Below are 121,896 nucleotides of genomic sequence, written 5' to 3' on the forward strand. Positions count from 1 at the left end.
CGCGATCAGATTTCACAGCAGGCCTCCAAAGCTGTATTGAAATTACTAATCCAGCTTTGTCCATGGGGAAGAAACAGAGTTAAAGCAGTTGAAGCAGGCGCAGTTTCTATTTTGATAGAACTTCTTCTTGATTCTGATTCTTCGGAGCGAAGGGTTTGTGAAATGATTCTAATGGCGTTGGACATGCTGTGCGGATGCGCCGAGGGGCGGGCCGAGCTGTTGCAGCACGGTGCGGGGCTTTCCATTGTGTCAAAGAAAATTCTCAGGGTTTCCCAGGTCGCGAGCGACAGGGCAGTGAGAATTCTTTTGTCTATTTCAAAGTTCTCTGCAGCTCCGGGTGTTCTTCAGGAAATGTTGCAGCTAGGCGTTGTGGCAAAGCTGTGTTTGGTCCTTCAAGTGGATTGTGGGAACAAGGCTAGAGAAAGAGCTCGAGAGATACTTAAATTGCATCCTAGGGCGTGGAGGAATTCTTCATGTATACCAAACTACTTGCTTTCTTCGTATCCATCTTGACCTAGTACGGGCGAGATCAGAATTGTGACTTTCCCTTTTTATAGATACTTTTTCTGTCTACATGAATGTACAAAATTGATTGGAGTACATGGGTACGAATTACGCCCAAAAAATTACTATGATGAAACTTTATAAGATGATCATTGATGCAACAAGCTTAAGCTGTTGCATTTTTCATATAGATGTTAATGATTGGAAATCATAATGTTTTCTTTCAAGGTCTGTCGCTGAAATTCTTATACAAATTGTTTGAAACTAATTGGAATGCACGAACAAAACCCAAAAACTACTACAATAATGTACATCGACAAGATATAATCAGGTCATGATCATCGAGCCGGCCGGAGGCTTCCGTGGATGTGCTCGAAATTATGAGTTTCAACTAATGGTCACATGAATTAAGGAGTTGATATATATGCAAGTAGTCTGGCCTTGATCAGTTTTTTTTTTTTTCCCTCCAATTTCATTGTAGGGCGGAATATTTAGGTAAGCCATTTTAATTCCCATTTTCAGGTTTCCTAATTAGGTTCATTTTTGTCTCCAATCAAGTCCGATATTCGATCGTCAAAACTCTTAATTTATAATTAATCCATCTGGCGCTAGAAACCGTCTTTGGATTTGTTAGAGATAATTAATATCAAATTAAGACTACTTATCTTGATATAATTATCAAATCAAAGTTCATCATGATTAGATTAATACTACTTAGATGAATATTAGTTTGATTAGAGTATTTCTTTATTTTACTTGGCCTATTTCTCTATAAATAATAGATATATCATATAAAAATATATATAGCCTGAATATATCTCGATCATGATCCATCGTTGCGAGGGGCAACAGCCATGCCTTAAACGCACTCATGCTGGTGTCTTCGATCCGCCATTTTCTTTTAGTTTTTCTAAAGCATAAGCAGCCCTGCATTTATTAATTTATGAGCGAAGATGATGATATATCTATGTTGAAGCATAATTACCAGCTAACATGCAGCAGCTCATGATCATGAGCTATTCTCACTTTTCCGGGTGCCGATTCTAACTAAACAGAAATTATAGAGCAGCTAGCTAGAGTACGTACGTAATTGATCATCTCTGCTTGGAAGATAAGAAAAGCATGTTGTGAATATCTATTAATGACGTGGCTAATTCACATGTTATGAATATCTCTTTTAATTGCTTGTAGATATACGTACAAGACTTAATAACTTATGATCTATATATCCCAATTAGCTAGGAATTCGCCCAACTTGCTAAAGCATACATGGCCGGTTGTGATATTATTTCTATAAATATATATATATATATATATATATATATATATATATATATATATATATATATATATATATATATTATATATATGTATATGCGTAGGTTGACCCCGCGGCATGCAGTACTACTAACATATTGGTAATTATCAAACATAGAATTAAAGACGTGAAGAAGTTAAGATCATATAATATATAATAAGATGTATATATAATACAAAAGTACCTCTAGATATCTAATTTACATATATATATATATATTAATGTATGTAGGCGTAGTACGCGTGTATGCTCTTGATTCTAGAACAACCTAAATATATATATATGACTATACGATATATATGGTACTCTAATTACATAAGATGCAGGTAGTACATATATCATGATACTTGTTCAACGTTGTGTATTTATTGCATAATCACTAGGCCAGGGTTGTGCCATTCGTAGATCAGAAATGAATATCAAATAAATGGAGAATTAATAGTAGTGCAGCCATGAGTACTACTCGTTAATTCTATGCATATTTCGGCTTCAAGTCTAGTCGTCGCTGTATATACGTACTTACGTGGCCTAACGCCTCCCACATCTCGAATTAATCAATCTAAGCCATATATATTGTATGGTATTTAAATTAATTTGTACGTGACAAAGGGGCGCCTACAAATCGATGTCAAATTAGGTAGGTAATTTAATTGATATATTATGTGATATATAAGATCATGAGCGATATTGATGATCATCTCATGTTCAAATGCATGTTATGCTAATATCCATTTAATATAGAGAGAAATTAAAGTACTTTTTCTACTATTTTAATTAAAACCTTTTGATTAATTTAGCGGTGCATGTGCTTTTCAAGTTTTAAATTTTAATTGTGATTCAAAGATTGAATTTGATCAAACTTTTAGAGCCCTTTACCCGATCGAGATGGGCATCGTCAATGTGGAGATTATTTGAAAATTGTTTTCTTTGATCCATCATTTGCTAATTTTATGGGATCATGCAATATATATATAGTCGTTTTGAAAAAAAATAAAATATATTATTAAAAAATTAATTTATTTTTACGTAAATTTTATATTTATTTATTTTTTAAATAATTACATAGAGCATACACATCCATAATTACAACTATCGTTTATATATATATATATTAGCCTTCACAAAGTTTTAACCCAATTTTGCCAACCCGATCAACCCAATATTTTAATGTGTTTGAATTTTTCTACCAATAGTAATTAAAGACCGAAACAGACGAATAATTTAAATCTCACGTTATTTTGCAGTGCCTCTCAATACTTTTTCAAGGCTGAACATGAGTTCGTACGTGGTCTTGAGGTGGTCCCCCTAAACATCACGTGGTTCATAAATTCAATAAAGTTCAACGAGTAGCCAATTATTAATTAATTACTTTTAATATGATGACGTTTTCGATCACGCACTTTTATTTTTGAATGCTAGCTTTTGAAATGAATAATGACTTATATTTAAGAGTGAATGCATAATCACTTAAAAAATTAATAAATATAAGATTTATATAAAAAAATTAATTTTTTTAAAAATAAATTTTATTTATTTTTTAAACAATTATTATATTTTTATAATTAATTTATTGTAACAAAAAGACTATTTATAACTAAAATACTTTTTTTTTCTTATAATATGCAATACGTTTATATATTTTATAACCCTACGTAACATTATTTAAGAATAATATACATAAAAAGGCAGGTCCACAATGAAGACAAAAACAAATTAATACATAATACCCAGCTAGGCGTGCAGACTAGGGTGGCTTTTCCAATTTTGCATCAGCCAATTTAATGGTGCATTTTGAGTCTTTGACCAGCAAATTAATTCATATAGATCAAACTAATTATTCTTTCCGGCCAACGACTATTAATTGTACTATTCTTGCAAGTTGCACCGTTTGGTATGCACGCAGTACCATACCATTCATGCTAGTTAGATTGCTCCTTCTACCGTCAAATTTGAAGAACCTATATTCCACAAACTGTAAAGGGGCGTGCAGCAACTTTAATATATATATATATATATATATAATATGTGAATAATTTTATTTAAAGTCTCTACATCACACACCATCCACGTGATATAATTTAATTTAGTATATAAATTTTAAAATTTGAATCTTACAAATTAAATTATACTACGTGGACAATATGTCATAGTATAAAGACTTTTAAATAACATTATTATGAGGATTTACCCACCGGCCGGCCGGCAGGTTTCGTGATAGCATGTCATGGGTGCTTTTATTTCTATCAATTGTGCCTAAAATAGTTGAATGATAGCATGTCATATATGGGTGCATAAATTAAAAAATATTTGTGGTGCATGCATGTCTCCGGTTGAATTAATGGATCTTCCTGTATTTCCATTTGCAATTGTTCCTCGTGTAATATTGAAGATAAACTCATTACCCGGCCGGCCCCAGCTTCTTATAACGCGAAAAAAATGGCAGTCCCAACCTTTACCTTTGGGATTCTTAAGCAATGTGAGTCCAAGAGTGGTCGATATCACTGATTTGATCAGACTCTTCCATCAGTACCGCATATAGAGTATAATCAAATTTCGAGAGAGATCAAAATATATTCAAATTAGCTACTAACTTTAAGTGTTAATGAAGGTTTGAGCTTGTCTAAATCAATTGAATCACTGAGTATTCAAGTTACTGATCCAAAAGGTATTAAATGCATTCCTTACTTTTTCAAATTATTTTCCGTTGTTCATTACTTGGAAATTAAAGATTGTTATATTTTCAACCCTCTCACAACAAATATTCAAATAAAAAAATTAATGTAACTGGTTGTAATATGCAATTAATTTGAACAAATGACAATCCAAACTCCAAGAAAATTAAATGATTAACGTGATCAGTTTAGTTTTCTATTTTAAACAAATTAGAAATATGAAATCACAATATATATTCATGCAAGATCAAAAATAAAAGCAAGAATAATAAAAGAAATGCAAAATAAACACAAGAAATTACTTGGTTCTACTCTAATGGTCTACATTCACGACAGGAACAGTCTAGGAGTCTTTATTATTGAAGAATGCTTCAAAATAGAGTTTTACAATCACTTACAACTATTTCTCATCGCACAAAAATAGGAAGTGGCTTCCTCGTATTATTTTCTAACGAAACCACACATTTCTTATACTTGATCTTCACCTCAAGTGTTTATTTGATCTTGATGAAAACTAGGGTTTCAACTCTCTATTTCTCTCAAATGGCAGCTTCACGAACAAAGGAGAAAAAGAAATTTTGACTCTGCACCTCCCGAAAGGCTCACATGCCTTTATATATAAAACTAGGTAATTACAGAATTGCCATTTACCCAATATTACAAATAATGTCATTAATGAAATACAATGAAATGGACAAACGGCAAGTCATTGGAACCAAAATCTTGGCATATCTTCAACAAATCTCCATCTTATCAAGTCCTTTATCCTTGCAAAGTGATCTTCTTCTTCCTCTAGACTGTTCCTACAAAGTAATCTGAGCTCTAATAGCTCTCCATATTAATCAAATTTAGTCAATGCCTAAACTTGGTAGCTGGTAGGGATTTTGTCATCATATCAGAAGGGTTTTCCTCAGTTGAAATTTTTTCTACTTTAACCTCTCCAGATGCTATTACATCCCTTACAAAATGAAGTCGAATGTCTATATGTTTAGACCTTTCGTGGTATACTGAATTCTTGGCAAGATGTATAGTGCTTTGGTTATCACAGTGAACTGTGATAACGCTTTTAAATATGTCTAACTCATGTGAAAAACCATTTAACTACATAGTCTCTTTTATTGCTTCTGTCATAGTAATATATTCAGTTTCAGTTGTTGATAAAGCAACTACAGATTATAAATTAGCTTTCCAACTAATAGCCCCTCCAAATGCTGTAAATACATACCCAGATAAAGACTTTCTGGTATCCAAATTAGCAGTATAGTCAAAATCCACAAATCCCTCTAACTCACTCCCCTGTTGCACATCCCCTCCAAACCTCAAACCTAGACACTGTGTTCCAATTAAATATTGTAATACCCACTTTATAGCATGCCAATGTGGCTTCCCAAGGTTACTCATAAACCTACTTACCATGCTAACAGCATAGGTTAAGTCAGGTCTAGAGCACACCATAGCATACATAATGCTTCCCACCATGCTTGCATAAGGTATACCTTGCATAAGTCTAATGTCTTCCTCGGTTTTAGGGGCTTGACTTATGGACAATTTTGAATGCTGTCATATTGGTGTGCTAACAGGTTTTAAATTAGACATACTAAACTTGTTGAGGATCTTGGTGATATAGTTTTTCTCTGAGATAGATAGAGAAGTCTTCTTTTCCTATCTCTAACTATTTTCATACCTAATATCATCTTAGCAGGCTTAAGTTCCTTCATCTCAAATTTTGTTTTCAATATACACTTGACTTCTTCAATTAGATCGGCATCCTTACATGCTATAAGCATGTCATCTACATACAAGAGTAGGTAGATAATGTGGTTCCCGGAATGCCTAAAATACACACAACCATCATAATGACTCCTTTTAAACCCATTGTCCAACATATAAGAGTCAAATCTTTTATACCATTGTCTTGGGGACTGTTTAAGTCCATACAATGATTTTTTAAGCAAACATACATGATCAGTGTTGGACTTATTTAGATAACCCTCAGGGGGTTGCATGTAAATAATCTCATCTAGTTCACCGTGCAAGAAAGCTATTTTTACATCTTCCAAGTGTAAATCTTCATAAGTAGTATAAGATAGAATTAACCTTATTGAACTATATTTAACAATAGGTGAAAAAATTTCATTAAAATCTATCCCTTCCCTTTGAGTGAATCACTTTGCTACCAACCTAGCCTTATACCTAGGATCCTCAACTCCAAGTATGCCCTCTTTCCTTTTGTAGATCCATTTAGGCCCTACTAGCTTAGCCTTTTCAGGCTTAACAACCATTTCCCAAGTATGATTCTTTTTCAAATAATCCATTTCCCCATCCATGGCCTATACCCATTTCTGAGATTCAATACTTTCCATGGCTTCCTTGTAGAATTTAGGATCCATTTCTACAACTTCATCTACTACGGTCAAAGCAAAAGTAGTCAGCTCAGCTTGACCATACCTGATGGGGGGTTTTTATAACCCTCCTTTTTCTATCCCTGACTAAGTTGTATGAACTAATTCCACCTTGGTTCTCATTACCTAAAGTGGAAGTTTGAGTCTCAACATCCTGGCCTTCTAATTTCTTCAAATTATTGTCAGATTGCTCCACCTCAAGATATATTTTCTCTGGGTTAGTATCCTGAGTAGGTTCAAGTCTTTTAGTTTTAACCCGAGCCATTTCATGTTCATTAAAAATCACATCTCTACTAATGATACATTTTTGTATTCCTGGCTCATCAATCCATAATTTATACCCTTTTACTCCCTCAGGGTATCCTACAAAGACACATTTCATAGCTCTTGGTTCCAGTTTGTCAATTCGGATATGAGCATATGCAACACCCCCAAACACCCTCAAGTAGTCATAGTTAGAAGGTTTTCCAGCCCACATTTCTTGAAGAGTCTTAAACCCTATGGCTGATTAAGAACTCCTATTAATTAAATGGACTGTAGTTGTCGCAGCTTCAGCCCAAAAAGACCTAGGGAGTCCTGAGTTTGACAGTAAGCATCTAACTCTCTCCAATATGGTCCTATTCATCCTCTCAGCTAGACCATTCTGTTGAGGAGTTTCCCTTACTGTTTTATGCCTAGCCATACCCTCTTTCTTACAGAATTGATTGAATTCACTTGAGAGATACTCAAGCCCATTATCAGTTCTTAATTTCTTAACCTTCCTTCCTATTTGAATTTCTACCAATTTCTTCCATTCCTTGAATTTCTCAAAAGTGTCACTCTTATTTTTAAGAATGCACAGCTACACTTTTCTGGAATAGTCATCAATTATAGAGAGAAAATAACTTCCCCCTTCATGTGAATTGACCCGTGCTGGACCCCAAAGGTCCGAGTGTGCATAGTCCAGGGTTTGTTTTCTAATGTGAGTGGCTATTCTAAAGCTTACCTTTTTAGCTTTCCCAAGAATGCAATCCTCACAAAAAGGTAAATTTTCCAATTTTTTCTCACCTAACAACCCCTGTTTATAGAGTTCTAACAGTCTCTTGTGACTTACGTGACTTAATCTTTTGTGCCATAGAATAACCTTATCATCACCGTTCTCTAGGATAGAAGAAACCTCACCTATAACAGTTTTTCCAATGAGGGTAGACAAGCCATTTTTAATGACTCATTTCATCACAATAAGTGAACCCTTAGCAATCTTTAAAGATCCAGATTCAGATCTAAAAGTGCATCCCGATAGGTCTAACACACCTAGTGAGATTAGGTTCCTTTTTAATTCAAATATATATCTAACCTCAGTTAAGAGTCTTTCAATACCATTATGAAACCTTAGTCTCACCGACCCTATATCCTAGATTTTATAAGACTTATTGTTACCAAGCATCACAAATCCCCAATCTAAACTAGTGAAGGTTTCAAACCATGTTTTATTAGGACACATGTGAAAAGAACATCATGAATCAAGGATCCATTCTTTTCCTGAATCAACATCGAACACATTTGGAACCTTGGCACTCTCTTACCCATCACTCACAACCAAGGCATCCCCCTCCTCCTTAGACCCATTTCCTTTGTTAGATCTCTTATCAGGGCAATCCCTTTTGAAATACTCCTCTTTGTAACACAGGAAGCATTTTAATTGCTTCCCTTTAGACTTGGACCTACCCCTCACATTGTTTTTATTATTCTTTCCCTTTTGACCTCTTTTTTCAGCTCTCCCCCTCACAATCAAGCCCTCCCCAACTTCAAATTTTATTTCAGACATGGCTTGTAATTCTCTGAAGTGTAATACAGCCTGAACCTCATCTAAGGTTAGTGTTTCCTCCTTATACATCATGGTTTCTTTCAAACTAGCATAATATTATCCAGAGAACTCAACAATAAAATTGCTTGATCTTCATCATCAATTTTAATATTAATAGTGTGACGCCCCTAAATTCCGTTTGGGATCGGACGGACATTTGAAGCGTCGAGACATGCAACACAAGGTTACCTGCCCCCGTTTATGACATATAAGATGCAATGTTCCTAACATGCATCTAACAATATGCAATATTCGCAGCGGATAAATTTTTTTTTTCTTTAGCAATACTATGCACCAAATTGAAAATATCTCAAATGCTTAAAACATACTTCATACATAAAAACCCATTGAACAACTAAGATCACAACACTAGTCCAAAATGGTTATGATTCAAAAAGTACTAGAGATGCAACTCAATCGTACAAGTAGTAATTTACGTTAATTACTATATTAACATTGATGTCGCACCGTCGCTTAGTCAACTGTGTCTAGTTGATTAGCTCCTGATTCTCCTTCAGGTCCTGTAACAAGATCTACCATTCGGGGGGAATGGTAGTTGGGACTACCAAAGTGAGATTTGATTACAAATCTCAGTAAGTTAACAAAAAACTTCCACACAAGCTAATGATGCATGGATGACAGTAAAAACATAAATGCATAATCAAATTCATAAGTAATTAAAACATAACTTGGCGTACAACATAGCATAATTGACATAACTTAAATTGAAACGTGAACTGAACTTGACTTGACATGAACTTGATCTAAAACTTGACTTAGCATGAACTTGCTCCTGAAAATTGAATTAACATGAACATGATATGAAAGTTAACTTATCATGAACTTGTTCTGAAACTTGACTTAACATGAACGTGATATGAAACTTGACTTATCATGAACTTGTTCTGAAACTTGACTTAACATGAAAAATACATACTCCACAGTTGTTGTGGCCCCATGTATTCTACGTGTAAATACATACTCCACAGTTGTTGTGGCCCTATGTATTCTACACAAACTTGACTTAACATGAAAAATACATACTCCACAGTTGTGACCCCATGTATTCTACGTGTAAATATATACTCCACAGTTGTTGTGGCCCCATGTATTCTACGGAAACTTATTCTTTAACTGCTTAAATACATACTCCACAGTTGTTGTAGCCCCATGTATTCTACGTGTCACAATTGTTGTGTCTCACGTAATGTATATGCCACAATTGTTGTGACTCCATACATAAGTAATCAAGATGAAACGTGACTGGAATACGAAATGACTGAAGCCCTGACGTAACACAATGTGACTTGAACATAACTTGAAATACATGACCAACTTGAGATAGAAACATTTCGTAACATGGCATAACATATAATAGACAACATATTTAACATGACATACTTGTAACAGTGAATATTACATGACTTGACATACATGTAATAGATGGCATACTTAGCATGACGTACTTGTAAGGTACAGTAATACATGACAGAATATATTATGTAACAGATAAAAATTGATGACAGAATAAATTCTGTATAATAGACAATTACGTGATAATTTGGCATGGCATGACATATATGATAACGCACATACATACACTGTAGTTCCTTTACTTAGCACACATACACAGTATACTGCTAATAAGTTAAAAGCTAACTTACCTCAATCTCCGCGTTTCTTATAAAACCTTAAGCGCGATCACGAGGAACTGTAATTAGTAATTCTAAAAGTTAGCATTAAATCACTAATAAATTAAAATATGAAAAATACTAACTTAAAGAGTAAAATTTCAATTTTACTCTCTGCATGTAGAAAAATGACCGTTTTACCCATAACTTAAGGATTTTGCATACTAACTTCAGATGTCACCAAAATTTACATACCTCATGTAAATTTTATCCTCAATTCAAATATCAATTTAGAAAAATTTAAAACTAATCACAACTATTAAAACTCCATAGGGCCGAAATTCCCATATGCTATTTCCATTGATTTTTGTTTCCAACTTGTTTTGATCAACCTTTTTATCTATGACTTATAAATATGTGATCTTCAAACCAAACCATCACATGGTTTAAAAAGATGTCCTAAAACATATATAAGCTTCTAATTCAAGATCACGTGATTAAAAATTAACCAAAACATAAATTTAGCCAAGAACATCCACACTTTGGCTTATTTGAATATCTCTTTGCATAAAATTTCATATCTTTGAAACTAACATCAAATATCTTCAAAATAATAATATAACATGTATATAAGATGCTTAGTATCCTCCAATAAAATTATCAAAGTCATTGGAATAGGTTTAGACCACCAAAGAGTTAAACTTTCTCAAAACAGAAACTGTTTTTCCTCTTCCAGTTTCTAAGTTTCTAAATCTAAGAAAATATTTCATCAAAACCTTTAATCATGCAAAAATCCTCAACCAATAATCATATACACATGTTAACAATACTCTATAAAAATTTCGGACCCATATCTATCCATTAGCTTGGTCAAAAACTCCAAACTATAACATATTCTCCAGTTTATCTCCCAGAATGATCTTTCTATAGTTTACATAATATTTGACTGACCAAATGATCTTCAAATAGAACAAATAAGATATCCACGTAATCTAGATTCAAAAAGGAACAACTTATATGAAGGAGACTTTATAATAAAACACTTACAAAAGTTTTGAAATGGGCGTGCAAAAGAACTCATAAAAACTGTCCGAGAGAGAGTGTTTGATATTCTTTTAATGGAAAGTGTAAATGAATATAATTTCGTGGGGAGGGGTGGCTGGAGATACTTATGGATGAGATATGGAAGAGATGAGGTTGGAGTGAGAGTTAAGTGTAGGACTCTCTTACCCGAAATGAGAGTTAAGTGTAGGACTCTCTTACCCGGAGTGAGAGTGGAGTATAGGACTCTCTTACCTAATAATATCTACAAAAATCAACTCAAGATATTTTTACCCAATAATATCCACGAAATTAGCTTAAAATATTTTTATTCAATAATATACACAAAATTAGCTTAAGATATTTTTATCCAATAATATCTACAGTTTTGAACAGACGTTTCGCCCGAAATTATGAAAAAGTGTTATTGCGCCATAAGACCTTAAATAACCCTCCGAGTCTAATGGCACAAACCATAATACATTTTGACACTTCTAACTATCTCCAATAATCAAAAACACACTTCTGATACTATAGTAAATAATAACACTAACTATGTAGTTAGACAAAAACCTATATGATTAATGGATTTGTAAAAACTTATAGAGTCTTCACGAGATTTCTAAAGTCAATAGAAATTCCACAATTGAATTTCTAACGGGCTGTTACAAATAGTAGCCAAATCTAAAATAATTTTATTAAAAGAATCGAGATGGTCAGAAATCGATATACCTGCAAACATCTTGAATGTGTTGAGTTTTATTTTCTTGTACAGTCGGTTGGCCAGAGATTATATCATGTAAAGGCTCTCTAATTTCAACCAAATTCTAGCAACGGTGTCTTCGTTGGCTACCTCCCTCAGAACTTTGCCTCCGAGAGAAAGCATGAGTGCGCTGTGAGCCTTCCTCAAGATTTCTTTCTTATCCTTCTCTTCAACAAATTCCATTTTCTTTTCTCCAAGAATAGCTTCTTGGAGACCCTGTTGAGTGAGAAGGGCTTTCATCTTGATCATTCACAGCCCAAAGTCATTCTTTCCATCAAAATTTTCGATATCGAACCTCGCAATCCCCATCGAACCTGACTCTGATACCACTTGTTATATTTTCAATCATCTCACAACAAATACTCAAATAATCAAATTAATATAACTAGTTGTAATATGCAATTAATTTGAATAAATGATAACCAAAACTCCAAGAAAATTAAATAATTAACGTGATCAGTTTAGTTTTCTATTTTAAACAAATTAGAAATCTGAAATCACAATATATATATTCATGCAAAATCAAAAATAAAAGTAAGAATAATAAAAGAAATGCAAAATCAACACAAGAAATTATTTGGTTCGACCTTAATGGTCTACATCCATGGCAGGAACAGTTTAGGAGTCTTTATTATTAAAGAATGTTTTAGAATAGAGTTTTACAATCACTTACAACCATTTCTCATCGCACAAAAATAGAGAGTGGCTTTCTCGTATTATTCTCTAACGAAACCACACATTTCTTGCACTTGATTTTCACTTCAAGTACTGATTTGATCTTGATAAAAACTAGGGTTTCAACTCTCTGTTTCTCTCAGACGGTGGCTTCATGAACGAAGGAGAAAAAGAAATTCTGACTCTGCACCTCCCGAAAGTCTGATATGCCTTTATATATAAAACTAGATAATTATAGAATTGCCATTTACCCAATATTACAAAGAATGTCATTAATGAAATACAATGAAATGGACAAACGGTAAGTCGTTAGAACCAAAAGCTTGGCATATCTTCAACAAAGATGATCTCTAATGCCTTCATAATTTTTTTTATCAAAATGAGTAATCAAGGACATATACAAAAAAAACACCTAGCCCATACTAGAGAATGCCTTCATAATTACAAACATCTTGTGTTAATAACGATTAGACCCACGTAATAAACACTTCCAAAATGAAAAAGAAGGGGAAAAAAGGCATATAACACGATCCCAGTACTCGATCAACTTTTGAGATAAAATAATCAAATATATATATATATATATATATATGTAACTTTGATCTTGTACTACCACTTTGTGAATAGATAAGGAACTTGGCTATAAGATAGGTCTTTATCATGTCTTACTTTTATGGATTATTTCACAGTAGTTTTCCCATCCTACATCTATACATAATTATAACTATAGAGTAATGTAAAATAAGATAACGATGAAAATCATATTAACTCCTCATATCCTCGAGAAAGTTGCTTGATCACTACTTGACAAATCGAACGGGCTGATCATCCAATTAGAAATCATTGGATTTGGATCTTGTGCTTCGGGTCCGAGCTGCCCTGGCAGCTGTACTGCTTGAAAGTTATGATTCAACATCATTTGAGAACTCGACCACACTACTTCTTGATTAGAGGCTATTATGTCTTCGCCTGGCAATGGTGGCAACCCATAATTGCTTGTGTCATACTTCATAGATTGTTCAGTTCTATCGGCTTGATCATGCTTCTGAGTAGAGGAGGCTGATCCACAAAAGTAGATCTGGCCATTGGCACTTGGAAAACTTTCCACAGAAAGTTCATGAGAAAGAGTAAGCTGGCATTCAAAGAAACCATTTTCTTCCACTAATTGAGTGCCCGAGCTCATATTAGTGTTTGATATACTCAAAGACTCCAATCTTGAATCGAAATCACTAGGAAATTCCGGCAATTCAAACCCTGTCTTGGAATCCGGCTTTTGATTTAAAAATTTTGCATAAACAAGTGCAAGGTCAATATGTGAACCATCGTTCATCAGTGACGAGCTAGTGGACTCAACCAATAAGGAATTCCCCATTAATGGACCATTTGGGAGATTCCCATTAGACAAACTTCCTGACTGGACACCATCAGTACTGGATAACCTTAAGGATTTCCCCCTTCTGTTTTTCCGGCAGCCACCACCGACGGGTACATTCCTGAGGGATCCACCTTTAGTCCAATACCTTCTACAGCCCTTGCAAAAGTACCTTGGTTGTGTCAAGCTGTAGTTGTTGTAGTAGCAAAATTTTGTGTTGCAAGAACCACACCGTGGACAATTTGGAGATATCTGATCAACTTTTGGTTTCCATCCGCTCTCCATCATGACCAACTGCCTCAGACTGCATATGCTTCATGAAAAGCCCTCTGTCTCTCTCTCTCTCTCTCTCTCTCTCTCTCTCTCTCTGAGCTGGGAGGAGAAAGAGGGGGGCGAGGAAATTCAGTTGGAGAGAATGCTCGTGACAACTGAGATATATGATGGGGGTATTGGGAACGTTTATGCACCCCAATGCACACGAGTGATAGGGGTTTAAGTCTGCTGATCAAGGACACATGGTTGTATTGGGGAATGGATTGGAAATGCGTATATTTGCACCCCCCATGCACATGAAAGTGCATGACAAGTTGGGATTTTCTGGCGCCATTGAGGACAACAGGTGGTGTAATATCACAGCCCCCGCCGTAGGCTGATAAGAGGTGTTGGTGATCTGACACAGCGATAATGGTGGGGATATTGAGGGTCATAAGGGAAGCAATAGCCTCGAGACTCTCAATTTAAGTTTCTTCCAATGGCAGACATTTGAGAATATATTAAGTACCATCGCTTGATATGGTTCCCTTATGTTCGGTTTTGCAGTTAAAATTTTTAATCTCAAATTTAAAATTCTCATCTCATCATTATAACTTTTTCAAATTCCTATATAAAATATAATAAATAATTCAACTTTTTTTTAACTTTTTTCAAATCTCAAAACAATAATAATATTTCATCTTAAAACTCAAAATTCTCATCTTACTACCAAACCAAACCAATTGGTTCTTGATTTCCACCTATCAATCCCAGGGATTTTACTGTTTTACGTGACTCCTCCCTGTGAAAAATGAGTTTCCATGTTGTAGAATTCCTTAAAATTCTAACCTATCTTTACATAATAGCTCACTTCTCCATCGATCAATCCCTTTTTTTCCAAACAACTTTGTGTGTCAATACTTATCCGTAGAAAACTCCAATGAGCTATCGGAGTTCCTGATCAGTCATGATCGTAAGCTGTCGCATCAATTTGTGAGGCTTTTATAATCAAAACGACCCTATGTATTTTCTTATTTGGATTAAATGTGCTGATACTAGATCGAGCATGCATTTTTACAACTTCTGGGTATCAAGTCGTTGCATTTTTCATTTACCTTCATACATTTTTTCTTCCATCTTCTATGTCTTCCTAGTGTTAGAATATTTCATGACCGAGGAGAAAGGTGTTCTCTCCTTTCATTTTTGGCCGACATTTTATTGCGCGCAAGGCACGTTCATAAGTTCGTCAAGGAGGAATGTCTCATTGGTCGGTTGTTAAATTCGTAACGAACAAAATCTCGGATCATGGGCTTCTTGGATCATGCAACTCGTATTTTTCGATGTAAATACCATGATTCTATGAGATAGTGAGCAACTCAATCTTTTCTACTTCTTTTTTTATTTATTTTTTTCTGGGTAGTGAGCAAGTCAATCAATCTTGAAGAAGCCAATATACATTTTTAACGCAGCACAAAAGATATTATCATATCATTTGCAATAATGACATTAATTATTTACTCTTAAGAAATATAGAAGAGAGGCCAAAGTAAAATTCACTAAAACAAGACCAACAACGCAAGTCCACAAATTCGGGAATGTAGCCAGACATTCTTACGCAATAACACTAAATAAATTCGCAACAAATCCCCAATCCTTCAGGAACTAAGGCCTCATGAGTCAATAAACTGACTTCTGCGTCAATCACATCGAACGGAAAGTGATGAGGTTTTCTATATACATCGAGTTAATGATAGCATTGTTGCTCTCTACAATCTCAATACAACACACATCTACGAAATACACCCGTTTCAAGTTGACAAATTTGTCGACTAATACCTCCACCTTTCTTGTCAAAAGCCACATCTTCAGCTGTTGACAAAATACATGAAAAGCTTTTCCCGTTGAAAATAAGATGATTCGGATGCAATTTAATGAATATTAAGATTAAAGAATACGTGTATATAGTACATTACTAAGACAAAATTTAGCAGACTAAACACGATCGAAATAACATCAATGCCAACAACATTTGTAATTCCTGCAACGAAGAATAATGACTGCTGGGGCAATGACTTCATTACATACTCGGACCAGTAGCTTCCAGGTCTGAAGTAACCCACAACAGGTAAGAGCTCATCTTTTAATTCCTCCACCGTGTGCTATAGCTGACCCAACCTTTCCTGTGGAACCACAAAAGCCACCAATTTAAGCATCAGAATGACAGTTATATACTACTCAAAAAGAAAATAAAGTCCCTTCATAGCTCAGATATTTTAGGGCTACAGCAGCTTGAAATTACACTCATTGATGCGAGGACTCCAAGCATATAAAGGTGCTGCATTGGCATAGGCCATTTAAACTCAAATGTTGCTGGTTATTGCTTCGGAAACCACAGAATGCGTGGAGAGAATGGGATAGTGAGGAATGAGAAGGGCATGTTGTGATGGCTTTCTCACACTTCTATGGGGAGGGGACAGACAAACTCAAAGGCAGAGGTGAGAGGGCTCTTGGATGGTTTAATGTTGTGCAGGCCCTGGCTTGTTATCCATAGAGGTGGAATCAGATTCCAGGGTGGTAGTAGATTAGCTAAATGGACACCATGGTTTCTTTGGGACCTATGGGACCAAGTCACCGTAGTCAGAAGTGATTGTGATATCCTCATCAGCCATGTCTTTTGAGAAGTGAACCAAGTGGTGAATTACTTGGCTAAATTGGGAGCGAATGACGTATCATGAGACTGCAATCAAAGGAATGAGTTTCCGAGAGAGGTACGAGGAGCCTTTCCAGTCAACAGAACGTGAATTCCTTACATGCATTGTAAAAGAACTTTGCTTTTGGAATAGATCAAAGAGGATATAGGTTTTTACATGCCTTGGTTTTGGGCTTTGATGATATTTTTGTATCCCCCAAGGTGTTCTGATGTAAGCATGGTTTTCTACCACCATAAGTGAGGATTTTATTTTTTGATCAGTAAAACCATAAGTGAGGATTTTTAAATGAAAAAGATGTCTAGGTGTGGCTCGAGATTTTCAAGGCCAACCTAAGTTGAGGTGAAAAAAGAATGACAGTAACATACTGCCAAAGAAACCAAAACATGTAATGCTAATGTGCATAAGACGGAAAATACAAAAAGGCTAATTCATACTCTAATAAAAAATGCAACGGACTAGAAATGACAGTGGAAATGGTCCTGTGGCATGACACCAGAAAATTAGGAAAAAATGGAAACTAATATTCATAATTTTTTGGGCGACAGAAAACTTCCAACCTTGGCTTCCTCTTGTAATTATCAAACAAAGATAATGACTCAAACAAAGAATACATAACTAGGAGAACAGACCTGAAGTATGTATAAATAAAGTTATTGTTCAACACAGGAACCATATAATTCTTATATCGTTTTTGTTTTTTTATAGGTAAGCAAGAACATTTATTGATAGCAATAGTTATAGCCCATGTACACAGGTCGTAAAAAGAGAAACACCTAAGCATGATTAACATTTACTACTTGTATCTTTTTTGTTGCTGACGAGAAATTAACACTTCCATGGTAGAAGAAAGCCAAAAGACAGGAAGCATAAATCATTGGAATAAAACCATATACCTGAAGCATCTGCATTAGTTTAGGATGCTGTTCCAGAAGCTGGCAGAGTTTATCCCGATCGCTTAATAAAGACTGCCATGAAAGGGGATTAACAATGATCAGAATGAACAAAAGCAATACTAATAACTACATACGTAGAATTCTTTCCCATGAATTATACATAAAAATACCTGAATAGCTTCTGGGGATTTGAAGTACTCATGTAATGACATTCCTGGATCTTGTAGCTGATGGATTGCAACATCCCCCTGCTGATGTAAAACTGGCTGTTGAACAAGTTCCATTTGCTGTTGTGCATGTGAAAATTCCTGCTGTTGAGATTGATAATAGGAATTGATGGGAGACATTTGTGACTGTTTCAGCATCTGCAGAGGATGCGCTTGCATGTGAATTTGATTTTGCAAAGGTACTCCTTGTTCTAACTGCTGTGAAGCTTGAATCGATGGCCTAGGATGCTGAGGTGGCTGGGGAAGACGTGGAAGCTGAGGGGGTTGTAAGGGCTGCAACTGGGCTATGGAATGTAATGTTGGAATCGAAGGCTGAGGGATGGCGAGACTCTGCAAGATACTTGGTGGGTTCTCACCGAGCTGCTGACTTGCTGTGCTTCCATAAAGGGTGATCGAAGCTGGTCGACTGAAACTTGTGGATGGCATCAAGGGAGGTGGTAGATAAGATGTTCCAACACTTGTTGGATTGTATAGTGAGGATGGTGAGGTAGAAGTTTTAGTAGATCCTAAATTAAAAGGGCTAGATGAATATGGAGGTGGTGTAGGAGGAAGTGGTGGAGGCGGCCTAGCAGATCTGGGAGAAGGGATGGAAGTCCTTGAATACTTGGAATCTGGCATGGGAAGGGAAGATACATATGTTGCTGAACTGTTGTTAAAGGTGGATAGGTAATCTGACTGAACCTGAAAAGAAGAAAAAGACGTGTAATTACATAAATGCAAATTAAGAAAAAAGCAGTAGGCAGCATTGCTGCTGCAAAATTTGTGAATGAGGGGCGGAAATTCTCTTACTTGGAAGGCAACAGGAAGTGACTGCTGTACATCCATTACAGGGTTAATAAATGGCGATGATTGAATAGGAAGTACATCAGAAGTCTGAGACATAACGGGCAAGATTGTTGGAGGTGGCGGCATTGGAGGTAAAGGAGGTTGATTTGGAGGAAATCTCTGATCATAAAGTCCTTGAGATCCCATAGCCCCAGGCACATTAACAGGAATTTGTGGATTGTTATTTGCATAAACCTTTTGTGGATTCATCCTAGACTCCACCGGCAATTGCAAAGATGATGCTGACGAACCATTGTAAACAGAGGCAGGAAAACCAGAACTACCTGTTGCTGCTGCAGAATCAAACCTGCCTGAGATCTTAACTGGAAAAACATTTTTTGTCTCATCAGACTGCTCAAAATACTTCTTATCTGAAGAAACACTTGATTCTCGAGTCAATCGTATTTCAGGACGCGAGACTGACATACGTGAAGAAAACTCACTTTGGGCATTTTCATCAACATTCAATGCTATTGTAGTACCCAGGTGAGAAAATTGGCTATTTTCATTGACATCACTCTCTGTCTCTTCAACAATTGAGCGGGGAGAACTTTGCTCCACTATGAGTGGGGCAGGCTGCTGTAGATTATCATCTGGCTGAGGAAAGGGCAATTTGTCATCAGATTCTGACTCCTCCCCATCAAAAACTATATCAATTCCCTGAAGTTCATCATCTAGCTCTGTTTTCAATTGCTTAGACTTGAATTTCTCCAAATCTGTGCCATTCTCAGGACCTAGATTCTTCCCTAGTGCTGCTGCCTCCCCAACAACTGTTGCTATTGGATTCTGGCGTTCCCTTTCTAAGGCCATAAATTTATCCACATGTATTGACGGCGGCCTTCCACCAGTAGATCCAACTCGTGGGACAGCTATTACATTAGAATTACTAGTATTATCAATACTTCTTTCTCTTGCAACATAGTCATCCACATGCATAGATGGTGGCCTGCTGGTATTTGGCTTCCGCCCCCTGAAGTTGTCCCTGCGAGTAGAACCAGAAGGGGCATTAGATGGTCCCAATCCCCGTGGAAATGCACCTTGGGCCACAAGCTCAGCCGGTGAATTTTCTCCTCTAGCGCGTTTACTTAGACCGTCCACTGAAGAAACTTTTCTCTTTCCAGGAAAAGCTGTCTGTGATGATCTATCATCAGGACATTCCCACAGGAACTTGTCTCCTAGTCCTAGGTAAAGACAATCATCATCCTTTTCAGCACTGCCATCAGCCATCCGATATATCTTTGATGAAGCCCTAACATAATTTGGCAACAAAAGAACATTTTCACTAGAAAAAATATCATCCACCTTAACAGAACCGGCAGGCTTCTGCAACATTAACAACAATGTCTTTGCAGACTCTGTGGCCTACAAAAAATGAAACGGTAATAGTGAAGTCAGGTGGTAAACAAGCAGCCAAGGGGAAAAGAAAAGAACGTAAGCAAAGCCAAATTTTAAATTTAACCATACCCGATACAAAGAGGTGTCTACGTCAGAGGTGGCTGCATGGTGATCAGCAGTGATCTTTGAATTCAATAAAGTAATCATTTCGTGGATGTAATTAATATTATCTTCAGAAAAGCCACCAGTCCCATGCATATCATCAGGAAGCCCAAAAAGGAATTTCAATGCAACAACACTGTCCAAGTTCAAACTAACCAACAAGCAAACTGTAAGTCTAGCCAGTCAAATCAATTTCAGAGAATCAATGAGCCAGTCAAATCAATTTCAGAGAATCAATGTATGGAAAGACGAAAATAATAAGTACAATCAAATATTACTCCATCTGAGACTATAGGAAGAGTTTGTGGCAGTAACTAAAGATAACACGTGATAAACTATGCTCATACAGAAGACAAGGGGCATAATCCTCAAGTCAGTTCAGATCAGCAAGTGTTTTACCATTTCAGCAGAGAGGATTGAAAAAGCTAGCAAACAAAGAAATCACACAGCAAGCAAAGCTAAAAGCCTAAAACTAAAATCAACAGCAAGTTCCTAGCATAATAAACTAACAGAGGGCCATCAACTAATTGCCAATGACCATTGCTTCAGTTTATTTATTTTTTGATAAGTAATCAAAGTGTATTAATCAAAGAATAGGCAAAGCCATGTGTTACAAAGAAAGCCCTAAACTAAGTAGGGACAATAGATACAAGGAAGTCATGAAAGGCTTGACCATTAAAATTAACGGCAATGGCCCAAGTACAAAGAGTTCTAAAAAAGAAAGCTTTTAGTTCCTCCATCGATCTCCCTTTGTCCTCAAAAGTCCGTTCATTACGCTCCTGCCATACGCACCACATGATACAAATAGGAATCATCTTCCATACAGCCTTGATCTGCTGATTGCCTCTTAAATCTGTCCAGCTAGCCAGTACCGCCACAACTATCTCAAGCATAACCCAACCCAACCCAAATCTAGTCTACTAAATACCTTGTGCCATAACCTACGAGCTACATCACAGTGTAGTAAGAGATGGTTCGCCGATTCCCCCCATTCTTGCACATTCAACACCAATCTGCGATGATCACCCTTCATTTCCTCAAATTATCCGTTGTGAGGATCTTATCCAAAGAGGCGGTCCACACAAAAAATGCTGCTTTGATAGGTAATGAAGAAATTTTATTCATGGTAGGCAAAGCCCACGTACACAGGAAGTATACATGAAAATAACTTAATTAGAGTTTACAATCGAAAGTAGAAGATCATATGGACATTCAGCCCATTACAAACAATCGCCCTCGCCAATAAGAACAAAGTTCTAAAAAAGAAAACTTTAAGCTCATCAATTGTTCTCTCGCAATCTTCGAAGCTTCTATCATTTCTCTCCCACAAAATACACCAGCACATACATATAGGAACCATTCTCCAGATTGCTACCACTTGTAAGTTGCCTCAAAGGCCTCTCCAGCTTGCAAGGAAATCCACTAGTCTAAGAGGCATATGTCAATGATATCTATATATGGCAGTAAAAATATATGGCTGTAAACAGCAGTAGTTGTATATATGTGTATAGGCGCCAACTTTAGTTTATTTCCTTTCTTGTATTCCTTTATTCTTTCCTATTTTACAGATGACTTGTAGGCTGTAATTAAGACTTGGCAGCATATATAATATACGGAAACTCTCATTTGAGGGTATTCAAGCAAACTTGACATGGTACCAGAGCCCTAGAATTTTCTGGGCAATTTTTTTTTTTTTTTGGCAGATACTTTCTTTGGCTTGTGTCAGCACTCTCTGCCTTCACTTTCTGGTTTATTTTTTTTGGGCAACTCTTTCTACATAGTTGTCGGCACTCTGTTTTTCAGAGCAGTGTTTTTGGCCTTTTTTGGAGCTTTCGGTTGGTGGGTCAGTGGCTACAGGAAATTTCAGCAGTTTCTGTTTCTTTAGAGAGGTGTTTTTTTTTTTTTTTGGCCTCTTTCGGTGAACTTTTCTCAGGCTCTGTGTGTAGGCTTTTGCAGAGAGATTTTCTCAGTTTTTTGGTGCATTTTCTGGTAGTATTTTCTAGCAGTGGTATTTTCAGGTATTTTGGCATTTTCAGGTCAGTATTCAGGTCACTCATTTTGATTTTGTGGTCATTATGTCGGGTGAAAATTCAATCATTCGATTTAATGGAAAGAATTATGGAAGCTGGGAATTTCAGTTTTGAATGTTTGTGAAAGGAAAGGAATTATGGGGTCACTTGGATGGGTCTTCTGTGGCCCCTACTGATCTCAAAGAATTTAGTTCTCGGCCACCTTGCCTCTAACAATGTTACTCTTTCAAGTCCAGTGACTACCTAACTCTTGCGGGATCTCTCAGATTCAGAGAGAGAGTTCTTGCCTCCTCACCTTCCATACCAAGTAGCTCCTCCAAGAGAAAGCGCCTCTGTTGCATCACATTGCCAAAAACTTGTTCATTCCATTGCTTAAGATCCTGTTTCAATGATTTTAGCTTTCTTTCCATTATGAAGCTTGGAGGGCCTTGGAAATTGTAAGAAGACTACCATTGTCTAACCCTACCTACAAAACCATCATATTTAAGCCACATATTCTCAAATTTAAAATAACTTCTACTCCCTTGGATGCCTCCACAGTCTAACATGATGGAGAAGTGATCAAAGCATAACCTAGGTAATCTCCTTTGAGTTACATCCGGAAAATGTAACTCCCAGCCAGGAGTTAACAAAAACCTATCAATCCTCAACCAATATGGGAATTCCCAGTTGTTGGACCAAGTAAACGTACCTCCAATTAATGGAATATCCATAAGCTCCTGCTCTGAAATGAAATCAAAAAGCTCCCACATGGCAAGAATGATGTAGAACACACCCGATCTTTCACTCAGGAAGCGAGTTACATTGAAGTGCCCCCTATGCAGCTTGGTAACTCCCACCAATTAAGATGTCCTACCAATTCTTCCCACAATGACCTTCTCTCCGAATCAACATTAGGGTCATAAATTCTAGTGAATGCCCATTGGAAACAGTCTTCTACAAGAGCAATCCATAGTGAACTCACCCACAAATTCCTCCACCCTTTTATCGAACATAATTAGGATGCCACCAGATGTTCCTTTCAAAGGCAAGTACGACCACCCTACACGTTGACCTCTCCATAAGCCCCGAACTAATTCCCTTGTGATGAATTCTAATTTGGTCTCCTGTAAGCAAATAATATCACCCTTCCATTGACGAAGTAAGTTTCTAACTTGGAGCTGTTTATTATACTCATTGCCCCTTTATTTTCCATGATATTTTTTTTTGGCTTCATAAAGCAACCATCTTACCCCTCCCCCTTAAGACGCCCCCGTTTAGAGCTCTTCTCCAGTTCTCTCTCCCCCCCCCCCCCCATCTTTCATGGCCCACGTAATCCTCTTGAGTTCTCTCTCTCTTTTTGGCCAAATTAAGGGATGGGTCCCGTCGCCCTCAAAAGCAGAGGGGAGCCGTAATTCGTATGCAGCTCCTACAGAGTGAGAAACATTCTCCTCCCCGAGGGAGGACGAGCGTAGCGAAGGAGGGGAAGCGTTAAGGGACGCGCGCGCGCGAGTCCCAAAACTTGAATGCACGGCATTCTTCCAAATTTCTTATTTGGACTGTGCATATCCAGCCTCTATTCTTGTGAGTAATGCCATAAATTCATCTTCAAAACCCCACTGCTTCAGTTTATAATGCAATATACACCTCCAAACACTTGATTGTCTATGTATATATCCCTGATGTTAATTATGCTCTGAATTACTGGATATAACACCTAATAACTTTATGCTAAGTAAGTTTCTATCCCACAGGAAGGTTACATGCATAAACACGTGCACAACAACACAAGAAGCTGTAACCTTTCTCAACCAACAATCCTTCCCATAGTTTGAATCCCATACCTACGATATGCTATAAATGGCATTGATGGGCTATATGGCTGGCAGGCTATGAAAAAATCTCAAGAGACAAGTTTGATAAAGAACTCAAGCAACCACTAACAATGGTAGCTTTTACATGCTACACACCGATGAGCCCACTAACAACTTACAATTACATAGCTATAGATTTGCGAAAGTCACTGTCTACAACCCAACAAATCAAATGTACAAAAACTAATCGCTACAAAACTTGATCTTTGGGCCGTGAAGGATACATTGCACAGAACATAACATCTTTCTTAAGTTGATTAATAAAAATTGTTAATAAATACAGAAGAAAGGGGGCAAGCAAACCATATTAAGGTAACCAAAATGACAAATTAATGAATATAAATGCAAGCAACAAAGTGGTGACGATAAACCTTTTGTCAACATAAATCCAAGTCTATAGACAAATACTCACAACCACCTCTCCTCATAATGCATAAAAGAACTCACCTTTTCCCATCAATGCAAAAGCGCACAGCACTCAAAGACAAAGCGTCAACAGCTTCAATTGCATCCATTGACAGACCATCTTTGGTATCAACTGATGTTAACAACTTTTTCCAACAGCTTAGCATAGGGGGGTGCCTTCTCCACTCAAATTCACTAAGAAGATTATCTTTGCCATCCCTTTCATCTCCTCTCCCTAATTCGAGTTCCTGAGTATCAGATTGAATATGAAAGGAAATAGCCGCTAGAGCACTTCGACCTTCACTACAAGAACCCAATTCACCAAAGGCTGCTAGACATGCAAGTAACTCTTTTCCAACCGGTAGGACCTGGAAACAATCAAACATCCAATGACTGATAGTGATCTTTGACATTTTACAATCAAAAGAAAAGCACTTTACAACACAAACTTCTATAAAATAATTAACAATATATATAGCAGCATGAACTTTAAAAAAAAAAAATGAGCTTCATTTATATCAAAGGAATAAGTTTTTTTTTTTTTTTTTGACAAGTTGAAAGGAACAAGTAGTTACCATACAAAACTTGAGAAGATAACGTAAAATTAGTAAAAAGTCTTCAGCACTCAAAGTCTCAAAATTGCACCTGATAAACCATCAATAAGTTTAAAAGTTATATGGTTAGATTCACCAAATATACAAGAATCAAAATAAAGAATATAAAACACATTACAACTCACAAATTGGATCTGCCAGGGTATTGCCTGGGTGTTCGTGCATTACAAAGTAGTGAGATGAACTTGAATGCAGGGATGCACCAACTAATCAAAGTAAATCCACATTTAGTAGAATATTTACTGTCTGGAATATGTTTTGTGTCCAAATCAATGGAATCAAAAACCCTCTCCAACACTTGTGTGAGCATCTGAACAGCACCTTCCTTCAAGCATAGAGCCTGCAAGAGAATGTGATTGTGAGTTAGCCCAACACAGGATTTTTAAAAAACAAAAAAAAAAACCCATATATAGTAAAAAATAACAATAAAATTAGTAAAAGATTAGAAAACCTTGCCACAAGGATGCTCCATTAAGCCAGCAAGAAAATCAAGAAATCTGCAAACCTGAAAATTGGGAAAAAAAGAATTACAAGTAGAAGTACCAGGCTAGATAAACATGACTATGATGTGAAAGATAATCTTCACCTTGTAAGCATCCATGTCCGATGGAGAAGAGGAATCAGAAACACAGGCACGAGTCCATGAGAAAATGGGTCGCACAAGTACACAAGCATTCTCAGCATTTTGGCAAGCGATGCGAATTATTAAAACACGTAGCATATCTTGAATGACCACCAATGCCTATTAAAAAGAGAATTAAAAACAGAACCCCAAATTCAATTTCACCCTTTCTCAACAGTGTCAGAGAAGAGAGAGAAAACTAATCCAGAGGAAAGTGACATACAGATATAGCATATTGTTGGATAATTTGGGCAAGTTTGTCAAGCTGTGGTGTCAATTGGCTAAGAAGCTTTTCAACATGTCCCGGTTCTAGATACCAGTTGACCTGCCTCTCCTTCCGAGGCCCCAATAAAGTCCCAATGGACAATGTTCTAAATGCACACAACAAGGGAGTCCCATTTTTCCAAAGCCAGATACCTTCTTCAGGAAATAAATCATTCTTGCAATACAAAAGAGATTTAAGAATAAAACTAGTCAACCATCACAAAATGCCAGTCAACGCATTGACAATGCAGGAAAAAACGTATGAAACATATCAAGCTAATAAACAGAACCAGAATGGAGAATAAAGGATCAATGACATTATATGAGAATGGAAAATTTGCATACCAAAAGGCACAACAAACTGGACGTCTCTTTTGGGCCCAAGGCCAGGAAAGAAGCAGCATGAACACTGGCAAGCAGGGAATGGAAAAGGCCAGGAGTCCAACCACATACTGGCCAAGAAGCAAGTGCTGACACAATCAGATGGCACACGGCTCCAAAACCAAGTGCAGAATCCGGATAAGGAGAGGATAGGTCTGCTGCACATGCAGCTAGCCTTGGACTACATAGCAAAAACTAAAAACTAAATCATATACAGACAACATCGCCACAGCTCTCAAATGCAAACAAAAGGAAAATCGAAATTACCTTACTTCTCGATGCAATCGTAAAAGGGCATTCATTAGTTTTGCATTTCGGTGTTGCTCCTTAGCTTCCTATAGGCATGGCAACGAAACAAATTCTATTCAAACACAACTTTGGTATAGGTAGAGAATGTCATGAAGGTCATAATATTACAACAGAAAAGTTGATTGTACCAGAAGAAATTTCCTTTTTCCTGAAAGATAATAAGACGATTGTACAAGAAGACAATAAAAACTATTAAGTACTAGAGTCTCATATCAGCCAGGCCAATTCTTATGTAGCCACAATGGCAGTCTCGAAGTATTACAGTTCTGAAAAATATTGGCACCTTGCACCCAGTGAACCATTAGCACAAAGAATAGTGGCAGACCAAAGATAAAGATGATATCAAAAGAAAGGGGCCAATCTCATGCACTAAACAAGAATATTATTATACACCAAATATTGGAAATCCTCCACACTCCTTGATCTGGATAGAAAATCCCACGCATGCAACGTTAAATAAGATTACTCAGGAAAAAGGTTCATTATCAGCACGATTCTCGGTACTTGATAGCAACTGACCACACAGACAACCTAAACTTCTCAGTTAATTATTATGAAAAACCAACTGCCTGGCATCTGAACAGGTCTACCATTTTGTCAGTCACCCATTTCTGCTGCAACATTCTCACATAAACACCTTTTCTTGCAGCACCATATAAACGTACCTGCTCTACAGCGAGGACAGTGCTTAAATCCTAGAGGTTATCAGAGGAAAAGAGCTTAGTCTATTTATGTTATGTGGAGCCAATTTCACCGAACGACTTGCGTTCTAGGTGTTGGGTTCATGCAATGTAACGCCCCAATGGAAGACCCAAACCACATGGCCTATACTCCAAAAAGACTAGTCAATGACAAAATGATACCCCATATGATAAGATTGAATGTAGGTGGTGTATGAGATCCCACATTGCTTGGGAGAAGTTCTTGCTCTTTATAAGGTTCAAATGGAGCTCCAATTGTATTATTGACTAGTCCTTTTGGAGTATAGGCCATGTGGTTTGGGCCTTCTATTGGGGCCTTCTATTGGGGCGTTACAAATGGTATCAAGCCTATTCCAATGGACAGGCCTGACGAGGACGTTGGGAATTTAAGGGGGGTAGATTGTGATACCCCATATGATAAGATTGAAGGTAGGTGGTGTATGGGATCCCACATTACTTGGGAATGAGAAGTTCTTGCTCCTTATAAGGTTCAAATGGGACTCCAATTGTATCATTGACTAGTCCTTTTAGAGTATAGGCCATATGGTTTGGGCCTTCCATTGGAGCGTTACATGTAACCTTGAAATTTCAACACACAAGGATAGTCAAACAGTTCCATGATTATTTTTTTTAAAATGGCGCCATCTTCGAGGCCAGGATTAAGGGAAGTTTCCACTTAACAAAGCTTGTTAAATTGGCTTTGAACTACCAATGTCACATTCAGGGCTGTCCCAATGGCTAGGCAAATTAGATAAGGAATCCTTTAAATAAGAAACGCTAGGAAATAATATTAAATGTATGCTAAGAAATGAAAATTCCTAAAACGGCCACAGTAGATAAGGGAGCCATACATAATTAAGAAGCCAGATTCTTAAAAGACATGCCTGTAATTTTTGCAAAAGGTTGATCAGTAACACCAGAGAAGGAACCAAAAGATCAACTAAGCTCTGCTCACGATTACGTTCTAATAGTAAATCTGATGTAGAATTGCACTCTGTGCCCTCGTCAACAAGGTAATCTATTCAAGAGAAAACAAGGGGATGATGATCAAAAACAGAAGACATCTGCCAAGACTATGAAAAGTATATGATATTAATACAATGTCAAGGGCCCGCTTTAATGCAAATAAATTTTTTTTTATAAGTAAGAGGTAAAATGCAAATAAATTAACTAGTGGAACGATAAAATTCCAAGGAACAAAAGATGCTAACAACGACCTCACTGCACTACAAACAACAGTGAAAGAAATTCAATTAATTATATGCATAACAGTATCAAATATGGTCTTGGACAAAAATTAAAAATAAATTAAAAAAAAAAAAAACAGATTGCGGGTTATGGTACCTAAGTATATGTGTCTATATATGAGAAATGTTTAGTCTACAAAAAGTATTACAAAAATGAAGCTTAAAAAGTAACATAGCTTGATGTGTTAGATCTACTTTATAATAAATAAAAAATTATAATCTGACGTATCACATTAAAATACGTTAGTTTGTAAGTAGACTTTTGTAATTCTCTTTGTACATCATTTCTCCTATAAATACATTATTACAAGTTTTCATGTGTGCACACAATCCCATATAAGGACTTGGCAAGAACTTTGGGCTGTAAGACAACCTCTTTCCCTATGACTTACTTGGGACTTCCATTGGGGAATGCTTCGAGGGCTCCCACGCTCTGGGATTCAGTGATTGAGAAAGTAGAGCAGCGATTAGCGGGGTGGAAGAGAATTTATTTATCAAAAGGTGGAAGGATTACCTTGATAAAGAGTACACTTTCCAACCTACCCACTTATTTTTTATCCCTTTTTCCGATACCAACAAGTGTGGCAGCCCGTATTAAGAAGTTCCAACGAGATTTTTTGTTTTTTGTGGGGGGCGGGGGGGGGGGGGGGGCTTGGGGGATGAGTTCAAATTCCACCTAGTAAAGTGGGAGCAGGTGTGCCGGCCTATTCAGGGAGGTGGTCTGGGGGTTAGAAATCTAAGGGTATTCAATCGGGCTTTATTGGGCAAATGGTTATGGAGATTTGCCAGGGAACCAGACTCTTTATGGAGACGGGTAATTGAGAAGAAATATGGTGGCTTATGGGGGGGTTGGTGCACCAGAGAAGTTAGAAGGGCCTATGGAGTAGGTTTGTGGAAACACATTAGAAGAGGCTGGGGGGTGTTTAATCGCTTTGTTAAACTTCAGGTGGGTGAAGGATCTAGGATAAAATTCTGGAGAGACGTATGGTGTGGTGACAGGGCATTAAAAGATCTGTATCCTAACCTTTTCCAGTTGGCAAGTGAAAAGGAAGCCTCAATGGCAGATGTGATGGAGTTGGTGGGGGGACGGACTACTTGGATCATTAATTTCAGTAGGGTAGTACAGGACTGGGAGATAAGTAGCATTGCAGATTTTTACAGTTTCATTTACTCCATAAGACCAAACAGCCAGCAAGAGGACGCTATGTGGTGGATTCCAGCAAGTAAAGGTATTTTCTCCGTTCGATCCTTCTATAAAGCTCTCACTCCAGAGCTTAATACCGAGTTCCCTTGGAGGAAGATATGGAGTCACAAGGCACCAACCAAAGCCTCGTTCTTTGTTTGGACAGCTTCCTTGGGTAAGATCCTTACCATTGACAACTTGAGAAAAAGAGGGATCATTATCGCAGACTGGTGTTGCATGTGTAAAGGAGGAGGAGAGTCGGTTGATCATCTACTACTGCATTGTGAAATAGCAAGGTTTCTATGGTACGAGGTTTTCACTCAATTGGCGATGGCCTGGGTGATGCCTAAAACCGTGGAGACAATGTTGGCTAACTAGCCAAGCATAAGAGGCAGACAACAAATCAAAACTATGTGGAAGATGATCCCTATATGCATTATGTGGTGTTTGTGGAGGGAGCGTAATGAGCGGATTTTCGAAGACCATGAAAGATCACTGGAGGAACTCAAACTTTTATTTTTTAGAACTCTTTGTAGATGGGCCATAGCTTTAGATTTTAATGGTATGGCCTTTCAAGATTTTCTTGCCTCTAATGTGCCTACTTAGGTGGGGCATCAGAGTTTGTAATTCAGGCTTTGCCTTTCTTTGATCAATAAAACCATTTATTTATCAAAAAAAAAGGAACCCTTTCTGGCAAGTATCCAAAAGAGTAAACCACTAAAAACAATAAAAACGAACTTACCATAATTGTTTGAGGACCTCTCCAGCATGAACCTGCAACTAACCAGAACGGCATAGATAACCGCTGTGGCACCTTCATCATACATTGCAGCAGCAACAGTCTACGCCAAAAGAACTAAAATGAGCCAAGTCAATATTACAATTTTAAGCTAAGTAATATACAGAAAATTACATACTGAGTTCTCCGAAATAAATGCCAAAATTCGAAATGCTGTTGTCAACTGTGCCACAGAAGAGTCACGGAGCGTAACACCATCAAAAGACTTCTCAGAAATATATTTTCCAAGAGTCTCCATGGCATTGACATCAAAACCGCTGGAAGAATCTCCAACAGCATTCTCACCATCAGCCAGATCTGACACGACAACAGTGGTTGAAGTTAAGGGGGCATGGGCATCTCCTCCAGAAGCTAATACAGCAGCATATCGAAGAAGACCAGCCGCCCCATTCTTATGATAAACAACACCAGCATCTATCAATTCCAACAGCCGTGTAGGAGCATCTTTTCTATTTGACCCTGGAGAAGAGGAAAGTAGAGCCCTATGGATCTCTAAAGCATGTCCAATCCAAGAACACAGAGACAATGCCGTTGAATCAGTAACAATGACTTCAAGAATCTCAGCAGCAGAGTGAGAAATTGCAAGATTTAGGGGTACAGCACCTGGACATCCAAAATTCCATTGTCATTTCAACAAGTTCAAACATCCCAAGGAGAAGTGTTTTATACCAGATTTGTTTTCTCATTCAGTTTTTTTTTTTTTATATATATATACAATAACTTGTTCTATTTTAATTTCAAACCATTAGCCAGACATAAGGTGCAAACAATCCTTTGGGGCCACACCCCCTGGTGAATAGCCAGCAATTTAACCAGTTCCATGTAGGGAAACTTCCGAGGGTGCTGTGCACGGGACTAGAGTTTACTCTGCAGGGATAGGTTCGAAGGGCCCTGCCTTGGAGAGGTTCCCCGACCTCAAAAAAATAAAACCAGACATAAAGCTTTTAAAAAAACTACTCAAACAAAAATATGAAAAACTTACTGATTGACCAACAGTAATTTCAAATATCTATAACAGCAATAACCTATCAAAAAGAAACTTCATTAGATGAATTACGCATGTTGAACTCAATTTTTAAGACACCGGCACACAACTTGTGCATTGGCTATAGTTGTTTGAGATGTTAACTGAGTTTACATTTGTTTTTTTTTTTTTTTTTATAGGTAATAAGAGATTTTATTCCAAGTAAATAGGTATAGCCCAAGTACGCAGGAAGCATACAAGAAAATACACCTAAATACAAGCTAAAACAAAATAGTACTAAAATAAGGCATTACAAATATTCATATCCCTCACTAGATTGTTCACCCAAAAATCTAAAGTGCTAAAGAAAAAATCCCTAAATTCCCCCATTGTGCGTTCACAATCCTCGAAACACCTCCCATTTCTCTCAAGCCATAAACACCAAAAAATACACGAAGGAATCATCCTCCATTCAGCTGTACTGCCTCTACATTCCGCTGCACCTTGCCAGCTAGCCAAGAAATCCACCACATGAATAGGCATCACCCAAGCAATGCCTACCCTTGCAAATAACTCATTCCACAAGGCAGTCACCATTTCACAATGAAGAAACAGGTGGTTAACAGATTCACCATCTTTTTTACACATGAAACACCAATCCATCACATATAAACCCCTTTTTCCTCAAATTATCAGTAGTTAAAACTTTCTCCAGCGACACCAACTAGCAAAACAATGCAACTTTACTGGGCACTTTAGCTTTCCAAATGCATTTCCAGCGATATGTTATATTACCATGACTATTTAACACCTTGTAATAGGATTTCACAGAGAGTCTGGACTTGTTATCATGAACCCACTGCGTCCTATCCTCCCTGATCTGATCAATCTTCAAATCATAGAGTTTTACATAGAAATCAGCAGCTTCACTCACTTCCCAGTCCTGTAGATCACTATTAAATTCCACATTCCAATTCAACATATTGTTAGAAAACAAATATGAATCAGCCACAGCAGATCCTTTGTTTTTAGCAATACTGAAAAGTCTGGGAAATGCTTATTCAAGAGCTAAATCACCACACCAAACATCCTGCCAAAAGAAAATATTAGTCCCGGATCCCACTTTGAACTTGAACATTTTTTGACAAAATCACCCCATCCCAACCGAATGGACTTCCATAATCCCACCCCAAATACTCCTTTTATTTCATTAGTACACCAATTCCCCTGCATCCTTCCGTATTTAGCATCTACAATCTGTCTTCACAATGCATTTCTCTCATTGTTGTACCTCCAAAGCCACTTCCCAAGGAGAGCTTTATTAAAAAGCTCTAAATTCTGCACACCCAAACCTCCACAAGACACCAGAGTACATACCTTATTCCAATTCACCAAGTGATATTTACGTTCCTCCCCAATACCATCCCATAAAAAATTTATAAAAATCCTCTAAATTTGTTTTACCACCCCTGCTGGAATAGGGAAAAGAGAGAGGTAATAAGTGACTAAATTAGACAAGGTGCTTTTAATGAATGTAACTCTGCCCCCTTTGGACAAATAAAGCTTTTTCCAGCCAGCTAGTCTCCTCTCAATCTTCTCAATTACCCCATCCCAAATAGACACAGATTTGTGAGGAGCCCCCCCCAAAGGTAACCCAAGATATTTCATAGGTAAAGAAGATACTTTACAGCCCAGAATATTGGCCAAATCATAAATACTTCTGCCTGAACCCACTGGGACAATTTCTGACTTAAATAAATTGATTCTAAAGCCTGGAGACAGCTTCAAAACATAACAATAAAGCTCTTAAAGCTCGAAGATGATCCTGGTTAGCATCACTGAAAAATTTAACAGAACACATTAATTTGATAAATTTAATCAATCAAAATTTATTCTTCAATTCATTTGACTGATCTCTTCTTAAGTTTTCTATGCACTTACATTAATATTCTTTTAGCAATAATTGAAAAAATTTGTACAAAAAAAATGCAGAAGGCATAGCCTAGGTAGACAGGAAACTTAATTGCGACTTGGTATATAACACTGTATTCACAGAGTTGTTGAACTTGCTAGAAAAAAAATCTTACTATTATCTAAGTTTCCCAATTAACTTGCTTTACAACTTATTGGTCCTTTCAAGAGAAAAGTATGCCATACTAGTACCTTCTCTTATTTCAAGATTAAAGCAGGGGACAAGAAAAGAGTAAGCAAGGTAAGAGGACTACCACTAATCTTGGCATCTGGCTCCAATTCCTTGACAGAATGTAGTGCTTCAATTAAAACTGAAACAGCCTACAAAAATGATAATTATAAAGCATTACAGAATATTACTTTGTAGCCATCTAACGAGATTCTCTGCAATGAAAAACATGTTTACATTCAATTGAAAATAATGTTGTGCTAACAGGTTCAAGAGCATTATCAACTATTTACCTTAATAAATTGCACCAGTGTTGAGAGGGTTACTGCTAACTAAATATTCCACCTAGATTATGTGTCAGAGCCTCAAAGAAATCATAGCAAAGACCTGGGTTTGAATCCCTTCTTAAAGACAAGTCACTAACATCTAATCTTTTACTAGCACCCGAAAATTATATCATATCAAACAAATTAAAACCTAGGTCATCTGATATGATATATTAAACACCTGAAGTATTTAGAAATTTTGATAAATATATCTCAGCACAAGGGAAGAATCTGGCAAATCAATCACAACACAATCATCAAATAACCCTGAAAATATTATATGATGCTAGTTCATCTCTTGTACTGTGGTGACTGCATCAATGGAACTAAAGTGAGACTTCTAAATGCCACACTGAATAACTTAAGAAAGCATGCTCATCTCTACCTCTGGAAAATATCCAAGAGCCAGTAGAGCCTGGCGTCCACAGTCAGACCTGCAAATCATTTAAAGAAATCCAAGTCAAACCATTAAAGTGGTTTAAAAATTTTAAATTTACAAAGGAGAGAATCTGTCTTACCTAGATAGGCCACAAAGTTCCCACAAAAGCCATAAAAGTTCTTCTGAGTGTGGAGTTGATGTAAGCAAACGATCTATGGCATTAACCTGCACCAAAGCATTAAAAAACCCACTATACTTAGCGACAATCCTGTAATAGAACCAGAAAAAAAAAAAAGGACTGAGAAATTGTAGGTTTAATCAAGAATTGAACTAACCACCCTCAAGTGCACCCCGACAATCATGCCAACTTCCTGAGGGCTGCAAAAGAAACCCTTGGATATTAAAACAGATGCATACCGAAGAGGAAGAAACTCTTCCTTATTCAAGTCATCCCCACCCCGTAGGGCATTAATTATTGTAGCTGAAAGTTCAGGATGATTTAGCAGAAATATTAAGCCTGAAAAATAAAAACACACAATTAGAAACAAAAAAGTTGTAAGTCAGATTAATAAATATAGCATGTACACTAACAAAACCTGAGCGACAAAATAGAAGTGAAAAGATTATGGCCTCGATTGAAGACGCAATATCCACAAATACGTCCATGGCAGGTCCAACTTCAGACCGCAATACTGATGATGACAACAAAGCAGCTGACAAGGGGAGAAATCCCCTTTCCTGCTTCCACAAAAACATGCTAACTATTAGTATCACCAAGAATTTATCATAGCCATTTAAAGATATAATTGATTGCACGTCAAAATTCCACTCACAAATTGGAGAATAAAGGTTCCATCAATCAATAACAAATTGAAATTTATAAAAACGACTATTCTCCTGAATAGGGGTTCTCTTGTATACTTCTTGTGTAGTAGAGAGTTAAGAAGGCTATCCTCCATTAATTTGACTATTGGAGTGCGAGTTGTAGTAGAGCTAAAGGGAAGATTGATTGAGAGCGTATCAAGGCCAGACCATGAAGTGCTCTGTGCTTGATCAAGGGTGTCCTCAGTTCTAATTTTGCTTTGTGTAAGGAATTTGTGTTGCTTTTCCGGGTCTTATAGGGAGTTCATTACATAGCTTGTGGTGTTTGGTGTTGTATAACCTCTGCAGGGATTGTTTTTGTGGGATGGGACATGGTGGGTTTAGGGCATAGGTTGGTGGTGTTTTCTTTCCCTTTTGATAAGGTAGTTTTCTTGTACAAGTCCTGTGTACTCGGGCATACCATTTGGTTTCTAATAAATTTCAAAAACTTATCAAAAAAATATATTGTACATATATCCACACATTTAAGTATGCTCACACTTGTACATACACAAATACACACATACAAACATGCATTCATAAGTAGATGCATATCCAAGATCTGCTTGAGATGAAGAACTAGTACACTGATATACCTTGATTAGTTCTAGCAAATGCGAGTCAATATCTGAAATTGAAAAACAACAATTTGATGAAGCAATCAAGCTATTGGTTGCTTTATACGACAATAATCCTTCTGTTTGACCAAGAATCAGTGATCTGCTTGCACGAGCCACTGGAGAGGGGTCTTCATTTAGGCCATGTGAATTTATCAACTTCTGCATTTTTTTATAAGTCATTAATCAGCATCTGCATTAATAATTGTCAATAAACATAAACAAGAATTAAATTACAAAACTACAAAATTTTGAGATGCAAAGGTACTGACTACTGCATGTCTCAGATACTAACAGAAACAAATGCAATAAAACATTCCAACTGACCAGGAGCCTCTTAAGTTCAGATTTAGCACTGATAAGCATGTTCAAGGTATCTCTTGTAACCCTACCAACAGCTGAGAGACCTTCCAAAACAGACAGAACTGCACACTGGAAAAGAGAGAAATTACCTCAAGATACCAATAAATAAGATATGGAGACATGCCGACAAAAACACAAGCTCACAAAACTCAAAGCATACCTCATATCTCGAAGCAACTTCATAAAATCGTAAACGGTGGAGGACATAAGTTGCAAGAGAAGCAACATCGTGACGTGGTTTTTGCAACAACAACTTTAACAATTGACTATAACCTTCACTTACACCAGATGGGACATTTTCATCTTCCCGAGGCCACCAACCAAAAAATCCCTCACATCCAATTGAAAACTGAGTAGCCCGCTCGACAACGCCTAGTAGTAGCAACGTGATGGAGATGGAATTTGGCTTGTCACAGCCAAAAATGTTTACAAGATGCTCCAATCCCCCACTATTTACAAAGTGAAAGCAGCTCTCTCTACTGGAGCACAAGAAGAGAGCCACACTCAACCCCAGAAGTACATTTTCTTTCTGAATTCAAGATAAGAGATCAGAACAGATAGGATTAAATATCAGGACAAGATAGAGAGGAGAGGGAGGAAGAGACCGAATGTTCTTTATCCTTTTTTCTGGTTCTATTTGTTATGTTGAGAGCGTATGTTCTTTATCCTTTTTTCTGGTTCTATTTGTTATGTTAATTAGATGTAACTACATGGTGTAATATATTTTTTTTTGATAAGTTACATGGTGTAATATATGAGTGAAGCAGACTGTAGTTAAATCACCTGTGAAAGATCATGATGTCCAAAATTTGAGGAGTTGCTGCTAAAATTGAAGTACTTGCTGTACAAATCCACCAACTCTTTGGAATTAACCAAATCAGCCTCAAAATCAACAAAAGTGCATCCAGCCAACAAGTCAACAGATCCATTCCCGGTTTCCTGTTGCACTTTATAGAGCTCAAGAAACTCTTCCCTGGCCTCACCAATTACGCTCAGCAACACCTTAAAATTTGTTGATTTGGCCCTTGTAAGATTGTTGGAATTGTTTGCAGCATCATGCAACTCACATGTAACATATGAAGAGGCTGCTGAAACCAAAGTGCTTACAACTGTATGTACTGCATCCCCAAGTGTCGACAACCTCAAAATCTTAAACAACAGCTGTATAAATTGCTTGAGCTCAATCGATATATCCAATGCAGCAACTGGAATGGACAAAGCACTCAAAGAGGATATGGGTTCCTCAATTGTCAGGTTAGTTGAGTGCAAAGCCAGCGGGAGATCTTCCAGCTTTCCCTCAGCAGAACTAACTAAATTTCTCAGCGAGTTATCATCGAATTCTATATTGAACTGCCCCAGATCCTCCGCTGTATTTCCATATATAACCAAACTTAGACTGCGGTAGCTGCCCCTTACAACCAGATGATTAGTTACAACAGCCTGACAAAATAATTGACTACTTCAATATACAGCTAAATCCACCCAAACACAAAACTTCAGAGTATATGCTTTAAAAAAAAATCGAGATGAATCAAAATCATAGATGAACAAGGTGATAGATCATCTGACTTGAATGCCCAAATTGAACCTTATTTGAAGTAAGCCCCAAAGACTAATCCACAGGAAATTGATTCTCAGAAGGACAGAATCCTATCACACTCATACCACAATGAATTTCTTCTATTCATTTCTCAAGGTGTATAATCCACAATAAATAGATCTCACAAGCACAGGAAATCCTATCACATCCATACCTCAACGAAGTTCTTCAATTAACTTCTCGAGGCAAACAGCTTGTGTACATCTTTTAGTGACCTTATCACTATATATGTTCTTTTGATCAACAGCCCCAACATTTCTTTCAACAATAGTGAAGTAAATGAAAAAATAATACATTGAGCACAAAATAAAATGCATCTTCATGGAAAACAACTGTACCATTTATAAAGAAAATAATAATTTTGAGACATTACAAGAGTAATGCTTGATATGCCTCGGGCCAGCAAGCTTTGTGCAGGCCATTTGAAAAAAAAAGTTGGACCCAAAAAAATCCACCTTTATGGTGAGTCACACCTTTTTTCAAAAGGATTGTGCAAGACTCGCACGCCCAAGGCCTGCACAAATCATTTTCCACTTTATAAACATCCATGTCTGCACAAAATTCATATTTTTGCTGAGAACATTTATGAAAAAAACCGTCAAAAGAAACACTACTCAAGCAAGTGGCCAACCTCGATCTATATTTAATTATACAATAATTCTAAGTTCTCACATGGTGGTGAGTATTTAAACATTAGAATGCTGATAAATTTAAATTTTCATAAAGGAACTTCCTACACATGAAGTCCATATATTCTGAACAGTTATCCCTTAGAATTCTTCACAAAACTCCTCAATATTAGATTTATTCACACTCAGGCAGTCTCCATACCTTTTCTCCATCATGTAAAAGTAACCCATTGAAGGACATTACAAGTGTGTGTAGTTAACAAGCAGATAGAAAAAATATCAGAGAGTTAAATAGCAAAACAACAAGGTTTCAACTAAATTGGCAAATGAAGCAGTGCAAGGAGAAGGTCGGTCAGATTACCTCCACTTCTAGCACATTTGATGAAGAATGAGAATACAGAAAAGGCAGGCAGAGGCGCCTAAACCTTGTCTCTGCCTCACACTTAACAAACACTTCCAAAGCAAATGAAGGAGGTGAAGTAGCCCTGAAACAGATATAATTGATAGTCAATATTAAAAAAATCTCTATTATAAATTTATATATCATCCAATAATAGCATGGCACGAGCTTCATCCATTAACCGATACTTCAAACATCACTTTTTTTATAAGTAAGAAATTTATTAATAAACGTTATTAGGCATAGCCCAAATACACAGGAAGTGTACAAAGAGAGACACCTAATTGCAAGCTAACCCTGAACTTATCAGAAACAAGTTCTTCACTTGTCAATTCAACCAAATATTCCCAAGTTTTTAAGCAAAATTTCATATGATCAGACATTGAAAATCACAAAATAGTCTAGACCAACCCGCCCATGTGACCATACATTAATGGCGGAACACAACCTGAGCATTTTTTCAGAAAGCATATAAAACTAGTACGTCTTGTTCTAACAAATTATGGTACCACTGCGTTAACATAATCCCATCGAGATTTTTATTTCAAAAATAATACATGCTTGTTAGTTTGAATCAAGTTCATCTTAGTTTAACTGATAAATGGGAGCGTTCAATATTAAAAGAAGCTACAAGCGCCACACACCCAAGAAGCGTTACTGCTTGAGCTGCAGAAGAAGCATTTTGTTCGAGGAACTCACACGCAGTTATTACGACGGGTTCAGCAAACAATACCTGGATAAGAACAACGCATTAGTAAAAGGCAGCATTCAACGAATAATATGCTCAACAGCTTAGTAAACTGAGCGTGTTGAGTAATTTCCCATGCACAGTGGTTCATTAGGAAGCAATTTAAGCATAGGCCGCAGTTTGACATATGCTAAACATGGTAAGAACTTCAAAAATAAATCAACGAAGTTGCTACACGTAATTTGAAAAAATAAAAAGAAAAAAAAAATTGAATCAGAAGAACTGCGTCATAAATTACAACGTACGAATATAACGCTCCTAAATTCGTAGAAAGCTGGAGTGTGTTACCTCGTCAACGTACTCGTCGAGATGTGGATGGTTGAAGGTCTGGGCAAACAAGACGTAGGGTTCGGGTCGACCCATCTGGTTTTTGCGGGTCTTGTAATATGATTCTTCAATGGAAAAAAGGGGGGTTGAGACACTTGGATTGGAAATTTGGAATTCTAGGGTTTTGGGCGTTTCACTCTGGAAATCATGTTTTACATGTTGATATGTCACCGACTCGGAGGAAAGGAGAAACTGGGAATCCTCGTAGAGGGAAGAAGAGAGTTTTTAATTTTTACCAAGTTTTGAATTAATTATAAACCCTTTTTAGTTTTTACGGCCTATAAAATGCAAGCTTTATTTTTTTAATCCCCACTTCATTGATCATAAAAACTCCAAACAAATGTCTAAATAATTATATTTCTATTGTTTCAAAAAATGTATATATTTCAATGTTATAAACTATTATTTTTTAATGAAATAAACAGATCGCCTGAATCTTAAAAAAAAATTTAAAATAAATGTTGAACTTAAGTCTTAAGAGCTGGATTGGGACTAAAATTAGATGAAATTTTATAAATATAGTAAAATAATTTGTAAATAGTAATAAAATAGTTTAAGTTTAATATTTTTTAAATTTTAGAAAATGAAAAATAAATACTTGAATAATAAATATTATAAAATTAAAATATTATTATAATATAGTTTTATAATATTATTTTTGTTTTAAGAGTTGAAAAAATTAAATTATTTTTTATTTTTTATTTAAAGAGTTTGAAAAAATTGTAATGATTAGTTTGAAATTATTTATATTTTAATTATATTTAAAAATAAAATAAGATGAAATTAAAATTTCGAGATGAAATTTATTTTCAAACAAACCAAAAGGAAATGCTGCCTTAATAGGTACGTTTTGGAAATATATTATGTAGGTTTATAGGTTTCTTTACCGACTTGTTAAGGTGAATTGATGTCCAAACTTATCGATCTTACAACACACTCGCCTTTATAACTAAATTTCATTCAAAAGATTTCGAAACATGAGCAATCATTTTAGTAGTTTTAATTCAATTATAAAATAGAAAATGTTTGGCTTACAAAAAGTAATTATAACAAATTATCTTACCAAACTAACTTGTGTAATACATTTAATTGTAAAATAAATTTAACATACAAGTTAAGACAGATGAATCCCAATTTGCAATTATCTATCATTGCATAAGTCGACAATATGGACCACATGAAATTATATTAGTTTAAATGATATATTCAATATATCGACAAAAATAATTATTAGTGATCAAAATTTATCCAATTTACAACTTAAATTCACCCATTCAAATATATATACTAGTTACATAAAGTCAATCAAATGAAAAAGTTTTGCCATCAAAACATAATTAGTATTATACGTATTCAGCTACTTTTCACTGTATATATCTTAAAAGAAAATACTTTAACCATAAATGAATTATACAAAAGTAAACCTATAAACTGATTTAATTTAATATAATATGTTAGATTGTAAAATTATTTTTATTATAAATTAAATCTAATAGATTTCATGAAAGCATATCAGTTTATGAGTTTATTTTGTATAATTTTGTTATATCTGTTGCAATTCTTTATATCAAAACTAAGCATAGTTCTCTAATCGAAGGAAGGCAAAATACTACAAAGCAATTGATCTGTTCTTACACCAATCAATAATTGAATATTGTTTTACAATAACAAGTAAAAAAACACATTGGAGGAAAGATCTAGTATGTTGGATAGGGTAATGCTACTATACCATTTAATTTATACTATTCAATTTGTCTTCTTAATGTGGCAATATGGTGCCCCGTAGCTTATTTAAAAATAAAAATATATATATTCAAAATAAAATAGTTCACATAGATACCAAAAAAATAAAGACTAAAAACCTAGATTCCTTGTACTCTTTTTATGTTTATGTCTTTATTTGTTTTTTTTAACAAGTCACGTGGTGCCACGTAAATAAAGCATAGTAAGAGGAACAAATAATGAGGCATAATAACATTTTTCTTTTTGAAAACATGCACAACTTGCCAATTAGATTGAAACGAGGATATGATTCGATTTAGAGGAATACATCAATAAACGAGTCTTCAGTATCATTCATTTCCAATTTTGTGGCCTCGCCCTATAAATCTTTGTGGACTTGGAATGGTATGATTGAGAAAATTGATTAGAGGTGTGGTTTGATGGATGGAAAATGATCTGTTTGTCAAGATGGAGAAGAATCACACCTAAAAAAGTATGTTGACTAATATTTCAACATTTTTTCATTTGCCCTTGAGATGACCGATAGAATTGAGAGAATCTTCCATATTTTTTTGTGGGGCCAGTCATGAGAAAGAAATAAAGTTTCATTTAGTAATTTCGAATAAAGCTAGTTCATCTATTGCAATTTGAGACTTTTCAACAAATCTCTTATTGAGAAATGGCTTTGGAGGAATCGTGTGTTTAATTGTTAAAATCAATTCAATTCATTTTAACTTATCTCAAACTAATTATTGATGAGATTCATTATTTTTTCAAATTCTCATTAAAAAAGTTAAATCCATCTCAACATATTTTGTATATTCAAACATATATTTCAATCTATTTATATTAAAATACATCTTAATGAAATTTATAAAATATTTATTCACAAATTAACTCAAATCATCTGATATAATTTTAACATCTAAACATTATTTTAGCGAGAAATGCATTGTGGAGGAATATTATTTATGTTAAAAATAGAAGGCCTTAGGGGAGTTGGTGTAATGGAGTAAGAATTATGTATGGTATGGAATTGTAGAAATTTATTCGAAATGGTCGGTGGTTTCTATAAACCATGTTTCGGTTAAAGACAGATGGAGGTTATAGGATCATGTTAGCATAATGTTTTGTGTGGGGACTTGACTCTTAATAATGCTTTCCCTTATATATTTAAAATTGCAATGGACCAATAAGCTGTTGTGGTTGATCTAGTGATTTTTCTAATAATATTCCTCAATGGAATGCGAAATTTAGTAGAGATGCTTATGATTGAGAACAATGAAAAGTGCCCATTGTTTTTTTTTTTTTTAGTAGGTTATATGACATGTAGTTTTTAAAGGGAATGGAGGACAAACTAGGGGTGCTACCCGCACCATACGGTGCGGGGTAACCCCCTCCCCGCACCCCGCCCCACATGGTGCGGAGGTGGTGTTTTCTCATTCGTCCCCTATCCCCGTATTCCAGGAGTGGGGTGCGGAGTGAATACCCGCCCCACCCCGCCTCATTTTTTCTTTAAAAAATTACTATTTTTTTTATATTTAAAAATTATTTTTAGATCTAAAAGTGATCAAAAATATATTTTTAGATCTAAATTGTAAATTTAAATTTTGTAAATATGACTATAATTTAAAAATTATGTAGTTTTTAAATTTGTTAGTGCATATTTTATGTAATTTGTAGTGTAATAGTTTTAAACTATATAATTTTTAAATTTGTTAATGCATACTTTATAAACAAGTCTAACAAATTGTAATATATATTTATATATACACAATTTGTAAAATATAAAAATATATTTATATTATATATAAACATATATTTATGCTTTTGAATATATATAAATATTTATGTTTTTATATATAATATATATATGTAGGAGGTGGGGCGGGGGAAAATGCGAGGCAGGGTTGAGCCCCCCCCCCGCCCTCGCTAAGGGGACTAGATGCGGGGTGGGGTAGCAGTAGGGGTGAAAGCCGGTCGGTCCGGACCGGGAAAACCGACCGAACCGACTGTTTCGGTCCGGACCGGCCTTAGAGCCGGTCGGTCTCGGTCCAGGAGAGCTTAAAATTTCGGTTTCGGTCCCGGTCTCGGTCCATGCCTTTTTTGGACCGGACCGGACCGGACCGACCGAATAGAAAAATGTGATTTTTAAATATATTATATATATTATTTTATATAATAATTGTATAATTAATTATGCAATTTTCATCTAAAATATTACCATTAAGTTTAACAATATAAAACTTTAAATTTAAATTAATGTTCTAGTAATTAACTAATGTCAATTAGTTATTAATACTTATTATCAATTGATTAAATTCACCATTAACTAATTAGTAGGTGAATTAACTAATTACTAATATAACTATTATCTATGATCTGATTAAAGTTATTAGATAAAGAAGTTATACTTAAGTTGTAACTTGTAACTTTGTAAATATAAATCAATGATAAATTTTAATTAACTAATATATGATATCAATTAAGTAACCTATCACCAATTCACCATTAACTATGTTACTATTAATTATTAACATATACAAGTAACAAGACTACACTACATCTATGATCTAATTAAAGTTAGTAGATAAATTTTTTGTAAAATACCTAAGTTGTAACTTATAACTAAATATAAAGCAATTAATGTAAATTTTAATGAACTAATATATGATATCAATTAACTAACCTATCACCAATTCACCATTAACTAATTATAGTTTATTAACATCTACATCTATGAATCATGATTCATGATCATATAAAAAAATTTGCATCTATAAGTTTAATATAGCTCACTAATTCATTGACATACTATAAGTCTATATCTCTAAGTTAATAATAAAATAGTAATTAATATATTAATATAAGTTTAATTAATTATTTTTTGAGTTAATGAAATAATCCACATTATTACATCAATTAGTTTACTTAACTTTAATTATATTAATTTAAATATTTTTGCATTTAAATAACAAGAAGATAAAAGAATTTAAAAGAAAATATTAGGCAATAGGCATTATAGAAAACGGCGCCGTTTAATGTAAATTTGGACCTAAACGGCGCCGTTTAAGTCCAGTGGAGACCAAGGATTAAAACCGGGTTGCATGAAACGGCGCCGTTTCATGCAACTCAGTTTTAAAATTTAAACCCAGCCGGTCTGTTAAACAGCGTCGTTTGGAGTTAAATTTAATCCCAAACGGTGCCGTTTTATCCCTAAACGGAAGGCAAAGCCTTCTTCCCCCCTCAGCTCATCGATTCCATTCCCAATTCCCAATCCCCCCCTCAGCTCCCGATTCGCAATTCCCCCCTACCCCTCAGCTCATCGATACCCTAACCTCTCAGCTCGGCCGACCCATTCGCCCCCTTCCATCACAGACCTTCGCCACCTTCCACCCTAAACGGCGCCGTTTAACAGACCCATTAGCTTTCCGTCACAGCCCCTCCCGTCGCACCGTACACCTTCCGTGGCAGTGTGCACCCTTCCAGTTCCCACAAACCAGCCGGTCCAGCCCCTCCAAACGGTGATTCGCACCCTTCCAGTTCCCTCTAAAGGTAATAAATACCTCTAATTTCTAAATGTAGTTTAATTTTTTTGTTAGGTTAGGTATTTACCGTATTTTACTACATGATTCATGTTTTTTTTTTTTTTTTTTTTGAAATCATGTCCTTTTCTTCATGTTGAGATATAAAGCTGTGATTTGCTTAGTTATATTAAATTAAATTAATGGTAGCACCGTAGATGACACATTGCAAATCAAGACACATTGCAAATTTAGGACCAGATTCAAATTTATTTATTGAGTGTGTGTGTTTTCAAATTAATTCAATATTTCCTTCCAGTGTGTGTTTGTTGAAGTGATCAATTCATAAATTATTTGAGAATCATCTTGAATTTATTATCTTTGATTGATATTTTTAGGTTATTTTTTTTCTCCTGTTTAAGACCTAAAGATCAAGCTTTTTAAAAAACACCACATTCTAAGGATATATGCCTAATTCTTGGCAATCACAAATATTTAGATCATCCAAGGCCAATTTTGGGAAAAAAGGGTACTATAGAAACCCTTGCAATGGTCAGTTACATTAGTTAAAGCTAATTACTTAATGTTGTCCTTTTTGCTTTCTTTTTCCTCTAGCTTTTCTAGAAATATGTTGTATATTTTATCTTTCTTTTTTAACAAATAATTAATAGTACTCCCCACCAACCCAATTTCTTTTGGAGTATAAACTCTTATAAATACTCATATGCTTAACCACACGGCTTTGAGAGCAGTTTGCTTAGTTTATTTAGCAAATTTGCTATTTCCCTAAGTTTGCTAAGTTTATTTAGCAAGTTTGCTATTTCCCTAAGTTTGCTAAGTTTATTTAGCAAGTTTATTTACTGACTTTTAGTGCATTTTGTAGATGGACCAGATTCAAGATTCTACTACAGATGATGTAGAGTCAAGTATGCCTACACAAAGTGGTACAGCCCTACCTCCACCCGCACCCAATGTAAGTGGTAGACATAGGTCAATGGTTTGGGATCATTTTACTAGAATACCAAACTGTGATCCAAGTAAACCTAGGGCTAAGTGTAATTATTGTACTGCTTCGTATGCATGTGATACGAAGACCAACGGTACAAAGTCCATGAAATATCATATTGAAAAACAGTGTAAGAAATGTCCTTTTAATAGGACGGATAAGTCTCAAACTACCCTAGCTTGGAAGGGGGTTGGAGGAAGTGGTAGTGGAGAACTTGTGTCTATAGCATTTAGTGTTGATGCTTGTAGACAAAGCTTAGCAGAAATGATAATTCTTGATGAGTTACCCTTTAGGTTTGTTGAGGGAGAGGGTTTTAAGAAGTTTATGCTTACTGTTTGCCCTAAGTGGGTAACGATTCCATCCCGTGTTACGGTTGCAAAGGATTGTTTTAGTGTGTACACGAGGGAAAAAAATAAGTTGAGAAGTGCTCTTCAAGGGCAACGAATTTCCCTCACTACGGATACATGGACATCCGTGCAAAATCTGAATTATATGTGTCTTACTGCACACTTTATTGATGATGATTGGAATCTACACAAGAGAATTCTTTCTTTTTGTTTGGTTGAGAATCACAAAGGGGATACACTTGGTAAGGCCATTGAGATGTGTTTGCATGATTGGGGGCGACCAAAATATCTTGCTATCACACTTGATAATGCAAGTTCTAATAATGGTGCAGTTTCTTATTTAAAGAAAAAAACCAAGTATAGGAAGGATACTATTTTGGAACATGAATTTTTGCATGTTCGATGCTGTGCCCACATCTTAAACTTAATAGTTCGTGAGGGATTGAGGGAATTTGATGAGTCTATTGCGAAGGTGAGAGGTGTTGTAAAATATGTGAAGTCCTCACCTCAAAAGTGGAGTATGTTTGACAAATGTATACAGTTGGAAGAAATTACGTGCAAAAGTGGCATTTGCTTAGATGTACCGACTAGGTGGAACTCCACCTATCTTATGTTAGAGAGAGCAATAAAATTTCGAAGAGCGTTTGAACGGTTGGAAGAAGAAGATTCGGCTTTCCTTACTAGTATTGGAGATGATGACGATGATGATGAGGAAGATGTAGAGCAAGTTGTGAATAGGAGAACGTCCAGGAAGTTGGGGCCTCCCAATAATATTGATTGGGAGAAGGCAAGGTTGTTTGTAAAGTTTCTTAAACTATTTCATGATGCAACTTTACGCTTTTCGGGGGGTCTATATGCAACTTGCAACTCTTTTTTTCCGGAGTTAGCTACAATATCCGGTGCAATTGATATGGAGTGTCAAAATCAAAACCTTGTGGTGGGATTAATGGCCACAAATATGAAGAAAAAATTTAACAAATATTGGGGCAAGTTGGATAATATGAATATGTTGTTGTTTGTTGGAATTCTTCTTGATCCTCGGTACAAGATGCGATATCTTGACTTTGAGTTGGAAGTGATGTATGCCCATGATCCCACAAAAGCAGTTGATTTGAGTTGTTCAGTGAAGAATACTTTAACCCGTATGTATGAGGCATACCTTGCAAATGAAGATGTGAGCAACTCTTTACAACAACAACAGCAGTCTAGAAGTTTATCACGTGAAGATGTAAATCTTACTGGTGAAGATGGCGCAAGTACAGACGTGGATGTTCGTGCACAGAGAATGGCCATATTTCAGGCAAGGTTGCAGTCGGAGGACTCTCTTGAAAGTAAGTCAGAGGTTGATAGATACCTAGATGAAAAGTGTGAGACAGACAGTGCAAGTTTTGACATTCTAGTTTGGTGGAAGGTTAACTCATTTAGATATCGTGTGCTTTCAAAAATTGCACGCGATGTACTTGCAATACCAGTCTCTACAGTTGCCTCTGAATCTTGCTTTAGCACAGCGGGTCGTGTTCTTGATCCTTTCCGAAGTAGTTTATCTCCGATGATGGTTGAGGGACTCATTTGTACACAAAATTGGCTTCGTTCTTCATCTACTCCAATCAGCCTTAGGACTATAATGGATGATGTGGAAGATTTTGAGAGGCAGTTGGATATGGGTATGTTTATTATTTACTTCATTTTATAACTTTTATGATTTATATATGTAGTGAAAATTTATATAAATTGTTTTTTTTTTTTGTTCCTTTATTATATAGCACTTGCTCAGGAGGGTGATAATTCTATGGAGGCGTCAAATACAATGTCTACATCTAATGCAAATTCATGAGGTGAGAACTTAAATTGTTTTCTTTAAAATTTCACATTATTTTCTTCAATTGTGACTTGTCCAATTTAGTTTTACTTTTATATTGTCTCTAATTGAATTTTTGTGTTCTATTTGGCAGCATTTCGTTTGGTGATGAAAGCTTTGACGGGATCAAGTGTTTGCCGTTTAGAGATCATATCTTAGTTATTTGTTATTTTTATTAGTTATTATTTAGTCACTTGTAATTCGTAATATCACTTTATTAGTTATTATGGCTAGAAGCATAGATGCATGGATTTTAAATTGTAATATTTTTTATGCCCTTTGCTTAACTTTTTTGGTTTCTTATTTTTTTCCTTTTTATTTGGACTTTTGGATGTTTAGTTGGCATGTTTAGTTAAGAATTAGATGTACTTTTCAACTTTTTTCCTTTTCTTTTGAAATATGGATGTTTAGTTAGCAACTTGGCATAGAATTAGATGTATTAAATTTCATTTGATGTAAAATATTGCTTGTATGTGAGGATTTGACATGAATTGTTGGATTTTTTATTTTTGGATGTAAAAGTGGTGCTCTTTAAGTTTTAATGAAATCATAGGTCCTTTGCAAGTCATTAATTTAGACATTAAGTCATGGATTTTTTGTAATTTATGGGTCTTTTTCAATTTTCTTTATTTTTTTTTCCTTGCAAAATCTTTTATTCAAATTTATTGTATATAGATAATTTTCTTTTTATGCTTAATTTTATTTTGTATTCAAATATTTTATTTTTAGGTATTTTTTAAATTAAAATTAGATAAAATATTAACGTGATTTTACTGTTGGGCCGATTGGGCCCATGGGCCACATGGTCCATATTCGGACCGACGGACCGACCGGACCGGACCTCCCCCGAAAGGGACCGACCGGACCGGTCCTTAGTACATTTCGGTCCGGTCCAGGGTGGGAAAACCCTGGACCGAATTGGTCCGGTCCGGTCCGCAAATCCCCCTGCGGACCGACCGGATCGGACCGAATTCACCCCTAGGTAGCAGGGTGCAGGGCCCCGCTGTCCACCCCTAGGACAAATTGCTTTGGAAACATGTTGGAAATTCCATTTTTACCATTAGCTCTTGTTATAATACGTTGACTTGCCATTGTCTCAGCCAATTTCCTTGGAATTGCATTTGAAGATCCAAGGTTTATAGTAAAGTTGATTTTTTGTCTCTCTTGATTGGTGTCTGCTCAAAAAAACTTGACAATGAATAATTCAAGAAAAACATGATATAATTTATTTAAATTTGTGATTTTTGTGTAAAAAAGATAATAATCCATTGATAATTTGTTTGCACACTGTAAGGTGGTTAATACCTTTTGGGATAAAATTTTCAATAGATTGTATTGCTTGGATGATGTCTAAGAGAGTGGTGGATCTCTTAGCTTGTGGAAAATGTTTCATGATTAGTTATCATATTTTTGCTATTTGGAAAATGAATCATTTATGTCTGATGCAATGCCTATGTTTGAAAATGATGGAGAACGATTGTTGGGAGAATTAAGAGATCTTTTCTTTTTAACTTTATGTCTTTGGGCGAATGTTCTTGTATTGAATGAGGATAATTTTCATGATTTTCTTAAAGTTTATTCTAGCTCTTAATTCTAGTTTGTATTTAGGTAGTTATGCTTGTATATTTATTATATACTTGGATTGTGGCTATTTATGTGCCCTAATAAAACTTCTTATTATTTATAACAAAAGTAAGATTGTATGGCCTTTCGCGTTAATGAAATTGTTGGGAGGATTTTTCAATGCAAAGTCTAGGAAGATTTCCGTGAAATTCATGATGAGAGGCTACAACAATAGAAGATTTGCCTGTTTGTTCTTGTGGATGAAATGAGATTAGTTGAGATGAAAGTTAAAAATCGAATAAAATATTATCAAAATATATTTTTTTAATATTATTTTTATTTTGAGATTTAAAAAAAATTAAATTATTTATTTTATTTTATGTGAAAATTTGAAAAAGTTATAATGATTAGATTAGATGAGATGTTATGTTGAAAATTAAATAAAATATTATTATAATATGATTTTTTAATATTAATTTTGTTTTAAAAAAATTGAATTATTTATTATATTTTGTATGAAATTTAGAAAAATTATAACGATTAGATAAGATGATAAGATAATTTTGTATCTGGTAATCAAACCAAGCCATATACTTCTTTGTTTGGTTTCATCAAATTTTACGACTTTTTAAAATAAAACCAAATATGTTTAAATTAAAAAAAATAGAAAATGATTTATTTACAACTATTTTGCTACTACTTTACAACTCCATATAAAATACAAAAGGAAAAAAAAAAAGGATCCATTTCAACTTCTCATCCAATTATTGTTTAAATACAATTTTTTATACCCTAAACAAAAATACTCTTAAAATCTGTTATTCAAAAAATTTATAAACTTTTTATCTAAACATTATCCAAATACAAAAATATAAATTTTATAAACTTTAAAATAAATATATATTTAAAAAATTATATTTAAATAACTTTTTAGCTCTACCTATCAATTTTCATAAATTCCAATACAAAAGTTTGTTTCTAAATTTATTTTTTGTTTCTCTATTTGTTTGAGGCTCACAAGCATTAAGATGGCTTGTTTGAGGTTTAGAAGCATTAAGATGGTCCCATTAACCATTTTTTCCCAAAGATTTTACACACTATTTATTTTTTTCCTATATTTTTGAAATATCGATTGGACTCTCTCTTTAGACGTGTTCAACTGGGGACCTAGGTTTTAAATCTAGACCAGGTTCCGAATCGGATTAATTTGGGTTGTGACTCGAAGCCAAAACTCAGGTGAATCTGTATTTTTACAATCCAAAAATCTGGGTTCCGGAATCAATCCGGTTTAAAAACAAAAAAAAAAACAACAACAACAACGCATATTATTAATTTTTTTCAAGAAATGGATAATGTTGAAAATGTGGAAGGTATATATATATTAATCTAAAAGCCTAAATTCTACCACGATTTTTTCAAAAAAAAAAAATTGAAAAGCATAATTTTTTTAATATATAAAGCTAAAATATAATTAAATTTTGTTAAAGGCATGTTGAACATTGTCCATAATCATAAAATATATCAAAATGGAAACCTCACTTTCATGTAAAAAATAACTAAAGTTAGAAACAACTAATTACCATGTATGAAAAAAAGAATCGATATTTATCATGTAAAATGCATGCAACACATAATGCAATTTCCTACATGTTACATTATTTGGTATTTATACATTACATTATAAAATACAAAATTATAATATATGAAAATTGCATATATAATGGTCCTATTTTACTGGAGAACCCATGAAAATTAAATATCTATGGTCTTTTTGCAAGCTATAGCCATTTCTTATAACACACCTGCATGTCCATTCAAAATGAAATAATATCAACAAATTATACAATAATTTTTTATAATCATTACCAAATGAAGAAAATTCAAGAGGGAAAATAGTTTTTTAATGAACATAAGTGTCAAATGGGATACGCAAATATGATGGAATACTCAAACAGAATCACAATTAATATAACTAACAAAGAAATACAAATACACTTGTCATTAAACAAAGTGATAGAGAATATTTTCACTCACAAATTTTTTAACTTTTCCAAAACATAAATAGATGATGGAATGTGTCCTTCAAGTCCACTAGCAAGCAATTCACTCACAACTCCACATGCAGTTAATCAAAAGAGAAACTTATTATTAATAAAAGAAAGTAAATTTCACTAGCATATGTAAATATGTCCTTTTCCTTGGAGCATCTAATCTAGAATTATCACCTTAGTCCTTGCATGACCTAGCCCTGCCCTGTGTGTCACCTTTTTGTTCTTGTTTTTAAAATTATTTTGTAGGTACCCACTTCTTCCAGGACCACATGCTGAGGAAACTGATGATTCTTTAAGAACTGCTATTGGCTTGCATGCATCTATGAAAGAGGATAGGCTTATCGATATGTCTATTCTCAAAACTTCTATTATTCTTTTTCCTCAAAATCACCAATCCACGTAGAGAGGAATCATCCTCCTCTCAATGTTCTAAAAGCTTATAATCAAGTTAAAGGAGAGGGTCTAGAATAGTGCACACATTAGCCTTAGGACACGTATGCACTTTAACTAAACATCATACTAACGTCCCTCTTTTTCCTTTCTATGCTTACCTTTTCAAAACTACTATATGAGATCCATCTACAGTCTGGGCACAGAGAATGAGAAGCTAGCACACAACATCCATCTAAACAAATACTGAATGTCACCAATATCTCTCGTGGGTAGGTATAATTTGGTCCAGAAATGCCCAATCCACACCAAGATATAAAAACAACGACATGCACATATGTGCAATAGCCTTAAAAAACATATAAGATTTTATTGAATAAAGAATAGCCTTAAAAAACATGTAAGATTTTATTGAATAAAGGATTAGAAGTACAGAGCAAAGGTCGTAACTTGTTGCTTGCACAAAGAATAACCACAAAGACGGACACGACAATGCAAGTAAAAGAAACAAAGAGCTATGCTCTGCTATCTAGAGCTATGCACATGCTACAGACACGAGGGTGCATTCTCAATACACCTCTACAAAGCAAACAAACAAACCCATGGATCCATATTCCATCAAACATGTATATATATACTCCTCAAAGTTTCTATAAACCCAGATCTAACCCATAAAACTACTTCTCAAATATTCTTTCATTTAAACATTAACATCAAAATAGACCCAAATCAATAAATTAATAAAATATCCTTAAATCAACAAAATCAGGCATTTACTTCTGTCAACCAAACCCCTCAAACTTTTTTCAGCAAGAGGATCTACAACAATTGGTTTATCAAACTCGCACAACACAATATTGGGATTTAGAGACAAAATGTCCTCATTATACGAAAAATATGGAAATGAATCGAGTAAATTCAAAGGAAAAAGAAAATCAAGTGACTTATTGTACGATAACCAAATGAGAACTTACGACTAACACTAGAGCTCCATTTCACTACAAAATGCAAATCCGAGAAAACGAAAAACCTCAACCCAACTTAGTATAAAACAAAAATATTTGTTAAAACTTCCACTTTCTCACTCCGTTTTCTCAGGAACCAAACGTAGAGAGAGAGAGAGAGAGAGAGAGAGAGAGAGAGAGAGAGAGAGAGAGAGAGAGAGAGAGAGAGAGAGAGAGAGAGAGAGAGAGAGAGAGAGAGAGAGAGAGAAGTCACTTACCTTCTTTGAGTTTTAATTGGGTTGGGTCAAAACGGATTGACCCGTTAAGATATAACTGCGATCAACCCGTTTTGATATGCTATAACCCGTTATGACACGTTAAGAAATTTAAAGTTACAATTATAAATTTATATCTAAAAGTAAAATTGTTAGAATTTCAATTTTGATATTTTTATTGTTTCGATTGTAATTTTAGATTTGTAATTAGTTTTATAATTTTTATAGATATTGTGATTTTAATATTTGTATAAAATTATACTAAATTTAATAAGATCAAATGGATTAATTTCAGACCTATTAAGCCCATTTACATAAACAATTTAAAATGGGTCGCATTGTATCGTGTTAACCTATTTCGTAATATTCACAAATGTGTCAAAACGGGTTAACATAACACAACCTGTTATGTTAATGGTTCGTGTTAGGATTTGAAATATTGATACGATAAGTTTAAAGAATTAGGTTAGGGTTAACCTATATAGTATAATATACATATTTTGATACGATACGATCACAACCCGTTAACACGATTTGACATTCCTAACCGGAGGAGCAGTCTTATGGTCAGCTATCTTCGAGATCATAAGAGGAGATGGCAGCAAGATGTTATGGTATTAAGAGGTATGGTTTGAAGGTTTGGGCTTAGGGGAGAGAGAGAGAGAGAGAAGGATGGCAAAATCCTAGATGAGTGATTTGCTTAAGATTTATATATATCCGAAACCCGGATTTAAATCCAGAATTTGGTTTTTTTCACCTGAACCGGATTATATATGTCCGGGTTATATAACGCGGGTTTCATCCGGGCCGAATTCCATAATTGAAAGCTGAAAAATTGGGTTATTTTATCCGGTCCGAATAAAAATTCGGCCAGGATAAACTTTTAACTGCCGAATAGGACAACCCTGCTGGGTACGAGAAGAGCTCACAATCGCATGGGCTCAATGGTCTATGGATAGTCCGACTCCTCTGCAGCCCAACAGAACGGATCTCATACTCCAAACTCAAATCGTCCTCCATTGTCGCTTGAGATCTGAGCAGCCAGAATCCTTCCAACCCAACCTAGCGAGTGACTATGTCCGGCCATTGAAGCCTTTTAGATTAGCTCCCCCTCACGGCAATTTAGGGCAGCGGGGGAAGAAGAAAATGGATCCGGCGAGGACGCCACTTGGCAAATTGCTATTGGATGAGATCACCCCCGTTGTCATGGTGCTCTCCACTCCTCTTGTCGAAGAAGCTTGCCTTAAGAACGGCCTTTCCCTCGTTGAGATGCTCAGCCCCTTCTGCGTCTTCAACAACATTGACGGTAACCATTACGAAGCTCTCTGCCTCTCTCCCTATATATATGTATGCAGATACCGTTATCCATAGACAAATACACGTGTATGTTAGATTTTTTTTAGGGTATAATTTGCGGGGAATCTGATGGTTGCTTGTATGTTTGGATCGTTTCCATTGGTTTCAGTACCTGTGCGAACAGCGAGTGATCAACCGTACCGGATTCAGAAGTTCAAGTTACGATTATTTTATGCTTCGGATATTCGGCACCCGAATTTGGAGGTAATTGCATAGCGTGCAATTTGGTTTATGAGAAAATACAAGAAATGCAAGAAAAGTGAAATCCGAATAAACCGTAAGCCTCCTCTGAACTGAGCTTAACAGAACTGTTGGGAATAGTCAGAAAGCAGCATAACATTTTTATATGTGTAAAGCAGCATCATATGTAATGAAAAAACATCATCATTATAATTTAGTTGCTCTATATTTTCTTGGCAATCAAATGGTTGAGAAAGGAAAATGCAGTACCTGATATCTTGCAAAGCGTTGGATGAATTTATGAGTATTCACTCTATTAAAAGAAAAAGGCATCATTACGAAACAGGCTGCATAGTGCATGGGGAGGGGAAACATGATTAATTTGGAGTTCACTTAAACAATTATTGATTTAAGACCTGATATATGCTAGTTTTCAGTTATATCGTTTAAGTTTTTCAAGTGATACCATGAAATGAACACATGAAGAGTGTCGTGTTTTAGTTCAGGTGAACTGTTATTTCCCAAATGTTAGTTGCAATTTGCATCTTCGATTTTACAAACATGATAACATTCTCTTTATCAGTATATTTTGTTGTTCCCGTCTGAATTTTTTTTGTACAAATAGGTGGCAAAAGAGCGATTGAAACAGGTTATTACCCGGGCTGGGGAGAAAGATGATTTGTATTCTGAACCCCCTCAAACTAGTAATCTACTCTCCAGTAAGTAATATCCATTATTTTTCTTTTTGATAAGCAAGAATAAGATATTATTGAATCTGAAGGCAATATAAAAAAAAAAAATGCCTAATATCCATTCTAAAAAAATTGTACCTACCAAAAGACAAATTTGTTGATAATTGAAAATTGTTGTTAATGTCAATTGGCATAGCCCAACTACATCGGATGTATACAAGAGAATATCCATTCTAATATATTTTCGAAACAGCTCCCAATTACACGAATTGTGTGAATGGAGATAGTCTTTTTAAGCTCTTGCATAGGCAATTTATTTTCAGTAATTTTCTTTTAGCAGCTGCATGGTGACTTTTCTTCTTCTTATTCTTCTTTTCTTTGTTCAAAGCTATTCAGTGCAGCTTATCATCTTTACTCAATACTTCAATATGCGAGTTTTACTGTGTAGTTAGGATAGGAATGAACTGCAATAATTTTTTGATTTTTAGTTGTTGTAAACATCACTTGTGTTGCATTTATAGGTAATAACCTCCCTGTGCAGGCTCTGAATCTGAAATTCAACCCTCATGGTTTGAGTTTTTTAATAAAGAACTCGTACGAACCATGTCTTTTTCAGACCATGAAGCTTTTGACCATCCCGTGGCATGTAAGTTTCTGAGCTTGTTATAACCTTATATTACGTTTTTCCTATCTACTTGTTATGCTCATCCTTTCTGTTCATAGGAAGAGAATTTTGCAAAACTATGACTTTTTTTTCCTTTGTGTTAAAGGGATGAGAGTTTTTTTTTTTGGTGACAAGAATTAATGGGATGAGGGTTTCTCAAAATCATGTTACTTATATTGATACAAATACAACTTTTTTCTTCAAATATATTTGCAGGCCTTTTGGTTGTTTCCTCGAAGGATGAACAGCCTATTAACAGATTTGTCGACCTATTTAACACCAACAAATTGCCTTCTCTTCTCAATGATGGTGCAATGGACCCGAAGATTTTAAAGCATTATTTATTGGTCCACGATTATCAAGATAGCGATCAAGAGAAGTATACTGGTTCTCTCCTTTCTTGTTATGTTTGGAAACTATTATATGACGAGTTGTGAGATTATACTAGCAATAAATACAGGTTTAAATATGGAAAACACAATTTAATTTACATCTTATGGAAAACTTAGTAACTCAGGCAGAAATCACTAATTAAGGCCCCGTTTGGATACAAGAAGTGTTTCATCTCATCATTACAATTTCTCCAAATTTTCACACAAAAGATAATAAACAATTTAAGTTTTTTAAATCGCAAAACAATAATAATATTAAAAAAATGATATTCTAACAATATTTTATTCAACTTTCAACTTTCATCTTAACTCATCTCATCTCAACTCACTATCCAAATAGCACCTAAGTGGTATTTTCTGTTATGTATAACACAATCTAAAGTGTGATGAACTTCTAAATCAAAGCCTGAATTTAGTTGAGCTTGTAATTTATGTTATGACTTAGGAGTGTTACAATGTTTAATAGTGCTGATTTAGGCTATTGGGTAATTCTGTCTAACTGAAATGTCAAAGGAATTAGCTGGCCATTTAAAGTCAGCTGATTCTATACCTTGTACAGCTTTGACAGCTATCTTCTATATTTGTAAATCTTTATTCTTTCCTTAATTAGGATATACTAGCTGTAGGCTATCTTTAGGCAGATCTGTATTTGGTAGTTTAGCTGATTTTAAGGGCTGAAGATTAGCTTGTATTCGATATATATAAATGGGAATTCTCCACCAAGAGAAACAAGCTTTTTGCTCAAAGATCTCTAAGTTTATCAAGGAAGATGAACATAGCACACATAACCAAAGGTACGAAGGTTAGAATAATTTGGAATCAAGTGTAAGGAGAGACGTGGTTCAATGAGGGAGAAGGCAATATGTTGATGAGGTGAACAGCAGTGGAGAGAGCTTTACACCAGAACCGAGAGGGCACATATGACTCTAAAAGAAGGGTGTGGATGACATCGAGAAGGTGACAGTTCTTTTTTTCAGCCACCCCATTTTGTTGGGGGGTTGAAGGACAAGACTGTTGAGAGATTATGCCATTAGTTTGCAGGAATTCCTGAAACAAATGAGACATGTATTCACCCCCATTGTTAGAGCGAAGGATTTGATATTGGCAGAAAATTGGGTCTGAATATGAGCATGAAAGAGGTTGAAAACAGAAAATACTTCATCTTTAGAATGCAGGAAATAAATTCAAATCAAACGACTATAGTCGTCAATAAAAGTGACGAAGTACTTGTAATTAGCATGAGAAGTAACCGGTGCCATACCCCACACATCACTATGTATCATATCAAAAAGCTGGACTACTTTTGTTGTGTGAGTGGGAAATTTCAGAGTTTTACTTTTGCCAATTTGACAAGAATTGTAGTCAAATTGAACAGCACTAAGAGATGTTAATTCTTTATTCCCAAGTAAACTAGAATTTAGCAAATCATGAAGTACGTTAGAGTTTGGATGTCCGAGATGTTTATGCCATGCTCGGTAATCAACATGAGCAGACTTACAAGTGACAAAGGGCAAAGAAAAACATGGATACAAAGGAAATTGGAAAGGGAAAAGAGGTCCTACTTTAGGCCCCCTTGCGATCATCTTCCATGATTGTTGATCCTGCACAACACAACCAGATTTAGAGAATTCCACTTTACAATTATTGTCAACCAACTAACCAATAGAAACGAGATTAGTGGTAAGACCAGGAGAGACAAAGACATTGGTTAGAGAAGGAGAAACATCACCGATGGCCGTGATAGGTAAATGGTTGCCATCAATAGTATGAATCTTGAGATTTCCAGAATATTTGTTTATTTGGTAAGGAAATGAGCATTGTTTGTCATATGATGGGAAGCCTCAGAATCAAATTACCAAGGAGGTGACGTAGAGAAGGCTTTACCTGAGAGTCCTAAAGCGGATAATGCAAAAATGATCATTTGTTGAATTATTTCAAGGGTCATGGGTTGAACAAGAGTAGGAGCACTTTGTGTCAGAGGTGTTGTATCCACAAAACTACCAGTACTAGAAGAGCCAACTGAGGTAGTATATGCTGTTTTAGATCTCTTGGGGGGTTGGATAGGGCATTCCTTGATAATATGGCCATCCTTTTTGCAGTAGTTGCCGAATTTTTTGGGACAGTTTGAAGCGAAATGGCCAAATCCTTTGCAACAAAAGTACTGAACAGTGCTCATGTCCCTACCTCTTGGCTTGCCTTGTGTTGCATAAACCACGGGAATGGAGCTGGATCTACGTTGTTCCATGGTGGTTTGAGTGAGAAGGCGTTGCTCCTCACGAAACAAATCACTGAGGCGCGCATCCTAGGAGGGGACAAGTTCTCGGTTCATAAGATTAGATTTGTGCCTTCAAATTTAGATCTTAATTTCATAAGAAATTGATCCCTCTTAGTAGTTTCATGGAAAGATTGAACAGAACTAAGACCTTCGGGAGGTAAGGTAGCATAGACTATATTAGTATATTCAACCTAAAGATTCATGAAGTTAGAGTAAAAATCAGAGATATAGATACTGTCCTGTTGGAGATTGGCCAAGTCATGTTCAAGCTGGAACTAATGAGCAGTGTTATGTTGACTTTAGAGCTTCTTGAGGTAAGTCCACGTCTCAATTGCAGTCTTGGAGGGTCAAAGGTTCAAGATGATGTTGGATTCGATAGATTCTAGGATCCACGCCTTGATTTGACCATCCTTGACCTCCCACTTGGTGTGCTGATCCTTGTCTTTGTTTTTGTCAGGCACAAGGTTGCTGCCATCAACATGGCCCCATAGATCCTTACCTTTGACAAATATCTTGAAGTGGAATGCCCAAGCTGAGTAGTTTTTGCCATTAAAATAAACAAGGAAGGCATCAGACTTATCTAAAGACATGAGGCTAAGAGAACTTGATCTAGAATAACTGAGAACAAGGGATTGAACTGGGGCTGAGTTGGACTTGAGAACGAGAGACACGTGAGAAGAACAAAGACTGAACTAGGCCTGAGTTGGACAAGAGACGTGAGAATTCAGAATTGTGGCTCTGATACCATGATAAACTTAGAGAACTTTGAGCAAAAAGTGTGTTTCTCTTGGTGGAGAGTTCCCATTTATATATATATCGAGTACAAGCTAATCTTTAGCCCTTAAAATCAGCTAAACTACCATATACAAATCTTCCTAAAGATAGCGTACAACTAGTATATCCTAATTAAGGAAAGAATGAAAGATTTACAAATATAGAAGATAGCTGTCAAAGCTGTACAAGGTATAGAATTTGCTGACTTTAAATGGCCAGCTAATTCCTTTGACATGAAATAGTTCTATGGCTTCTTTAAGTTGCCTTCGTGTATGGATATCACTTACACGGGATGAGTTCAGTAATTCATCTTTTTAGTATACATTTTGGTTGGAAATGATGCCTCTATGTCCATGCATAATTGACTCAATTTTATTGTGGGAATTCTTAATTTAGATGTACGATCCGTGATAACTTTTTAGGTTATTGCAAATGGTGTCATTTGTGTTTCTTAAACTATCAATAGTAGAGGGGCGATAACATATCCTTAAATTTTTTTAGGGTTAGCTTGTAATTAGGTTATTACAAATGGTGTCATTTGTGTTTCTTGCTTATAAAAAAAAAACATACCCTTAAATCATGTAGTCGAACATAGACAGAGAAAACACTTCATGTTATTCATTGATGTTCAACAGCCTATACATACTACATACAAATGACAATAATTTCCTCATAAGTTATACTAATTACAACCATGCCCTCTAACACTCTCCCTCAAGCTGGGGCATATATATCATATAAAGCTAGTTTGGAACAAATAAATTTTAATCGACTATAACACAATGGTTTGGTAAACATATCTGCAAGTTGATCAGCAGACTTCACAAAGGGTGTAGAAATGTCACCACTTAATATCTTATCCCGAATGAAGTGACAATCAATCTCAATGTGTTTAGTCTTATCATGGAACATAGGATTAGATGCAATATGCACTGCAGCTTGGTTATCACAAAATAACTGAAGAGGGACAGGAGCTGGAAACCCAATCTCTTTAAGAAATTGTTGCAACCATGTCAGCTCACTAGTAGTGTGAGCCATTGCTATGTATTCAACTTCTGCACTAGACTGAGCTACTATTGTTTGCTTCTAACTCTTTCATGTAACCGAGTTATTTCCCACAAAGATACAATATCCAGTAGTTGATCTTCTATTTGAAGGAGATCCAGCCCAATTAGCATTTGAAAGGTTTCAATTCTAATATGTCCATTTGGTCTATACAATAATCCAAAGCCAGAAGCTCACTTAAGATAATGAAGAACATGGATTACAACATCCCAATGTGAGACCCTGGGCATTTGTAGAAATTGGCTCACTACACTCTTGCATAAGAGATATCAGGTTTAGTGATATTAAGATAATTCAATTTTTCAACAAGTCTTTGATACTGACCTGGATCTTCAAACAAGTCCCTTTCCTCTTTCAAGATTTTACAATTTGGGTTCATAGGAGTGTCAATAGGCCGTGCACCCAACATGCCAGTTTCTTCTAGAAGGTCAAGTACATATTTTCTCTAAGATAGGTTAATACATTTTTTAGATCTACCAACTTTAATTCCAAGAAAGTATGTAAGTTTGCCCAAGTCTTTTGTCTAAAACTAATCATGTAAGAATTGTTTCAGCCTAGCAATTTCAGTCGAGTTACTCCCAGTAATTACAATGTCATCCACGTATACAACCAACAAGATATAATCTGCATCACCATGTAGGTGAAATACCGAGTAGTCTGTTTGGCATCTATAAAAACCAAATGCCAATACAACATCAGAGAACCTCTCAAACCATGCTTGAGGAGATTATTTCAAACCATATAATGCATTTTTTAACTTGTACACAGTGCCTCAATACTCTACCTGGGCAACAAACCCAGGTGGTTGCTTCATATACATTTCCTCATTTAAGTCGCCATGTAGGAATGTATTTTTAACATCCAACTGAAATAAGGGCCAATCCAAATTAGTAACAAGACAGATCAATACTTGAACAGATGAAATTTTGGCAACTGGGGAGAACGTCTCGTCATAATCAATGCCATAAGTTTGAGTGTAATCCTTAGCAACCAAGCAGGCTTTTAGACATTCCATAAAACCATCAGCATGAAATTTGATTGTATATATCCATCTAAACCAACATGGTGTTTACTAGGTGGTAGAGGAACAAGATTGCATGCCCCATTATGGTGAAGAGCATTCATTTCATTTTTCATAGCTGTTCTCCATTCTGTATCAGATAAAACATCCTGAATTGTCTTAGGAATAGAGAGTTTTGAAAGTTGAGAAGTAAAATATGAAAAAGATGAAGATAAGGCAGGACAAGAGATATATTGGCTAATCGAATGTTGAGTAACACAAGAGAGAGTACTTTTTCATAGAGCAATAGGTGGAGAGTCTAAAGCACTAGGTAACTCAAGATTTGAAGATGGAGACAAGGTTGGTGGGGGCATGGGAGCCAGGAGCTGCAAGCGACGCGAGTACACCCGTAAAAGAACAAGGGAAGGCACTGAGGAGAGTTGGGTAAAAGTGGGTGAGTGTGCAGGAAAAATGGTAGAGTAGGTAATGATAGATGATCACACTCAACAACCGAAGATGTTTTCGAGAAATAGGGTATGGACTCAGAGAATGTGAGCTTGTAATTAGGTGTCTCTCTATGTACACTTCCTGTGTATTTGGGCTATGCCTAATTATGTTTATTAATAAATTTCTTACTTATACTTATCAAAAATAAATTTCTTACTTATAAAAAAAAACATATCCTTAAATCATATAAAACTAGCAAAACTAAAAACTATTTATAACTGTCATCCACCGTTAAAGAGTCTTGCACATATGATCTTTTAAAACCATCTTTATTCTCTCACTGTCTTTAAATTATGGAAATTGCGTTCTCTCCAATTGCACCACATCACAAAATGGAGTGCATCCTCCAATCGTCTAACATTCAATGATTAATGAATTGATCGAGCCAACTGTCCAATAGCTTCACCACTCGATTAGGCGTTACCCATTTTACTATGGAAGATGGGAAATTGCAACCTTCAATTCTATAGACTCTAGCCATACTAAATGAAGCAAAAGATGGTTGATGGATTCCCTATTGTTGCTACAAATGAAATACCAATCCATCACTACTAAATGTCTCTTTTTTTATTGGCATTCGGTGTCCGGAACTAATTCCGGGGATGCATAAGTTCTCGACAAGGAGTTTCCAGCAAGTGCCCTTAGGATAATTTAAGGAAAAATTCTCTTATTTGATGGCCCCTACAAATTTTTTGCAACCAAGGGTTCGAACCTTGTACCTAAATGGAGCATACCACCAATACCAAGGCTCTTACCACTTAAGCCAACCCCTAGGGGTTCTCTTTCTTAAATTATCCAAGGTCAAAATCCTTCCTAATGTTGCTGTCCAAACAAAGAAAACCACTCTTTTTTTTATAAGTAAAATATTATATTAATAAGAATAGTCATAACCCAAGTACACATGGAGTATACAAGAGGTAGCACCTATATAGGAGGAAGAAATAGAAACAAGAAAATTATGAAAATCTAAGTCATTGAAATCTATAGCTTTAGCCTTTATCCCATATGAATAAGTTTTAATAAAGAACAATCTAGTCTCATCCCATGAGTGCGTCTTATCTTCAAAAGTCTGACCGGTTTCTTCCTTCCATAGGTGACTCACTCAAAAATGAGTAGCACAAAGGCTATCCCAAGTGCATGAGGATGCCGTGTAATAATTAGTAATAAATTCTTAAATCGTCTCCTTAGAGAAAGTTACTTAAAATCAAACTCGTTTAAAATGGTGAAAATATTCACAAAGAGAAAAATAAAAATGATGGTATGTGCAATGGATGGAAGAGTGCAACAAGAATGAAAAAGGGCACTAGTCATGGACTAGATTCATATTTTTAGATTTTTTTAGTGTCGAAATAAAATGTAAAAGACTAACAAATTGAAATTAACAATAAAAAAATCAACTAAACTAAACAATCTTAATTAATCTGAAAATTAAACAATAAAATTAAAATTATTTAAGTCCTAATTAAACTTTAATCAATCTAATATGTAATGGAACTAAGAGATTAATAAAATTAAGCTAAGAATTAAACTAGATTAAAAAGTAATTGACAAAATACGAACTGAAAATTGAAAACCCCCAAAACTAAGATTCTAGAGTTCGTCACAAATTCTCAAAATTAATCCATAACAATTGTTATCACTATTGAATGAAAACTTAAAGAAGTGAGCAAAATAAATAACATGAAATAAATAAACAGCAAATAAATTGCCTAAACTTCTAAGTCAAAAATCTCAAAAATATTCCATAAACTTTAAACTGAAATTAAATAAAAAGTAGAGAATGAAAAGAGCAAGCCAAATAAATGGAGATAAAGATGAAAAACAGTGGAGGAGGCTGGCCAGCGGCAATGGACCCTTCAAGGTTCTTCTGTGATTTACTCTGCAGTCTTTCGTGGTTTGCTGTAGTTAGGAGAGACGCATTGAAGATACATTCAGGATACCTCCGGCGCTTTTCGTGAGGTGGAGTTAAATCCATTGAGTCTTCATGTGTGATGCAGTCGTGGGGTCCAGCTTGATATCACATGAAAAGAATAAATGTGCATGTGCACTTGAAGACAAACCGTGCCATGTGAGGTTGAACTTTTCCGTGTGAATGATAAATTCATTGAATCAAAGTGAAGTCATGTGGTATGCAGCCGTGGGTCCACTTAGAATCAAAGTGAATGGAATTAAATTCATTGAATCAACTTTTTGTTTGATGGAAGACCACTTGAAGTGAACATGTTGTGCTTTTGGAAAGAAAGTTCAAGGTGGGTTCATGCATGTAGAGCCAAAATCCTCCTGCATATTACCGTGTGATACATTGTACTTTAGTTGAAGAAAGAGTCAAGGTGAGTCACGGTGGGTCCTGAAGTGTGGTGCCTTTGCGTAGAATTTCCGTGAGGTCCAATTTCATTCCGACGCACAAATCAGCTTATCAGCTTGAAGAGCATATAATATGCTGCATTTTCAATCACATGAGTCCGTCAAATGTATGTCGCTTACCTGCACGTGCACAACAATTAACTTCTTCAATTTCATGTAGTAAATTAGAGATTAAGACCATAAAATTAAGTTGTGATCAATTGAGTTAGAATTTATTTATTGAAGCCAAACCCATTCAATTACTATAAGAAAAGTGTGATTGACTGGAATTTAAGTACAAAATAATCACAATATTATAGCTTAATCACACCCCCCAACTAGCTTTTTGCTAGTCTCTTAGCAAGATAGTGAAATAGAATTGAACAAAATATTGTAATCAAACAATCTTTCGCTCATAAGCACACTAATCAGCCACTTAAATTCTCAATCACAGAGATGTCACTTCTCATAAATTCAAATCAATGTAGTAGCTTCAACGGACTACTCAGTGTCTCTTCCATATTGGATTGAGGCAAAACTCTTGGGAGACACATACCCTTCACCATATCTTTCAAAAACAATTTTTTGTGTGTGTACCACTGAACGTCCTAGAGATTTTCCACTTGAAGATTGATCATTTCTGGTCCTCACTACTTCAAAGCTGAAGGGTCTAGCAGTTTCGCGCCAACTCTGTTTAAAAATCGTTCCACATTTATTCCGACTCCCAAAGTTTGGGCAACTGTTTCTAGCCTTATACTTAGGACAATAAGTTGCCCTTACTATTGCGATTTTATTTATTTATTATTATTTTTTTAAGGTAAGCATTCATACAATGGGGAATCGAACTCAAGATCGTGCGCCTAATCCACACATTCCTAAGTTCGCCCTTACCACTGATGCGGCCTATGGTAGCTGGTTTTTTTATTTTATTTTTTATTTTTTATTTTTTATTTTAGGGGCACAGCTCAGTAGTCCTACAATGTACTTCTCTCTATTCTGGTCATGTGGTAGTGAATAGGAACAAATGTGAGGTGTGAAGTAAAAGAGTGGTTATCTCCTAATTGTTTTGCCCTTCATCCACGCAAAATTAATTCTGGAGTCGTTATCAGCATGCTTCTAAACTTAGATATCAGAGAAGTTCTATCACTATTCATGATTCGTCAGTGTCAAAGCTATGTGCTTATGAAGGAAAAATTGTCTATCATGCATTAACAAAGTTCAATAACCATCACTATCAGCTATGAATTAGTACTTTACCCATTCAGCTTAAACACATGATAACACACGATTTCAAATTCCAATTCACTTCCCCCAACTAAATAATGCAGTGTCCTCAATACTAACAAGAAAATAAAGAAAAAGAAAACAATGTAAATGCGAGCAACAATGCAGAAATTTAAACAAAGAAAAGAAAATAAAATAAAATAAAACAGAAAAAAGAAAAAAAGAAAAGAAAAAAAGAAACAACAGAAAAGATGACATTCAGGGGTCACAAGGCTTTTATCAAATTGCTTTAGCGCCTGAGGATTACCTGTGGTTTTCTCCTGGACCTCACGGAAATTCTGCTCAAAAGCACCACGCTTCAGGATCCACCGTGACTCACATTGACTCTTTCTTCAACTAAAGCACAATGTATCACACAGTAATATGCAGGAGGATTTTGGCTCTACATGCATGGACCCACCTTGACATTTCTTTCCAAAAGCACAACATGTTCACTTCAAGTGGTCTTCCATCAAACGAAAAGTTGATTCAATGAATTTAATTCCATTCACTTTGATTCCAAGTGGACCCACGGCTGCATACCACATGATTTCACTTTGATTCAATGAATTTATCATTCATACGGAAAAGTTCAACCTCACATGGCACGGTTTGTCTTCAAGTGCACATGCACATTTATTCTCTGCATGTGATATCAAGCTGGACCCCACGACTGCATCACACGTGAAGACTCAATGGATTTAACTCCACCTCACGAAAAGCGCTGGAGGTATCTTGAATGTATCTTTAATGCGTCTCTCCTAATTGCAGCAAATCACGAAAGGCTGCAGAGTAAATCACAGAAGAACCTTGAAGGGTCCATTGCCGCTGGCCAGCCTCTTCCACTGTTTTTCATCTTCATCTCCATTTATTTGGCTTACTCTTTTCATTCTTTACTTTTTATTTAATTTCCGTTTAAAATTTATGGAATATTTTTGAGATTTTTGACTTAGAAGTTTGGGCAATTTATTTGCTGTTTATTTATTTCATGTTATTTATTTTTCTCACTTTTTTAAAGTTTCATTTAATAGTGATTACAATTGCTATGGATTAATTTTGAGAATTTGTGATTTGAATACAAGGATAAACTCTAGAATCTTGGTTTTGAAGCTTTTCGATTTTCAGTTCGTATTTTGTCAATTATTTTCTAATCTAGTTTAATTCTTAACTTGGTTTTATTAATCTCTTAGTTCCATTGCATATTAGATTGATTAAAGTTTAATTAGACTTAAATAATTTCAGTTTTATTGTTTAATTTTCAGATTAATTAAGATTGTTTAGTTTAGTTGATTCTTTGATTGTTAATTTCAATTTTTTAGTCTTTAACATTTCATTTCGACATTAAAAAATCTAAAAATATGATTCTAGTCCATGACTAGTGCCATTTTTCATTCTTGTTGCACTCTTCCATCCATTGCACATACCATCATTTTTATTTTTCTTTATGTGAATATTTTCATCATTTTAAACGAGTTTGATTTTAAGTAACTTTCTCTGAGGAGACGATTTAGGAATTTATTCCTAATTATTACACAACATCTTCCTGCACTTGGGATAACTTTTGTGCTACTCATTTTTGAGTGAGTCAAGTTTTTGGCGCCATTGCCGGGAATCAGCTTATCAGCTTGAAGAGCATATAATATGCTGCATTTTCAATCACGAGTCCGTCAAACGTATGTCGCTCACCTGCATATGTGCACAACAATTAATTTCCTCAATTTCATGTAGTAAATTAGAGATTAAGACCATAAAATTAAGTTGTGATCAATTGAGTTAGAATTTATTTATTGAGGCCAAACCCATTCAATTACTAATAAGAAAAGTGTGATTGACTGGAATTTAAGTACAAAATAATCACAATATTATAGCTTAATCAATAGGCACCATAGAATACAAATAGGAACCATCTTCCACATAGTTGTGATTTTGTGGAATACCACCCAAATTTGTCTAGCTGGCCTGAAGCTCGACCAAAGTAGCAGGTATAACCTAGGCTCGCTTCAATCTTTTGAAGACATCATCTCATAGCCCCTTGGCTAACTCACAATGTAGTAATAGATGATCCATAGTCTTGCAATTCTTCCTACACATACAGCACCAGTCCACAACAATCACCCAACATTTCCACAAGTTATCCATAGTAATCTTGCTCAAAGAACCTGTCCAAGTGAAAAATACCGCCTTGAGAGGTGCTTTATTTCTCCAAATGCTTTTCCAAGGAGAGTGATTCTGTTGACGAACAAAAATTGTACATTTTCTAGCTGGTACCCACCACCACATCTTGTAATTTCCGAGTTCTCAACCTCATGGTGTGGTCCAAAAAAATCAGAAAAGCTGCCAACTTCCCAATCATGGGCCTGCCCTAATAAAGCTCACATTCCATTGGTTTGAGCCACCCGACATTTCCATGAGGTTTGCCACTGCTGGCTCCTTTTCACACGCAAGCCTAGTAAAGAAAACCACTCTTATAGGGGTCTTATTCTTCCATATGCACTTCCACGATAAAGAAATGACATCATGGGGAATAATAGCAGAGCAAAAAGACTCAACTTCAAATTACAACCTTTTGGAAGGAATCCTGCAGATTCTGCCCTCTCCCATTCAATCAAAGAGAATACAATAAGTTAAAAGAAGAGGTGGCCATTTCTAGATCCCAATCATGAACATGCCTGATAAATGTGATATTCCACTGACATCCACGTCTACAATATTATATGATACTGGGAAATCATTCTTCAAAATTTTTTTACCATATCACAGATTGTGCCAAAACCAAATCTTAGGCCCATCCCCAGCCTTGTATCTCATAAATATAGAGAAATCTGCCCAACCACTTTCCTATATTCTCATGGATTTTGCTTTTGGATACAGCATATAATTTTGGTACCATGACTTCCCTTTTTGAGGAAAGAACTTTTTCGCTTATCTAGGAGATGCTTCTTATTTGGACTTTATTTCTTCTTGCAGAGCAACTAAGATTTTAGCAGACATGAGGAGTACCTTTGGCTTACATGACTGTCGATTACTTTGTATTAATTCTTCTGACCATGAGTTGATTGAGCGTCAAGATAATCCTTGGGCTCCTTATGTAAGTTACTTTACGGATGTATTTGTTTTGTCTTCACCTCTTTCTTAGAAGATGATATTTTGCTGTTTTTCATTGTTGTATAAAGTGGGTTACTTATGAAAAAATATTATAGTATAAAGTGAGTTGTGTTAAGGCCATAGTTGTATGTACTGTGACAGAAATCTGGTGATTTGCCTAGTCAGTGTCTTGGTTGCTTCCTTAACGTTGATGATTATAATGAGGTAAGTCACTTTTCATTATCCTAGTGAATGGTTTAAAAAAGTTATTATAGGTAATTATTCAAATTCTTGCTTACATCAGCAAGATTTGACTGTGATCTATTTGAATAAAATGGGAACAGATAAAAGATCTTTTGCAAGATTTATCATCTAAACACATCATTCCTTACATGGAGCAAAAAATACGAGCGCTGAATCAAGAGGTATTGTATACAAGCAATTTTTGAGTTCATAGGCGATAGGAATCTTGTACTTTTCCCATGTATAATTGTGCTAAAGTTTGTTATTCTTTTTTATTTTCTGTGTCATACTTATCATGGGTAGGTTTCTGCCACGAGAAAAGGTTTTAGAAACCAAATAAAAAACTTATGGTGGAGGAAAGGGAAAGAAGATGTGACAGATTCTCCTGCTGGCCCTATGTATGCTGTACTCAAGTTCCAACAACCTCTCTACTTGCTTCTCATTTCTGTTGTTGTGTTCTTCTAATTTAGTTTTTACATGCAATGTTGTAGGTATACCTTTAGCTCCATTGAATCACAAATTAGGGTTTTGGGTGACTATGCCTTCATGTTGCGGGATTATGAACTTGCATTGTCGAATTATCGCCTAATTTCTACAGATTACAAGCTTGATAAAGCCTGGAAACGCTATGCTGGTATACAGGTAGTTTCAAATCCTTAGCTTATCATTGTTGTCTTCTTCTTCTTCTTCTTTCTTTCTTTTTCTTTTTTTTCTTTTTTATGATACTCCACCCCCCCCCCCCCCCCCCCCCCCCCCCCCCCAAAAAAAAAAAAAAAAAGGAAAAAAAAAACACACACACACACAGAGACATCAATGCAAGCGTTGTGTTTATCAAATTAGATTTTTTTTTTCCTGTAACTGTTTCTAGTTCTTAACTGGGGGTGCTTTCTCTTGTATACATCCTGTATACTTAGGCTACATCTATTTTTTTTATAAGTGCCTGTAGGCTACGCCTATTATTCTATTATTGGCAATAAAATTTCGTTTAACTATAAGAAAATACCCCATGTTTTGGAAACACAATGACCAAAATACCCTATGTTTTACCCTAAACGTGTACTCTCTGTTTCAAGTAAAATGAAGGGAATCCTATTTTCTACAGGGGGATGGGGGAAGATCTTTAGGAAAAAAATGTAATCATCTGATAAGTACACCCTTTTGATTTAATATAGGTGTGACAACTCTTTTTCTTATTCTCTTCTCCTTGTTTATAAATCCATGGATTATGGGGTAAAGTGAGCAATATGTCCTCATGTGTTATTCTCCCTTTTCTTACCTACAAAAAAATGTGTTAATCTCCCTGTTCTAATTTGATTAAATGAATCTAACCATAACAATTGTTTTTTAGCTGCACCAATGAGTGTGCAAATGCATTTCCATCTCATGTAAATTAGGGCAAGCTTCATATGGATTTAGATATAGGCATTGTCAAGTGTCTACTTTAGAGGATATGCTGACTATGTTCATGTAATTTATATTTGGCTATTATTTTTCTGCTTTTCTACCTCTTTCTCTTCCTTTACTTTTGTTTAACTCTGCATGTGGGGCCTAATGAATAAGATGCTTAATTGACAGGAAAGCCTATTGTTTCAACCTCTTAGGTGTTGCAGCTTTAAAAGTTTTGTTTTGATAACCTTGCGACATGCTTTTGTAGCCTTTGCAGTTATTTTACTTATTTTATGGTTTTGTCCATCTTCCAGAAAGTTCTGTTTGTTGCTCTTTTGATGGTGCTGGTGATGCGGTAACTATTATCTTGTTTATTAGATCTCCCAATCCAAAATTCTTGCTCGTTCTTGCAGGAAATGATGGGTCTTACATTCTTCATGTTGGATCAATCAAGAAAGGAAGCAGAGTATTGCATGGAAAATGCTTTTAATACTTATTTGGTATGTTTAGTCTGTGCTTACTTTATCTTACTTGGAATTGAAGAACAACAATAATTTTTTAATACTTCGGTAAAATAATTGAGTTGATTGAGTTTCTTTGAATTGCTCCTTGATTATTCTGTTTATTCAATAATTCCTTTTTTGCACCTGCATATACCTCTTCCATCACATGAATTCATTTGAACTGCTTATTCATATACATTCCCTTCAGAAATTTTTTTTCTATAAAATGGGTGGCTTAATTGACAATTCTCGATGAGTAATATGCTCTTGGAATTTATTTTTCTCTGTTTGGGCATTGATTGATGTTCAACAACATTAAATTGACATCCATTGCAGAAAATTGGGTCATCTGGTCAGCAAAATGCAACGCGATGTGGTCTTTGGTGGGTAGAGATGTTGAAGGCAAGAGATCAGCATAAAGATGCTGCTGTTGTGTACTTCCGTATTTGCGATGAGGTAATGCACAATCTTATCTGAAATGAAATTAAAAGAGATCTAGTTTTTGCTCATAACAAATTTCTTTTCTTAGGAACCTTTACATTCAGCTGTAATGCTTGAGCAAGGATCTTATTGCTACTTGTTATCCAAACCTCCTATGTTACGCAAGTTTGGATTTCATCTTGTTCTTTCTGGTGATCAGTACAAAAAAAGTGATCAGGTATTTATGTTATAACATTTACAAAAAATAATGCTTAGTTTGCCTAAATGTTGGATCCCCTTGAAAATGCTTCTACATTGTGTTACCAGATTAAACATGCAATTCGCACCTATAGAACAGCTGTTTCTGTTTTTGAAGGAACTACTTGGGGGCATATTAAAGATCATGTTCATTTCCATATTGGAGAGTAGGTTATCTGTGCTTGGTGCTGTCATAATTTTCATGAGTTTTGGCATGTAAAATGTGCATTTTTTTTTTTAAAATAAAAACTTGTTTGGTCTAGGTGGTATGCCATTCTTGGGATGTATGAGCTGGCTGTCAAACACATGTTGGAAGTCTTGGCCTGTACTCATCAGTCCAAGACAATGCAGGAGTTATTCCTGAAGGACTTTCTTGAGACTGTTCAGGTGATTTGTATTCTAGTTATACATATGTATATATTAATAGATTTGTATTCTAGTTATTATCCTCGACTTTTTTCTTGAAAAGTTACACATGAATTCAATGGGTCTTCTTGAACCTATAACCTCAGCCTCCATCTCATTCTAATGAAAAAAGCTTTTTGATCTACAGCTCATAGGTTACAAAGTTAGAGCTTACAAGTTTCCTATTTTTTACCAATCCATCTGCTTTAAATGTGTTTGAGCTCTACTCTCAATTCCCTTGAAGAGTGGTTTGAGAAGTTAACTAAAATGTTATGTCTTCAATAAAACTAAAGTTCAGCACTTCATGCCTTTCATTGCACTGACTGTGAGTCAGGCATTTGAACATTAACATTTTTGTTTTTCAGATTTTTGTATAGCTTTGCTCAGTTTTAACAGCTCTCCTTTTTTTTTTTTTTGTGAGAATTTAGAAAACAGGGAAAACCTTTGAGGTATTGAAACTTCAGTTGCCCAAGCTCAACATCTCTTCACTCAAAGTTGCTTTTGAAGATCATCGAACTTATGCGTCACCTGCAGCTGTAAGTTGAATTATATCTGCTATTTTTTAAATGTCGATTCATTGTTTATATTTGTAGTCGATAAACAAGGGAGAGAGAGAGAGAAAATACTTCGTTTTGTGTTATTGATGAATATCCAACTATACATATACATAGAGTAGTGACCATTATACCCTCATACTATACAATTAGTTACAACTATGTATTCCAACACTCCCCCTCAAGCTGGGGCATATATATCATATAAATCTAGTTTGGAACAAATAAATTTTAGCCGACTATAACAAAGTGGTTTGGTAAACACATCTGCAAGTTGATCAGCAGACTTCACAAAGGGTGTAGAAATGTCACCACTGAATATCTTATATCGAATGAAGTGACAATCAATCTCAATGTGTTTAGTGCTCTCATGGAACACAGGATTAGATACAATATGTACTGTAGCTTGATTATCACAAAATAACTGAAGGGGGACAGAGCTGGAAACCCAATCTCATGAAGAAAGTGTTGCAATCATGTCAGCTCACTAGCAATGTGAGCCATTGCTTTGTATTCGACCTCTACACTAGATCGAGCTACTACTGTTTGTTTCTTACTCTTCCATGTAACCAAATTACCTCCTACAAAAGTACAATATCCGATAGTCGATCTTCTATTTGAAGGAGATCTTGCCCAATCAACATCTGAAAAAGCTTCAATTCTAAGATGTCCATTTGGTTTATACAACAACCCAATGCCAGGAGCTCGCTTAAGATACCGAAGAATATGGATTACAGCATTTCAATGTGAGACCCTAGGCGTTTGTAGAAATTGGCTCAATACACTCACTGCATAAGAAATATTAGGTCTAGTGATAGTCAGATAATTTAATTTTGTAACAAGTCTTTGATACAGATTTGGATCTTCAAACAACTCACCTTCCTCTTTCAAGAGTTTACGAGTTGGATCCATAGGAGTGTCAATAGGCCGTACACCCAACATGCCAGTTTCTTCCAAAAGATCAAGCACATATTTTCTTTGAGATAGGTTGATACCCTTTTTAGATCTACTAATTTCGATTCCAAGAAAGTATCTAAGTTTACCCAAGTCTTTTGTCTGAAATTGATCATGTAAAAATTGTTTCAGCTTGGCGATTCCAGCTGAATCACTTCCAGTAATTATAATATCATCTACATATACAATCAATAAGATATGACCTGCATCACTATGCAGATGAAATACCAAGTGGTCTGTTTGGCATCTATGAAGACCGAATGCCAATACACTATCAGAGAACCTCTCAAACCATGCTCGAGGAGATTGTTTCAAACCATATAATGCATTTTTTAACTTGCAAACTGTACCTCGACAGTCCCCCTGAGCAACAAACCCAGGTGATTGCTCCATATACACTTCCTCATTTAAGTCACCATGCAGGAATGCATTTTTAACATCCAACTGAAATAAGGGCCAATCCAAATTAGCAGTAAGAGAGGTCAATACCCGAACAGATGAAATTTTGGCAACGGGAGAAAAAGTCTCGTCGTAATCAATACCATAAATTTGAGTGTAACCTTTAGTTACCAAGCGAGCTTTCAGACGTTCCACAGAGCCAGTAGGATGGAATTTGATTGTGTATACCCATCTATAGCCAACGCATTGGTTTCCCGGCAGTAGAGGTAAAAGATCCCATGTCCCATTATGGTGAAGTCCATTTCATTTTTCATGGCTGTCCTCCATCCTGGATCAGATAAAGCATCCTGAACTGTTTTAGGAACAGAAAGTTGAGACAATTGAGAAGTAAAAGATGAAAAAGATGAAGACAAGGCATGACAAGAGACATATTGGCTAATCGGATGTTGAGTAACACAAGAACGAGTACCTTTTTGGAGAGCAATAGGTGGAGATTCTGAAGCAATGGGTAGCTCAGTGTGATGTCCCCAAATCCCACGTACGGACACGTGGAAATCGAGACGTTCGGATGATGACAACACGGGTCACTACCCTATCGTCAAGTGCCAAGTGTGTGTATATACAACAAGTGTGCAAATAAAAAACACGAAGCGGATAACAAAAGTCTCATAACTAAGTACCAGAATTTTTTCTATGTTTAATATAAACCCGTTTAAAACATACATAATAAAATATTACAAGTCACAAATATTGTTTCAACACCAAACTACAAGGCATAAACTCCAAATCAATACTCCGGCAGAGCCGCCTCCTCGGGCTCAGGCTCCACCTCCTCCTCGACTTCTGCATCAAAATCTACGATACCAAAATGGTGCCGTAGGTAAGTAAAGATCCAAACGCCACAAGATAAAAATATATTAAACTCAACAATATGCATGAAATAATGCCAAATGCACATATTCTATAAAATCACATTTTTTCCACGCATGCCAAAAAAACTCATTTGGCCCCAAAAACGTATTACTTTCCAACTCACGCCAAAAGTCTCATTTGGCCCAAATCCAACTCAATTCAATAGCCAATTAATCCGAATGCACCATGACCTCCCCTAGGGGTCATCCGCACACCTTGGCTCCCATCGTCACACCACGAGTAACGACCATGCGTGTGACTTCGTAACGAGCGATGCCCAGTTCCGCGCCCCGCACGTACGTAGCCAAGCATCCTCTAGCCCTCGCCAGCGAAAGGCCACGGAGTCTATACGAGAGCGTTACTTTCCCGCCCGCTCCCGTTGCGACAACCCAGGGGACGTCACTCAGTATATTATGCTCCCGAGTGACCAGAGGAGCTCCACCGAGATAATACCCCATCTCGGCTTGGTATCGTGATACACACGTACCCGAAAATCCATTTACACAAATAACACCGGTTTTTCTCAATTTAATAAATGCACATGAATGCATTATAAAATGCACACCTCAAGATATAAATCATCCAACCAATCACAATATCAATGAAACCAAACAACTCCTTCCTCAACCCATCCGACCTCTGACTCCTCGGACTCAGTCCAAAATTAACCAACTAGTCAAATAATTAATTGTAAGAGCAATAATATATTTAAATCTAAAATAGAGTTTGGAAAATACTTACAGCGCTATAAGGTATTTTTCGAAGGATCAAGACGTTGCAAACGGCGGAAAAAAAACAATGTAACAGTGTAAAATACACTGTGGCCGTGGGTTGTAAAATACCCACTTTCGAACGGGGACAAACCAAGACTTGAAATTGATAGGGAATGGCCTAGAGATGTTTATGAAGCTAATGGAAGTGAGTTTTGGCCGTGAGTGGCGGTGGAAGCGAAAAAAGAGCAAATCGGAGTTGAGCTCGTGGGAGCTGAACCGGCAACGGATCGGGGCCGGAAATAGGTGAGTTAGGACGGCAAGAGGTAGGGGATGAAGTGGTGAAAAGATAGTGGCTGGAGGTGGAGTGACGGCAGCGGAAATGGCCAAAAACAGTGCTGCTTAGATGGGCTCTAGGTGGTTAACGGCGGTACGGGAGGGGCTGATTTTTGGTGGAGAGGTGCGTCGGCCGGAGGGGAGTCGACCGGTGGGGGCGGTGCAGGTCACGGCAGCCGGACGGCGGTGGTCTGGACGACGTTAGAGGAGAGAGAGAGAGACGTAGCGCACACGGGGAGGAGAGGAAAAAGAAGAAGAAAGAAAAGAAAGAAAGAAGAAAAGAAGAAAAAGAGAGAAAAAAGGAAAAAGGGAAAAAGAAAAAGAGAAAAAGAGAAAAGAAAAGATGGAGAAAGAAATAAGGTCCAATCCTCACCTTCGGATTTCAAAAACTGATCCGACGAAAACAATTTTAAAAACTAAAAACGACTAAAATAAATTAAACACCACATCAAATTAAAATAAAACTAATTAAAATACAATAAATTAAAATAAAAGAACTAATATATTAATTAAATTAAACACTCCTTCAGTGAAAATACAAGTAAAAATGGGGTACCACACTCAGGGTCTGAAGACGGAGATGGTGGAGGCAAGGGAGCCAGGTCCGTGAGTGATGTGAGTACACCTATAGAGGGACAAGAGAAGGCACTGAAGGGGGTTGGGTAATAGTGGGTGATTGTGGAGGAAAAATGGTTAGAGTAGGTAATGGTAGAGGATCACCCTCAACAACTGAAGACGTGTATGAGAAATAGGGTATGGACTTAAAAAATGTGACATCAGCACTCGTGAGTAGGACTATAGCAGCGATATCCTTTTTGAGTTTGGGAATAACCAATAAAGAAATACTTGGTAGCACGTGGATCAAGCTTATCGTCACGAGTACACCTATGAAGGGACAAGAGAAGGCACTGAAGGGGGTTGGGTAATAGTGGGTGATTGTGGAGGAGAAAGAGTTAAGAGTAGGTAATGGTAGAGGATCACCCTCAACAACTGAAGACGTGTCTGAGTATTAGGTTATGGACTTAAAAAATGTGACATCAGCACTCGTGAAGTAGCGTCTAAGAGCAGGACTATAGCAGCGATATCCTTTTTGAGTTCGGGAATAACTAACAAAGAAACACTCGGTAGTACGTGGATCAAGTTTATCAAAGCCTGGGCCAAGATTATGAACATAGCAAATACACTCGAAGATTTTGGGTGGAAGAGAAAAGGATGGCAATGAGGGAAACAAGATGGAGAAGGGAGAGGAGCCATCGAGGACAGATGAAGGCATATGATTGATAAGGTGACACGCAGTAAGAATACCATCACTCCATAAACATTTAGGAACATGCATGTGCAGTAAAAGTACTCGGGTTACATCTAACAAATGATGATTTTTGTGTTCAACCACCCCATTTTGTTGAGGTGTGTAAGAACATGAAGTTTGATGAATAATTCCCTTATTGCTTAAGTAAGCAGCAAAGACATTAGATTGATATTCTTTAGTATTGTCAGAATGCAAAACTTGAACTTTTTGTCTAAATTGAGTTTTAATTTCTTTTCGAAATACTTTGAATATGGAAAGAAGTTTAGATCGTTTCATCAGAAATAACCATGTTATACGAGAATAGCCATAAAAAAAATGTAACAAAATATTGAAACTTGTTTGATACAATGTTGAATGGTCCCCATATATCAGAGTAAACCAATGCAAAAGAACAAGATGCTCGATTATCAACTCGAGGTACAAAAGACACGGTGGTGTTTACTAAGCTGACATGCTTCACAAGGAAAGGAAGACACACTTCCAAGATCCCTAACTTGACGTTTCAAAAGAGAAAGGGATGGGTGTCCAAGGCGACAATGCCATTCAAAAGCGGAGGAGGAAGTGAGGGCTCGAGTGGGTGACTGCTCGACGTTGAGGTAATACAGACCACCAGTTTCATGCCTCATACCAATCTTCTTTCTCGTCTTGAGATCCTGAAAGACACATATAGAAGGAAAAAAGGTCATAGAACATTGAATATTTTGAGTAATTTTACTAATGGACAATAAACTAAAGGGAAAAATAGGAGCATATAGAACATATGACAGAGATATAGAATCAGTGAGCTTGGTGGATCCAATGCCTGTAACTTTAGCAAACCATTAGCAAGAGTAGCACTCTTGGGAAATGACATAGTACCTAACTCAGATAAGGAATGAGACAAACCAGTTAGATGTTCATTAGCTCCTGAATCGATTATCCATGGATTTTGGGTAGATGAGGCAAGATATGCAGATGCTGTACCTGGTTGGGTAAGAGTAACTCTGGAAGATGAAGCTACTCGTGTGACTAAAAACTGATCATACTCATCATTCGATATACTAATCATTTCTGGAAGCAAGTTGGAACTCATTGCTTGTGATGTAGAGTCTTGGCAAATGACCTGATTAGCAGAGCCAAATGGTCTACCATGTAGATCCCAACAATAGTCCACCGAGTGGTTAGTGTGACCACAATGGGTGCACTCACGAGATTCACAACCTTGAGTGCGGTTATTTCTGGCATCACGTCCCCCACGTGCACCTCTACCACCCCGGCCTCCACGCCCACCAGGAGCAACATAGGAGGCAACTAAAGCGAATCTCTCGTTACTTTGTTCAGAAGACAACTGAAATCCAGGTCCAGATAATGTGGCTCGCTGAAGTCGGAAGAACACATCATGAAATGTAGGGGTGTCAAATTGTGTTAACGGGTCATGTTCGTGTCGTGTCAAAACATGTATATTATACTATATAGGTCAACCCTAACCCGACCCATTAAGCTTATCGTATCAAAATCTCAAACCCTAACACGACCCATTAACATAACGGGTCGTGTCGTGTCAACCCGTTTTGACCCATTAGTAAATATTATGAAATAGGTTAACACGACACATTACAACCCGTTTCAAATTGTTTATGTAAATGGATTGAATATGCCCAAAATTAACCTGTTTGACTTAATTAAATTTAGCAAAATTTTATATAAATGTTAAAATCACAATATCTACAAAAATTATAAAACTAACTACAAGTCCAAAATTACAATCTAGATAATAAAAATATCGGAATTGAAATTCTAACAACTTTACTTTTGGGTATAAGGGTATAATTGTAATTTTAAATTTCTTAAGGTGTTATAACGGGTTATAATGTGTCAAAATAGGTTGACCTGTTATCAACTTGTTAAGCAATCGTGTCTTAATGGGTCAACCCGTTTTGACCCGAACCCGTTAAGACCAAACCCGAACTCGTGTTGGGTTAACGGGTTGTGTAATATATTGCCACCCCTAATGAAATGAGGGGAGCTGTGGGCTTACTAGAATTTGAGAGCGCACTGACTCATACTCAGGTTTTAAGCCAACTAAAAACCGAACAATATTAAACTCTTCACGTTATTTTAGATAATGACTCAAACTTAGCTTCCATGGAGAAAAATACAAGAATATGGATCAAAACTGAACAAATACACGCTGGAAAAATAGAAACCAGCTTAACAAACAAAATCTAGGATCTGTACCGGTGAAAAACAGTCTATACCGGTCGAAACAATCAATTTTAGGACCTGAACCGGTCTGTATCGGGCCTGAACTGGCCTGTATCAGGTCGGAACCGGACTATATCGGGTTGGACTGGCCTGTATCGGCCCGGTTTCGATCAGAACTGGTTCTGTTTCGTCGGAACCGGCCTATATCGGGTTGAAACGGCCTGTATCGGCCAGTTCCGGATTCGGGCGTATCGGGTTCAAGAATAACAACAAAACCACGAATAAGCTATTCCTAACCAGGAATAAGGAAAGTAGGGTTACTGTATTCCTGTTACCAAACAAGTGCTATTCCAGATAGGAATAGGTTCTTATTCCAGATTGGGGGCCTGCACAACCACGGATAGGATAGTGGAAACTTGTAGCCAAACGCCCCGAGACTCCTTCTTCGGCCGGTGATACACCGTCCTTCCGACAGCCGCTGGAGACGAAAACTCACCGGAGTGGACAGACCACGCTAGTGACCTTGATTTCGGTGTCCATTATCGGAGATAACCCCTTATGTCACCGGAAAAACACTTGGGAAGGAGCTGCCGGCTGAAACTTCACAGCACCACCAATGACCATCAACAACCACCAGCACCCACTGGAAAACACCACTAACTCTGTCGTACAACCCTCACCGACTACTCACCTCTCTGATACCATGTAGTCGATAAACAAGAGAGAGAGAGAAAATACTTTGTTCTGTGTTATTGGTGAATATCCAACTATACATATACATAAGAGTAGTGACCATTATACCCTCATACTATACAATTAGTTACAACTATGTATTCCGACAATATTTATCAGAAGAGGAATATCAAGGACTCAAGATTTTCTGTTTTTGATTCACCATGCCATGAACGTTTGGTGTGTACCCCATGTCCTCTTTTTTTATGGTTGTTAATAAAAGTTATCTTACTTACCAAAGAAATATTTCTAGAAATGCTGCCCTACCATTTGCTAGGGAAGGCATTCCTTTTGAATTCTCTTTGTGTACTTATGTTACGCCCCCAGCGATTTTTTAATGAAACATGGTATCTTTACTTATAGAAATAAAATAAAATCTTGTGAGAACATGCTAGAAGTCCCTGGTTCTTGGTCTTCTGATTTTCTTAAATAGGACTGTTTAAAAGTGTTATTGACTCTAGTTGATGGATAGCTGGTTGTTGATGTCACTGTTGTTTTTCCCGTATCCTTTTCTAGCTCCTAACTTCTAACTAAGTGTTCTCTTTTAAATACTTCCTGTGTACTTGGGCTATGCCTATATACTTGATCTATAAAACTTTATTTAACATTTCAGGCTTCTGTTAGAGAAAGTTTGTGGCGCTCTTTAGAGGAGGACATGATTCCATCCTTGCCTACTGCCAGGACTAACTGGTTGGAGTTGCAATCAAAACTTGTCTCAAAGTACAGAGAATCAAATGTTTGTGTGGTTGGAGGTATGAAGGTGATAGGATTTCACATGAAGGTGCTTTATCAAACAATATTGTATCATATCAGTTAATGAATAATGTGGCAATATATTGCTTTTAAATTTCTGTTCTGCAACATTTGATAACCAATTTTCTGCCTCTGGGCTGTATGATCAGGTGGTCGAGAGGGGCCACAAAAATGGCACGCGTGTAGTCCCATCGTCTTTCTTGTCGGTCCATCTGTTTAAATCTACCTGTTTGGAGGGATATCAGTTATTGTTTTACTCGGACTAAAACATCTTTACTTGAAATAAGGGTAATATAATGCCATCTGTTACTTTTGGAAAGTGGACATGCATGATGGGACATCCCAAGCTGGGAAACGGTACAAAGAAAGTGTGCTCGTTCTATTTGTAAAGAATTATTTTTTAGGAAGTATATTCGTAAAGAATTTTCTAGGAGTACATATTCAGTTCGAATATCCCTTTAGTCAAAACTGCAAATAATATGGAGACGAGGTTGAAATGTCTTGCAAGAGTTGGTACTTTATGCCCTGGAATTGACAGATGGTTTTAATGTTTTGATTTTCATCCATTTCAGAAGCTGTAAAGGTGGATATTGAATTTAAAAACCCTCTGCAAATTCCAATTTCCATCTCCAGTGTTTCCCTGATATGTGACCTTTCTGCAATATCCGATGAATTGAATTCTGGTTAGTTTCCATCAGCTTTTTTGTGATTTTTTGTTGTTGTCCACAGTATAGATATATGTCAGAAAGGGTAATAGTTTTATCATTATTGGTGCAGACGCATGTAGCTCAACTGTGGGGTCTCAGAATGATGATGACTCTAGCAATTTGACCACCGATAGGTATGCTTCTGGATTTTTAAATAAAAATCAGGTCAGCATATTACCGTGATGGTTTTCTCACTCATTGTGTTTGCAACTGCTGAGATGGATCTTGGCTTGATTATTGCAGGGATATGAGCTCTGAAAATTTCTCATTTTCTTCATCTGAGGTTGACTTTTCATTAGGAGGGGGTGACACAACTCTGGTGAGTGGTCCCCAGAAACCAATGAATAAATGCATGGAAATCTCTTTTGTTGTTTATTTGTTGTAATCTAACTACTGTGGGAAGTCATTGCGGTCCTACCAAAGAGGAGTCCTGGAAGAGTAGTTTTGGATATTTTACGAAGTCCTAACCTTCATAGTTTTGCTTGAAGAGTCTGTTCTCAAGAATTGAAGAATTTTACCATTTTACCCCTTCTGATTTTATTTTTATAATGTCCTGAATCTTCTTGCAATTGGCAGTGCTTTGTGGTTTGATGAAGGTTATCCCATCTTTTTATTTTTTTTATTTTTTTATATAAATTGTCGGGGAACCTCTCCAAGGCAAGGCCCTTTGGATCCACCCCTACAGAGTAAATTCTGGTCCTGTGCACCGCACCCTCGGAAGTTTCCCTACACGGAACTGGTTAAATCGCTAGTTTTTCACCAGGGGGTGTGGCCCCAAGGGATTGTTTGCACCCATGAGGTGTTGAGCCTTGGACCTTGAAGGGAGTGATACCCCAAGACCAAGGCCTTTACCACTTGGGCCAACCCCTTGGGGTTTGAAGGTTGTCCCATCTTGAAACTCACAAGTCACAGGTTGAAGACAGCAGAAAATATCATTAGCTATTTTTTAGCTGTACATGCTTCTAGATGGTCTTGATCTGAATTTCACTGCCAGATTGATGTGGAACTTGCTTCATAATAGAAAAATACATGCAGCTTTTGGGTGACAACAGATTTGATTATTCGTATAATCAACTGGTCTCTATTATTTTAGCAATTACAACCAATTGGAATGGAACTTCATGACATGTCCAAACTGAAACAGCCGAATCTGAAGAAATTGTGACATCAGAATGTGCTCTGGTCAACCAAGAAATGAACTTCACAGCTAGTTTTGCAGCTTTGTATAAGTAAAAGATAAACGTCCTCAACAAACTCTCTCTCTCCCCCACAAAACTTTAACAGTGGCAAAGGTTTCTTTAGGGTTCTTACAAAGGCCAAACATATCTGGTTAAAAGTATAATTCATTTTTATTTTTAACTTAAGTTTAAGTTAAAAATAAACTTAAGAGAAGAAAAAATATTTGTTTTTTGTAATTGTACAACGAATTTTTTAAACATCTTATTCTTATTATAGTATAAGATTGATGTTTGATTTTTTATTTTATTAATTTTTTTAATAATTATCTATAATTATCTATAAAAATAATTAGATATAATATCTTCGACCTTGTCAAGGGATAGTGAGAAAACGAAATCCGGATAAATACCAAAACTTTAACAGTGGCAAAGGTTTCTTTAGGGTTTTCTCCTGGGGATGGTTATGTTATCTTGCATTATTCTGGGGAAAAAGAACTGCCTAAAACATATTTCAATTCAAATAATTATAATTCTATATGATGAATAAAACTTCCGTACTGAAATTAGTCAAGCTTTACTTCTTAAGAAAAGCCAAATTGAACAAATTATACTTGTTTTGAACAAAATGTCAATACTCTTTTCTCAGGTGCAACTAATGGTAGCTCCCAAAGTTGAAGGCATCCTTCAAATTTCTGGTGTTAGGTGGAAGTTGTCAGGTTCGGTAGTTGGTCTTCACAAATTTGACTCGAATATGAAGAACAAAATTATGAAGGGAAGAAGGAAAGCTAAACATTCTCCCTGTGATAATCTAAAATTTATAGTGATCAAGGTGCATAATCTTTAGTACACCTTCTCTCTCTCTCTCTCTCTCTCTCTCTCTCTCTCTCTCTCTCTCTCTCTCTTCCAGTATGTACATTGTAGACTAAGCTGAAGCAGAATTTTTGTTCTCTATTTTTCTCAACATCCAGAGTCTACCCAAGCTCGAGGGCTCCGTTCATTCTCTGCCTGAAAAGGCATATGCAGGAGATCTACGGCATCTTATGTTGGAGTTGAGGAACCCATCAGAATTTACTGTGCAGGTATGATAGTTGTTGAATTGTGGTTCTACTTTGTAGTTTTTAGTTTCCCTGTATATGTCATTACATCAAAACATGTATCTTGTATGTGATGGCCTTGAGTGGGAAATATATCTTTGGTTGTCCATCCTGTAGCCATTATGCATTCAACGTGCATGCATTTTTTGGGCGACAGATATAGCTAAGCTTGCCTAGGTCTCGGGCTTGGGCTAGCTGATCTGGCTGCACGGTTTTGTGTGTGCATTTACACTAATTACGTATCTTTTGCAGAATTTGAAACTGAAGATTAGCCATCCTAGATTCCTGAACATTGGGAGTCATGGAAATCTGAAAACAGAGTTTCTGTCTTGCTTAGAGAAAAAGATGGCTTCTGAGCGAAGTGTTGTTCATGCTAATTCTAATAACTTGTCTCAGACGGTGTTTCTGTTTCCCAAGGTCAGTGATTCATTGCCCCATTGTTATCTATGGCAATTTAAGTTGAATTGGTAATAGGCTACATATATGGAGGCAACTTTGGTCTTATGGATGATGCCTTTGTCTTTCAGGAAACTCTAATTCAAGGTGAAATGCCCTTATTGTGGCCTCTTTGGCTTCGCGCTGCTGTTCCTGGACACATTTCCTTATACATTTCTGTATATTACGAGATGGGAGATATATCAAGTGTCATGAGATACCGTACTCTACGCATGCATTACAATTTGCAGGTGTGTGCTTAAATATGGAAGATGGTATGTGCGGATTTAATTTGTTTTTATTTCTCTATAGTGTTAATCTCGTCAAGCGTAGGTATATATCGTCACTCTTTTTTTTTTGCAGTTATATTGGTTTATTAAATTTTCTATTGTAATATTTATGGTGGACTATTGTATATATTGTGTATTTTAGCTTCTCCTTTTTCTGAAGGTACAAATGCCTATTCATTAAATCCATCCTCTACAGGTATTGCCATCACTGGATGTGTCATTCCAAGTCAGTCCTTGTCCATCAAGATTGCAAGAGTTCCTTGTCCGCATGGATGTTATCAACAGGACTAGTTCAGAGAGTTTCCATGTTCATCAGTTATCAGCTGTTGGGCACCAGTGGGAGATTTCATTGCTTCAGCCTGTTGATACCATATTCCCTTCAGAGTCTTTAATGGCTGGTCAAGCGTTGACTTGTTTCTTCAGGCTAAAGGTTGATACAAATTACACATTTTTTGCTTCGTTTTTTTGTAGGGCGATTTCTATTTACGTTATCTTTGGGGCAGAGGGACATTTTGTCCTATTCATTTAATTAATTCGTACATCAGGATTTTGGACAGAACTAACTTTGCACTGATCATAATGTAGTTAAAAGTTCTGAAGGACATCTTTTGAGTTTTATATTTTAAATAACTTATTTTAGACCTCATATCATGTGATGATTAGGCTTCCTGGTTTTAAGCTCCATGCAGTGCCCTGGTCTTGTCATGTTGCAGCATACACTGGTGTTTTTGACTTATCATTATTGCTCATCAAATTATTTTTGGCACCAGAGTTATAGGAAGCCATTAACTTCCACAGACAAGGTCTCTACCCTTTCCCCACTCCTTGGAAGTGATGTGAGATTACGTCCTGAGGGTAGTAATGAACCACTTTTTGATATTTCTTGCTCGCCTCTGGCTGATTTCCACCATTGTGAAAGATTGCACCAGAAAATGTCGCATCAGGTTTGTAACTTTCTTGCCATATATTGACTTATTTTAGTGCTCAGTTGCAACATATACTCATTCAGATCGCATTGTTTGGCATCATTAATCACACTAACACTATAGTTCACTTGCAATTGCTGTTTGAGTCATTTTGTGATTGATGCTCATATTAATGTATGTATAGATCTGTATATCTTGGTTGTATTATTTGTTCTAGCGACGGTGCACATGTGCAAAGATCTGAAAGGAAAAAAAATAGTAACAAAAGGTGACAGAAAAAGAAATTGCCCGATTGGTTCTTGCTGAACTGCTGAATATCCCCTTACGAACCTTAAAAGCAAGATTAATTTCAACTCTGTAAGTTCACTTCAATAACTTGAGGGATCTATGGTTTATAACTTAGGAGCCCCAGGTCCTATCGAATCTAGATGACAAAAGTGTTGTTTGAAAGCTAACCTTAGGTTCCTCTGCATCACTAACAATTTGCTCAGTCCAAATTTTGTCGCATGCGTACTTTGGTTGCTGGTATCTTGCTTTACCATTTCATTCAACTTTTTTTAATTTTTCCATGGATCAGGGAGACCCAAACGCAGTTGACTTCATATTGATCTCTCAGCCACTGAAGGATAACATCACTCCTGGGATTGCGGATCCACCTCATCTTTTTTCTCACCATGCATGTCACTGCAGGCAAGTTCCACACAACCTAAGGATATTAATTATGAATCTACAATTGATACTAATTCTTGTTCTCTTTTATTCCCATTTCATCTCCACCTTCCTTTGAAAAATAAAAAGAAAAAGAAAAATCTTAGGTTTAATATAATAACCCTTTTTTTCTCTGATATAGTACTTCAAGCACGAGCCCAATATCGTGGCTAGTGGATGGCCCTCGGACACTATTTCATGACTTCTCTGCATCCTTTCGTGAAATTAATTTGAAGATGGTTATTTACAACTCATCAGAAGCTGTCGCATCTATATGCATAAAAACCTTTGATTCCCCCAGTACTAGCGGCCATACAAGTGAAGGAACTGCCGATCTATCTTCTGGAGACCAGACAGGGTGGCACGATGCTTCAGTTGTGAATAACATTAAAGTTACATCTGACCTTCTTGGAGCCCGAGTTGGAAAGTCGTTGTCACTTGAGAGTGTCCCCCCATTCATTTGGTCGGGGGCAAGCTCAACCAGAGTCCAGCTTGAGCCTATGTCTGCAACTGAAATTCCTCTTCAAATTTGCGTATTCTCGCCTGGGATATACGATCTGTCAAACTATGTTTTGCAATGGAGTCTTCCATCCTCCGTTGATTCGGGAAATCAGGAGGGAAAGAGTCAGCATTCAGGAACATGCCAGGGGTATCCCTATTATCTTAGTGTGCTCCAATCAGTTTGACGTTTAAGCTCGTGTATTCTGGTGTTGTAACTTCGACCTGTATAGTGCTTTCGTGTATTTTCCACAGCATTAGGAGTTTTAAAAAGCCAATCTAAAAGATGGGGAAGCAAAATCATTTTTTTTCCTTGAAATAGTAACAGAAGTTTAAAAACGAATTTATCGTATTGCCAAAATCCAAATGACGTAACATTGGCTGACAATTTTTTTAATAGAGAAATACGAGTTATTTTGATGCTTTGGGCAATCCTGATCATTTTCCTCTTCATATTTGTTACATGTGCAAATGCATCTTAACGTATAACCTACGAGGCATGTGCTTCGTCAAAATTGACCAGTATTTGCTTATGACTACCTCAAGATTACTTTAGAAGTCTTTGCAAGTTATGAATGAACATTCAAACTTGTACCAAGTATTTCATGTTGCGAAAAGCGAGAAAGGCATTTAGACCAGCCTACCCCAGGCGTACTAAAGGGTGTATACTTTATTCGATGTCGACGGTCGAGACTCAAGAGTCAATATCATCATTACTCTCGATGCGATATGTATGCACATAAAGGCCCCAAATCTGGGACTAATGACAAGTGAAAAGAACAGAGAGAAGAAAACCCTTGACTCAGTCACTCGGCACTTAATGGTAGCTTTTGTGTGCGTGTGTTTGTATTTATTTATTTTTCTTTTTTGAGTAATTCTATATACAAATTGTAAATGCATAAAAGTTACATAATTTTTTAAAAAAGAGTGAAATTTATTATTAAAAATTAATTTTTTTCATATGAATTTATATTTTATTCATTTTTTTAAAGTAATTACACGACAGTTGTACAATTCACGATTGTAAATATCTTTTATCAATTATTAAACTCATTTCAATTTAAAATCTCTTTATACGTAAAATTTATAATTTTTTTTTAACTCAACACTTTCTTATACGTGTGACTCATAATGCAGGATTTGTATAATTTATGATTGTAAATATATTTTCTTAATTATTAAACTTATTTCAATTCAAAATCTCTTTATATATAAAATTTATAAATTTTTCAACTCAATACTTCTTTACAAGTGAGGTTTATAAACTTTTTTAACTTCTCATAATTAGTACTAAACTCAACTTAACATCTAAACATATCTAAACTTATCTTAAATGAACTCTATAAAACTCACTCTACCATCTCAACTTATTATTATACATATAAAAAAAAAAAACTCAACTAATAATCTAAACGTAGTCTAACAGTATTACGTTGGATGGGCCTAATTTACTGCAAGTGAGAACTGAGAAACTAGATTTCTAATTGGCAATCTCACTCCAACTTCCATTAGAATAATTATATTTGTTGTACAGTAGAGTTGGAAGGAATATACCAAGATAAATAGCCGTTAGATAAAAGACCTCACCCCCGTGACATTTGGCACCCACAACTTCCTCTCCCTCCGGATTTGACTTCTACAGATCTCTCTCTCTCTCAAAACCGGCAGACCCCGTTTGACCAGTCCTCCACCCTCCCTTCCTCCTGAAAGTTATTAAAGCTCTCTGTTCTCGATTTTTGCTTATTATCACATGATCTGTAAAGCGATAATATCATAAACTTCATTCAATTTTCTGTCTTTTTAATTACAAGCGAAACGATCCAACAAGATGAACAATCTCTTCTCCGAATCCTTCTCTCGCTTCCGAAGCGACGAAACAGCCTCGCCGGCTCACCACGTCATAGAGATGGCCTCTTCGCCTTCCACCGGCGTTAACCTGGACAGGTTCTTCGAGGACGTCGAGGCCGTCAAGGACGAGCTCAAGGAGCTCAACCGCCTCAACCAGGCACTCCGCAGCTCCCACGAGCATAGCCAGACCCTTCATAACGCCAAGGCCGTCAAGGACCTCCGATCCCGCATGGACGCCGATGTCTCTCTCGCCCTCAAGAAGGCCAAGCTCATCAAGATCAAGCTCGAGGCCCTCGACCGCTCCAACGCTGCCAACCGCAGCCTCCCTGGCTGCGGACCCGGTTCCTCCTCCGACCGGACCAGGACCTCCGTGGTGAACAGCCTCAGGAAGAAGCTCAAGGACTCTATGGAGAGCTTCAACACTTTGCGGCAGCAAATCTCCTCCGAGTACAGGGAGACCGTACAACGGAGATACTTCACCGTCACCGGTGAAAACCCAGATGACAAAACCGTTGACCTTCTCATCTCTACAGGTGTGAGTTTGATTTTGCCATCCCTTCTAAAATTATAAAACAAGGGTGGCTCTACAGCCGGAGCTACTGCTGGGGCTCCCGCCAGTACATTTTGTGTGTATTTTTTTTTTTTGCTATCTTTTTTGTTACTTGTATTTATTAAAATTTTTAAATATTTAAAAAAAAAATCATAATATTATTAAAAAATAATAATAAGACTTTCAAATATATTTATCAAACGTGTCCACTTATATTTTTTTTTATTTCTTATTTTTTTAATAGTTAAAAAATTGACTATTGATGAATTTATATATATTTTTTATTTTTTTCTTAATGATTAAGGATGTTTAAAAAATACTTGAAGAAAAATAAAATAACTCATTTGTACTTGTGTGTAAATTTGATAGTCACCCTAACATTATCCTTATTAAAAAAAACTTAATTATTAAATTAAAAAAAAAAACTAGTGGGAGCTGCTAGTGGGAAAAATAGCATTTTTTTTATAAAATAAATAATTAAATCTATATCTTCTAGTCAGTTTAAATTTTTAAAATAAATAATAATTGTACATAGTATCAGAATAGAGGTTTAAATTCGAATCTAACTCTATATTTTATCTTATTTAATTAAAATTTTCACGACCATTCATTAAGAAAAAGTCTAGCTCACATATGAGGATGAGTGTTAAGATATAAAATAAATAATAAAATTTAACTATTTTTATCATCTTAAACTTAAATTTTTGTAATCAGTAGTAATTACACACTTCATGTTCTTAACGTCTTTCATCTTTCTCCGATATAATTTTTTCTAAATAAGGATTTTGTGCTTATAATTATGATAGTTTGGTGAATTTCTTTGATTAATATGAATAATTCGGGAGAAAAATCAGAACTTTTGTCCTAGAGACGTTGTTTATCAGTTAATTCCTGATCTTCTGTATACAAATTAGTGAAATTCGAGAGAATATAACACAAGGATAAATCCATACAGGTGAGAGCGAGACATTTTTGCAAAAAGCGATTCAAGAGCAAGGGAGAGGAAGAGTTTTGGACACAATACATGAGATACAAGAGAGGCACGATGCGGTGAGGGAGATTGAGAAGAATCTCAAGGAGCTGCACCAGGTGTTCTTGGACATGGCGGTGTTGGTCCAGGCACAAGGTGAGCAATTGGACAACATCGAGAGTCATGTGGCCAGAGCCAATTCGTTCGTGAGGGGGGGAACCCATGAGTTGCATACTGCCAGAAAGTACCAAAAGAACACCCGGAAATGCACCTGTTTTGCCATTATACTTTTGCTGTTGATTGTTTTGTTTGTGGTGCTCTTTACGGTCCAGCCATGGAAAAAATAACACTCCTACAGCGTAGGGACTCGGAAGGATCGCCTTGCGAATGTCTATACGGCTCTGCCACTGCTGCTACTTTTAGCTCATCATTTTATATCTTCAAACCCAAATTAAGTGCATGTTTGGAGGTTGTCGACAAAGTTTCAGAGTTTTGAGGAAAAATAAATGAGAAGTTTTTGAAAGTTGTAGGTTCCCTCTCCTCTATTGTTGTGTTCAAGCATTCGAAGAGATTCGTATTAATCGGCATGAGCTACTTTGTGTTGAAGCATTTGAAGTCGCATGTTTGTACCCGAAGCTATATTTATAATGCATCAGGACCAAAGCTGTCCTAAAGCTCATGAAACAACATTGAGAAACATCAACAATTAACAACAAATAAACATTGAAAAAAGGATTTGACACAAGACATAGAATAGTCTAAAATCTAACGAGGAAGGGTGCCATTGCTTGACCTTTTCACTTTTCAGTGACACTGCACTCTTGATCCGAACAATAGTAAAACACTGTAGTTCCACTTCCTCACATAATCCCTGAAAATTGTAATACAATTTGCTGACGTTGTTTTAACCATTGTGGAAGGCATTTCGAATTAACAGAGAAATATATCACATTTTGAACTTAATTGTACCAATACCGTTCCACTTAGAAAAAAAGTAAATCCGTATCAATCTCTCTTACGTGACAAGGATACCTTTTTCCCAATAAACATACTCTTCGTACTGTTGTCATGTCATATTTAAAATTTTTTATGTCCTAAAATAAGTCAGTTCCTCTGTTTCAATGATAGAGAAGCTGCATTCACACCAACTTTACAAATTCAATGACCCCTACAAGAGAAATACAGAAGTGGGCTGCAGAAAGGTCGGAACTAGGGGCTAGGAGCAGTGTTAGGTGGGCCAACCTCAAGCCCATTTATACTTTCAACGAACTGTTGGGCTTTCGACCCAGAAAATAAAAAAGTGATTTTGTTTTATTTAAAATCTGTTGAGTGGCAAACTCGACCACAGCTACTCGCTCTTTCATTCCGAGCTAGCCATGGCAACAGTGCGCATGATAGGCAAGCAACTCCTCTCTCTCTCTCTCTCTTCAAATTGCTATACCATGAATGGCTCTCTAACTACGCCTCAACTAACCATTGCCTGTTCTCTCTGATTTGTGATTTTACTTTGTCTCACTCTCATTAAAAAGCAGACATAGCCGTCAACTTCACAGGTCAGTCAGGCATTTCATCAGACACTACTCGGCCTGTTTTCCAAATTTCTAGCTTTCTTTAGAAAATTCCATTTCTTTGTTTTTATCCAACTCAAATCTGAATCCCACAAAACATTTCGCAATACAGATGGCATGTTCAAAGGGATCTACAATGGCAAGCAATGCCACCTACCGGATATAGCTGCAGTTTTGAATAGGGCTTGGAGTGCCGGCGTGGACCGAGTCATCGTAAGTCTTATGAGACATCCTTTTTTCAATTGTTGAATAAATGGTATCGCTTTAATTTGTCGGTAATTCGGTTGGTATAATTTTTTAAGATCCGAAATGTGTTAAAAACCCAACCATTTATCCAAAAGTCTTAGGACTCTTGATACTAATTTGGTTAAATCTTTAACCATTGGGATCATAATATTCCACCATGCTTCTGAATCCGACGTCCACGGTGGTCCATTTTATTGACACTGACCAGGTGGCAGACCTTTCCCTTTTGGCGGCTTCACTCATCTATCAATATTCAATGACTTAACGTTATACCTATACATAGTACGAAGGCATTTTAATCCAGCTTATTGGCCACCCCTTTTTTGACTTGAACTTGTGTCGTAGTCCCTTCTTTGATACTAATTGTTAAAAACTCAACCGTTGATCCAAAAGTTCTAAGGCTGTTGGATACTAATTTTGTTACACTTTTAACCATTAGGATCATAACAAAATGATGTAATTTTTTACTTCTTAGATTGTTTAATGTCAGTTTGCTTCAATAATCGTGGTTCCTAAGAATTATTAAGAAATCAAGTGATTGAATTTTGACTTTTTACGTTGATGTAGTCCAGTTGAGGAAAAATTGGAATGTAAACTTTGGGTTTCATTTTTTCTTTTTCTTTTCTTTTCTCGATTATTTTTTCCCTGTTTGTGAATGCAGAAAATTATATAAGAAATTAGAGAGTTATGTATTGCAGTAGAGTATAACACCATTGGATGTATTGTAGTGTTCAATTTGGTTGATTTGGCTGTGCCATAGCTTTTTGATTCTGAATGGGGTTGTGGTGCAGGTAACTGGTGGGTCACTCCAAGAATCAAAAGAAGCTCTTGCAATCGCCGAAACAGATGGTTTGTTGAACATGTGCTTCAACTTCTCTTGTCCTTGATTATGAACAATCTGTATATGTCTTCTGCCATGGGGTTTTCACCACTTTGATAGTTCATTTTTTCCCCACAGGGAGGCTCTTCTGTACAGTCGGTGTGCACCCAACAAGATGCAAGGTTACTTCTTGTTCCTTAAAGTTATGTCTTCATCAGTTATTTTTCTTAGGCCTATTGATTGTGAATTTAATAGTGTAGCTTGTTTGTAAGGTGTTTGTGATTATGGATATCCTGTGCTTTTTTCAGGAGTTTGAAGAGAGTGGAGATCCTGAAAAACATTTTCAGGCTCTTTTGACATTGGCCAAAGAGGGAATTGAGAAGGGAAAGGTATGCATTATTGTATTGATCTGGCATTTCAAGCATAGAACATCTGCAGAAGGTATGTATATTTAGACGTGAAATGATTGATCTCGTTTTCTGTCTCAGCGTCTGCTTTATGAAGCACTTTGTTGAACATGTTTTGTCAATATATGGATATAAGAGTGCAAATTTGATTTAATTGCAGCTTATTTAGATGTGAAATGGCATCTAAAATGGTTTGAGATCTATGTAGAGTTTGAAAGTTTAGTTTTTAGTTTTTAAGAATTCCAACATGGTAAAGCACAATTTTTTCTTAGCCTGATACCATTAGGTAGATGAACATTCTGGCCACATCTCTTAGGTTCAAAATATTGGTCGTTAAGTTGTGCTCTAATATCATACATAAGGTGGTTGCAATTGGTGAATGTGGATTGGACTACGACAGGCTTCACTTTTGCCCAGCAGAGATTCAAAAGAAGTAAGTGGTAGCACTGAGTAAAGTAATTATTTTCAATATATACCTTTTATTCTCTGTTTGTTTTTTTCACCACTCCTATCTTAATTTCATTCAAATGATTTGGTGCTCTGCATAATTTGGCTACTTTGTGAAAGCTAGGTATTTTGAGAAGCAGTTTGAATTGTCATATACAACAAAGCTACCCATGTTTCTTCATATGCGTGCAGCTGCTGAAGATTTCTGTGAAATTTTCGAGAGAAATAAGGACAGGTGCAATTCCTAAACCACATTTATGTGCCAAATTGAAATTTTCTGGTTCAAGGTTATTGTAAGTTTTAGCTTGTTATACCATTCCCTTTTCACCATTATAACTGTAGAAACTTCCAAGTTTTTGCTGTCAGATTTTGTGTGATGGCATTTTTCCATGCCGGAGTGGATACTCGATCGTGTTTTCTTCTGCTTGTTTCACAGGTTCAGTGCTGGAGTTGTCCATTCATTTACTGATAGTGCAGAAGATCGTGATAAGCTTCTTACATTCAATAATATTTATATAGGTGAAGTTTATATGTTACCAGTTCTATGTTATGTACTTCCTTTTAAACATTCTACTGAACAAAATTATGTAACATTCAATATAAAAATCTCTGTTCAAATTATGTAGTTGATCGATCCCATCTACGGGCTTTATCTTCTCTAGAGATCCATGCTAACTGCTAGTTTGGTATGTGAAATGAATACAGCAATGAAAAGAAGTGTTGGCATTTGTTTGGCTGCATTTTCATTAGAGCGAATTGTCAAACTTTTAGGAATAACTATTTCCCTTGGATGAGGATTAGCTATTCCCATTTGAAGGGATTGTGTTAGCTATGCCTTGACGCCGTGGATAGCTCTAAGACTTTATACCCCCCCAAAAAAAACTGATACTTGACATGAACTCGTTTTTAGTGTTTTGCTAGTGAGAGGATATCCTTTTTCTGAACCTATCTTTTAGTGTGTTGCTTACACAATTGTTATGCCTGGGGGGTGGTCCATGTCATGACTATTACACATTTTTGGGATCTAAACAGGAGTAAATGGTTGCTCTCTGAAGACGAAAGATAATCTTGATGTGGTGAAGGGCATTCCTGTAGAGAAAATGATGATCGAGACGGATTCTCCTTATTGTGAAATCAAGAACACTCATGCTGGGATTAGTTTTGTGAAATCCATCTGGCCCTCCAAGAAAAAAGAGAAGTATGATCAGGAGTGCATTGTTAAAGGCCGCAATGAACCTTGTCTAGTTCGGTCAGTATTTTTTTTTCTACTGCTGTATTATAACTTTTTTAATGTTGTTCCTTTCAGATGAAGATGTAATACATCTGATCAAAAATCTCAATGGACAGATGTCATTTAGGGTTAGTAAATGATATTTATGAAAAGAAGAAAATGGGGGTTACTGATGAACATTAATGCTTCGTTCCTATAGTGAAAGAAGACATGAAAAATGATGAATAGTAAGTTCAACTAATGCAAAAGTATCCAGATGTTTCCCCAATTTTTCAATACCCACAATAGGTGACTATCATCTATTACATGGGACAATGAAATAGGGTAATGTGTGCATCCACCCATCTAGTTTTAATAATAAAACACTCCAACAGACATTCAGAGCTACTACATGAACTATATCTGGCCGTACATCTCTGTTTATTGCAGCATAAAGATTGCCATCCAGAGATTACCCTTGAGATACGTGACCATATTTATCTATGGTGCATATCTGAATGTCTTTTGTAAGACAATCATGCTCTTGGGACTTGGGAAATTCTTATGATCTGCTACTATTTTTTATTTGTTTGATCTTCTAGAACGTGAGACTTGGACAAGAAATTTTAACTTGGAAAGTGTCAACTATGATAATTTAACGGCTATTAAGTCCGCCTGTTTACATCTTTCTCTGGCTTTAGATTATGCTCTTAAATATTTACTTGTTTTTTGAGACAATATGGCCATATTTTGTAGGCAAGTTCTGGAGGTGGTGGCTGGTTGTAAAGGTGTCTCTGATATAGATCAGCTGAGCAGGACCTTGTACCACAACACATGCAGGTAATTTTGTTGATATAGATCTTGGATGTAGAATGATTGGACCACTTACTGTTTAGAAATGATGCTCTCTTTGCTGGAAATATTTGTTGTTTCATTGGACAATAATTTTCCGTGCTCCAGAATGTCGTTTTTCCCCATCGTAACTGAAGTAACTAATGTTAAGAGTAAGCCTACCATGATATTTCTATATGCCACTATGGAGGTTTATTTCGTTTACCATCACAGACATTCATTGTTTTGCTTTACGAGATTATCTTGCTGTGCAGGGTTTTCTTTCCTCAAGACTTGGATTCTGCAGCAGATGCTCTGCTTGCTGGTGGTCATGACTCTGATGAACCAACTTCTTAGGGACTTTGCTATAGCCATAAATCTTCTTGAGAAAGACTATTTGGTTCCTACATTCCTCCACTTCGCTGACAAAGCATTCCGCATAAGATTTAAAAAAGAAAGAAAGAAAAGAAAGTCTTGGATAGGGAGCCCCCATGAGAGTTACATCTACATATGTATTTGATTGCCAACTATCCCCCCAGTTTTGGAAATGGGGTTCTCGATCCTTTCAGGGTCTACCAAATTGTTCCAGAGATTAGACGCCATATTCTCCATTTGTATTGATCACAATGCAAAGCAATCATGATTAATGGCGATTGTTCCTGGTAACCAGGCATCTGTGCCCGACCCAAGTTTTCATATTGTTATCTCCACCAGTGTACATCATACTGCAACTGTGACATGGTGGTTGTTCCTGTGGATGAAGAATCTGACCATGAACCTGAGTTTTCGAACTATTTATCGTGTATTTGATGTGTACCATGGAAGACGGAACACCCAAATGCGGACTCGAGATAAGAGTTGATTCAAAATACAGATTTGACCATATATCCCAATCTGACCCGAGGATGGCCCAGTCTGACCATATATTCATACGACATTTTTTATAACCTTTTTCAACAACTAACTAATATGATAGTATCATTTTATAACTTTATCATCCAAGTTGGAATGCTGTATCTTGGCTATCCATCCACACACCCCCGGAGCTACAATAAAACTAAATTCTTGAGAACGCTAGATCTATGATTTTGTTTATTATAATCAATGAAACGTAGATGCTTACAGAGAAAGGTTTTCTCCTCTTGGAAGAGTCGTTAGCTAGCAGTTTGCAGTGAGATAAATTAGTAATTTTTTCTTTATTTTGGTAAGGAATTAGGGTTATTACATCATTCAACCACTTCCCCTTTAAAATAAGGTACAACAGTTGTGAATAACTCAGGTACAATTTGGTGCCTTCATGGATCAGTATGAGGTAGAAATGGCATTTAGCTCTGAGAGAGAGAGAGAGAGTGAGAGAGCCTTCAAATCTAAACGCTCATACCACAGTCTCCTTCCCATGGATAATCTTACTATTGATGCCATCCGCTTTTTCTTCTCCGATCTTTATTCCCATATGCCAAAAAGGACTGCAAGGAGTGTTATAGAAGTAGACGGGCTGCACTCCTTTTGCAGAATTGGGGATACGTTCCAAAACTGTATCAAAGCCACCCAATCAGCTGCTGATGCTAGAAAGCAATTCGTTGCTGTTAAGAATGTCATCTGCCTCTCTTTTCTCTGTCGGTGGAGAAGCAGAAGAAGATCTTTCTGCAGCTGAATTTAATCGTAGAGGCCGACCTTCCACCTCCTAATTGCATATTCACATATAAACACGTTATGGAACAGGATATCATAAGAAAGATTCAACTTTCAAGTATGTGAAACTCAATCACCAGGTTTTTATTACCACTCCATTCATGGCACTCAAAGCAAATTCTGCATCTTCGGCAGTTTCAAAGGAGACAAACCCAAAACCACGAGATCTTCCCGAATTTCTCTCATAGATGACTTTTGCACTCAATATGCCTCGCTGATCTGCAAAAGCATCTCTAAGACCCTGGGAAGTAACGCCCCAACCAAGGTTTCCAGCATAGATCTTGTGAGGGCTTTCTATAAATCCCCTGGAGCTGTTCCTTACCTTCGGCCCCATCACTTCCCTTTCACCTCCTCTTGGCACTTCTGGGAAGTTCACCTTAACAGTCCGGCCTCCGACTTGCTGTCAACCACCATAAGCATTTTTAAATGGCAGAAACTAAGAGTCAAAACCACCAAAACTTGAAGCTACAGTGACATCAAGCCTTTGCTTGTTTTATGTATTAGGGTTGCCATCTTAAATTTAGATCTCGATAAGTGTAATATGTATGTCAATACATTTATCTGTTATGTTCTTTATTTAATTAACTAATGTGTTCTCTTATATTTGTAATAAGTGAATGATGTGCAAGTGGCAAAATCAAGACCCTTGAAGTTGTTAAATGTTGAGCGGCTTGATCACGTGAGGAGCCTGTGCTTTCATCTGAAAGTTTATAAGCTGAGCCGCTGGATTGCTACACGTGTCATCATCTGTTTTGTAACATATATATTGAGAGCTATATCGTGTAAACGCTAATCGATTTCATTCATTTGTAGCGGCTGGCTTTCTGAGAGAGAGAGAGAGAGAGAGAGAGAGAGAGAGAGAGAGAGAGAGAGAGAGAGAGAGGGGATTTAGGGTTTCTAGGGTTTTGCTCATGAGAAAAGAAATCTGTGCGATTTCTTTGTGATTTTCTGAGAGGGTTTGTAACTCTAATGAACTGAGACTTCTCTGTGCTGCATTGATTATCAATAAAGATCTCTGAGGCCATTCTTGCAGTGAACGTAGACCATTAGGGTCGAACCACGTATCTCGATGTGTTCTTTCCTTGCTTTCCTATTTTTATTGTTCATACTTGTTTCTTGTAATTTCTGGTATATTTGTTCTTGGTTTATCTTGTTGATACGTGCATAGTATTTGTTCTGTGAAGTGCTGTATATTGGTATTTGGATCTGTGTTGGTATACTGCTGGTTTTGTGAACATAGCTGATAATATTGTGACTATTGTGAATCTTGAGCATTCTGTTTTGAGTCAAGAAACAGAAAGATATTTTTTTGTTGTTTTTCAGAAACGAAACTTATATATATTTGTTTAAACAAAGGATTTCTTTATTAATAAAACCTTGACAATTTTATAACTATAAAACATAGGTTTTATAACAATTGGTATCTGGAGCCTAGGTTCATGGGGACCATGAGGTTTGATATAGAGAAGTTCACTGGTGACAATGATTTTGGCCTATGGAGAATCAAGATGAGAGCACTGCTAGTCCAACATGGACTGCAGGATGCTCTCCTAGGTGAGAAACAAAAGGGCTCTTCCTCGAAAGAGGAAGATAAGGGGTCTGTCCAGAAGGACATTCTCCAGAAAGCCCATAGTGCCCTAATCCTCTCTCTTGGGGATAAAGTCCTGAGAGAGGTGGCTAGTGAGGACATGGCTGCAAGCATGTGGCTAAAATTAGAAAACCTATATATGACAAAATCTTTAGCAAACAAATTACCCAAGAAAACAAAACTGTATACCTTCAAGATGACCCCTGAGACTCCAATAGGGCAGCACCTAGATGAGTTCAACAAAATCATATTAGACTTAGCTAATATAGACATTAAGGTGAAGGATGAGAATCAGGCCATCCTCTTGATGAGTTCTTTGGACTCATCATACCTAAGTCTAAAATAAACCATGATGTATTGTAGAGACTCTTTGACACTTGATGAAGTACTTCATACTAGGGAACTTCAAAGTAGGGGAGATACCAAACAGAATCATGGGGAAGGCTTGTCTGTCAGGGGCAGAATAGAAAAGAGAGAGAAGAAGGGCAAGAATGAAAATAAGAGATATAGGTCTAAGTCAAAGGGGAAACAATTCAAATGTTTCCACTGTCACAAGGAAGGGCATTTAAGAAAGATTGTCCTGACAAGAAAAATAATCCTGGAAATAAAACCAAAGAGGTAGGGGATGCCTGTGGTTTTAAAGGTGTATGAGAGTGCTGAGGTACTCACAGTGAGTAAGGTTGATTAAAAAACAGAGTGGATAATGGACTCTGGCTGCTAATTTTCATATGTGTCCAATAAGGGAGTGGTTTGAGACATTCTCTGAACAAGATGGGGGACATGTAATTCTAGGTAACAATAAGGCCTGCAAAGTCAAGGGAATAGGGTCAGTTAGACTTAAAATGTATGATGGAATTGAAAAAGTCTTGAGGGAGGTCAGGTTCATACCTGAATTAAAGAGAAATTTAATTTCTCTTGGTATGCTTGATTTGGCAGACTATACTTTCAAATCTGAGGTAGGGGTACTTAGAGTTACCAAAGATTCCCTAGTTATTATGAAAGGGGAAATCAGAAATGGTTTATATACACTACTTGGGAAAACAGTAGTTGGGGAAGCATCCCCAACTCAGAACATAGTAGAGAATAAAGTTGTGCTATGGCATAGGAGGCTTGGTCATGTAAGTCAAGGGGGGCTTTTAGAACTACAAAAACAAGGGCTGCTGAGTGACCAAAACCTAGAAAACTTACCTTTCTGTGAAGATCGTATCTATGGAAAGGCAAAAAAGGTTAGTTTTAAGTCAGCAACCCACAACACTAAGCAAACCCTAGATTATGTTCATTCTGACCTATGGGGACCAGCAAGAGAAAATTCACATGGTGGAGGGAGCTACTTTCTCTCTTTAGTGGATGACTACTCTAGGAAGGTCTGGATTTACATCCTTAAAAACAAGAGTGACACATTCGAAAGGTTTACTTGTGGAAAACCAAGTAGGTAGAAAACTCAAGATCTTAAGGATTGACAATAGTCTAGAGTTTCTCTCAAATGAGTTTAACATGTACTGTCAAAAGGAAGGAATTCTTAGGCATAAGACAGTGAGGTAAACCCCTCAATAGAATGGCTTAACTGAAAGAATGAATAGAACCATCTTAGAAAGAGTAAGGTGCATGTTGTCAAACTCAGGGCTGCCCAAAACATTTTGGGCAAAAGCTGCCACTACTACTGTACATCTTATTAATAAATGTCCTTCATCTGCCATAGGATTTAAAACTCCTCATGAGTTATGGTTTGGAAAACCTCCAAAGTATGACTACCTAAGAATTTTTGGGTGTGTTGCTTATGCACATTCAAAAACTGACAAGTTGGAACCTAGGGCACTTAAGTGCATCTTTATAGGGTATCCTTAAGGTGTTAAGGGTTACAAGCTGTGGGTAGATGGACCAGAAAGATATAATAGCATAGTGAGCAAGGATGTGACTTTCAATGAGTCACAAATGGCTCGGGTACAAGGAGAAAAGGTAGACCAAGAAATTGTTAAGTCTCCAAGAGGATCTCAGATTGAGGTGGAGCAAGTAATGGCCCAATCTGAACCTAAAATTAGGGAAAGTAGCCACCCTGAGGAAGAGTACTCAGGGGATACGGATCAAGGTGGAGCTAACTCCTATAACCTAGTAAGAGATAGGCAAAAAAGAGTCATTAAACCTCCTATAAGGTATGGTCAAGCTGATTTAACTATGTATGCCTTAACAATAGCTGATGAGGTAGTTTATCAGGAACCTAAAACTTATAAAGAGGCAATGGCTAGCAAGGATTCCACCAAATGGATTCTTGCTATGCATGAGGAAATGGAATCTCTAAATAAAAATAAAACCTGGGTTTTAGTGCCTAAACCTAGAGGGGTTAAGCTTGTTAGATCCAAGTGGATCTATAAGAAAAAGGAAAGCATGCCAGGGGGTAGAAGGGACCAGGTATAAGGCTAGACTTGTAGCCAAAGGGTTTACACAGAGGGAAGGAATTGATTTCAATGAAATCTTCTCCCTTGTGGTTAAACACAGCTCCATTAGGCTACTGCTAGCTTATACAGCTTTTGAAAACTTGCATCTAGAACAGTTAGATGTTAAAACTGCTTTTCTGTTTGGAGAACTTGAAGAATAAATTTATATACAGCTTCCTGAAGGCTTTACCAAAGAAATTAAAAATAATCAAGTGTGTCTTCTTAAAAAATCTTTATATGGTCTCAAACAATCACCTAGACAGTGGTATAAGAGATTTGATACACACATGATTAATAATGATTTTAAAGAAGCTGCTATGATAGTTGTGTCTATTATGAGGAAGAAAAAAGAATATTTGTTTATCTCCTATTGTATGTTGATGACATGCTGGTAGCTTGTAAGGACATTGTTTTAATTAATCAAGTTAAAATCATGCTAAAATCAGAATTTGAAATGAAGGATTTGGGCCCTACTAAGAAAATTTTAGGAATGGAAATTGAAAGAGACAGGAATGCTGGAATGCTATACTTATCTCAGAAAAATTACATCTCTAAAATTCTCAATAGATTTGGTATGGAACATGTCAAGCATGCAGCTACACCCTTAGGACAGCATTTCAAATTGTCTATAGATCAAGCTCCTAAAACAGGCTCTGATATTAGTTTTATGCAACAAATCCCTTATGCTAGCATGGTGGGAAGTATAATGTATGCAATGGTTTGTTCTAGGCCTGATCTAACTTATGCAGTGAGTGTAGTTAGTAAATTTATGGGGAACCCAGGAAAATCCCACTGGCAAGCCATTAAATGGGTATTAAGATACCTGGCTGGTACTACTAACTTGGGTCTCACTTTTGGGAACAATGTGAAAGAGGGTTGTGAATTGGCTGGCTTTGTAGACTCTGATTTTGCTGGAAGCATAGATTCTAGGAAGTCATTAACTGGTTATGTGTTCACTGCTTTTTTTTGGGGGGGGGGGGGGGGGGGGCTATTAGCTAGAAATCACACACAATCTGTGGTGGCATTGTCCACCACAGAAGCCGAGTATATAGCATTGACAGAAGCTATTAAAGAGGCCATATGGTTAAAAGGGATTGCAAGTGAATTAAATATTTTCAGTGGCAACATCATAGTACATTGTGATAATCACATTGATAGGTCTAAACACATTGATATACGACTTCATTATGTAAGGGATGTTATAGAATCTAAAGTAGTAGGTGTGGAAAAGGTCTCAACTGAGGAAAACATGATGACCAAGTCTGTCCCATGGTCCAAGTTCAGACACTGTCTGAACTTAGTTGGTATGGAGTCAAGAGTCAGTCCTCATTAGGGGGACAGTGCAGGAATGAGCCAAAGATGAGGGTCATATATATATATATATATATATATATATATATGCTTATAAACACCAGGCAAATAAATGTTTTGCCAAGGTGGAGATTTGTAATATGTATGTCAAATACATTTATTTGTTACGTTCTTTATTTAATTAACTAATGTGTTCTCTTATATGTGTAATAAGTGAATGATGTGCAAGTGGCAAAATCAGGACCCTTGAAGTTGTTAAATGCTGAGCTGCTTGATCACGTGAGGAGCCTGTGCTTCCATCTGAAAGTTTATAAGCTGAGTCGTTGGATTGCTACACGTGTCATCATCTGTTGTAACATATATATTGATAGCTATACCGTGTAAACCCTAATCGATTTCATTCATTTGTAGCGGCTGGGTTTCTGAGAGGCAGAGTGATAGAGAGAAACAGAGAGGGGGCGATTTAAGGTTTCTAGGGTTTTGCTCATGAGAAAAGAAATCTGTGCGATTTCTTTGTGGTTTTCTGAGAGGATTTGTAACTCTAATGAACTGAGACTTCTCTGTGCTGTATTGATTATCAATAAAGATCTCTGAGGCCATTCCTGTCGTGGACGTAGACCATTAGTGTCGAACCACGTACCTCGGTGTGTTCTTTCCTTGCTTTCCTATTTTTATTGTTCATACTTGTTTCTAGTAATTTCTGGTATATTTGTTCTTGGTTTATCTTGAAGATTTATGCATAGTATTTGTTCTGTGAAGTGCTGTATATTGGTATTTGGATCTGTGTTGGTATACTGCTGGTTTTGTGAACATAGCTGATAATATTGTGACTATTGTGAATCTTGAGCATTTTGTTTTGAGTCAAGAAACAGAAAGATATTTTGTTGCTGTTTTTCAGAAACGAAACTTATATATATTTGTTCAAACAGAGGATTTCTTTATTAATAAAACCTTGGCAATTTTATAACTATAAAACATAGGTTTTATAAAAATAAGGTATTTCATAAGGGAACCTTTTTAAAAAATACATAACCATCTAATTTAGGTTGCTTTAAGCGAATAGAGCAACAAAACTTACTCTATATGCTGTAGTCCATCAAGAACATAGATTGGGAATAGACTCTGTATTGGAGCAAAAGCAGAACAAAACTATATATTGAACCAATAATTTAATGACTGAGATAGAACTTGTTCAACTCTGCATCCTTCCATTAGCAATGCATGGCAATGAGAAAGTAGTGACAAATTTTCCATGACCCCAATGCAAGAGCCAGTGGCAAAACGGTAAGACTTGATACCAGAATATAATTACAACTCAATTTCATGGGAAAAATCATAGTAGATTCAACAACTTAACATCCTTACTATAGAATCAAGTAATGCTTGCACGCAATGGTGCAGTCTATTATAGGGACCCAACCAGTTGGATGATTATTTACCCAAGCAGTTGGGTGTTCATTCTGACCATGAAGATTGGACATGCCTTGGTTTTGGGTTTGTAACCACCACGGTGTCTTGAAAGTTACCACGAGTGAGTGATTTCAATAGCATAATGGTCTCCGTCTTTTAAAAAATATACATACATATATATATATATATATATATATATATATATATATATATATATATATATATTTATAAATTAATAATGCTTGCAAGCGGCAAATAAAACTTTATCAGAGTAGCTTCAACATTAAGCCATCAGATTAACAGTCTAGCTAGAGAAAAATGTATATCAATTTAGGAACTTTATGAACGGATGTCAAAAACATGTTTACTTACACAGCCATTAAACATCCGAATTGCTTCTTTAGCTTCCTCGACACTCCCCATGGAAACAAACGCAAAACCTCTGCTCCTATCGGTTATTCTGTCATAAACAACCTAACGGAAACAACACAATCACAAAAAATTCTACCCTCACATTGAAGAAAATAGTGATTGTAATATATTCGACATACAAGAATTGTAAGTGAAACAATAATTAGGGAACGGAAAATCACAAACCTCCACAGAAACCACACGGCCAGCTTCCTCAAAAACCTCAGCCAATTGAGCAGAAGTCATAGAATACGGCAAGTTACCCACATAGAGCCTCCCTTCTTCGCTAGACCTCGGTAGATTTGGCTCATCCTCTTCCTCTTCCTCTGCCGCTTGATTTTCACTCGATTCTATTTCTGGGTCTTCTTGTTCTGTGCTTTGGCTATCTTTCTCAGTCTCGAAACTCTCGAATGCGGTCGAAGCAAGGGGAAAGCGCGAAAGAGAAATAAGAGCGAAAGGAGAGAGATTGTGGAGGTGGGTCTTGAGGTTGAGAGGCTTTGTAGGTCTGGGCTTTGATGGTATGTGGGTAGGGATGGGGGTGAGACAGGTGGGGAAGGAGAGATTGGACGGCTTGTTACAGCAGATTGAGGAGGAAGCTATGGTTGTTGCAGCCATGGAGATGGATGAGGCCGACATTTGGTCGAAACAGAATGGTGAAACCAATCCGACAAGACGGATAGGTGCATCTTGAAATAGATTTTATGAATCTTATCCATTAGACATTGACTGATCGACCATCTACTTGTTTTTCTCTTTCGACCAGTACTAATGCTACTTAAGAGTTGAGATTTTATCAACTAATAATGTCATATTTCATCATTTAAATGAATAAATTACGAGAAATAATGATATTTTAGTTGTGAAACGTGTAAATAGTGTTTAGTTTTTTCATAAAAGTAATTAAATACGAAATTTATATAAAAAGAATTATTTTTTAATAATATATTTCATTTATTTAAAAAAAAATTATATAACACTTATATACTCTATATTTATATATCTAACGTTACTCTTAAATTATATTACTCGATTCAAATAAAAATGCTAATTATGTCATCCTAGACAATGAGTGTTTTATGGCAATTGTTTGTATTAGTTAATTAGTTAAAACATATTTTATCCATATTTATGATTGAGAATAATAGGTCCGTTTGGTTATACAGATGAGATGAAATGAGATAATATGAGATGAGATGAGATGTTTTAAATAATAATAAATAAAATATTATTATAATATAATTTTTAAATATTAATTTTGTATTGAAATTTGAAAAAGTTAAATTATTTATTATATTTTGTATAGAGATTTGAAAAAAATGTAATGATGAGTTGAGATGATAGTTTTTATTTTAATTAACCAAAACCTAAATGATATATTTTAATTTTTTGGACATATGGTCCGTACGATTGGGATCAAGGTGGTGTCAGAATTACAGATGTCAACCCTTTGAAATAGCAGCACCGCATCAAATCCAGTTTTGCATGAATAGTAGCTCAAAGTAGATGAATCAGCAAGCCAAGTTCCATATTTTTACCAGCCATACCCTCCCCTAGTCCTGGAATGCATGGTACCAAATCCCAGTGTCTAAAAAACTGCTGTTTCTAATTAACTGACCATCCTTTTAATCATCCACTTACTTTCTGTCAGGCACCAGTCAAAGCACATGACTTGCTATCTCTCATTCAATATGATGTTTGGGTGGATAATGGACACCTAGATATTTTTGTTCTTTACCTTTGGTTAGTGAAAAGGAAAGATAATGGAGCCAAATGAATAAGCTTTCTTTTTCTTTGGGGTGTTTTTAAATACTTAATGAAAGCTAGGCTTAAAATAGATTTCTTTCCAACATATGAAGGATATATGACTACTTGTTTTTTCCTATAGAAAGATCGATGTTTGACATCTATCTGGTGTACGACATGATATGGTACTCGGATAATTCAAGAAGTAAAGGGTTGTCTCTTTGGTAGAGACAGTCACCATTCCTCGAAGTTGTGAATGAGAGAAAATCAGGTTTCTGCTCATTATTTCAATTTAATGATGGGTCTCCTCTCTACTGTGTCCAGTGATCAATCACAACATAATCCTCCACGCCCAATTAGGAAGCAGACCTTCAACCAATCAAATTGGAAATGGGCTTTTAACTATAACTAGGACAAACTTTTGCTTGTGGAGATGAAGGTGGCAACCTTCTGTTGTGTAATATGGCACGTTGCTGATGGCCACATGGTGATTCAAAGATCCCTCACTGTAACCCTGCTCGTTCTATTAATTAATAGGGCAAAAAGATGTCCTACTAATGAATTCTTTGCATCTTTAGATAGCATTTCTCAAAACTACAGATCGAGAATAGGATAATGCATTATAGTGCTTCAAATATGGATTACAACACGAATGCCATGCTCTTGACTAAAGCAAGGTGGCATAAGATAACAACACAATCACACAGTTCTACAATACATCAAACCAAAAGTCAGACATAGACGTACTAGATATTAAACTTAAACAGCACACTTCAATACCTATCCAGACTTCGATGTTCTGATTCAATTAGTGAAACAGACTTATTTATCACCTACTCCATTTAATCTATAATACATTTACATTAAGGATCTCTAACCACCCTTAAGCCAGAAAGGCTGCAAGGAATGGTTGAAAGACAACCTCAATGCAGATGAGCCAAGGATGAGTTGCCATGATAACAACCATATGGGGGTCGGGACAATCCTCTCAACGAAAGCCTGTTGCAACAACTAGTCTTTGCAATAAAGCTTTTCCATCTGGTTGCAGCAAGGATGGAGATTGGTGCAATTGGCACCAACTCCACTTGATCCCTTGCTGTCAGACTTTGAGGTTGCAGCAGTTTGGTGCTGCAACCCACTTACTGGGCATAACCATGCCGTGTGCACCACTTATCACATCCGGCAGAGAGTGGACAGAAGGAATGAGATGATTGATTGAAAAGTGATTGAGATCTCTCCTAGAGAATACACTAGTCACCTCAGACCCAGCAATATTTGAAACACTTCCGTTTGCATCCCTTGATGAGTTTAAGGTACCACCGCTATCAGACTCAAGGACAGAACTCGGAGAACCAGTGGGCTGAAGAATTTGTCCATCGCCAGCTTTATTCACTTTAGTTCCACTCATTACTTTGTTCGAATTCTTTGTGTTCAAGAAACGACCACCACATCCCCTTGGTCGGCGCATAGCATGGAGATGGCGTGATTCATGCATATATGGCTGTAAAGCAAATACAGAAACTAAGAATTACAGCTTCAAGGTTTGTGCTTATCACATTCTATGTAAGGATGGATGAGCAAATTTGGCTCATTAAGTACTAAATCCCAAAACTGGAAAAATTACCAGTAACTGCAACTGAACTTTTATGAAAAAAGGCAATCACCAATCGGCATGCAAAGTGGGCATGGATTAGGGCCTTGAAAAATAGACTATTTCTGACAAACCTACTCTTTTAACTTTGCATCGATCACATTATGGATGAGCAGATGTCTCATTAAGTACTAAATCCTGAAACTGGAAAAACTATCACTGTACTGCAATTGAACTTTCTTGAAAAATGACAATCACCAATCGGCATGTAAAGTGGGCATGGACTAGCAGATTCAAAACTAGACTATTTCTGACCAATCCTACACTTTAACCTTTGCATCGATCATTATAAGAGTGTTTCCTACAAATAGAAGTAAAACAATAAGATCACAATCCTAGGTTTCATACCTTACGAACTCTTGTCAACTTATTCTCCAGTACTGCCTTTGCCCGGGACTGCCGGCGCCTGATAATCCCATGGTACTGCTTAGCATTAACATATATAGGTCCATCATCAGTTGACATGTTCAATGGCAGCATAACACGGCCCTAACATTTGTGAATGGATTGGGAAATGTGTCAGTAAATACTACTGTATTTGCAGTTGTAGTGGATCATCAATGATACACAGCATAAATTTTGAAGGTTCAATAATATATTATGATTGGTACCATCAAGAAAAATATATTAATAGCCTAAGTCAGAAAACTTCCAAAGTAGTGTTGAAGTGTAATACATTGCTCAAACTGAAGAACTCTGCTGCAAATAATTTACTATGTATATCTTTTATTTCCTAGAGTATCCAGGTACACTGGGTACATGAGGGCTTACACCACCAAACATAGTTGAATGAATACGTAGAAGTCTCATAATAGGGCTATAAATTGCTTCTTCATCTTTCTTATTTAATTAGAATTTTTCCTCTTTCACTTTCCAATGAAGTCACGTACCAAAACCTTAATGCAACTTTCTGGCCATGGATAACATAATTCTTTTGGACAAATAGGATGCAGTGAGCACTGATCGGACACACACAGCAGTTGATAACACACAAAAAATGCCGTTCATTACCAAATTAAAGAGATACTATTTCTCAGGCCACTCCTTTTAGTACTGAGCACAGACTTATTTTTTTAAGAAAGGGAGGAGGTATCCCGTGCTATTATTAATAGCCCTCAGTTGTGGACTGAGCACAGTCTAGAATTCTTCAAATAATCACAATTAAAATCAAGAAAAAAATTGATTCACAAGAATGGTTTAAGTGCAAGAACTCTAAATATGAATAATCGATTAGCCAGTAGAAATGAAGGGAGACAAACCGAAATCTGAGGTCCAAAACTTGGGAAGACTCCATAACATTGGTCCACATAAGGATACTTTGCATAGATCTACAGTTTTAGTCCAAACAAAATTAGCAATCAGAAACAAACAACTAACTTAGAATATTAGATTATATAAGTGCCAAGGAAAAGTTTACCATATGCTGACCAAATCCTAGCTCAAAACGACCTTGATATTCTGTCAGAGCTGATTGGAGAGAAATGGCTGCCCGAGGTTTTTCCCCATCCCCTGAGTTATTGCAATTATCTGTATGAGAAAAATACTTGGCTGGTTAATCAGAGTCAATTTACAGAACCCAATATACAAAAGGATTGCATATTATATGTAGTAAAACTTCTGTTCATGTAACTGGGCATGAAAACTTTTCTGTAGTGCTTTCCATCACGATCAATAGTCAAAATCTGTCAGCAACCAACAGTCTATTAAACCATGGAGACTTTGTTAGCATGTTGTCATTTGAGATGACATTCATTATCAATCACAAAAAAGCAGGCCTTCCTTTACAAAATATTAGAGAATCCATCAATAACTGAAGTAACAGGACAGCCGTTATCCGATGCATCGATACTACTTTCCTTATGTTAAAGAAGGTGGTTGGACACTGCAATCCCAAAACTTCCCTTCAATATTCATTTAAAATTCTCTTAAAAGGTCTTTGTTTTTTTTAATAAGCAGTAGTTCCATTTCGGGAAGCAAAAACCATAATTCACTCATTTCTATCTGTTTATTTAATTCCTGCTAATCGTGAAAGGAACAACATTTTGATTGGACCACAAACTCTCTTCACTAAAAGCTTTGCTACCTTATACCCAAACAAAGAATCAGTTTGCATGAGCAGCCTAAAGTGTGCAGTGCTAATATTCTTATTACTCTCTTTGATCCTAGTAGCTCTCAAGGTACAGCCATCTCGTTCCAGAAGGATATTATTTTCATTCTAGAATGTCAATCAATTAAGAGATGGCTATCTTAGTGATGGCAAGCAGTGACTACTACTCTTGGTGATAACAGTGATGCAGAAAATGATGGTGAAGAATGCAACAGAGTTATCTATTTTATAGTTGTAAGCTTCTATTATAATAGGAATAACAAGCTTAATCTAAGAAACGTGATAGTACTAAAATGGCGGAACCTAAAGCATAAATACCAGGAAAGATAGTGAACTGAGTTATACTCCCCCGTGCGGCTTGTTCGGTACCCCGCCCGGCAGCTTTGTTGGCAATCAGTTGGTCTCCACCACTGGCGTGTTCCATGGACAAAGGCTTCAATTGGCCACATGATTCCCCATAAATCGATTGAGAAGGGAGGGTGCTCCACCAAAGCGCTGAAAGCTGCCCCATAGGCTTGTGGGCAATCCCTTCACGTTCTTTGAAATACATCGTCCGAGTAGCCATCTTGACTCTCCAAAATGGTCCGAAGAAGGTTTCTGAATTATGAGATTATCGGTATTCAGAATGAACAATCCAGTTCCTGCAATTCAAGTCGTAAACGAAATTCCCAGCTAGCCTTGTTAAATACAAGTTCAACATAATATGAAAATGATGAACATAAGCTTTATCCTAGACGCACACCAAAGATCTTCAATAAATCAGGGACACCAAAATGCAAACCCCGTGACAATCCACACGAACATCAGCGAAGAGAGGACCAAAACCGCAGATTTTTTTTAATAAAAAGAAAAAACTGATGAAAAATTGTTGGAAATATCCCTATAACAATTCAAAGCCAGAAGAATATGGTGATGATCAGTATTAAAGAAAAAAAGCCTCGAACTTCCCGCAAACATCGACCGAATTCCAGGGAAAAAAACAAGGAAAAAGAAAAAAACTTTCACAAAAACCAGCTGATAAGAGAACAAAAATTAGATAGATAAATAAGAAAGAAAATAGAACCCAGAAAGCACACAAACGTCGCGTCATCACCGGCCACACGCCACAGTGAATGATAGAAGGGATAGAGAAAGTGGAGGTACAAAGTTATGAGCCGGATATTCTGGTAAAGACCCGGAAACGGTATGATTTAGCTAGGAAATAAACTCATAAAGAGTAGAAGACAAGAAAGAGAGCGCTGTCCCTACCTCACTCAGTAGAAAGCAGCAGTTTTGAATCACCCGCTCAGGCACAGAGACCCCATTTGGCAGGAGCCATGTCTGTACGATTTCAAGCGATCGAGACGAGAGAGAGAGAGAGAGAGAGGCGCAAACAGAGACGGCCGATAAATGCGTACACCGGTGTAATAGATCAACAGCCCTCAGCCAATTAGCTTAAGCTTTCATGCAACTTCCTTTGTATCATCATGTGCCAGTATATAAAATACATTTCTCCTCTCTCTCCGTCTCACAGGCGCACGCACCGGCATTCCGGCCTTTTCTCTTAATCATTAAAATATTCAATTCATCTTTCACTCTCTATCCGGTGGTCCCTCTTGAAGCCCATTATTTCCATATTTTTTGGAATAGTGTACCAGCGGTGCGAATTGTTCTATAACCCCCGCCTGCAATCTCTGGACATCGATTTTCTGGATTACTGTTGATCTCGATCACTCTTTACTCCTCGACAAGAAATAAACACAGTATTCAATCTTCATGAATATTAAAAAAGTTTATGAACAGTATATATATTTCAACACTAGATACTCATGTATATTCTTATCTTTTACCTATCTTTTCAGAATTATGTAAAATATTTAAAACAGAAAATTATGTAAAATCTTACCAACAGTTCTGCACTTTTTTTTTCATAACTAAGTTGACTAGATATACAGAAGTAATGTCTTACAATTACTTTTTAGAGCTGTTCAGTGGTCTTTACAAGGATTGACGGAGGCCCTGTAGATTGTTTCTTGGGTTGCTAACTCAAACTAGTATCTGTGCATCATCTTCATTCTGTGTTGGCATTGCTCTTAACTCGTTCAATGTATTGGAATGACAGTGTTATTAATTTTCACCCTCTTTTTTACTTTTTAAATTTTCTGCTTTTCGGTGCGAAAGAATTTTATTAGGTTACGGCTTCTGGTAATTTCTAGGGTTATGTTTGGTAATTGAAGTGGTTAAAATTATTTAATTGTTATTCATTATTATTTATAAACTATTCATTATTTTTTTATTATTATTTATTGATCATCTAAAATGACCTAAGCATCCAAATGTAACCTAACTCTTCTAAAATATTTTCAGATAGAAAATTGCTAAATAATCCCATCATTTTGACCTTCATTTTGGTAGTTTGGATATTTTATTTTTTATTATTTTTATTTCTCCTTAATGGTTAAAGAAGTAACTATTGGTTAATTTGCGTATATTTTTAGATGTTTAAATATGTTTAAAAGTGTTTGAAAAAGAAGTGTAATTGCACTGGTGGTAACTTTGAGGGACAAAATGATGAGGCTGTGTAGCATTACTCTATCATATATTTTTAAATATTTCATTTCCAAACATCACTAGAAAGTAAAACACTTTTAATTTCAAATTTTTAAAATTTTCATCTAATTATTACGACTTTTTCAAAATTCAAAACAAAATATAAAAAATGACGCGGCTACTATACCGCTTCAACCTACTGCTTGGTGTACCACTTAGTTGTTTTTTTTTTTCAATTTTTTTTCACATTTTCTTAATCATTAATTAAAAAAATACACCAATACATTTAAAATCACTAAGTAAAAAAAAATTTACCTAAACGGTACACTTTGGCGGTATTGCTCAAGCGGCATGGGAGTATTTTCCTATAAAAAATAAGGATAATGATACCCTTACACTTCCTTTACTATTGCTTTACTACTCATGTCTTTTTTTTTTCTTTTCTTTTTTTTTTTTTTTTTTTGCTATTTGAAGCTAGATTAAAAATTCTAAAACATGACCTTGTATAATTTCAAAAAAAATAAATTCAATCAGGCTAACCAACCAACACAATCTTGAAAATTAATTTAAAATAAATTTAATTTTATAAAAATTGACAATCTTTTGCTCTTTGAATAAATTTTTATAAAATTGAATTCATTTTTAATTAAAATACATGATTACATTGGTTTATTGAATTTATTTTCTTCTAAATTATGCAAGAAAGTCATGTTAATTTTGAGATTTTTAATCCAGATTCAAAGAGCAAAAAGAAAAAAAAAATTAGTTAAGTAATAAAATAGTAGTAAAGGATGTGTAAATTTATCATTACCCAAAAAATAATATATACTATTTTTTCAAATTTTAAAATAATAAATATATTAAAAAAATCATATTCAAACAATTTTAAACTTTATAATATTTTTATTTAACTTTTTTTCTCTCAAATTTTACAAAATTTAATAAAATATGTTAATCAAATAAATAGATATATTAAATATTCATACAGATCGATCGACCCTAAGTAGGAGAATTAACATTTATTACTTACAAGATCGAGCATTAGCATTAACACTCACAATTGTCACTGCCCAGTATTCAAAAGATGAGAGAAAAGTTTGGATCATAATTACAGAGAACCCTATATATAAAGTTAGGAGGAGGATCAATTTTGCTGAGATCAATTAGATATTACTCTTGCTTGATCAATCGAAACTCGAAAGAGTGTCCAGAAATAATCAATCCTATCACTGCATGCAGACTGATTGCATGTTTTGATGGGTTCACCTAATTAATTTGAATTACTACTAATTAAACACCCCAAACGAACAGTAAACACGTACAAAGGAGATTCTGTAACGTACATCGATCGATATGTAATGGCAGAAGTAGAAAGTCAAGCATGCATTAATGATTAGGATGTGAATCATGTGATGATTGGAATTACTTAATTATTACAGATTATAAGGCTTTTACGTACGCTTCTAATATTAAACCCTTTTTTTTTAAATAATAATAATAATAAGTTTGGTCTTCAAGAAAAGTTGGCAGTTTACTGTGAACGTTGCAATAAAAAAAGAGAGGATTTTGAGTTAAAACTTCTTCTATCGTACGTTACTTAGCCGGATCGACTACCTTTATGGCATGATCACTCTTTTTATATAATTTACACTGATCACTGCTTGATCATATCCATGCATGCAAAGACCCTTTAAAACATTACCAAAAGGATATAATAAGGCCGAAAGGAGTTGCTATTTTCAGGCCGGTTAACTATAAAAGTACTAGGAGATACACTCAGCATGCAGCTACCCAGAGCACTCTCAATGGCTCTTGTAAAATATATTTTCTTTCAAAGTATAAAGAAATGTTTTTAAAATACTACTCCATTGAATTTCGTATTATAAAAATATTATACATTTTGCTACAATGATCCCTCTATATGTTCATCAAATAAAATACATTTGATGAACATGTAGAGGGATCATGCATGTTCATCAAATGTAAATATTTTTAATTACTTTCTCTTTCCTTCTCATGTGATTTTTTATTTCCTCCTCATGTGTAAACATTTTTAAAAATATTTAAAATGAATAAAAAAATAAAAAGTATAATATTTAAATGATATGAAGAAAAAATAGATAAGTTGATATATGGTATATTGTAAAAAGTTAACAAATAAAATAGAAAAAGTGAGTTTTGATGATATATTTTAAAAAATGAGATAGAGAAGTCTTGAGAATGGTCCAAAATAATGATCAGTACCAATGCATATTCAACTGTTCTGACTGTATCCTTAGCATGATCTCCATGAAGTACCCAAGGGTTAGGGTTACTGATCTCTAGTACCATTTATAAGCTAATAATTCTGTGCTGCACGGTACGTATCTGCCTTGATATATAATTGGTTCTAGAAATTAAAAGTTGGCTGATCGAATAGATCATCTTGGGATGCTGCATAGAGTGTGTATATATATATTATAAAAACTGTTTGAGTACTTAAGAATCATTATCATTATATATTAATCGCATTGAGATGTGCACTTAACACAACTAATCATCAACTTGCACAATGAGATTTACCAAAAGAACACTTACGCCGGCCAGTTAATTGTATATATACATATATAGTGGATATACATATACTTGTACAAAACATTACTCAATGTACAATCACTTGTACATATTCCATTACGTACTCCACTAATGTAATTAGTTAAATCATTTTTTTAAATATAAAATAATTATTTTGACCAATTATATTAATAGAATGCATAAAAAGTATATAAAAATAATTATACGTAATAGAACTCAATTATTTTTGTTTCGATGTCAACTTCGAGATGGCAGAGTGGAGCCATAGTCTCTAAACAAGCTCCCATTCTAGTAGAAATAGGATTAATTCGAAGTCTTTTAACTTTTGGTTAAGGGGGAGTTCGGTCTGGTCTCGGGAGGTTTTATGGACTAGACTGACCTATTCGATCTAGGATTTTCCCACCCTGGACTGGATCGAATAACCAAAGGACCAGGTCAGTCCGCTCCCATTCGAGACAGTCTGGTCTGGTCGGGTCGGTCCTTTCAGTCCATCATATTCCAAATGAACCAAAATTTTTATATCCCATATTTTTCGGACAAAATGAGCCAAAATTTATTTTTATATCCCAACAAGGAAAGCCCACTAACAGTTTATCCAATTTTAAGCTAAAAATACCAAAAAATAATTTGAAAGAAAAATAAATATAATATTAATATATATATATATTAGTATAAATATAATACTATTAGTCTATTAGTATGTAGTAATAGTTATTAACTTATTTACTATACATATTAAATTAATAATACACTATTACACTAGCACTAATACTATACTATATTAACTAATAACTATATTAGTAGTATTACTAAAATACTATATGTTAGTGATAAATTGGTAATATTATATTAAATAATATTAATACTTTTATTACTAATAATCTATATAGTTATAGTGATTTAATGCTAATACATATTAAGTTAACTATACTAATACTATTATAAATTTATACATATATTATAATTTATACTATAACTCTTATAATATGATAATATAGTAATATATACTAGTACTATATATTATAATTATACATTAAATAATATAATAATACATTGATACTAAATATATATAGTTATAGACTTGTAGTGATTTAGTTATTATAATTAGTATAACTATATAATAGTATTAGAATTAAACTATTAGTATAGCTATAGATTAGTAATATTAGTTATGGTGAATCAGTGATTTAGTATAACTATATTCTACATTACTAAATTAGAGACTAGAGTATTAGTATTAATATAATATTAGTATTAGTTATAGCTATATAGCTTATATTAGAATTTAGACTATATAGTATACTAACAGTATTAGTACAATTGTATAAATATATTATATAGCTATATATTAGTATTAATTATAGTGATTAGTATAACTATGTAATAGTATTAATAGTAGACTATTAGTATAGCTATTAGCCTATATATTAGTATTACTTATAGTGATTTAGTATAACTATATTAGTATAAGTATAACTATAGTCTATATCAGACTATTAGTATTATTATTTTTTTGATACCATATATATTAGCCTATTAGTATTAGTATAAATATTAGTATTACTATATAATTATAAATATTAACATTAGTTAATAATTGTATAAAAATTATATAATTAGTTTATAAAATTATTTATATAAATAATATATATAAATTTGTGTTTTTCATTCGGTCCTCCCAAATTGGACCGGACCAGACTAAATCTAAATCGGTCCGATCCATTCCGGTTCAAAAATCCGGACCAGCCGAAGCTCACCCTTGCTTTTGGTTATCAGAGTTGGATAATAAACCTTATCCACGATTTTTTTTTTTTTTTTGATTGATTGAACTTTCAAATTGACTTTTAACTTCTTGAATAGAAAATAAAAAGGTCAAATTTCTGCCAACAATTTTTTATTTTTATTTTTAATTTTTTGGCTAAACTGTCCGGAAGAACTTGTACATGTTGAAAGCAATAATCCTAGGCGATATCGTAAAGAAAAAGATAGAATTAATATTATATCTACTTCAACCCTTTGAGACGTTCCAAAGGGTTCTCACTTCTCGCTATCGGATGGGATAGGCATATACAATTTTATGCTGGATTCATCACTCAAGGTCAATGCAATAAATATCATAATTAATTATGCCAACAACATGAATTTCTTTTTCTATGATTTATCTTAATTTTGTACGTACTTGATCTGTCCATTAATTTGGGTTGGCAAAGCTTTGTATTTGACACACATGAAGACGATGGATGAAAGAAATTAAACAAGAATCAAGCATCTTCCCACTATTTTGGAGGCCAAGAACAACCAAAAACCTCCTGCCAGCTTGTTCCATAGAAAGAAAGAAAAATTGTCTCTATTAATTTGTAATTTGTCTCCATCGGAAAATATGGTAAGAAGGGCAACGTCCTACCCTTCAACAAGCCTTTGTTTCTTTTGGTCCAAAATCATAGCTATATATGCCTCATTATAGCTAGCTAGTTGTCATGAAACATCGACGGCAAAACAGTTCCATAACAACGTACATTTCTGCCGATCGAAGCTGGGAAAATCCACAGAAATTAAAGACAAAGCTGCTCATTTTGAGATTATGATCTTTTATACTGGTTAGGTTACTATGTGTCTTTGGAATTTATATATGGTGACATATCTATATATCATTAGCTTTTTTTTTTTTTTTTTTTTTCTAGTGAAATATTTGTATTATCACTGATAATAATATATATTGATACCAGAAAATAGTACTAGTCAATCCTGCAAGCTGGCCATTGACCAAAATCAGCCTCTAGCACCTTAAAACCATTCTCTATCTTATAGATTTCGATATATAGGTGTTATGGGGCTTTTATTTTAAAACAAAATAATAACAAATTAAATCTAAGAGGTGGGAGCTAGATAGCATATCCCCCTTCCGCCCGGCCCCTCTCCTCACCGTGAGCAGCATTACTGCAGTGGCGGCCCTAAAGGGGGGCAAAATTTGAAAAATATATATGTTAATTTGTTTGATTAATAAAATAATATTAATTTATCATGTATTTGCTCATCTTCTAAAAATTATTTTGGCCCTTTCATAAAATTTAATATGATATAAAAATGAAATAAATAAAACAAATCTTATATAAAATAAAATACATATTTTTATCAGAAATAAAATTAAAAAAAAAAATCTAACCATAACGGGTAGTATTTCTAACATCTTTCCATTTTTTTAGTGTAAGAACTTGACAGTAGATTTGGTGAAAGAACGACAAAGCTTTTAACCCTTAGCTCAGCTTTGGATCTAAAGAATGGGTATAAATCATTTAATATTGATGATATATGTTGTCTTGCAAAAGAGTATTATGCTCTTAATTTTTCCGTGAATGGAAAAATCAATTTAACATTTCAATTGAAGCATCTTGAAGTTGATGTGCTTAGCAATTCGAAATTTCAAAATTTGAGATCCATTACATATTTATGTCAAAGATTGGTAGAGATAGAGAAATCAAAGACATCTTATCTTATTGATAGATTAATTAGTCTAATTTTGACTTTTCCAATATCTACAGCAACTAGTGAACGAGTATTTTCAGCTATAAAAATTGTTAAAACAAAGTTTCGCAACAAAATTGAAGATGAATTTTTAGCAAATAATTTAGTTGTCTATATTGAAAGAGAAATAGTTAAGAATTTTGATTTAGATTTAATACTTGATGATTTTTTTTGTTTAAAAGAATGCAAGTTACAATTTTAGACTCTATATTTCTTTTGTTTAATATATTTGTATGAATGTTTATATTATTTCAACGATATATTGTTCTTGACGTATCAAATGCTTTTTATTTTATTTTTATTGTAAATCTTCCTATCAGATTATTATATTGTAAAAAAATTGTATAAAAATAGAATAAAAAATATTTTATGTGTATTATTCTAGTTTTGTTTGGCTCCCCTAGAGTAAGTTATTGGCTTCGCTACTGCTCGTCCGCCGTAGCCCACGTCCGTCACACGGCCACTCCCCTTTGAGTTTTTTTTCTTTCAATAAAGTGAACTCTCAAGTTCTTTATCACCGACTGCTTTGTTAATGAAACTCATCTGGTATATATCGCCTTTTATTAATGGGAATAAGCAGGCACCAGCGCCTAGCGTATGTGGGCTGGACTTCTGACAATCAAGCTATAAAAAATTTTTCTTAAAGAATCTGAATTTTTTTTTAAGGATACATTAATTTCAGTAGGAAAAAAAAAAAAAAAAAAAAACTGAGAATTCTAATATTAAATATATATATATATATATATATATATATATATTTTTTTTTTTGGGTGGGGGGCCGGGGGCAAGCATGCAGCTAGGGGGCGTATTTCCCTCATGGCTGGCTGGGACCTTGAATTGCCCCCAAGAGCGTAGAGTGATTGGTGTTGGCAAAGCTAGTTAGTATAAAGAGTTTTCTTATATATAAATAAAATTATATATTAATTTAGCTATATATTAATATTAATTTTTTTTATATTTAAAATTTAAATTAATATTATTTTTAATAAAATCTACCTTTTAATTAATTACATTGATATATATATTAATAAGTAACTAGATTTTTTCTAAAATAAAATGGAAACCTTTCCTGCATAAAGGTGGCGGGCGCACGTACTTACGTAGATGGGGTAATTGTACTTAGTGGATCTACTTTTATATGTGCGGCTATTAGATTTGCAATTCACAGCTACTTTTGCACTCCTTTAACACTAGCAAACACCACCATTGCATGTGCTCCATCATTTACATATATAATTGCAGAAATCTCTTTTTTTCTTTCTCCTTTTTATTTCTTTTTTTCTCCTTTGTGGGAGAGGAGGGATCAGACTTATCTTAATTCCTACCTAAAGGTTGCTACCTTGCATCATCCATCTATATATATATATTTGTGTGTGTGTGTGTTCATTAAGTGGAAATATTGTAACTTTTTCTTTTTAATGTGCAGATCATGTGTTTGTACACGCGTGATGATCAATTGAATAGGTTACTGTCAATAATAGTACGACGTGCGTACGTACGTACCGTGGGTGCCATTTGAGATATGGTTTGGAAATTAAGTGATGGGTCGACGTATGAATCTGAGATAAAATACCAAAAAACAAAGAACAGAATTGAAGATGATTGTATTACAATTACTTGGTCTGAAAACGGAGAAAACTAAGTATATTAACAAGAGTTACTGTCATGGACGGTAGATGATATTGCTTTATCTAGGTTGACAATTGTCTCTGCAAAAAGCTATTAGCAAATGGGTTGTTAGTTGAACAGGATATTCAGGCGTTTTGATTGATTTTTTTAATTGCCCTAGCTTGTGTGAATTGCTTGAAGAATATGATGTGAAAAAGGATAACAGAAAAAATAAAATAAAAACAAGAAATCAATCATACAATATAAAAGTTTTCGTGGTTCGGCAATATGCAAACGATTAAATATTTATAGGGTAGTACGGAAAAAATTTTAATTTTACAATTACAAGATTATTCACTCGAGCATAAGTGTCGAGTGAGCCTTGATCGAATTACTTTCTGTCTGAAATTCATTCGAGCGACTTTTAGTGAGAATGTTATGTGACCTTGTTGTTTGGCGTTTCTTGAGTCACAAACCTGGTCAAGTCTCATTGAAAATCTACTAAAAAATTATAACGAATCATTCCCAATTAATTGGGTGATCGTCAAATCCAACCACCACAAGAATAAATCAGGTTCTACAAATCCAACATAATATATATACTATGAAATGGATTAATGATAATGAATTATCAAGAACTTTATTTATTTATTTATTTTTAAGAAATAAAACGCTTTTCTCTTGCCTTGTACATATATATTACACTCTCTTTTGGGGTTTGCTCATCTAGGGTAAATACTACCCCTTGACATTTTTAATAAGCAATAATATATTATCCCTAACTTGAAGTTGGAGAGTAGATTAATTAACAGTGCATACTGTTATTTGTGATGACATGACATGATATGATTGTAATTTTTC

At 35.8% G+C, this 121,896-nt stretch overlaps 8 protein-coding genes across 15 annotated transcripts in view; 4 read left to right on the forward strand and 4 right to left on the reverse strand.

Annotated features, from left to right (window-relative positions):
* Nucleotides 1-694, forward strand: part of LOC122278779 (E3 ubiquitin-protein ligase PUB22-like) — a 1,591-nt gene extending 897 nt beyond the window's left edge. Inside the window, exon 1 of the mRNA XM_043088976.1 lies at nt 1-694. This exon is cut by the window's left edge and continues 897 nt beyond it. Within this exon, the coding sequence (XP_042944910.1) occupies nt 1-513 (513 nt within the window). The 3' untranslated portion in view covers nt 514-694.
* Nucleotides 695-13,599: 12,905 nt separating this feature from the next.
* LOC122279922 (dof zinc finger protein DOF3.5) lies at nt 13,600-14,982 on the reverse strand. The gene has a single exon (XM_043090826.1). The coding sequence runs from the start codon at nt 14,510-14,512 to the stop codon at nt 13,625-13,627; it is 888 nt and encodes a 295-aa protein (XP_042946760.1). The 5' UTR covers nt 14,513-14,982; the 3' UTR covers nt 13,600-13,624.
* Nucleotides 14,983-16,020: 1,038 nt separating this feature from the next.
* Nucleotides 16,021-40,619, reverse strand: LOC122279584 (protein virilizer homolog). 2 transcript variants are annotated; one of them, XM_043090288.1, is made up of 28 exons: nt 40,353-40,619; nt 39,961-40,049; nt 39,278-39,401; nt 37,471-38,127; nt 36,848-37,216; nt 36,652-36,756; nt 36,304-36,486; nt 35,443-35,584; nt 35,182-35,363; nt 34,986-35,071; nt 34,853-34,901; nt 34,227-34,293; nt 31,156-31,640; nt 30,981-31,080; nt 28,693-28,826; nt 27,071-27,133; nt 26,763-26,993; nt 26,377-26,592; nt 26,118-26,273; nt 25,983-26,036; nt 25,657-25,871; nt 25,493-25,562; nt 24,960-25,285; nt 20,597-20,780; nt 19,097-20,494; nt 18,251-18,988; nt 18,081-18,152; nt 16,021-16,656 (listed from the first exon to the last, which is right to left on the reverse strand). In XM_043090288.1, exons 1-28 carry the CDS (start codon nt 40,425-40,427, stop codon nt 16,636-16,638), a joined length of 6,591 nt encoding a protein of 2,196 aa, XP_042946222.1. In that variant the 5' UTR covers nt 40,428-40,619; the 3' UTR covers nt 16,021-16,635. The 2 variants fall into 2 exon arrangements, with proteins under 2 accessions (XP_042946222.1, XP_042946223.1); XM_043090289.1 differs by having other exon boundaries at nt 26,763-26,979; nt 27,066-27,133.
* A 14,354-nt stretch (nt 40,620-54,973) lies between these two features.
* Nucleotides 54,974-87,992, forward strand: LOC122278800 (trafficking protein particle complex subunit 8). Of its 4 annotated transcripts, XM_043088999.1 has the most exons (28): nt 54,976-55,377; nt 55,537-55,631; nt 56,233-56,326; nt 56,841-56,945; nt 57,180-57,342; nt 69,550-69,670; nt 69,829-69,891; nt 70,011-70,091; nt 70,213-70,307; nt 70,401-70,551; nt 71,709-71,795; nt 72,135-72,254; nt 72,328-72,456; nt 72,546-72,643; nt 72,740-72,863; nt 73,310-73,417; nt 81,585-81,723; nt 82,297-82,407; nt 82,502-82,565; nt 82,675-82,750; nt 84,256-84,438; nt 84,578-84,688; nt 84,956-85,120; nt 85,231-85,389; nt 85,625-85,858; nt 86,199-86,372; nt 86,932-87,044; nt 87,205-87,992. In XM_043088999.1, exons 1-28 carry the CDS (start codon nt 55,023-55,025, stop codon nt 87,746-87,748), a joined length of 4,062 nt encoding a protein of 1,353 aa, XP_042944933.1. In that variant the 5' UTR covers nt 54,976-55,022; the 3' UTR covers nt 87,749-87,992. The 4 variants fall into 4 exon arrangements, with proteins under 4 accessions (XP_042944935.1, XP_042944933.1, XP_042944934.1 ...); XM_043089001.1 differs by lacking the exons at nt 86,932-87,044; nt 87,205-87,992 and having other exon boundaries at nt 54,974-55,377; nt 86,108-86,342; XM_043089000.1 differs by lacking the exons at nt 54,976-55,377; nt 55,537-55,631 and having other exon boundaries at nt 56,821-56,945.
* Nucleotides 87,993-89,084: 1,092 nt separating this feature from the next.
* Nucleotides 89,085-91,534, forward strand: LOC122278291 (syntaxin-121-like). The gene is made up of 2 exons (XM_043088476.1): nt 89,085-89,941; nt 90,914-91,534. The coding sequence occupies exons 1-2, from the start codon at nt 89,389-89,391 to the stop codon at nt 91,273-91,275; spliced, it is 915 nt and encodes a 304-aa protein (XP_042944410.1). The 5' UTR covers nt 89,085-89,388; the 3' UTR covers nt 91,276-91,534.
* A 653-nt stretch (nt 91,535-92,187) lies between these two features.
* Nucleotides 92,188-97,342, forward strand: LOC122278289 (putative deoxyribonuclease TATDN1). 2 transcript variants are annotated; one of them, XM_043088473.1, is made up of 12 exons: nt 92,188-92,326; nt 92,461-92,481; nt 92,609-92,709; nt 93,534-93,604; nt 93,701-93,764; nt 93,871-93,951; nt 94,332-94,402; nt 94,541-94,651; nt 94,853-94,935; nt 95,449-95,665; nt 96,383-96,466; nt 96,733-97,342. In XM_043088473.1, the coding sequence occupies exons 1-12, from the start codon at nt 92,305-92,307 to the stop codon at nt 96,812-96,814; spliced, it is 1,008 nt and encodes a 335-aa protein (XP_042944407.1). In that variant the 5' UTR covers nt 92,188-92,304; the 3' UTR covers nt 96,815-97,342. The 2 variants fall into 2 exon arrangements, with proteins under 2 accessions (XP_042944407.1, XP_042944408.1); XM_043088474.1 differs by having other exon boundaries at nt 92,189-92,326; nt 93,534-93,591; nt 93,701-93,744.
* A 287-nt stretch (nt 97,343-97,629) lies between these two features.
* Nucleotides 97,630-106,031, reverse strand: LOC122278290 (33 kDa ribonucleoprotein, chloroplastic). The gene is made up of 4 exons (XM_043088475.1): nt 105,488-106,031; nt 105,263-105,364; nt 98,241-98,549; nt 97,630-98,141 (listed from the first exon to the last, which is right to left on the reverse strand). Exons 1-4 carry the CDS (start codon nt 105,935-105,937, stop codon nt 98,010-98,012), a joined length of 993 nt encoding a protein of 330 aa, XP_042944409.1. The 5' UTR covers nt 105,938-106,031; the 3' UTR covers nt 97,630-98,009.
* Nucleotides 106,032-107,623: 1,592 nt separating this feature from the next.
* On the reverse strand, nt 107,624-112,537 carry LOC122278242 (nuclear transcription factor Y subunit A-10-like). Of its 3 annotated transcripts, none has more exons than XM_043088397.1 (6): nt 112,051-112,537; nt 111,121-111,443; nt 110,113-110,222; nt 109,955-110,023; nt 109,044-109,184; nt 107,624-108,545 (listed from the first exon to the last, which is right to left on the reverse strand). In XM_043088397.1, exons 2-6 carry the CDS (start codon nt 111,365-111,367, stop codon nt 108,144-108,146), a joined length of 969 nt encoding a protein of 322 aa, XP_042944331.1. In that variant the 5' UTR covers nt 111,368-111,443; nt 112,051-112,537; the 3' UTR covers nt 107,624-108,143. The 3 variants fall into 3 exon arrangements, with proteins under 3 accessions (XP_042944331.1, XP_042944333.1, XP_042944332.1); XM_043088399.1 differs by lacking the exon at nt 112,051-112,537 and adding an exon at nt 111,543-111,979; XM_043088398.1 differs by lacking the exon at nt 112,051-112,537 and having other exon boundaries at nt 111,121-111,978.
* Nucleotides 112,538-121,896: the final 9,359 nt, after the last annotated feature.

Source organism: Carya illinoinensis, chromosome 10, assembly GCF_018687715.1.
Source record: "Carya illinoinensis cultivar Pawnee chromosome 10, C.illinoinensisPawnee_v1, whole genome shotgun sequence".
NCBI lineage: Eukaryota > Viridiplantae > Streptophyta > Magnoliopsida > Fagales > Juglandaceae > Carya > Carya illinoinensis.

Excerpts from the sequence above, each read along its gene's own strand:
- LOC122278242 (XM_043088397.1), bottom strand. The coding sequence starts at position 111,367 with ATGGCTACTCGGACGATGTATTTCAAAGAACGTGAAGGGATTGCCCAC. Across the intron at positions 110,223-111,120 it reads TCAGTTCACTATCTTTCCTG|ATAATTGCAATAACTCAGGG; the intron begins GTATTTATGCTT and ends TTTCTCATACAG. Across the intron at positions 110,024-110,112 it reads TAGGATTTGGTCAGCATATG|ATCTATGCAAAGTATCCTTA; the intron begins GTAAACTTTTCC and ends CTAAAACTGTAG.
- LOC122278800 (XM_043088999.1), top strand. The coding sequence starts at position 55,023 with ATGGATAGTCCGACTCCTCTGCAGCCCAACAGAACGGATCTCATACTC. Across the intron at positions 57,343-69,549 it reads CAAGATAGCGATCAAGAGAA|AGCAACTAAGATTTTAGCAG; the intron begins GTATACTGGTTC and ends TTCTTCTTGCAG. Across the intron at positions 72,457-72,545 it reads AGTACAAAAAAAGTGATCAG|ATTAAACATGCAATTCGCAC; the intron begins GTATTTATGTTA and ends TTGTGTTACCAG.
- LOC122278291 (XM_043088476.1), top strand. The coding sequence starts at position 89,389 with ATGAACAATCTCTTCTCCGAATCCTTCTCTCGCTTCCGAAGCGACGAA. Across the intron at positions 89,942-90,913 it reads TGACCTTCTCATCTCTACAG|GTGAGAGCGAGACATTTTTG; the intron begins GTGTGAGTTTGA and ends AAATCCATACAG.
- LOC122279922 (XM_043090826.1), bottom strand. The coding sequence starts at position 14,512 with ATGATGGAGAGCGGATGGAAACCAAAAGTTGATCAGATATCTCCAAAT.
- LOC122279584 (XM_043090288.1), bottom strand. The coding sequence starts at position 40,427 with ATGGGTCGACCCGAACCCTACGTCTTGTTTGCCCAGACCTTCAACCAT. Across the intron at positions 37,217-37,470 it reads GACATCATGATCTTTCACAG|AAAGAAAATGTACTTCTGGG; the intron begins GTGATTTAACTA and ends TCTTGAATTCAG. Across the intron at positions 28,827-30,980 it reads GAGGTCCTCAAACAATTATG|ATTACCTTGTTGACGAGGGC; the intron begins GTAAGTTCGTTT and ends TCTCTTGAATAG.
- LOC122278290 (XM_043088475.1), bottom strand. The coding sequence starts at position 105,937 with ATGTCGGCCTCATCCATCTCCATGGCTGCAACAACCATAGCTTCCTCC. Across the intron at positions 105,365-105,487 it reads GCCGTGTGGTTTCTGTGGAG|GTTGTTTATGACAGAATAAC; the intron begins GTTTGTGATTTT and ends TGTTTCCGTTAG. Across the intron at positions 98,142-98,240 it reads TGAGTGCCATGAATGGAGTG|GAGGTGGAAGGTCGGCCTCT; the intron begins GTAATAAAAACC and ends ATATGCAATTAG.
- LOC122278289 (XM_043088473.1), top strand. The coding sequence starts at position 92,305 with ATGGCAACAGTGCGCATGATAG. Across the intron at positions 93,605-93,700 it reads ACAGATGGTTTGTTGAACAT|GGAGGCTCTTCTGTACAGTC; the intron begins GTGCTTCAACTT and ends TTTTCCCCACAG. Across the intron at positions 93,765-93,870 it reads GTTACTTCTTGTTCCTTAAA|GAGTTTGAAGAGAGTGGAGA; the intron begins GTTATGTCTTCA and ends TGCTTTTTTCAG.